Below are 144,179 nucleotides of genomic sequence, written 5' to 3' on the forward strand. Positions count from 1 at the left end.
TCACCCCCTCCCTTTAGAAGTGTTGTCCTCATAATCCCCCCCCCCCCCAAAAAAAAAAAATTAGTGATAGGGAAATCCTAAAAAAAATTTTTTTTAAACCGTTAAATGAAAAAAAAAAGACTTAAGTTAGTAAAAATTGAGTATTCAAAAGACCACTGCTAACAAACGGAAAAGTGTTATCGCATTAACTTTGGCAGATATGATAACTCATCGTCTTCCCTACAAATAAAAACAAACAAATAACCAAACAATCAACCATAACAAACAAACCATAACAACCCAACAAACAAACAAACAAAGCTATTACATTCATTCCACTCTCTTTTGTTTGTGTGTATAAACTTGAAGATTGCTGGACGTAAATAAATTGATGGCAATTCTGTATATGCCTATTTTGACAAGTGATGAAAAAACCCAGGTTTTGCATTTAAAAAAGAACAAAAAAAGCTACCACAGGCAATATTATATAGTTTGGCAAAATTTCGGCCTAGCAGAATTGATCGGTGCCGCAAATTTGCCCTTTACATGTATTTAGATGCATGTTCATGCCCGACCCGGTGCCAGTTAATTGTACGGCGTTCTGATGATCTGACAGTGCTGGCACTTTCCAAATATCGGAATCGAATCCGTTTCGGCTCAAGCCAGCTAATACACCTTTTTCTATTCAGTGGCTTGTCCTTCACGTGAATTTAGGTGCACGTTTCAATTCAATATTTTGCAATATATATGTAGAATGTTTAATATGTGTTTGTTATCTTCTACATTTATGTGCGATGTTCAATATAAGTGTGCGATGTTGTTCATTATTTGCGCGATGTTTAATATATTTGTGCGATGTTTTACAATATATGTGCGATGTTCAATATATGTGTGCGATGTTTTACATTTATATGCGATTTTCAATTTATATGTGCGATGTTTTTGACGATATATATGTGCGATGTTTTCAATATTATGTTCGATTTTTGCATTAAATGTGCGATGTTTTTCGATACAATTGTGTGTGTTGTTTTACAATATATTTGCGATATTCTCAAATATGTGAGCAATGTTTTACATTATGTTTGACATTTCGAGCTATTTGTATTCGATGTTTCATCGGTATGTTTGCATTCGATCTTTTGCAATATGCATTTCATGTTTCCCTTTTCATTCCGTCGATGTTTCGTTAAGAGTCAAAATCTGGTTACTAGACCGCGAAAGTCTGACTATTTTGCCTAAAGTCAGTGTATGAGACGTCAGGGGATCGCGTAAAGTGATTAGAGCCAGACCTAAACGGTAAAAACCGGAATTGTGGGTAATTCTTTAAGCATACGCAATGCGTTCATCATTGTTTGGGCAGTACCCCCAGCTGTGCCTGTACTACCCATAGTGTTATGTGCATCATCTATGCATTGAGGAGTGCATGACACATGGTCTGAGCTCCAAGGCCGATGCCGTGCACCTGTCCCGTTTAATGATCCAGTTACCAGATAATTTGTTGGCATAAGCTGATGTAAAATTGGGCAAAATTAGATGTTTATGAAAAAAAAATCAAATTGTAAGGGGTTAACCTTGCATTTTTTTTTTGCAAAATCGGGAAAAATCAGATGTTCAAGTCTGGGAAATTGAAGATTGTATGGGGTTAGATGTTTATGAAACATTTCAAATTGTAAGGGGTGAACATTGCATATTTTAGCGAAATTGGGCAAAATCAGATGTTTCCGAAAAATTTCAGATGTAAGGGATTAACCTTGCTTTTTTAGTAAAATTTTGCAAAGTTAGATATTACGAAAAATTTCTAATTGAAAGGGGTTAACCTCGCATTTTTTTTAAAGCGAAAATGGAAAAAATCAAATGTTTCTGGAAAATTGCAGATTGTAAGGGGTTAACCCTACATTTTTTTTTAGCAAAATAGGACACAATCAGTTCTGGAAAATTGCAGACTGTTAGGGCTTAACCTTGTATTTCTAGCGAAATTGGGCAAAAAGAAATGTTTATGAAAAATTTTAAATTGAAAGAGGTGTACCTTGTATATTTAGTTAAATTTGGCAAAACCAGATTTGTATAAAAAATCTAAAATGGTAAGGGGTTAACCTTGCTTTTTTAGCAAAATTTGGAGCATAAAAGTTTTACTAAAATTGGGCAAAATCAGTTGCTTCTAAACAATCCAGATGTAAAGTTTCCGCAAAAACAGCTGTTGAAAAAGAGCCAAATGTTGAACTTTACTGAGTTTGAGGTCTATCGAGGGGACGATCCTTATTTCAACTCCCGGAGATTCGCTGACAGTCTCTATTTTTCTTTTTAAGAAAGTCGAAATAGCTGAAGAGGGAGGTGAGAATATATATGTGCCCAGATACAAAGAGTAGAAATCTACGCGTCTGCCTTTTGAAACTACACAATTGCGGTGTTCATTGTTGCGTAATGATCCGCCTGGCACACGACTGTTTTGCACATTAGGCTGTGTTATGCAGCTTTCTAACAAACCAAACACACTGGGCTCATTATATCGACTTGTTTGTACCTATTTAGGTAAAGCAAATGGACCCAGTAATCTTCCTGGCGCGTTTGCTCACCTATAAAGACAACTTTCCTCAGTTTAAGGAAAATTCTAAGGTAACGAAATGGCCGAGTGGTTACGATTCGTCGTTCACGGTTAGCGGGGTCCCGGGTTCGAATCCCGCTGGTGTCTTTTTGGTTTTTTTAGCGTATGAGTTCAATCATTTACTATAAGAGATTTAATTTCCCGTCGTAAAGTACCAACAGTACCTTAGCTTAATCGGTAAGCACTGCTGCTGGTACTGTCCGCGAGTTCCAGGTTGGCGCCTTCGTACAGGTTCAGGGCATGTGGTCCACTCGGAGGATCAGGGCTTAGGGGCCGCCCTGTTCCTCCCTTAGCTCTTTGCTTTTACATGGTGCCTGGCCCTTCGGGGTTATATGGATGGATAGGGAAGGAAGTGTGTATTGGTCGGGGACGCCGAGACCCCGGAAGAGAACTAAGGGATCGGCTGGGGCATTGTTATGGCTCAGACCGATCCCTGAAAGCTTGACTAGCACATAACTTTTTGATTTTTTTTACCCTCTATCTTTAATACTTTGGTTTAGTTTGATATCTACAGCTGCTCGGCAGGTCTACGGGTAGTATCAAGATTGAAACAAAGGTGTATGTCATAAATCAATGAATATTTCATAATTGTCTATAATCAAAACGGAGTTTCGTTTGATCAATTTAGTTTCGTTTGATCAATCATTATATAATGACGCGATTGCCAATTGACGTAAGAAACGCCATAAATTATACCGGGAAAGAATAAAGATGTACATTGTAATATAAATATTATTGATACATCTTTCAAATAACGTGTCTTTAATTGTGAGCATTCCAAACAATACAGTAATTCGCAATAGTAATAGAATGGTATATGAAAGCACGATCATTGCGTCTCTATTAAATTTAAAAAATATAATTTAGGCCCCTATGTGTGAAATATTCTTTGATGGACTATGAGCATTCCATACGAATGAGTTAATTCGCACAATATATCAACAACAAAAGAGAAAGGAAAAAGAGAAAATTCCTTTAACCTAAAAACTGGAAATATAATTTGTTATAAAAAAGTCAAATGGGACACTTCATGTATTGATTTAACAGTTTGCAAGGAGTTAGCCTTACATTTTTAGCAAAATTGGGAAAAATAAGATGTTTCTGGAAAATTGCAGATTGTTAGATGTTTATGAATCGTTTCAAATTGTAAGGGGTGAACCTTGTATATTTTAGCGAAATTGAGCAAAATCAGATCTTTCTGGAAATTTTCAGATTGTAAGGCATTAACCTTTCTTTTTTAGTGAAATTTGGCAAAATAAGATGTGTATGACAAAATACAAATTGTAAGGGGTTAACCTTGCATTTTTTAGCAAAATAGGGCAAAATCAGGTGTTTATGGAAAATTTCAGATTTTAAGGGGTTAACTTTGCCCCATTTTTAGCAAAATTGGGCAAAGTCAGATTGGTATGAAAAATCAAAAATTGAAGGGGTTAACCTTGCCAAATTAGGGCAAAATCAGATGTTTCTGGAAACTTGCAGATTGAAAGGGGTTAACTTTGCATTTTTAGCAAAATTGGGCAAAGTCAGATTTGTATGAAAAATCCAAAATTGTAAGGGGTTAACCTTGCCAAAATTAGGGCAAAATCAGATGTTTCTGGAAAATTGCAGATTGAAAGGGGTTAACTTTGCTTGTTTAGTGAAATTTGGCAAAGTTGGATGTTTATGAAAAATTTCAAATTGTAAGGGGTTATTAACCCTGCATTTTTGTAAACGAAATTGGGAAAATTTTCGGAAAATTGCAGAATTGTATGGGGTTAACTTGGCATTTTTAGCAAATCTGGGCAATATCAGATTTTTATGAAAAATCTCGAATTGTAAGGGGTTAACTTTGTTTTTTTTAGTGAAATTTGGCAAAGTTGTAAGGGGTTAACATTGCTTTTCTAATTGTTAGGGGTTAACCTTGCATTTTTAGCAAAATTGGACTAAATCAGATTTGTATGAAAAATCAAAAATTGTAAGGGGTTAACCTTTGCCAAATTAGGGCAAAATCAGAAGTTTCTAGGAAATTGCAGATTGAAAGGCCAGGGGTTAACCTTGCATTTTTAGCAAAATTTTGCAAAATGAGATTTTTATGAAAAATTTCAAATTGTTAGGGGTTAACTTTTGCCAAATTAGGGCAAAATCAGGTGTTTATGGAAAATTTCAGATTTTAAGGGGTTTACTTTGCATTTTTAGCAAAATTGGGCAAAGTCAGATTTGTATGAAAAATCGAAAATTGAAGGGGTTAACCGTGCCAAATTAGGGCAAGCTCAGATGTTTCTGGAAAATTGCAGATTGAAAGGGGTTAACTTTGCTTTTTTTAGTGAAATTTGGCAAAGTTGGATGTTTATGAAAAATTTCAAATTGTAAGGGGTTAACTTTGCTTTTCGAATTGTTAGGGGTTAACCTTGCATTTTTAGCAAAATTGGACTAAGTCAGATTTGTATGAAAAATCAAAAATGGAAGGGGTTAACCGTGCCAAATTAGGGCAAAATCAGATGTTTCTAAAAAAAATATCCGATGTAAGGAATTAACCTTACTTTTGTTAGTGAAATTTGGCAAAATTAGATGTTTATGAAAAATTTCAAATTGTAAGTGGTTCACCTTGCATTTTTAGCAAAATTGGGAACATTTTTAATGTTTATGAAAAATTTCAAATTGTAAGGGATTAACCATTGATTTTTTAGCAAAATAGGGCAAAATCAGGTGTTTATGGAAAATTTCAGATTGTAAGGGGTTAACTTTGCATTTTTTTTAGCAAAATAGGGCAAAATCACAGGTTTCTGGAAAAGATCAGATTGTAAGGGGTTAACCTTGCATTTTTAGCAAAATTGGACCAAATCAAATTTAAATAAAAAACAAAAATTGTAATGGATTAACTTTGCCAAATTGGACAAAATCAGATGTTCTTCTGAAAAAATCCGATGTAAGGAATTAACCTTGCCAAATTAGGGCAAAATCAGAAGTTTCTAAAAAATTGCAGATTGAAAGGTTTAACCTTGCTTTTTTAGTGAAAATTGGCAAAGTTAGATGTTTATGAAAAAATTCAAATTGTAAGGGTGAACCTAGCATTGCAAATAGGGCACAATCAGATGTTTCTGGAAATTTGCAGATTGTAAGGGGTGAACCTTGTATATTTAGCAAAATTTGTCAAAATCAGATTTGCATGAAAAATCTAAAATTGTAAGGGATTAACCTTTCTTTTGTAGCAAAATTTGGTGCATATTTTACTAAAATTGGGCAAAATCAGATGTTTCTGAAAAATTCCAGATGTAACGGATTAACCTTGCTTTTTTGTAAAATTGGCCAAAATTAGATGTTTATGAAAAAATTCAACCTGTAAGGCGAATCAAATTGTTTTAGCAAAATCGGGAAAAATCAGAGGTTTCTGAAAAATTGCAGATTGTAAGGGCTTAACCTCACATTTTTAGCAAAAAAAAAAAAGAAATGTTTATGAAATGTTAATTTTTTTAGTGAAATTTTAGTGAAGGGGTTAACCCTACATTTTTTTAAGCGAAATTGGGAAAAATCAGATGTTTCTGGAAAATTGCAGAATTGAATGGGGCTAACTTGGCATTTTTAGCAAAATTGGGCAAAATGCGATGTTTCTGAAAAAATTAAGTTGTAAGAGGTTAACCTTGCTTTTCAAATTGTTAGGGGTTAACCTTGCATTTTTTTAGCAAAATAGGGCAAAATCAGGTGTTTATTAAAAAATTCAGATTGTAATGGGTTAACCTTGCATTTTTAGCAAAACTGGGCCAAATCAGATTTGTATGAAAAATCAAAAATTGTAAGGGGTTAACCTTTGCCAAATTTGGGAAAAATCAGAAGTTTCTAGAAAATTGCAGATTGAAAGGGGTTAACCTTGCTTTTTTAGCAAAATTGGGCAAAATCAGATGTTTCTGAAAAAAATCCGATGTAAGGAATTAACCTTGCCAAATTAGGGCAAATCAGAAGTTTCTAGAAAATTGCAGATTGAAAGGGGTTAACCTTGCTTTTTTAGTGAAAATTGGCAAAGTTAGAGGTTCATGAAAAAAATTTCAAATTGTAAGGGGTTTACCCTGCATTTTCTTTTTTAGCAAAATAGGGCACAATCAGATGTTTCTGGAAATTGCAGATTGTAAGGGGTGAACCTTGTATATTGAGCAAAATTTGTCAAAATCAGATTTGTATGAAAAATCTACAATTGTAAGGGATTAACCTTTCTTTTGTAGCAAAATTTGGTGCATATGTTACTAAAATTGGGCAAAATCAGATGTTTCTGAAAAATTCCAGATGTAACGGATTAACCTTGCTTTTTTGTAAAATTGGCCAAAATTAGATATTTATGAAAAAATTCAACTTGTAAGGCGAATCAAATTGTTTTAGCAAAATCGGGAAAAATCAGATGTTTCTGAAAAATTGCAGATTGTAAGGGCTTAACCTCACATTTTTAGCAAAATTTGGCAAAAAGAAATGTTAATTTTTTTCATGAACATTTCTTTTTCCCCAATTTTGCTAAAAAATACAATGTTAAGCCCTAACAATCTGCAATTTTCCAGAAACACTTGATTTCGCCCTATTTTGCTAAAAAATTAATAGTTAATCCCTTTTCATAAACATTAAAATTTTTCCCAACTTTGCTAAAAAAAAAGCAAGCTTAACCCCTTACAATTTGCAATTTTTCGTGAACATTTCTTTTTGCATAATTTTGCTAAAAATGTGAGGTTAAGCCCTTACAATCTGCAATTTTTGAGAAACATCTGATTTTGCCCTAGTTCGGCAAGGTTAATCCATAACAATTTTTGATTTTTTCATTTAAATTTGATTTTGCCCAATTTTGCTAAAAATGCAAGGTTAATAACCCCTTACAATCTGAACTTTTCCAGAAACCTGTGATTTTGCCCTATTTTGCTAAAATAAAATGCAAGCTTAACCCCTTACAATTTGAATTTTTTTCATGAACAACTCATTTTTCCCAATCTTATTCAAAAAGCAAGGTTAATCCCTTACAATCTGCAATTTCCTAAAACATTTGATTTTTTTCCCCATTTTCGCTTAAAAAAGCAAGGTTAATCCCTTACATCTGAAATTTTTCAGAAACATCTTATTTTGCCGGATCCGATTTTTTCCAATTAAGCTGAAAATTCAAGGTTAATCCCTTACAATCAGAAAAAAATTCATAAACATCTCAATTTGCCCAATTTTACTAAAAAACAAGGTTACTGCCTTACATCTGAAATTTTTCAGAAACATCTGATTTACCAAATTTCGCTAAAATATGCAATGTTCACCCATTACAATATAAAATATTTCATCAACATCTAACCCCAAACAATCTGCAATTTTCCAGAAACATCTGATTTTTCCCGATTTTGCTAAAAATGCAAGGTTAACGCCTTACAATTTAAATTTTTCATAAACATCTAATTTTGCCCAATTTTACAAAAAAAGCAAGGTTAATCTGTTACATCTGGAATTTTTCAGAAACGTCTGATTTTGCCCAATTTTAGTAAAATATGCACCAAATTTTGCTAAAAAAGAAAGGTTAATCCCTTACAAGTGTAGATTTTTCAAACAAATCTGATTTTGACAAATTTTGCTAAAAATACAAGGTTCACCCCTTATAATCTGCAATTTTCCAGAAACATCTAATTGTGCCCTATTTGGCTAAAATATGCAAGGTTCACCCCTTACATCTGAAATATTTCAGAAACATCTCATTTTGCCCAATTTTGCTAAAAATGCAAGGTTCACCCCTTACAATTCGAGATTTTTCATAAAAATCTGATATTGCCCAGATTTGCTAAAAATGCCAAGTTAACCCCATACAATTCTGCAATTTTCCGAAAATTTTCCCAATTTCGTTTACAAAAATGCAGGGTTAATAACCCCTTACAATTTGAAATTTTTCATAAACATCCAACTTTGCCAAATTTCACTAAAAAAGCAAAGTTAACCCCTTTCAATCTGCAATTTTCCAGAAACATCTGATTTTGCCCTAATTTTGGCAAGGTTAACCCCTTACAATTTTGGATTTTTCATACAAATCTGACTTTGCCCAATTTTGCTAAAAATGCAAAGTTAACCCCTTACAATCTGAAATTTTCATAAACATTTAAATTTTTCCAATTGTACTAAAAGGCTAGGTTAACCCCTTACAATTTGAAATTTTTCATCCACATCTTATTTTGCCAAATTTCACTAAAAAAGCAAAGTTAACCCCTTTCAATCTGCAATTTTCCAGAAACATCTGATTTTGCCCTAATTTTGGCAAGGTTAACCCCTTACAATTTTGGATTTTTCATACAAATCTGACTTTGCCCAATTTTGCTAAAAATGCAAAGTTAACCCCTTACAATCTGAAATTTTCATAAACATTTAAATTTTTCCAATTGTACTAAAAAGCAAGGTTAACCCCTTACAATCTGAAATTTTCCAGAAAGATCTGATTTTGTCCAATTTCGCTAAAATATGCAAGGTTCACCCCTTACAATTTGAAATGTTTCATAAACATCTAACCCAATACAATCTGCAATTTTCCAGAAACATCTGATTTTTCCCAATTTTGCTAAAAATGTAAGGCTAACTCCTTGCAAACTGTTAAATCAATACATGAAGTGTCCCATTTGACTTTTTTAAAACAAATTATATTTCCAGTTTTTAGGGTAAAGGAATTTTCTCCTTTTCCTTTTTCTTTTGTTGTTGCTATATTGTGCGAACTAACTCATTCCTATGGAATGCTCATAGTCCATCAAAGAATATTTCACACATAGGGGCCTAAATTATATTGTTTAAATTTAATAGAGACGCAATAATCGTGCTATCATATACCATTCTATTACTATTGCGAATTACTGTATTGTTTGGAATGCTCACAATTAAAGACACGTTATTTGAAAGATGTATAAATAACATTTATATTACAATGTACATCTTTATTCTTTCCCGGTATAATTTATGGCGTTTCTTACGTCAATTGGCAATCGCGTCATTAGGCCAAAAAAAAAAATAAGTCGGGCTCTGGTCAGCGCGCGCGTCGATTTTAATCATGCGCGTCGATCTTTTTTTTTCTCCAAAATGTTCCGCGGTAGCTCCAACAGCGCCCTCTATTTCCGCACCACCTCAATTTTTTACCAAAGAGCACCAAGGAATGGGAAATTGCACCAAGGCAAATGATCGAAAGCACCAAGGCAAATTATGGAGGACACCAATGTACTTGAGGACACCAAACAAGCAAAATAGTACCTACCTTGTCTGTACAATCCGAGCTTGAAGAAAAAAAAAAAAAAAAAAAAAAAAAGCCGCGTGGCCGCGTCAATTCCGGAACTTTGGTCTGACCAGAGACCGAATATTTTTTGTTTTGGCCTTATATAATGATAGTCAAATTGATCAAACGAAACTCCGTTTTGATTATAGACAGTTAGGAAATATTCATTGATTTATGACATACACCTTTGTTTCAATTTTGATACTACCCGTAGACCTGCCGAGCAGCTGTAGATATCAAACTAAACCAAAGTATTAAAGAAAAGGGTAAAAAAAATCAAAAAGTTATGTGCTAGTCAAGCTTTCAGGGATCGGTCTGAGCCATAACAATGCCCCAGCCGATCCCTTAGTTCTCTTCCGGGGTCTCGGCGTCCCCGACCAATACACACTTCCTTCCCTATCCATCCATGTAACCCCAGAGGGCCAGGCACCATGTAAAAGCAAAGAGCTAAGGGAGGAACAGGGCGGCCCCTAAGCCCTGATCCTCCGAGTGGACCACATGCCCTGAACCTGTACGAAGGCGCCAACCTGGAACTCGCGGACAGTACCAGCAGCAGTGCTTACCGATTAAGCTAAGGTACTGTTGGTACTTTACGACGGGAAATTAAATCTCTTATAGTAAATGATTGAACTCATTCGTTAAAAACCAAAAAGACACCAGCGGGATTCGAACCCGGGACCCCGCTAACCGTGGACGACGAATCGTAACCACTCGGCCATTTCGTTACCTTAGAATTTTCCTTAAACTGAGACACGTTGTCTTTATAGGTGAGCAAACGCGCCAGGAAGATTACTGGGTCCATTTGCTTTACCTAAATGGGTAAAAACAAGTCGATATAATGAGCCCAGTGTGTTTGGTTTGTTAGGAAGCTGTATAACACAGCCTAATGTGCAAAACAGTCGTGTGCTAGGCGGATCATTACGCAACAATGAACACCGCAATTGTGTATTTTCAAAAGGCAGACGCGTAGATTTCTACTCTTTGTATCTGGGCACATATAGATTCTCACCTCCCTCTTCAGCTATTTCGACTTTCTTAAAAAGAAAAATAGAGACTGTCAGCGAATCTCCGGGAGTTGAAATAAGGATCGTCCCCTCGATAGACCTCAGACTCAGTAAAGTTCAACATTGGGCTCATTTTCAACAGCTGTTTTTGCGGAAACTTTACATCTGGATTTTTTAGAAGCCTCTGATTTTGCCCAATTTTAGTAAAATATGCTCCAAATTTTGCTAAAAAAGCAAGGTTAACCCCTTACCATTTTAGATTTTTCATACAAATCTGATTTTGCCAAATTTCACTAAACATACAAGGTACACCTCTTTCAATTTAAAATTTTTCATAAACATTTCTTTTTGCCCAATTTCGCTAGAAATACAAGGTTAAGCCCTAACAATCTGCAATTTTGCAGAATCATCTGATTGTGTCCTATTTTGCTAAAAAAAAATTGCAAGGTTAACCCCTTACAATTTGAATTTTTTTAACGAACATCTAATTTTTCCCAATCTTATTCAAAAAGCAAGGCTAACCCCTTACATCTGAAATTTTTCGGAAACATCTGATTTTGCCCAATTTCGCTAAAATATGCAACGTTCACCCCTTACAATTTGAAATGTTTCATAAACATCTAACCCCATACAATCTGCAATTTTCCAGAAACATCTGATTTTTCCCGATTTTGCTAAAAAATGCAAGGTTAACCCCTTACAATTTGATTTTTTTCATAAACATCTAATTTTGCCCAATTTTACATCAGCTTATGCTAACAAATTATCAGGTAACTGGGACAGGTGCACATCGGCCTTGGAGCTCAGACCATCATGTCATGCACTCCTCAATGCATAGATGATGCACACAACACTATGGGTAGTACAGGCACAGCTGGGGGTACTGCCCAAACAATGATGGACGCATTGCGTATGCTTAAAGAATTACCCACAATTCCGGTTTTTACCGTTTAGGTCTGGCTCTAATTACTTCACGCGATCCCCTGACGTCTCATACACTGACTTTAGGTAAAATAGTCAGACTTTCGCGGTCTAGTAACCAGACTTTGACTCTTAACGAAACATCGAATGAAAGGGAAACATCAAATGCATATTGCAAAAGATCGAATGCAAACATACCGATGAAACATCGAATACAAATAGCTCGAAATGTCAAACATATGTGTAAAACATTGCTCACATATTTGAGAATATCGCAAATATATTGTAAAACAACACACACAATAATTTGTATCGAAAAACATCGCACATTTAATGCAAAAAAAATCAAACATAATATTGCAAACATCGCACATATATATCGTCAAAAACATCGCACATATAAATTGAAAATCGCATATAAATGTCAAACATCGCACACATATATTGAACATCGCACATATATTGTAAAACATCGCACAAATATATTAAACATCGCGCAAATAATGAAAAACATCGCACACTTATATTGAAAATCGCACATAAATGTAAAAGATAACAAACACATAATGAACATCCAACATATATATTGCAAAATATTGAATATTGCAACGTTTGACACGCCATAGTCTGCTGGTCAATCTGTGATTTCAATAACATCAATTATATAAGTATGCCTTGATTGCGCAGGCGCGTCATGCACGGTGCTAAGTTGTGTCTGGTCGAAGTTCACGATTGTTCAACTGTAACACACTTTTAACAAAATATCAAAGTTCCTGTTATTCAACTATAACAACTCACCTCATGAACTCTATAAAGGTAAGTTGAACTGTTTAAAAGTCAACCGCACCGTACCTATACATTCGTGCGCTTTACATAACAGTCAACGTCAATAAGCGTGACTTGGGACAACAATCTAATTTTAGAAAGAAAATCTAAATAAAGATATGGAATCTATTTTAAGCAAAGGTAAGGCGACATTAATTATTTTTGATAATCAAATCATAACTGAATCTGCTAAATAGCTCACATTGTGCATTGGGTGATGGGAGAAGCAACACTGAGATGTAACTTCTCCATCGAATGAAACATCGCACACCATCGAGCATCAAGACACACGTCGTAAGTTTCTTAACTTTTATCATTCGATAAGAATATGCAAAGGCTGCTGTTAATATTTAAATGGTGGGCGTTGTCAAGGAATTTAAGGGTCTCTGAACTCACTGCACCTGGGAGGGGTAAGCAAGGTTTCCGTATTGAGCAAAATACTTTTGAAAAGTAAACTTGCAAAAAAATTGAAAACTTTACTCCTGTATATTTTAGAAGAGGGCTATATATAGGTACTCAACTGTCATATACTAATTTCATTGCTTTGCAAACCAGTATGGCAAAAGTCAGCGGGAAAAAAATCCAATTCTTTTGTATAAAAGGTAAGGAAAAATAACAATCAAAATAGAAACCCGTAGCTAGCTATTCTGCCAGAAATTTCTGTTACACCCTTGTCATTTTTTTTGCGTAACCCCGCCCCTATAGGCAGTAGATTTTTTTTCTGTCCCTCCCATAATTACCTTTCTACCCCGCGCATAATGTATTGCCCCTCGCATGGTCCTCGACGTCCTCTGACGTCACAGGTCTAGTCTAGACCAGACGGACGGTCCGTCCCCGAGTAGATAAAACAAGGCACCTGTCGACCTCAAAAACAGCCCAACGTGTGCGGACACCGTAAGTTTACCCTCTTACTTTTCCACATTTTCAGTCGAATTTTTAAAAACCGAAGGTGGTGTGCATTAGTCTGACATGTAATGATCGTGTAATGGTACTCGGTGGCGGAGAGAAAGATGTTTTTGTGCAAGAATTTCGTTGGGAAATTTCAGTGGGGGGAAATGATTATCGAGTCCCTTGACCGCTGCGGCTTTTGCTGTTCGTGTGTTTGCATTGTAAATGGCGTTGTGTGTGTGTGGTGCTGTATTCGTTGTGCATAATGTGATGAATTCTACGGGTAAGATCGTAGGCAGTGTGGCCTTGAATCATGAAGCCAGGCATGCCAAGAGATTATCTAGAGAAAGAATGCTTTGTGCTGAGTGAAAGTTGTTTGTTCAGTTTTAATTTATATGCCATATCTATTCTAATATGAATCTTTATGCAAATGTAGCTAGAGTTACCTCAGCCCTAAATGTTATCATTGGGAATTGTCATTTACCCAATGACAAAATTTAGGGCTGAGCTGAGGTAACTCCAGCTATAAATGCAAATGAGAGATTTGACAAAAATGCTAGCTAACCTTGTCATATCATGGTCATAATACTCATATCAATCATATTACAAAGGTTAGCATGGTTAGCTAGCAAAGTAGCATTTTAGTCCAGTCTCTCATTTGAATAAAGATTAACTTGAGAAGTATTGATTCAATTGTTTCTAATTCTAAATCATTTTTAATCTGAATCAATGTGCTTAATTTAATTTAATGTATGATCTGCATTAGGCCGAGTAAAAAAAAATAGTTTCTCGTCCGGGTTTTGGAAAAAGGGAGGAAGCGGGGCTTTTTATTTTTTATTTTTTATTTTTTTCAAGATGACCGCCTTTTCAAAATTTCCTGCAACCATTGGTATTCCACTGTTCAAAGACACGTTTAAAGATGAAAGACAAGTTGGACAAGAGAACTGAACATATTTACAGTGTCATTTAGAGTTGTATTGGTATTGGTATTTATTTTCCGATGAATTTGTAGACTTTTTCGGTGTTTTTCTACTACATTTTTCAAAAATAAAAAATAATAAAAAAATTCAGGCGGCCTCCAAAAAGGAAGCGGGCGGGGACAAGAAACTTGTTTGTTTTTTTCTTCGCCTTATAATTGTTTATAGTTGCCATAATGTTTACAAGGCGATAAATATATTCGAAAGGTTTAGAACAAGAAGCAAAACCCTGATTAGGCCACCTATATATTGGAAACTTATGTTTTCTTTCAATTGGTTTCATATTTGTCTTTGTTTAATTAATAAAATGTTTGGTGAAGACCAAAGGTCATGGTTAATGATGTTATTTGTGATTATTGTGAGTGGATGAAAGATTACTAAATGACCATTATTTCTTATTGTGGTTGCATGATGGTAAAAATTGTGATGTTGGGGATGTGTGGTTGTTATGATTGTAGAGTGTTTCCTACCTCCATGTTTTGATGATGAGAATGATATTTGGTAATGATTATGATATTAAAGATTTTAATAAAATTTGATAGAACTATAAATGATATTGGTCCTTGTGCAGATAATTTAATGATCAAAGAAATAGACATTCAAGGTGAATGATATAGATTACCCAAATATCTGTGATTTGTCAATGTGGTGACTATAATCTGATTACTGATTATGATAAGATCAGTGAAGATTTGGGGTCATGATGATAATGGCCGGAAGTGAAAATAAGTGCAAGTTTGTGTTTGAGCTGCATGCAGTGAGGTGCTTGCATTGCTTCATATTCACTGTACATTGATTTCAAAGGGATTGAGTGAATGTGTACACATACATGACTATGTTTTGAACCTTAAAGGGAATATACAACATTTGCAATCATCAAAAAATAAAACTACCAAGTTTTTATGAAATACCTTACTAGGATGTTGGTAAATGACAGTCTAAAGCATCCTGTAAAATTATGGCACCTGGTGTGAAGTCATTTTCAAGAAAATGGTATTTTTGTATACATTTCCAACGATGATCGGCCGACCAGCGTTGGAAAAACCTAACTATTTTTCAACTACTGCTCCAACTTTACACTTTTTTCAGTCCAAATTTTGTTTGCTATTGGTTACATGTTCATGAACGGGTGCAGGCCAGCTAGACTGGTTCCCTTACCTTACAATTTTCCGGCATCTATAAATTGATCCATTTTATCTTTAGTGGAGTCAAGGAACCAGACTACTTGAACATTTTTGTTTTTCTTGGTTTTTCCAGCATTTGTGAACACAAAACTTCAAACATGTCAGTGTAACCATATTTGATCTATTATACTAACCCCTCAAATAGTTCATTCCTGAAAATTACAGCAAAAGCCAATGATGTACATTCCCTTTAACATGATTATCAAAAAACATCATCTCATTCCTTATCAAGTTAAAGGGGCATTACGTCCTGAAATCGCCGAGATTTTTATGTTTAGATTGTTTACTCATCTTATTACAAAGTTCTAGTTGAGAGAAAACTAATCACCTAATGTCGCACTGTTTCTGAGAAAAGACAAAAAGTCCCGGTTGTTTACTTCTGCGGATGCGGCGGACAATTTGAGGAATACGCATGTACGCATTTCCAGCCGTGCCCATTCAAATTTCCGTTTCACGTTGTGTGTGTGACACATAATACACACAGCACCAAAACACAACTGTTATTTCTCGCACATCCGCAGAATGAGATGCACTGGTGGAGCATGTGCGACTGATGAATCACAACTCACGAGCACCCAACATCTTGATTTATAAGAATCAAAATTTTGACCCCCGAAATTTGTTCTTGCCAGAAAAACACAAAAATGTCCAGTTTTTAAAGGATAGTTGTGTGGAGGGTTATATCCTACTTTTAAATGCTCTTTCCAATTAATATTATTTTGTTTTGAATGCGTTTTGTAGACCAATTGGGCACATGGCAGGACGTAATGCCTCTTTAATCAAACCTTTAAGGTTTTTGAAATTTTCAAACTTGCAGACATTCTTGTTCTTAAATGTTTCTCACCGTTTGAATTTAACTGTAGGAGCCTATGAAAACACCGTTACTCAATAGCGAAGGTAACCGCATTGTACCATAATCCCTAATAGCAGGGCGAACGCTAGTCGTAATAGCACAGTCCCGAGTTACTGTGCACTTTCTCCCCATCTTTTGATCTTTGGCCTTGAAGGAAACAACGGCACCGGAACGCTGCTCGACTTAGTTAATTCAGCCCCTGAGGCGTCTTCTTTTGTCCGGGGTTTTGTTGTTACTCGTTAAACCGTATCTCATCACGGCGTTCCGACCTAACAATCCCCAACTCAACTTTCCACACAATGCTTTGCTTCTTTCTTTTTTTTTTGCAACTGGGAGGGGAGCTAAGCCCTCCTGGCCTTGTTTGACAAAAGGCGAGCTGAAGTTGGTACTTTCAATGGGAGAAGTTTTTTTTCAAAGGAGGACAATACGTTCTGGAACTGGGCCGTCGCCAAAAGGACGGTAATCTCCAGAAGGATTGTACACTATTGAATGGGGGTGCCGAATTGTGTGTGCTTATTTCTCGAACTTTTTTTGTGGAATTTGCTTTTAGTTTACTGTTTGCATACATGTCCTTGAAAAAGCTGGATGCAAATGATGATGTGATTTGTGAATAGAGTGGAAAGAAAAGTCTGAAAATCGGATGTTTTATACATTTAAATTTGCTACCCATCCAAGCTTATCATATGCTACATGTATGTCTAAACTCAATTCTTCAACCTTTTAAAAGCGAGGTTACTCTGTTCATTTCAAGACATGCAATTTGCAGCAGTTAAGAAAGTTATAGATTTCAAGTTTTGTACTCAAAGTGGGAGGTCCGCTGAATCTAACAATGCCACCAGGCCACAGCTCCAACCCTAACCCCCTATTACATACCCCAGAACTACCCTGCGAATTCCAACACAGTACAACGCAATCCATCGTACGGGCCTGGAATAGACAACGCAATCCAACTTGCCCAGTTGATGCGAAAATGTATCTGAAAAACATAAAACGACTGGCCTGCTCAATCCAACAGAATCCAACTGTGCCTTATTATTCTGTTGCCTGCTGGATCCAACAGAATGTAACACAATCCAACTGTCCATATTATTGGTTGCCTGCTGAATCCAACAGAGTCCAACTTGGTATTATTAACCAGTACCTAACAGCATCCGACTCTGAATTTTTTCAGTTGCCTGCAAAATCCAACGGAATCCAACTATGTTCACTGTTTAGCTACCTGCTGAATCCAGCAGATTTCAACAGGAATATATACAAGGTCTTTACCATGTTTACCGCTCAATCCAACAGGATCCAACGAAAATGTAAAATAGTTGGATGCTGTTGGATTGAGCAGGGTTAGGGATTTATTTTAACAGACTTGTTCCAACTAACCCCAATCTCCCATATGTTCGTGTTTTTTTCCCCACAGAAATTAACCTTCTTTGGCCCATTTCAAATGCAGCATTGTCATGTTGAAGTGTCCTGAGATTCCTGAGTGAAATTGCATACATGTGCATACATAAAAATTACGTGCTAAAGTGGAAATGCTGCCAAGTACCAGTCACATGCAATATACATCGTTGACTTGTTGGCTGGTAACCTATTTGTGCTAAGCACTACTGCTTCTATGCTTAGCAAACTTCTGTACTCCCTGAAATATCTCCCTGGTCAGTTTTAAGTCCATGTGCTTCAAAAAAAAGTTACTGATTTTACCAAGCATTACAGCCCTGTTAACAAATGTCTCGCAAACAGGAACAACTAATTTGATCGGTCGTTTCCCGTCGTATTTCTGTATCCTTTCGCAGACGATGGGCAACTCGCAGGGTCAGCTCAAGTCCTCCAAGTTTGAGACTGCTCTGCACATGTCGATCGAGCAGTCCTTACGATCCAACACCACCACACCGCAACCGCTGTTCTCCCAGCTGTACTTGGACAAAGGTGAGGAAAAAAATCCAGAAGTGATCTTATTTTGTGGGTGTTGGGGGAGATTTTAGCCGACTAAGGAGGGTCAGGGATGATTCTCTATATCGGAAATTATTTTGTTTGATTTTCTTTTTAATTGTCAGATGTGAAACCCAATGTCAAAGATCTTGAACCTCATCAGATATCCGGGGATGCATCACGGAGGGAGTCCATCTCGACCACCGCCTCCTCCACATCCTCGGCCCTGCCCCTCCCCAGCCCTCTAGCCTCCCAACCCCGCCCGGCGGAATCAATGAAGCCCCTCCCATCCCCCGTCTCCCTCCCCCGCCGATTGTCTCCCACCACTCGACCTCCATCCAATCGCCGGTTCCCATGCCTGTAATACTGACCTCGCCTAGACTCCCTAACCAGCCGCTGACCCCCCATCACCTCCCCCAGCAACGCTTCGTGCTGCCCTTCGTGACACAACCCCCGCCCCCGCTTCAACAAATCCAGCACCCGCGTTCGTCACAAGAGGGCGGTGTCATGTCGCACAGCCAGTCCTCGTCCACGTCGACCTCGAGGCAAGGCTCGCCACGTTCTGCAAATGAAGAATCGCAACCGCTGTACAGACGAGAGTACTTGGATAACGTGGGGATGCTGTACAACACTCTGACTGGCGGTTGCCAAGAAGTTGGTAGGTCTAACTGACATGCATCTGAAGGTCCAAGGTTCAAACCCCACTCGAGTCAATATCTTTGCTTTGCTTTTATGTATAATTATTATACATCCAATGCAGTTGTTTTTCTCGCAGTTTTCACCGAAAAAAAGGGACCTAACCTATAACATCATTTGAATTTTAAAATTGAAGGGAAAATCTGCTAAAAAGTTATTCAAGCATCAGAATTTTCTATAGAAATGTCTTCCAAATGATCAGGCATGCAATTTTTCCTCGGCTTCACTGATTTCCTCGTTTTTCACTTCTCATGAATGCCATTACAAATTGACAAACACTGTACAAAGTCTTGTGTGGTTCGGAGTTTCCTCGTTTTTTTTTCTCGAAATCCCCAGTTGCATGCCTGAATGATAAATGGTTGAATTGGAATGAAGTATCCTGTGGGCACATTTTCTAGTCGGCAATCTTTATCTCAATGAACCCCTTAAGGACGGGGTGTAATGGGGACATTCCTCCACACATAGAGCAAGTGGCCCGCATGACTGCACAGCCTTTGTGTGGTAGCGGGACTGCACAAAAGCAGCAGCTGTGGAACTACCCACTAGCTGTGTGCCACGGCATACCACAGTTGGCAACTGCATTCCAATGAGGATTAGCGACCGCGGCCATGACCGCGACCGCTTCCCGTACGCATGAGTTTAATGGTTTTGTTGGTATTCAATAATTTACCGCATAATGATGTAAAAATACCTTCATGTCGGAACAGAAAAAGAAGAGTAATCTTGTCTCGTCAAGCTTGACACAATAGTCTCAGTTAGGAATACTCCATGACTCATGAGTCATTCGGGGAGTTAGTCGGGGAGTCAGACAGGCAAGCGGGGAGTCAGTCGGGGGGGGGGGGGGGGGGGAGTCAGGCAGTCAGTCAGTCAGTCGGTGACTCAGTCAGAGGACAATAGGCTCGCCCTTCAGTTCCAGCAAACATTAAGTTTTGCATGTGGTTGTAGCTTGTTCCTTCCAACTGCAGCCAGACATTGGCCATTAGCTGGAGTTAGATATCATAATGGTTGGCATGTCCAACTCAGACGTGTCCTAAGTAGATACGTCCTCAGGTAGATGCGTCCTTGGGATGCCATTAGGCGCAGCTTAAGTGGGAAGTCTGTCCGAGTGCTTTTACCGGTATATCCTCACCGTTTCCTGTTTTCAAGTCGGTTTAATTTCTCCAGGATCTCTGCGAAGGATTTTCAGTAATCAATTTATTGCCCTCTGCTTCCCTCCGTGCTGCTTGGAATGAAAAGAAGGATTTGGAATTTGGGATTTGCAGAACAATTTGGAAGACAAGCAACGCTTTAAAAAAAAAAACATATTCAACTGTTTGTAAAAATTACTTCCAGAATTTCGCACATTGTGGGCAGTGCTTTGGAGTTCATTGTTGTATTCTAGTCAGTCCGCTTTCATTCTTAAATTCTACTCCATTCAATTTTGTTGTGCTATATTTGTCTGTTTGCTTTTGTGGTTTATTTGATCTTCCTGTTATTTTGATTGAGCACTGTTTGCACACTGGACACCTTTTGTAGATTGTCACTTTAGTGGTTCTGAACTCAGGACAGCAGCAAAAAAAAACAAGACAAAAATTGCTGAGTGAAGCTCAAAGTAATTCACTTTTTTGTTAGCAGAGTTTAACAGTGAAATCCATTACAAGTCATTCACAAGTCAAAAATCACCAGTCAATCACAAGTCAGGTTACGAGTAACAGAAGATGCACAATGACAAACGAAAGTCTTTTGTTCTCCTTGCACAAGTACCCCCTCAACAGTAAAGAAAGGAGAGTTTGGGGAGACCACTTGGAGTGACATTGGAATAGAATGATGACGACGCCTGATGTGATGGCTTTGTGCACATTCAGAATAAGATAAGTCGTGCGTACTTCACGCTACACGCGCGCAAACCAGTACGCATACGCGGTGTGTCCTGTTCATAGGGCCTTCGAAGGTGGTAAATAAGCGCCCTCTCTGGTTCGCGCATGGAGCCCATAGCTTGTTGGAATAGCTTGTGAGATAACTGACTTGAGGTTGTCTTGTGGTTGACTTGTGGTTGACTTGTGACAGACGTGATGACAACCATGCTAGTAGGCTTTCTGAGGCCTAATGTTAATTTTTCTCTGTAGTATGTTTTTTTTTTTTTTTTTCAGTTTTAATTTTGACATCCTTTACAAAATCATTGATGCATGCACATGCTGTGGCGCTTACAAAGATTTGTCAATTAAAAACCATGATCTCCGTAATTCAACCAGGATTTTGCCAAGCTGGTGCAGACATCCGCCTGACAGAGTTAAGCGAGAGGCAGTTTGACGTTCCCAAAGGCTTCGTTCTGGTCGGGACCAAGTCGCCGTATCTGCCAGAGAACATCCTAGTTGCTGCGGTGGATGCCCGATTCCTCCCAGACCCAAGCACATCACTTGCTCTGCTTGGTAAGCAACAAATATTTACTTGTAGCTTAGCATCTAATAAATGCAAGTCAATTTCTTGGGCTTACCATTCCAATTTACCCCGGACGCTCTTGTATACATGTATTCTGTGCTGAAATCCTGTCATGCCAGGCCATTTCAAACTATCATCTTGGCTATCCATTTTGAAATCAACACAAGTCCACAATAAATGTATATGTACATGTTTAGTGTTCATTGGCCAAGTTCGCGCAAGGACTATAGTTGACCAATGGTTAACTAACGTTTGCCCGAACTCTGTCTAGTCGACTACGCTAGTCGACTATTTGGAACCAGCCTACTGAGGTTGGTTGCTTCGCTGGTAACCAATAGCAGCGCGCATTCATAACGCGCAGCAGGGAGCCAGGATCCAGAAGTTTTGCGATGACATTTTGACCAGCGTTTGACTAGAGACGTTCGCACGTTGCTATCAGTGCGCAGGCATAAGGTACGTCACAAATCAACCACTAGTCGACTAATGGTCCTTGCCCGAACTTGGCCATTGTTTAACCCATTAGTCCCTGTAGCGCCCTCAATGGTTTAGCCCTAAATCCATCCTCACATTTTTGGGATTTTGGTAGGCAAAGCCATGAGTACCAAGTCCATCAAAATCCACCTATAGTAGTGATGGTCTTGTAGATTTTGGCGGATTTGGTCCAAACGCATTAATATGTGAAGAAGGGTCAAGGATGGATTTTGGCCGGCTAGGTCCAGTACTTGGTACAAGACACTAGGGAGTTAGGGTTAATGGATTCATCAGTGCCACACGCCAATCCATGGCCCATCAGGCAAGTGTTTATCTCCAGTTTCATGGGCATGAAACGACTGAGAATATTTCTACTACCCCCTGGATGGGATGCAAGTCCATCACAGGTTACTCCCCAGCTAATGTCGGTACCCATTTATACTCCTGGGTGGAGAGAGGCAAGTTGGAGGTGAAGTGGCTTGCCCAAGGACACAACATATGGCCAGCAACTGGATTCGAACCCTGTCCCTCTGATAATGAGTCAAGAGCTCTAACCACTAGGCCAAACTCCACTGTCAGTGAAGTACATTGTTATACAATGAAGTGCATGTGCTTTCGGTTAATTCAGTCCAAATGAGGCAACCTATTTTGGGAAAGAATGTAGTATCCTAGCGCCACTTCTTTGGTTGTGTACAAAGTCTATGGAGAGTTGAGTGCAATTCCGAAGCATTTTCTAACAAAATCGGGAATGTTTCTCAGTCCCAGATTCATGTCTTTGCAACATTTTTGCAATGACTGACCTTCATTGAGATAATCAGGATGCAACAGTCTTTCCTTATTTTGTTTTAACAGTTGTGTTTTCATTTCAGTGTTTGATTTCCAAAAAAAATCCCAAATTCTGCTTTTGTTACAGGATTCAGCGGCAATTGTGTCGGCTGCGGAGAGAAAGGTTTCCGCTATTTCACTGAGTTCTCTCATCATATCAACCTGAAGCTGACGACCCAAGCCAAGAAACAGAAACACTTGAAGTATTACTTGGTGCGCAACAAGCAAGGCCAACTCGTTAGAGGACCCAACATTCCCTGGAAAGGTGCGTACGAGTTAAAGGCAATTTCGTATCGTTACTTTTTGCAAACTAATTAGGCTCCCCCCCCCAAAAAAAGTTGTGTTGTATAGCCTGTTTTTTGGGTTCGTTTTTAATACATTGTTTACTCTTTCTTCTGACAATTGACCAACCATGAAAGAATGGGTAGTTGTATTTTATATAGCTGTAATTATTCATTTTTTAAAAATTTCTTGAGCGTTCATTAATTGCTGTTTGAATCAATTTGTGTACAATTAAATAAAATCATGCAGATTGCATGGCCGTCCATTTTTGTCGCGCACATACAAACAACTTGTGGCCGATTTGTTTTTTTAAGTGACTTTTTGGGGGGGGGGGGAAGAGAAAGGCCCCAATTTTCAGAATTTTTGGGCCGGACGGATGAGGCCAACACAACTTGGGTTGTTTTGGCTGACAAAATTGAAAAGAGAAATTGACTGGAAGGGAAGTTGAACTTGCAACCTCAGGATTACCGTTCCGGCATTCTACTAACTGAAGTATCCAGCCCTATGTTTGCTTTTTCCCAATTTTGTCAATATCAATATAGATCACAGGATGTAATATCGTTAAGTCAATAAAATTATTGATTAAACTAGTAGATAACGGAGAATGTGTAGGCAAAGGGTGAAATCATGATTCCCTCCCCCCCCCCAAACTATGACCAGGCAAAACAAACAGTACCAAAAACTATTGGACTTACACGGAAACATAATAAATTCATAGAGATTGGTAGAAATGTCAATAAGCCTTTCCATTTCTGGTAACACATTAACAAATTTCTACTTGAAATCCTACAGTGTTTGCTGTTGCAAATTTAAGCTATTTTTAATCGCAGTGGCTATTGTTACGGCAGCCGTAACACGATTTTCAACTGCTATCGTTACTGAACCGCCTTGTTCCCTGACCTAATAGTAATTAACGTCAGGATCTTTGGCTGTAGGAACCAGACTATCATTCAACCGCATGGTTCTTGAACTTTATTTCCCTTAAAAAAAAAAATTCCAAAGCTGCGGATTACTAAGAAAATGAAATCTACTTAAATGAAAAGAACGATTTCATTAATTGATTAAAAATGTAAAAGTAAAGAAAACTATTTAAAAAAAAATTTACAAAAAATTGAGCAGTGCGGCAGCGGTTTCAAATCTGGATCCCCAGCACAGAAGTCGAACATGTAACCAATCGAGCTACTGAAGCGTTCTTGTTGAACGGGTAGTTATAAGTATACTAGTGATTTTGCAATACCATAACAATAGCAGATGAAAATGGCGTTACGGCTGCCATAACGATAGCCACTACGATTTTTAATAGGCCATCAACTTTAATTTCAACCCAATCTAAAGTGTAGCTTCAAAAGTAGAGTTTTTGAAGCATCTTAAAGAGTTTTCCTTCATTTCGAAATCTTGACCAAGGCTGGTTATTGGTTCAAAGATTGATAAGGATTCAAATAACAAACATATTTTTGAGTTGGGGTCATTCTTGAAAACACCAAGGTTTACAAGATTAGTTGCACAGGTTTTTAGAAGCACTATGTAAAGGCCGGTTGGTACTTCGTGCGAATGCGAATATGAATGCGAATTTGACGTCACGAAACTTTCGCTGTGAAATTGCCGGAGTTGAAATGTGTACAACTTTGGAAATTCGCAGCGCCAAAACTTGCCGTGACGGCACAAATTCGCATTTGCTTCCCCTTTCGCACTGAGTGTGAGCCGGCCATAAGTCGTAAGTCACATTTCTATGAGGTAGTCTTTACGTATGAAGTTACATGTACTATAAAATGGAGTAGAGTGTGGTTATAGCAATGTCTGTTGTCCTTGTTCTTGAAGAATGCCGCAAGACAAGTTTCCCTGGTTCACAGGGCGTTTACATGGGAACGCCGCCCCCCAACGTGAGCATGCCTCAAACATCAGGCAAGTTGGTTTCCTTGGCAACTCAGCGAGCCAATTCATATGCATCCACGATTCCATTTTTCTTTCCTCATCAGGGTCAGTTAATACGAAACGCGAAGACGTCACGACAACTTTTCGTGCTGCGAATTCGCAAAAAGTCGAACATATGTGAATTCTGGTGAATTTCGTGACGAGTTTTTTGTGACGTCAAATTCGCTCCGAATTTGTTTTCGCGTGAAGCATGAACTAGCTTTTAAGCACTTTCTGCCGATGCTTACAAAGTTTTCTCACAAAAGATTTTGTCTTTGAAGTTTCAAATTGATTTCGGACTGAGTTGGCAAATTTTGCTGATGAACTAAATTGGCGGATGTTTGATACGCATGTGCATGCCTGTTTAAAGCCACGTAGCATCATTTGCAATAAACCTGGAAAAGTACTGAATGATTTAATGACAGAAACCTCGCTCAAAGTGAAGATAGGACTGGTGTCAATTATTCTGTGACATTATTCCTCCTGAAATGGTATCATTTGGAGGAAAATAACATGGAAGGGGGTTTCAAAATAGGGTGTCCGCGGGTACATCTTTTTACGTGCTTTAGCAATTGAATCCAGCTATCTGACTCCAAAAACTTGTGCACACGTTTTCTCTGTTTTCTCAAAATGTATGGTATCCACTGAGCTGAAACAGTATAGTCGTTATGCACGGTACTAAAGATTTCAAGTAACGAAATGATCATGCACCAAAAGCAAATGATGTTACGTACCTTAAACAGAAAAAAAATGCTTGTATTTGTTAGGCACACTAATCTATGGTGGCACTATACTCATTGCTTTTGAGGAATGCTAACCATTTTAAGCATGAATATGCAATCATTTATCATAAGAACTGCTATTTATAGAAACATGTCTTTCTTTTTTCATGGCATACATCACAAATACATGTATGAAACTAAAATTAAAGCATGTAAATGTTCTTATTTTTCTTGACATTTTGAAAATTAATAAAAAAAATTATATTATTGGTTTTAAACCAATAGTGATAGTACCACGCCAGGTTATGAGTCCCACAGCGAACATCAGTTACCACGGCAACCAGGCCTCATCCTCATTTCAACCAAAGACGTCGCCCTCGGCGACCATCAACCACTACGGGACGGCCCCTCCGCACGACACGTCCGCCCCTACCCACGGCCCGAGTAAAACGGCCCATCTCTATTCAAGTGGGACTCCTCCACTGATGAAGGCGGGGGAGCCCAGCTCTCACCAGCAGCCCATCAAGAAGAGGCATCGGTTCCATAGTCTGGACGAGGAACGGCTGAGAGGTGATCAGTTTGTCAGTTACTATTATGCAAATTTATTGAGGCGCTCTGGCAAAATGAGACACAACTGGGCAGAGGTCGAAATGAGGGTTTGCAAGTATTAGGAAAGAAAATAAAATTCTCCTTTACAATCCTGTTTGCTGTATTTCAATCAGACATTCCGTTGACAAGTTGTGGCTGTTTAAAGTTTGAACTTATCAACACGTCGAAAATTAAAATGCTGAGAAAAGGGCCTTTAACCCTAACCCCCTAGGCCCTTGTTGCTTACAACCATCCTCAATCCTCCAAAATCCTCCAAAATTTTCCAAAATTTTGCAACTCCGCCTAAATTTTTCAAAATTGTCAGACAGTCCTGCCTCAAAATGCATTCATCCTCAATCCTCCAAAATCCTCCTCATCCCAAAACTTTGCACTCGTGTTTAAATGAAGGATAACCAACGCCAAATCCTTCAAAATCATCAGACAGTCCTGCCTCAAAATGCATTCATCCTCAATCCTCCAAAATCCTCTTGTGCTTCAATCACCATTCATCCTCAATCCTCCAAAATCCTCATGTGCTTCAATCACCATTCATCCTCAATCCTCCAGAATCCTCATTTGATTCAATCACCATTCATCCTCAATCCTCTAGAATCCTCCAAAACCGCCAGGAGGATTTTGGAGGAGTGAGGTGGGTTAGGGTTAATGTATCAAGTTTCGTCTTCCTGCAAATGAAAGATGCCAATTGGTTGTTCTTAAAAACACTTTTATTCCACGATTTTTATACTATTTCTTTAAAATATGTGTAGTAGACATATCAAAGGTTATAATATCAATTAATCTGAAAATCTCTTAATACATCGTTGTCGCCCCCCCCCCCCCATTCGTTCAGATATAACCTATTTTATTTGAATTTGTACAGATGGCTCACCGACTCACCCACCCAAGCGGCCCGCCATCGCCCCTCCGCCCCTCCATCCCCCAATTTCATCCCCCCGCCCCTGACCAGCGGGCTGCAGGACACCTCCTTCATCACCCCCGGCCTGGCCGAAGCCTGCTGCTCCAAGGTCGTCATCCTGGACTGCAGCGGCAGCATCCCCATCTTCCACGGCTGCGTCGGCGACATCGTGGTCAGTCCGCTGTTCCGTGAGAGCTTGAAGCCGTCGCAGCCGATCACGGCCCACGTTGCAGAGAGCTTGAGTCTGCTGGGCATGCAGAGCATCAACTTTGAGACCATGGCGCTGGTCATGATCCAGTATTTTGTTCAGCTTGGTGAGCTTTTAAGTTCAAGTTCTTAAAATGTTTTTTTTCGGGGGTAATTACAAGCTGTATCCTCTCTTGAGTAATCCTGTTTGTTATTTTTGTTGGCTATAGATGAAATCCGGGCACGTGATCACTGTACACTCACGAGGCCCCCTTCAATGGCGGAAAGCATTATGCATGCTATTGTACAAAGCCACTGCCCCGTGACAGATAATCTGAACAATAGCTAGCACAATGCTTTTGCCATTGAAGGGGGCCTCCCTGATAGAATTGATACCGTGCCCAGATTGTTTTTTGAGCTCAGTAGGTAGGGTGCCGGTACGGTAATCCGTAGGTGGATTGTTCAAATCCCACATGTACCTAGTCAGTTTTCCTTTGTGGTTTGATTATTTGTAATAAAAAGCTGTATCCTCTCTGAGTGATCCCCGTTTGCTATTTCCTGGGTTTGCAGCATTGCTAACGTTGCTAGCATCGTGACTTTTGGCGTGATCCCTAGCTACATGGCATATACAGTTATATGGCTTCTGACTAGTGCTCTTGAACAAAGACATTGATAAAATGGGGAACCGCCAATATAGGGCGGGATAGCTCAGTAGGAAGAGCACCGGAACGGCAGTTTGGAGGCCACGCGTTTAAAACCTATTCCAAGTTCTTTTTTAAACTAATTTACTGTAAAATCATGTCACATTTGAATGTGCTGTGATATGATAAAAAAAATCTTTAAGAACATTTTGTGAAAAATAATGTACATTTGAGTAGAATACTGAGAAAAGGAATCTCAGAGAATTCAATAAATTTCACTTAATAAAGAATCTAATTACAAAGCTTTTTCATTTCTTGTATCTTTTTTCATCTTTATTTTCATCCAGAAGAATTTAGTTATTAAACTGATTCCAAATTTGGTTATGTGTGTTGGTTAGGGGACCGCATTCCAAGTAGAGAAGAACTGGACTTCGCTCTCCTGAAGGCGCGTCAGGACACAATAATCAAGGACCTAGGGGGTCAGCATAATATCCCACAATTCACCACGGTTGCCCCCGCCCAGTTGCCGCTGCTCGCCAAGCTGGCTGTGGCCACCTCCGAAGGAAGGGTCAAAATTGTTATCGCCCAGGTCAGTTAAAAAAAGACGAATTTCATTTTTTTTTCAATCCAAGGGAAACTAAACAAGAAATAATGTAATCAAAAGAATCTTTACATTTTTGTTGTTGACAGAGCTCCATAGCAGAAGGCGTCTCAGAAACCCTCAAATTGCAGGTTGCGATGGGACCAAATGAACAGCGCCCTCTGTACTATGTTATCATCCATGTTTCGCGGCAGCGAGGCACGGAATTCTGCATTATCGTTGTCGGTAAGGAGGCATTGTCACATTTGATTACTCCTGATTTTTTTTTTTTTAATATGGAATCTAGTTTTCATTCATTTTCATGTCCATGTGTGCTGGTCAGTACATTTGTGTATTTATTAACCCTGCTAGTGGCAATTCAATATTCCGAGCAATTTGTAGGCCCTAAAACCCTTTAAAACCCTGCAGGCAAGTTTCAGGTGAAGGGATATGAAGTATACAAGTAACTGTGTCACACAGAGAGTCACTGCACACAAAAAATAGTGTGACCGAATCTGCCTGCTTGCCCTGAGCTGAACCACACAAAAGAATTGTGCAGGGATTTGAAGTGTTATTTATACTCCACAGAAGATTACCTCCAAGGAATTTGAACTGTGGGTGCTCACTTTATTGGCAAAGGTGGTTTTGCAAAATTGAAAGGTTGTTCAGTGCAGAAGACTAGGAGGGTTGAATTATTCATTATGCTATGAGCATTAAATTATGTCCTTGTGATGTTTAGGAATGAAAGGTTGAATTGTTGGTTTGGTTTTTTTCCTGGCAGGTTGCCACCAAGCGAGGGCACTATTGGAAGCTCGGCTATCAGCCCCAGAGACCTTCAAAGAGATCAGTTATGAGATCATCACTGGAAAGATACAACTACTGACCAATCACTTCAGCAAGAACAGCCCAGGTGGGTGGGGTCAGACAGAAAAAAGGGGGGACTCGTAACTCTTACCCCCGTGATCACAAACAACATCAGCTATTAACCCTTACTCCCCAGCCTAATTTACTAGGAACCATACCCATTCAGGCAAATTCCAACACCCACATGAGAAATTGTACACGCACACTGTCGGACTTAGTTTCTGTATGCCAAAAACCCAATGTAAAAGACCATCTGTTTGGGGTACTGTACCTATCCCAACAGATTTAAACAAAACCTGCTGTTGAACTTTGATGGGTTGAGTTAGGTTAGGGTTAAAGAAATGTTGGGAAAAAATTGATAAATTGAAAGAAATGAGAATGACTAATTTGGCAGCAGCCACTTTCTGCGGTGGCACCAGGTTCCTGCGAGTCGCGCTCAGGTCACGCGCAGGCCTCCAGGCTCCTTCGACCAAATTTATTTTGTAATGAACATTTTATTTCATTGCTTTCATTTCTACTCGCAAGTTCCAAAAATGAAGAGTTTTTTTACCTCACTTTCAATTTGATATGGCCGACTCGTGAATAAAGTCTATAAAACCATAGAGTGGTCGGGCAGTTTTGGACAGTACAGGGACTATGGCATGTGATAAACATCTTTTCTTTCTTTTTTTCTCGCTGTAGTTGGTCATGACATCGACATACTTCTGGAGTCGTTTTCCGCCACTTTGGAAGGAGAGGTGTTTGTGCCGTTCAACGGAGAACTGCTCCAGAGAACTGAAGAGAGCGTTGCCAAGGAGATGGAAGTTAGCACAATGAAAGGTCAGGCACCTTATCACGCCCCACGGAAAATTTGAGCGTTCGCTACCAACTCAAGCCCGTTTAACATGTCTTATATTTGGCCATGCAAATTGGGTTTCATCCACAAAAATGAAAAATGTTGTGAACTTTATTTCAGCCAGTATTGAAACAAATTTGCTCACGTGAGCACTAATTACATGTATTAACAAGGGTTTTGCTAACTTTTAATTTGGTTTTCCTGCAAACCTGAGTATAAACTGTAATTAATTCTGCGTTTCGACTTGTAAGCTACGACTAGTTTATCTTTAAAAATTCTGTTAATTGATACTTATAGAATGTTTAAGCAATGTGTCATTTCAACGATCAAATGTAATAGCTACACATAAGATTAAGCAAAATCACTAGAACACAACGTGTTTTATTCAAGGGTCTTATGTTTATCAACTTGCAGTTCTATGTAAAAATATAGTCTGTCCCGAACCAATAATTAATATGGATCATTGGGCCGACATTAAGCAATGTGTCATTTCAACGATCAAATGTAATAGCTACACATAAGATTAAGCAAAATCACTAGAACACAACGTGTTTTATTCAAGGGTCTTATGTTTATCAACTTGCAGTTCTATGTAAAAATATAGTCTGTCCCGAACCAATAATTAATATGGATCATTGGGCCGGCATTTATGTACGGTTTCGTTGACAATTTTCAACTGAGAGTTCCAGTCCATTGCAGCTTACTCCCAGCTAATGCTGGTACCCATTTATACACCTGGGTGGAGATGGGCTGACGGGAGTTAAAAGTGGCTTGCCAAGGACACAGCATATGCCCAGCAGAGCATTTGAACCCTTGATCCTCTGATCACGAGTCACGAACCCTAACCACTAGGCCACACTCTCTCAATATGCCAATATCTTAGAATTATTTTGTTTAAAGAAACCACATAGGGAAACTGACTAGGTACATTGTAACAAAGAAATTGACTGGAGCCGGGTTTTAAACTAGGACCTACGCACTGCCGTTCCGGTAGTCTACCAACTGAGCTATCCTATGTTGGCGCTTCCCCATTTTGTCAATGTCTTCATTCAAGGGACACTAATCAGAAGCTATGAACCTGTTTATGCCATGTAGCTAGGGATCATGCCAAAAGTCACGATACTAGCAACATTTCTAACATATTTGTTGAAACTGAAATTTTTTTTCTCCAGAGTACGCCCCCGAGCCGTTTAAACTCCACCCCCAGCAGATAGCCACTGCGATGAAGATCCTGTCCCAGGTCTGCGCCATCGCTGACTCGGATCAGATGGCTCTGGATCTGGGTCGCTTCATCAAGGTGGATTTGCTCTTCATTGTTCCTCCGTCTCACATGTTGTACCATCAGACCATCACGAGACTCATCGAATCCAGTAAGTTGAAGTAAAGTATAACAAAATTTTATCTTACCCAGTTCGTGCCGTGATAACACGGAGGCTGTGATAACACGCTCTGGCTGTTTTTGTGCACAGGCACGACTGACATGTTAAAACATCAAGATTGCCTCGACTTGCCTCCGGGTGATGTTTAAACATGCTAATCCCTTGTGCCTTTGTACACACACACACTAAGTCCATGTAGTCTGTGGAGGCAGACTGTGTGCTGACCTTTGTGCACGGCCTATTGTTGTACAATTTACGCTCCAGTGCACACCCCGGAGTATTGAAACATATGAGGTTTGAGCAAGAAATATCGTACAAATGCTGTTGAAATCACGCTTGCGAATCAGTATTTGTGGCGTTTGCCTGTATATTAGAAGTTGCTTGGATAATTTTGCCTTTTGAAAATTTCGAAATTTTCGGCAAAAATGAACCTGGTGCGAAGTAGTTAAATTGCCCAGTCAATGAGCTCCATGCTTAGACGAGAAAGGGCGCTTTTTACTTTGAAGAGCCCAGTGGATGGGGCACATTGCCTGCGCATACTGGTTCGCGTGCTTAAAGCACAAAGTACGCACAACTTATTTTATTCTGAATGTGCGCAAAGCCTAAAAATTTTCGCGTGAGCCTCCGGCATTGTCGGCAATACGTTTTAATGTCTCTCCCAGTGGTATCCCCCAACACTCCCTTTCTTAGCGTTGAAAATAACAACAAAATACTCAACAGGATTGTAAAGTGTGCTTGTCTGAATCACGTTGATACACAATTTATTTATTTAAAGGGAATATACATCATTTGCTTTTGCTGTAATTTTCAGAAATGGATGGAATTGGGGTGTTGGAAATATATAGCAAATATAGTTACACTGACTTTTTTGAGGTTTTGGATTCGAAAATGCTATAAAAACCAAGAAAAACAATCATTTTTCTGTAGTCTGGTTCCCTGACTCCATTTAAGAAGACACGGAGCAGTTTACATACATTGGGGAATTGTAAGGTCAGGGAACCAGTCTAGCTGGCTTGTACCCGTTCATAGGTGTGTAATCATTTGCAAACAAGTGCGATGGTCAACTGGGGCCAGTATTTGAAAAAAGTCAGTTTTTTCCAACGCTGGTCGGCAGATCAGCGTTGGAAATTGATACAAAAATACCACTTTTCTTGAAAATGACAGTATACCAGGTGCCATGATTTTACAGGATGCTTTACACTGTCATTCACTAACAGTCCAGCAAGGTATTTCAAAATGATTTGGTAGTTTTATTTTTTGATGTTTGCAAATGTTGTATATTCCCTTTAAATACCAGGTTTTTACCAATATTACCAGTGATACAAATACAGTCATTGATTCACAAAACCGCCTCCTTTTACCCTATGTCTAGCTCTGATTTTGTTGTTGAATTCTCACCATATTTCTAGATTTACTAGTCGACCTCGGACTGACTACCGCCAATAACCAGAAGACCGCAGAGCAGTACGTCATGCAGTGCAACACGTCCACAGAGAACCAGGCCAAGTTTGACAACTTCATCAGTAAAGTCAAGATCATGCCGCACACGCTGTTTGTCCTGGTGCAAGATCAGGCACATCTAGATATCTCCAGGTCTGTGTATCATATTGGTTAAGCATTCTCATGGTCGTTGTTCACATTTTTTCCCCCTTCCACTTTCATATCGTAACCGTGTATGCTGGCCAGCCTGTTAGAATGATTGATATATTCTGTCAGTTACAAGTCAATCTCAAGTCAGTCACAAGTCAATCCCAAGTCACTTATAAGTCCATCACAAGTCAAGCACAAGCCAATCACATGCTTATCGCAAGCCAATCACAATTTAATCACATGCCAGTCAAAAGCCAATCAATAGTCAATCGCAAGTCAGTCACATGCCAATCACCACTGAATTGTAAGTCAGTCACAAGTCAATCAAAAGTCAGTCACATGCCAGTCACAAGTCAGTCACATGCCAGTCACAAGCCAATCAATAGTCAATCGCAAGTCAGTCACATGCCAAACACCACTGAATTGTAAGTCAGTCACATGTCAAGCGCAAGTCAGTTACAACTCAGTCATAAGTAAATCACAAGCCAGTCACAAGTCAATCACAAGTCAATCATTAGTCAATTGTAAGTCAGTCACAAGTCAGTCATAAATTAATCACAAGTCAGTCACAAGTCAATGACAAGTTAGGCACATTTGTTGTCGTACATGACTGACTGAATGACTGACCAGCTGTCACTTGTGAATTAGACTGGTTACCTATCTCGCGGCCTGACTGTCACTGACTGACTGTCACATGTGAATTAGACTGGTTACCTATCTCACTGACTGACTGTCGCTTGTGACTTAGGCCATCTCACTGATTGTCATGTGTCTATTAGATTGGCGCCGCTTGTTTTATATACTTTCATGATACATGGGTAGGTAATAAGTCATGCGAAGAGCAAAAGTGGATTTTTCATTTCCGTCACGTTACCACTGCAGCTTAGTCTTTGAATATTTTAGCAAAAATGAATCAATATAATAAAATGTTGTGTGCTCTGGGACCAGCTTTACTTGTCTTGTATCGTTTCATTATGTTTATCATCAAGACCAATTTGTTATTAAGATGTAGGAACGTTGAAAAAAAATTCTTCATTTTTCTAGGTATTCAGTCAGTCAGCAACAGCAGGGGGGCATTGTACATCGCTACACCAATTGTCTGGATGTACTGGACGCACCTAACATTCTGACCCTGCAAGTATCAGGACTACCCTACAACCTCCAGACAAAGAAATCCCGTATCCCTCCACAGAATGAGATCTACATGTCATCAACTGTCAAACAGGTCAGTGAAAACTGCATGTGAGAATTAAAGTGTACATATCCACCAGTATTAGGCGCTTAAAGGCAATATACAACATTTGCAGACATAAGAACACAGAACTACCAAATTATTATGAAATACATAGCTGCCAACTGTTACTAATTTTTCGTAATTATTACGAATTGTTTGTTAAATTACGAAAATACGATTTGCCACTAAAACATTACGAATTTCCCATTTTCTACCTAATGAAAAAAAAAATACTTGTAAAGTATCGTTTTTGACCGAAAACTTCTGGCGAAATGTCGCGATAATGGATGGACTGGTGACAAGTCTAATAAGAATGCAGTCAAGCACCTGATAGACATCAATGCAGTGTGCGCAGTGGAGTACTTGAGGACCAGACTAAAACTATTTTTCAATGGTGTGTCATTTGTGTGCATCTCGTGGATGTGTGGTTGTGTGTAATGTATGTGAGTACTTTTCAGTGACGATCGTGAGCACATTTGGTCGCTTTTTGCCGGGTTGAGACCCATCAGTGCGACAATTTAATCATGGAATTTAATAAGAGTATGGTTGGAATAATTGGTATTTACAGTTTGAGTTTGTCACAACGTCCAGAAAAGATAAATCAGCATGCGTTTGCAAGGTATGTTGGCGGGATATTTCTATTGCATACGGTCATGACGGTGGCCCTAAATCATTGTGTGTAAAAACATTGATGCGAACTCGAAACTCCACATCGATAGCATGCATCTCCAAAAAAATATGCGCATATTTTATTATTGTTATTATTTATTTGACTCCAACAAACAAGTTCAGACATTAAAAAAAAAAATATTTTTTTTTTTTTTTTTTTTATTTTTTTTTTATTTTTTTTTAATTATCTTTTGGCCTACATTACATTATTATTCACAAGAAGAAGGGTATGCACATGTATGTGTACATGTAAACCATGTACCTGTACTCGATGTTGGTAAAGCTTTTGATAAAACGAGCAGTTGAAAATGACCGCGCGGGTTGATTACTAATTGGGATTTTGAAATGTTGGCAGCTATGGAAATACCTCACTGGACTGTTAGTGAATGACAGTCTAAAGAATCCTGTCAAATCATGGCACCTGGTGTGCTGATATTTTCAAGAAATGTGGAATTTTTGTATCAATTTCCAACGACGGTCGGCCGAAATCTGACTGACTGACTGTCATTTGTGAACCGGGCAGTGCTATTGTATAGGATTACCATGTAAAATTGTATAAGATGTTTTGTCTGGTTTTGTTTTTGGTATGCAGTCAGCTCCCCAGCCCGAAGTTGACCCCACTTACTTCGGCATGGAGGAATACTGCAACACTTTGTACTGGAGCAATGAGGCACCGTTACTGCAGTATGATAACGTCTACGAGACAATCGTCGAGTCGCTCTTGCAGAGGTACTGTATTTCACCCTAGCTTCAAAAAAATATAAAGGTTAAATATGCGTGCGTAGTAGACTATTGCATATGCTACCTGTGTGATAGTCTACTACACATGCGTTTTACAAAGCAATAGTGGAACTATTGCATGGGGGTAGTGCCCATGCGCAAACATTGAAACGAAGACACACAAACAGCAACGTAAATACCAAGATAACTGATGTGCAATTCATTTGTCAACTTGCAGTACCTCAGGGAACTAATATTGACTGTTCCCCCTTAAACCATGTTATATTTGTATACTATCCCCCATGCACGATGCATGTACTATCACCCAACTGGTCAATAGTACCAGGGAAGCAGTACCCAGAGATTAGCTCCTAGACTCCCTACCATGCAACAGCTGGGATTGCAAGTGAAGTTTCTAGTGTTACCATACTAAAAACCTTCATGTTAAACATAATAATAATAATAATAATAATAATTACTCTTTTTGCTACACTAGGGCGACTTTCCCATAGACGTGTGCACAAACCTAAACTGTCACCTAACCCAAGTTTACCTTATCCTTTTTCCATGAAATTTAGTATTTATACTAATTGGACCACGAGGAATCGATCTAGATGGTTTGCGACAGCAACATTCCTTGTCCTAAGGGTCGTTTTCACAAAAGGGCGACAGTTATATGTCGCCTTAATAAGGTGTGTCGCCCTATTGTGGACGGAGTTAGCAAAATCTGTCGCCCTATCCTAGCTGTTAGTAAAATAATAGTGAACATTTATATAGCGCCAAAATCCGTCTAAAAAAGACGCTCAAGGCGCTTTACAAGTTTAAAAAATAAACTATTATTATAAAATTAAATTAGAGAAAAAACTGTAATTGTAACGTTAAAATGTATGAAAATATCAATACAAAGATTTAAAATGTCAAAGATAAAAATAGTAAAATAGTAAATTAGAAAAACTGAATAAACGCATATCCCAAAAAATATAAAAGTATCCAAATAAAATACACACATTATATACACATACAAATATAATACATATACAAATTACCAACCCATAGAGACATTGACCGAAAGAATTGATGATATAACAGGACAAGCAAAATGCCAGTCACGAAACCAAATACATATGACAAATATTACTTACGAAAAAAAATAAAAAATAATAATAATACACCCCCTTTAAAAACAACAGAAAAACTGCAATTTTTACAGAAAGGAAGCATATGGGAATATATGAATTATATACATCCAAAGTATCCGAAAAATACACATTACATACATGTACACAAGGGAATACTATTATATGCATTCCAACACTAATTACCTTCAAGCAAACTTGAGTTTTGAATTTGCCAGTCAGGGAAATACCAAAAATCAGGGCAATCTCAGGTAATTTGACAGTGACCCAGAAGGGAAAGATTTCCACCAGTTCGGCGTCTGTGTGTCTTGTGCCATGTGTCCAAGCTGTGTCCACAAACTGACTGGCCATGGTGGCTTTCTAGTGTTTATGCAGTGTGAATACTACACGCCTCTCCCGACAATAAAAATAGGCTGTGCTACACCGCCTCTTGACTTCCCAGCAACCTCGTTAAAGTGAAAATATTTCTCACGGAATTTTGGACGTTTCTCAGGGAAATATCAGCGAAAACTCATGGGAATTTTGTTGTATTTCTATATTCCTTCAGATACCCCAAGCTACACAGCATGGTGGTCTGCACCTACTTATTGATCCGTCAATACTCGGCGGCGCTCATGTCACTTGCTGGCATCCCCGAGATACGAGAAGATACGACTAGTATCAGCTTCAAGATTCTTCAGGTAAGGCCTCACGTGCCTCCCGCAATAGATTCTTATTTATTGGGCAGCAACTCTTGCGACCAGTACCCCCGAGTGTGTGGCTCGTCCAACGGTGTACTGAGCCACAAATGGGCTCACGTGAGGAGAGCTCCTGCTTAAAGTCCAAAAGATCATTTCCAATTAAAGGCGGCCAACTGCGAGAACGTCAGATCCGTTGATCTATGACTATCTACACCCGGTGATTGTCTAGGTCTTCAACAATTACACTCAACCAAAAAAGAAAGTCCCCCCCTTCCAATACTTTTTTGTTTAACTCAAAAATTACTGAGCACCTCTCGCTCAAATAACGACTGATCAGTACAGAATTTCATTAGCAATCCAGCCATACTGTTTATTTGGCCCAAAACGGTAATAATGTGTGCGAATTTATGCAATTTATGACAAATGATACCGAAAACAGTTGCACTTTTGTATACGTGCATGTTGCGGTTCAAACTCACCTTGCAAGTGTACAAAAGTGCAACTTTTTTTCGGTACCACTTGTCATAAATTGCATCACTTTGTACACATTATCATTGTTTTCGGCCAAACAAAGAGTATGGCTGAATTGCTAAGGAATTTCTGTACTGATCAGTTGTAATTTGAGCAAGATGTGCCCAGTAGTTTTTGAGTTAGACAAAAAAGTATTAAGGGGGAACTTTCTTTTTTGGTTGAGTGTACTTGAGGACATGCTGAAGACATTGCTGTAGCTCCAGAAGTCTGCTCAAGATGTTTTCGCTCGGTTAGTTAACCAATTTTGCAAGAATGCATTTACTAGCCGACATTTGCGAGTTAAGCCTCTCTCTCTCTTTGGATCTTCATTTCAGGATCTCGTGACCGCACCTCTGGAAAGCGACAGCGGACAGGGTCACATGATCTTGCTGCGCATCCCGTGCCCCCAGCTGGCCATCCTTGCGCACGACAAGCTGCGCACCGTGCGCGACAAGCTCGGCTTTCAGTACCGGCTGGACATCCTGCTGTGTGGCAGCGATCAGGAATTAACTGTCGACGAATACTTCCTGAAGAGACTGCAGGTTTGTACAAATTGTTGAAAGTTTTTCGATCTTCAGTTTACTTGATTTTGCCTGAATTTAACTTTTTTGAAGTGTGAAAGTTTAACAATGAACTTTGTGGAATTTTGCTTTGGAGGTCTGGGAAGGTATCTTAGCTTCAGTTAATTTTGTGCATGTTAAGTCTCCTACTGTTTGAATAGTCACAGACAGTCAAAAAGTCAATCCATTTCCCCTGTCGTGCCTTTTACACAGGGTAGTTACCAAATGTTAGATCATATTTCAAGCAAGCACTCTGATTAGTCAAATTCAGTCGACAGGTAAAAGCAGGCAACTGGTAGGCACTGCTGTCTTGTCAATCACCCACAGTCAAAGCACAGCTGTATCAAGTTACATAAACAATCACAGCCAGTCAATCCTGCCTTATTCAGGTAGAGAGCACTTAACTGTTAAAAACATTCACTGGACTGATTTTGGTTGAAAGGACAACTTTGCGCAGAATGTATGTGTGCATAGGAGATATAGTGTTTTAGCACCCGTTGTTTTGTTATATTGTGCCAACAAGTCAAACGGATGATGACTATCTAAGAAAAAAACCCAAATCACTGCAGTGTATAGCCTTTGGAGTACCACAAACATTCCTGCCAGACATGAGATTGAGAGGTTGCAGTTCTCTGTTGTGAGGCGTGCGGGCCTACACACGCACCCATCGCATGCGTGCAACGTATATGCAACGTGGTGTATTTGAGATCATATCAATGCAACACGGTGTATATGAGGTGATTTACATGCAACGCAGCGTATATTAAGTAAACAGTCATTTTTTTTCAAGACTAGACATGTGGCCTTTCTAGAAACTACATGCCTTTCATTCATCAACCTTCTTGCCATATGCCCGTTTTACTAAGCGCCGTAAAATAGACTCATTGTTTAGATCGAGGTTGTTTTTTCCTACTATGATCTCCAACTTATTCCATCCATCGTGTCATTGTTTCAGACATGGCGAGGTGCGGATAAATCCTGGAAGCCACAGACTTACGAAGACCTGGACGGATTACCGTGTATCGCCATTCTGACTAACAAGACGATAACTGGCGAAACAATGCCCAGGTAAATACCCACAGTGGACAAATCTGAGCACGCTAGCAAATCTATCACGAAGGCCCCCTTCAATGGTGAAAGCATTGTGCTAGCTATTGCTCAGGTAATCCGTTAAGGGCAGTTGCTTTTTTACAATAGCGTGCACAATGGTTCCTCCATTGAAGGGGGCCTCGTGAGTGTACAGTGATCACGTGCCCGGATTCGTATTTGCCTGAACTGAGGCAATGAGTGTATTTTTTAAGCCAATATGGGCAGTGTAACGACTCCATTTTCTGGGTACGATCATCAGAAAAATCCCCTTTCCTGAAGCAGTTTCCTACCATCTGTACTTAAATCTAAAGGTTTAAATTGTAAAAATGTAATTTTTGAGCTGTAACTGATGTCAATAACCTTGAATTTATGTTTGATTAATACCCCCAAGTGGCGTGATTACAGCGCCTCTTTCACTCAAAAATACGGCCTATACAGTTGTTTATTATGAACAATTCCCCAATCTCATTTCTTGTCTCATATCATTCATTCGAAGGTCGCTCAGGGCTGTTGACCTGCGCCTGGTCAACCACGGCGTCTTTGACCTCTCCAGTCTGGAGCAGGAGCTGGGCCTAGCCTGCCGCTACATCCCGGCGGACGCCATCGATCCCGTCGTCACGGTAACCGAGGACAGCGACAACGATGACGATGATGATGGGGAGAGCGAGAGCGGAATGGAGTATGAGCTGGCAGCCCCCGCTGGGCTGCACATTGACCTGGGGTCACAGGCCGATAACATGTCAACTAAATCAGGTCAGAGTGCAGTCGGTGACCTTGGGTCACAGGTCACAGTTCAGTAACACATCGTGGGGTCACAGGCAGATGGCGTTTTGGAGTTGTGATTATGTTTGTACATCTGGACTTTCACTTATGAAACCCAGTGAACTGAATTTTGAAAAATTTGAAAGAGCTTAAAGGGGCACTAGGTCCTGAAATCCCCAAAAATGTCATGTTTTGGATTGTTAACTTACCTTATTCCCGAGAATAGAAAAAAAAAACCTGGTTATTTACATCGGACATGATGGATTGCGCATACAATTTTTCTATCGTTTTATTAAATGTACGATACAAGTTGTGTGTGTGTCACATAACTTCACACTGCACAAATGCACCAATATGTGGTTTCTTACATGACCGCAAGAGGCAAACACTTTGCAGTTGGAATCACAACTACATGTAGTACTGAACAGCCCAACTTTTGGGGGTCGCAAAAGTGGACCCCGAAAGTCGTTTTCAAAAGCGCCCAGTTTTTAAAGGATAATTGCGTGTATGTTTATATCTATCTTTCCGATTAACATACATTCGTTTCAAAGCGTGTTTTGTAGCCCAATTGGGTGTATTCCAGGAAGCAGTGCCCCTTTAATCTATTAGCACCTGTACTACATTGTATTACATTGTATTTATTCACTGAAGAATCAATAAAAATCGTAGAGTGCTCGGGCGTTTTCAGGCGCTACAGTGAGTATTAGGCAGGGCGGTTTTGGGCATGAAATTGCTTTTTTGATTGATAATTATTCTTGTTTTTTCGTTGCGTAGATCCTGCGAGTAGTGCACGGTCCACACCCAAACTGAGTGTAGCGGCAGACACGACGGCCCGTCTCTCGACCTCCTCCCACGGCAGTGACAAAGACCAGGCCCCGCCCACTCCACAATGCAGTAACGTCAGCTCCCCTCCGCCGCCCATCACCCCCGTCAAGCCGCTCACCCCTTCCAAGCAAGTGGTGCATTCCACCCCTCCCTCCACCAGCCTGGAGTCCATCGGCATGGTGACCAGTTCGGTTCCCATGGTGACCGAGCCCCTGAGTCTCCAGCCCGAGACCGAGGCCGTGTCGGACGCGGAGGAGAGTTCCGCAGTCAAGGAGGACAGAGAAGTTGAAGGGACGGGCCGATGCGAGAGAATTGTTGAGGATAGGATAGAGCGCCCTCCATTGGTCATTGTGTCGCAGTCGGTTTACGAGGTCGTCAGTGGGAAACACGAAAAGGTTAGCGCATGATTAATTTCAGGTTTAAAGGTATAGTCCATCATTTGTAATTTGTGCATTTTATTCGTTCGAAGCAACAAGCATGCTCAAAATGTAAAGAAGGGTGCTGAACAACTAACCTGATGAAGTTTCAGCTCAGCTTCAGCTGTATATTTCGAGAAAAACCAAATTTTAGGATCTCTATTTCAATTCAAAACTTGCTGAATCGTGTTTTGAATTGGGCCTGAATTCAGCGTCCGAGACACGTTCTCATTAGCCGATTGTTGCTACGTGGTGTCGCGCACCGATCCGACGAATTATAGCAACCTCGCGTGCGTGTGTTTCGTGTCAACGCTTGTGCGCGCTTCACCAAATAAACAAACGAACCACTGACGGAAATTTCCAACGGTGCTTCTTAAGATGCACCGTTGGAAAGGCCTTCTTTCGTTGATTTCTTCGAAATGACAGCTTGCCAGAAAGACTAATTTCACAGGGAGTTTAGTCCCCTTACTATCTTTCAACCAAGTATGTTTTTCAACAATAATTACGCCAGTTACTTTTCGGATGGCTGCAAATGATGGACTATAGCTTTAAGTTTCAATGAACTCAATTCTATTCAATTGATTCGCTCTTTTCACGCTTCCGCCATAGGCATGCACAGCCTCGATCTGGCAAGTTTACACAATGAAAATAGCTGGTTCAGTGATTCCCGTGTCGGGGTTCAGATCACAAAACCGGCTATTTTCATTGTGTAAACTTGCCAGATCGAGGCTCTGCATGCCTATGGCGGAGCGTGAAAAGAGCGAATTTAGAACGGCTATGCACTTGATATGATAGCAATGCCCAGCTCTCTTCCGTCTAGTTACCGTCATTCAAGTCAGATTGGTACAAAGAGGACACAATGCTGGCCAACTGCGACCAACAAAAACTGCAAAAGAAACATTTACTAAAAAAAAACCCTACAATTCATATTGTGGATATGAGAATGGTCACTGAATGTCATCGTAAGGAAATTTGAGATTTAGGTGTTATTAACACCAAACTCTTTCTTACAGAACGCCAATTGCACTGCTTCACTGGTCCCCAGCTGTGATACCATGTGGTCCACCACGTTACGGCCGGTCCCCAGCAAAGATCCAGAGATTAAGAGCACGTACTACCGGCAGTGGACGGAGCCGAAGACGCATCACTACGACTACGAACGAAAGGGGGAGGGTAACATCGCATACCATCCACGGAGATTGCTTCTGTATGGACCGCCAAAGGTAACAAAATTGTCTATTGGTGTGTTGTATGGCGTGCCAAATGTAACAAAATTGTCTATTGGTGTGGTGTTGTATGGCGGCCAAAGGTAACAAAATTGTCTATTGGTGTGTTGTTGTATGGTGTGCCAAAAGTAACAAAATTATCTATTGGTGTGTTGTATGGTGTGCCAAAGGTAACAAAATTGTCTATTGGTGTGTTGTATGGCGTGCCAAAGGTAACAAAATTGTCTATTGGTGTGTTGTTGTATGGTGTGCCAAAGGTAACAAAATTGTCTATTGGTGTGTTGTATGGTGTGCCAAAAGTAACAAAATTGTCTATTGGTGTGTTGTATGACGTGCCAAAAGTAACAAAGTTGTCTATTGGTGTGTTGTTGTATGGTGTGCCAAAGGTAACAAAATTGTCTATTGGTGTGTTGTATGGCGTGCCAAAGGTAACAAAATTGTCTATTGGTGTGTTGTATGGTGTGCCAAAGGTAACAAAATTGTCTATTGGTGTGTCGTTGTTTGGCGTGCCAAAGGTAACAAAATTGTCTATTGGTGTGTTGTATGGCGTGCCAAAGGTAACAAAATTGTCTATTGGTGTGTTGTATGGCGTGCCAAATGTAGCAAAATTGTCTATTGGTGTATTGTTGTATGGCATGCCAAAGGTAACAAAATTGTGTGTGGATTGAAAATTAACTCTGTTGTTTCCTGGATTCCACAGGTCGGCAAAACGGGGACCTTCTTTCACTTCCTTCGAGTCTTGTCGCGCATGTTGATCCGACTGCAAGAAGTTGAAGTCGTAGACGAGGACGAGGAGGTGGAAGCGCCCTCGGGTGATGAGACTATGCCGGGCTCGGCGGCCGTCAAGTGGCCTGACTACGAGGCCTTGGTCAAGATGCCGTTTGATTTCACTCTCAGAAATAGTATATTCAAGAACCATAGCCCTATATGGACAGAAGACGTCAAACTTGGTAGGTGTACCGTTAGTCTTTAATGGATCTTTTGATTTATTGATGATTGACAATGAGATTTGAATTCGGCATTTGCTTTCCATTATTTTTCTTTTGACGTTGCTTATGATCTAGCTTGTTATTGCCTTCTTGTTGATGTTTGAGGCTCATTACTGCAATTGGTTGTGATTGGCTTGTGACTGACTTGTGATTGGCTAATTACTGAATTGTGATTGGATTGTGACTGACTTGTGATTGACTTACGATTGACTTACAATCGACTTGTGACTGACTTTCAATTGAGTTGTGATTGGTTTGTGACTGACTCTTGATTGGCTTGTGACTGACTCGTGATTGACTTGTGACTGGCTTGTGACTGACTTGTGATTGGCTTGTGACTGACTTGTGATTGGCTTGTGACTGACTTGTGATTGGCTTGTGACTGACTTGTGATTGGCTTGTGACTGACTTGTGATTGACTTACGATTTACTTACAATCGACTTGTGACTGACTTTCAATTGAGTTGTGATTGGCTTGTGACTGACTCGTGATTGGCTTGTGACTGACTTGTGATTGACTTGTGATTGGCTTGTGACTGACTTGTGATTGGCTTGTGACTGACTTGTGATTGACTTGTGACTGACTTGTGATTGACTTGTGACTGACTTGTGATTGGCTTGTGACTGACTTGTGATTGGCTTGTGACTGACTTGTGATTGGCTTGTGACTGACTTGTGATTGGCTTGTGACTGACTTGTGATTGGCTTGTGACTGACTTATAATTGACTTGTGACTGACTTATGATTGACTTGTGACTGACTTATAATTGACTTGTAACTGACTTATGATTGACTTGTGATTGAATTGTAGTTGACTCGAATTGAATGGTTGTTTATTTTATTAAATTGATCAGATTGGCAACATGATTTATTAATGAATCAATTAATTAATTGATTGATTGCACCTGTTCTCTGCAGGTAAGCCCAATTCCAGTGATGCCGAGGGACCCAGGAAGCCGTCCACAATTTCTGTCAGACTGACCAAGTACAGTGCGCACAACGCCTTCCATCATTGCGATCAATGCCTCAACTATAAAGACATCTCAGCAGTCGAGGTAATAGTCTCAGTCAACCAATGGCATAGGGAAGAAGGCACTAAAGCATCGTTGGATATTTTAACGGTATAGATTTCCACAAAAGGCAAAATTCTTTATCATGGGATCCACAAAAGTGTGGAGGGGAGATCAAAATGTGACAAAGTGGCTTGCCCAAGGACACGCACACCACAACCCCAGGCTGGACTCGAACTCACAACCTGCGGAATTACTCGCAGATCTTGAATTCAATGCTCCCACACCGCTTGTGACCAGTTTATCAAATGTATTCAGCGTCAGCTTTGTAGATCTTATTCTTAGAGTTTCTTTCAATTTTTTATTACGTTTCCGTTTTAGGCCCGAGAAACCAAAGCATACAGTATTCGCCTGTCGTCCGTTCTGTTTGGCAAGGATCTAGAGTTGCAGTTCATCATTCCACCTCAACAAGAGAAACATTTTGTATTCAACCAGCGAACCGGTCAGATGATGAGTATGGTGCTACCCATCATGAGTGAACAGGTCGGTGTTATGAATTTAGACTACTCCAAGTTTTCCTAAACTAAAACATTTCTAAATTTTTAAATCGACCCCAAAGGGAATCTGACTAGGTGCAATGATATGATTGTTTTCAAGTAGAACAAAGAAATTAGTGCACTGGAACTCAGTGCCTATTGAAATGACATCGATTCAGGATAAAGAAAGTTTCAAATCTGCCATCAACACACACTTCAATTTCATCTGTGAGAAAGAAGAAACCAAGTAAACAGCAAAACAACAAATCCATGCGCACAGCCAACCCTGCCCGTGTGACCCCTGAGAAGGGGCGTTGGTGTAGTGTCTATCAAGAGTAGAATTGACTGGAGCGGGGTTTGAACCTGCGACCTCGTAATTACCGTTCCGATGCTCTACCTTACTGAGCTATCCAGCCCTATGTTGGTGGTTCCCCATTTTGTCAGTGTCTTTGTTCAAGGGCACTAGTCAGTAGCCTTAAACCAGTGTGCCATGTAGCTAGGGATCACGCCCAAAGTCACGATTCTAGCAACATTTAATAGCAATGCTGCAAACCCGGGAAATAGCAAACGAGGACCACTCATCAGCAAGGATGCAGCTAAAATGTTTCCAGATAAAAAGTTGTAGAACATGTTCAAAAGTTGTGTAGTGGTAGTTGAAAACCGTTGAAAGTATCTGCTTTAGATTTTATCTGTTGCAAGCTTAGCAATTAGATGGTCATTGTATTAAATCCCGTCGTTTTAACAGTTGTTATCTCTATTTCGTACAAATTTTGTTATGGGAACCTTGCAAGCTCTGTTAAGTGTATATGTAAAACTTAAGCCATCAGTAACAGATTTTATCTGTTGCAAGCTTAGCAATTAGATGATCATTATATTAAAGCTTGTCGTTTTAGTCGTTAACTCTAATTTCGTAAAAATTTTGTTATGGGACACTTGCAAGCTCTGTTAAGTGTACATGTAAAACTTAAGTCATCAGTAACGCCTCCCTCTTCCTAGAAGACCCTGCAATCAACACTCGGATCATCCAACACTAGTCAAAGTGAGGAACCTGCCAAGTACAGCAAGATCCATCAGGTACTAAATCACAAAAACAACCTGCCTCCGGGTCTGTGGTCACCAACTGCAGCAGGATACAACTGTGGCATTGTTTTGGGGGGACTAACTCCCATTGTCTCAGAATTGGCAGTTTATGCACTTGTGTTGATGCCAATTGAACAAAGTCCCACAGACTTTACACCTGTTCCACTTTGAAGGTTAGAATTTAGAAAATTGTTGAATTATTTGTGTTCCTACAGGGTCCAAACGCCGTCAAGACGCCCATCTTCATGTGGACGTTCGGACGGCACGAGCACGGCCTGATCAACCTCCACCACGCTATGGAGGGACGCAAACACGTCCATGTCCTGGTCTGCAAACAGAAAGACGCGCTAGCCTATGAGAAGCAATGGCCAAATCATATCATACTGGTTCTACCGACAGTAGTCAACGATGCTGGGCCTGGTAAGCAGTTTAAAAATCATACTTTACCTTGTGTGTTGGTTCGAGTCCCACCCGAGTGATTTTTTCCAACTTTCACTAGGGAGGTAACACACTGAGTAAACAGTGTTTATACGTCAGTGAAGGGCAAAACCTAACATTGATTTACATCACCCCGACTCAAATTCCATCTTATCTTGTGTATGCCCACTTTAACCCTTACAGTACCACATTGTTTTGACGTGGCTCCCCCAAGTACCACATTGATTGTTCAGTCGTGCAGAAATCACTAGACCGTGAAAATGGACCACAAGTTGAAAACTCACTTTGTTCAACTGAGGTGTTTACTAGCAAGGAATGATTAAAAATGTTCAGTCGCTGCTAAAATTTTCCCTGGAATTCAGGATTTGACTCTGAAATCTCAAACTTTTGGTATTTCTTCATCATCCTCATTACGGCCCGTCTCATTTCATATCGAGACGAGTTCCGGACAAGTTGTGGACGTTGTATTGAGTATAAGTTGCAGGATTCTAAACAACTTTCCCGCAATGACGTTATCAGTATTGGTGAGTCAAGCAGTTGCTAATGAAAATTTCCCTGGAAAATGTCTGGGACGAATGCAGAGCATCTTCCGGACAAAGTGAATGATTCTACCTGCAATTTGTCCGGACTTTTCCCGGATATGAATTGAGACAGGCCCTTAGGTTTCAAGCAATCCTTTTTTTTCATTACTGGAAAGAATTTAAAGAAAACAAATGGATGAAAATTGGGACTTTTGGATCATACAAATCGGAGACTTTCGTTATTTGTCCTGCAGGTGCTGCCAAGTACTTCATCAAGGAGTTGGCTTACAACAACCTGCAGCTGGAACGCAGCCGACAGGAAGAGCTGGGAGTGAACAGACAAGAAGTCTGGCCGTTCATCATCATCACCGACGACTCCTGCTTCTCCTGGCACGAATGTGTGCCGGGCAAGAATGATTCAAGGTCAGGGGTCACGTGGGGGTCGTTATGGGTCACATCAGAGGTCATTATGGGTCAAACCAGCGGTCATTCAGAGATCATTATGACTCGCACCAGAGGTCACTCAGGTCATCATGGGTCACAACAGAGGTCATTTGGAGGTCGTTATGGGTCACATTAGGGTTCACTCTGAGGTCGCTGTAGGTCACAACAGGGATCTCTCAGGTTAGGTGTCATTATTTAGGGGTCACACCGGAGGTCACTTGGGTCATTATGGGTCGCACCAGAGGTCACGCGGTGTTTACTGAGTTCAGAATAGACATTGGCTTGCATTTGTTACTCCTTGTGCTAGATGAATTACGCTAAAGTTTTGTTGGAGAGATAATGTTTGCATTTTCATAATTTCATTTTCACCATTTGTGGAAATGTGATAGATTGAGTATAAATGGAAATATAGCAAAATTTGACACGAATTTAGGAAGTATCTTTAGTATGACATGAAGAAAATGGTTTTCTTCTGATCAAATTATATTTTAGTACCTGTATATTTTTTCATCATAAATCTTTTTCTTGCATTTCTTGTTGCAGAATTGATTCCCTAATCTCATTGAAAACCTTGATCGAGGAAGTGGAGGCCATACCCAAGCTGGTCAGCTATGCTCTGATTGGCTTCCAGCAATGGGCCAGCAGGTCAAAGGGCACGGTCAGAGGTCAACCCTTCTCACGAGGTCACCTGTACAATATGGTCTTCCTGAATCTGGAGGAGACGCAGAATGTCCAGTATGATCACCACAGGTTGGTAAACCAGTTAATTTGATCCTAGGTCAGTAAACCAGTTAGTATGGTCACCATAGGTTGGTATTAAACCAGTTGATTTGATCATAGCTTGGTAAACCAGTTAATTTGATCATACATGTAGGTTGGCAAATCAGTTAGTATGATCATCATGGGTTGGTAAACCAGTAAATTTGATCATAGGTTGGTAAACCAGTTAGCATGATCACCATATGTTGGTTAACCAATTTTTTTTATCATAGGTTGGTAAACCAGTTAGTATAACCACCATATGTTGGTAAACCAGTTTTTTATCATAGGTTGGTAAACCAGTTAGTATGATCATCATAGGTTGGTTAACCAGTTTATTTGATCATAGGTTGGTAAGCCAGTTAGTATGATCACCATAGGTTGGTTAACCAGTTTATTTGATCATAGGTTGGTAAGCCAGTTAGTATGATCACCATAGGTTGTTTAACCAGTTTATTTGATCATATGTCGGTAAATCAGTTAGCATGATCACCATGGGTTGGTAAACCAGTTAGTTTGATCATAGGTCGGTAAACCAGTTAGTATGATCGCCATGGGTTGGTAAACCAGTTAATTTGATCCTAGGTTGGTGAATCAGTTAGTGTAATCACCATAGGTTGGTAAACCAGTTAATTGTCCATGCTCTTCAACATTCTTGATCATAGGTTGGTCAACCAGTTAGTGCGATCACCATAGGTTGGTAAACCAGTTAATTGGCCATGCTCTTCAACATTCTTGATCGTAGGTTGGTCAACCAGTTAGTGCGATCACCATAGGCTGGTAAACCAGTTAAGTGTCCATGCTCTTCAACAAATTCAATTGTTTTCCTCCTAAGAGTTTTTACCAGTGTTCTTTTAAACGAAAAGTGGGGGTAGGAACCAATCTACCCTGCAAGAAATTATTTACAAAATTGCTCTTTCGGTTTTTTGTTTTTTTTTCAGATTTTTCAACGAGGACGTGGATTTCAATCTCCGCGCCCAGAGCAGCTCACTACTTCTGTGTCAGATCAATCGATTTTCGGTCATGAAGAAACTCATTCACATCGGTGATGACATCAACGTGATACCGTGCTCTAAGGTGCGAAACACTCTATAAATATGCGGAACAAGTTCCAGAAAAGTTTATTGAAAAACCCAGAATCTGATAAAAAGAAAAATTTTCCCGTTGTTTTCTTATCAGAAATTGCCTGTAGGTTACCATGTGTGACATGCCTTTTGAATGAAAATAGCCCTAACAGTCCTGAATCCTCCAATTTCAATACGATTTTGCACACCCCCTAGGGAGTTAAAGTTAAGCAAACTTAAACACAACTAAAACCATTTCAGTTGGTGGTCAGAAAGCATCTATTTACATCATCAAATTTTTTTTCTATCCGTATGATGTGAATGTTTATCCTGGCAAGCACTTGTACAACAATGAGTACATGTATACAGTTTTTACGAAATTATGTCATCTAAGGGCAAAATATTGAACTTCTGTCTTGTTCTGATGGTTAAAGGCATGTACATGTAGGGACATTTGGAATTGCGCGGAAATATGTACCTATCAATTTAACGAGAAAAACCTTTGCTGGAAGTGAAGATAGGACTGGTACCAAATACCCTGTGAAATTGTTCCGCCTAAAATGGTATAATTCGAAAGAAAACATTCATTAAAGGTGTTTCAGAAATGTGCCTGCAGGCACAGTGGTTTATGTGCATTAGCAATGCAGTCCAGTAACAAGACCCCGGCAATTGTGGATACAATATTTTCTATTGTCTCAAAATGCAGTTTATCCACTGAGCTGAAACTTCAACAAGTTAGTTTTTATGCACTCTCCTTAAGATTTTGAGAAAAGTATTGCTGCAAAGGAAAACAAATGCACAAACAGAAAATGTTCCCATGTACCTAATGCCATATTTGTGTCACATTCTTCAACTTTCTCTTTCACCTAACAGTCGTCTCCAGCAGGGAGTGGCCATTCCAGGACCAAGATCCAATTCCGTAACTACGTCTCCACCCCCGACAGCGAGGAGCTCGTACCCCTCCTGGCCCCGCCCCAGTACCTCCTCGAACGCTTCCTGGAGAACAAGAGCGGGGAACGACTCTTCCCGTTGGCCGTCAGCAACTCGGAGAATCCTGTGCTGCTCGTCGACTGTTACTTGAATCTTGGGTCACAGATTGCCGGTACGGGAAAGATATTTGCTGGTCCCAGCGGGCCAATCCTAGTGTCCCCTTGTTCCTGTCTCATTTACTGACTGACTTATTGTCACTTGTGAGCCGGGCAGTGCTATTGTATAGGATTACCCTGTAATGCCAAAGAATGGGCTAAATCCGGCCTATAGACCATAATCGTGTTGCGGCCATCTTGATTTTTTTCCCATTCAAATCAACGTAACCAAAGCGAGACTGGAAGGAAAAATAGTCTGGTTCCTTTTTGCACAAAAAAAAATTATCATTCAGTACTACATGACTGAAATGGTGGCAGCATGATAAAGGTCTATTGTGTAGACCAGATGATATGAAAAGATGTCCAGTGAATAGCCATTCTGAATAGAATTTTGACACCAGTTTAAAGTCCTGGAATGCACCCAATTGGGCTACAAAACGTGTTTTAAATGCAATGATGTTCATTGGAAAGAGCATTTAAAAGTAGGATGTAAACATCCACACAACCATCCTTTAAAAACTGGGCGTAGTTTTGTGTTATTCTTGCAAGAACGAATTTCGGTGGTCCAAATGTTTACTCTCAAAAATTTAGCTGTTGGGTGCTAGTCGTGAATCCCGGTGCACATGTTCTACCAGTGCATCGCATTTCACAGACGTGCGAAAAACAACATTTATGTCTTGGTGCTGTGGGTATTTCTGTGACACACACACAACGTGTACCGTACATTGACTGGACACGGCTGGAAATACCTATGCGTATGCCACAAAATGTCCGCCGCATCCAATGTAAACAACCAAGTTTTTCCCGTCTTTTCTTGAGAACGGTAAGACATGTGGTTAGTTTCCTTTCAACCAGACCTTTGAAATAGGATAAGTTAAAAATCGAAAAATATAAAAATGATCAGGGATTTCAGGCCGTAATGTCCCTTTTAACTTAGTCGTGCCCACTCTTTGCAACAAGTGGGCCTGGAGCAGTGTGCACATTAGCCTTTTTCAAGATATGTAAGACACAAAAGGAGGGCGCCATTTAAAGTAGATAAACTCTTGTATTTACCCAAATTTACTCACTCCAAATTACCCCCTCGTATTGTGTCCATCAAAAAGACTGTCTTAGCGCCCTCTATGTTGCCCGCTCAGCCTCCATTGTGGAGATTGAATTTAAGACAAGGGATCTTACAGGATTACGGATCCGTCCCTAACCAGTTTATTGATTTCTTTCTCCGCAGTTCATTTTGTGAGTTCCCGGCCCCACTCTGTCAACACCACTCCAGACAATCTCATGTTCAGCGGCCTCCTCCTGTACATGTGCGATGCGTTCGTGGAAAGTACTTTCCTCAAGCAATTCCAGTTTGTGTCTGGTATGCCATTCATTTTGACAATTTTTTTTTTTTCAATAATTTTTTTTAAATTTAAAACATTTTTGTGGTTTATTTGAAATTCTTTTTTTTCTTCAAATGTTTGACCAAATTTTGACATTACAAGCACATATCAAGCCACAAACAGTTGAGTAACTTTGGATGTCAATGATTTGTATAAAAATTCTTTAAAAATTTGTTGAAAAATTTCAAATTGAAGGGTGTTCCACTGTATGATGTTTCAGTCACCCAATGTCGGATTGTAGAATGGCGCCTGACAGCTGTTGTATTATGATTCTTTTGGATGACTCTAGGTGCCAGACTCTGTCTCATCAGCCCAGACAGGAGCACCTTACGGCGTCAAGTCGTCCGGTTAGACCTGGAAGATCGCTGGCGATTCCGTCTGAGGGACGAATTCCAAACGGCCAACAGGACCGAAGATCGGCCGCTATTCTTACTTACAGGGACATATGGTGACTAAAGATACAGCTCGTATAACGATGTATATAAAGCACTCATGTATGTATCTGATCGGATACGATTCAAAATGTACCAAAGCACGGAAATAAGCAGAATTTAGGCCAAAAAAAAAAGTCTCCGGTTTCTGGTACGCGCGCGCGTCGCCGTAGCCATGCGCGTCGGCAAAATGAAAACAAATTTTTTCAATGAAAGATCATGTCTCAAAACCGCCAAACTCACTGGTTTGACTGGAATCCTGCTGCTGCACAATTTTAAGGTGTTTTTAGATTGGGTTATGGTCGAGAATAAGCTTTATGTGGCCGCTCTGGACTCCCATATATTTGCACTAAGTTTAGTCGGGCACCATTTGCAGTCATCAGCCGACATTTGAAGCAAAAAAATCAGGTAAAAAAAAAAAAAAAAGCCGCATCGCCGCACCACTTTTTGGGCAAGCTCCATACCAGAAACCGGAGACTTTTTTTTTGGGCCTTAGCTGAGTACCAGCCAAAGTGATACAAATTGTGTGATATTTTGACCGATAACCAAAAAATTTTCAGCTTGCGTGAATCTGTCACAATTTGTTAGTTTTTCAACTTAAAAAACTGTAATGCAAAGTTCCTCGCACTATATGTTGGTTTTGTAACGATAACTGTTCACATTTCCGGGGGAGGGGGGGGGGGGGTTTGGAAACGAACCTTACGGGCAAATCCATCTGCAAAGTTTTCTTTAAAAAATATAAATTCAAGCAAGATTACAAAATTGGACATTTATTTTCATATTTCCTTACTGTTAACGTTTTTACAATCGTGTATTTTTAATTCAAAAGTGTTACATAAGGGGTAATGTAAAAAAAAAAAAAAAAAGTATACAATTGTGTGTGCATTCTTTCAGTTTTATGAATTTATAAATTTAAAGTAATAGTCTTTATTTTAAGCATTTCCACAAAAATGTTGGACTTTCCCACAATTGTTGAAACTTTTGTTCCGTTCTTTTTTGTTTTAAATTAATTTCTGTTTCTGTTTTCATTTCTTTCTTTCTGTTGAAACCACAGCTCAATTTTGACAACTTTCCGTCAATTCAATTAATTAAGCAGTATTAATCATGGCATTTCGTCAAGTTATTTAGGAGAAAAAAATTGTTCTTTTTTAGCAGTATTGTTTTTTTTCATAGCAGCTGTCAATTGTCCCATGAGTATCTGTGTTTACATAATACATACCAAAAATATCAAAGATATATTTCAACAAAATTGTTTTCCATTCATATTTTTTTATAAACTTATCAAATTTTTAACAAATAGCCAATGTAATGTGCAGACCCCTTTTAAAGTAAAAACAATAATTACTGACATGTAAAATTAAATTTTGTATGCATGGAATTATGGACTCAGTTTTAATTCATTAGCCATTCATAAAATCAACTTGAAAGAAGAGACCTCCATTAATAATGAAAAGAATATTTTACTTCAAGAAAAACCAACTGGACAATTTTGTTGACCAACAGGATATAATACAGGTTGTCCCACAAAAAAAAAAACAGTCGAATCGGGCTTGTTTTTAGAAAAGTGGGGTTAGTATTCAAAATCGTGTCTAACGATTGCTGAGTAGAATTATTGGTCTTCCTAGTGCTTTTTAGTTGGTTTCATTAGGATGTTTTGTTCAAAAGATACAGCAATCACAATATGGGACTTGAAAAAAACACTTGGGCCACTTTTTTATTTATCAAGTTTACAGATCGAAGCCGGTAGAATAAGTCACATGTTCCTCTTGGAACAAAGGAAATAAATCCTTTGCGTTTTTCTAACTGCGCTTTCTCACTTTCAAGGAAAGTACCCTTGAGTTGATGAAGCATAGCGTTTGTTCCAATGCATCGATGTGATAGAAATAAAGTTTGTATGGTTGATTGCTTATCTGACTTTAAGAGGTAATTTGAAAATATTCCAAAACTCACATGCAATATACCTTCATTAATTGGTTTTTCGACTGTTAGGTTTTTTTGTGGGACAACCTGTACAAATAATGAATGTTTGTAAGTGCAATGGTAAGAATAGTTTCATGAGGTGACCGATGGAATGTTCCAGTCCACGAGGCGAAGCCGAGTGGAATGGAACGTTCCATCTGTCACTGAAAGAAATTACTCTTTCCATTGCACAAAATTAGTGAAACATTCATTATTTGTTTTACACAACATCTGACTAAATCCTTGTCATCTGATTGGTCAGAGCCACCAATAGTTTGACAGAATAGAACTTCTATTCTTGCGGTGCGGTTGGGCTGTGCGTTGGGATGAATAATTCAACGACATGTGATCAATGACCCATCAATCAGATAACGGGGATTTGTTCAGGCGTTGTAGAATGGTTGATGTACAAGTAAAATCAAACGACTGAAACTATGAACAGTAATTTTTCCCCAACACTTACAACTACATGTAGTTACATAAGCCCCACACAAATTGGCTATTTTCTTCAGAGCGTAGAACAATGTATATCAAAAGTATTAACTCATAAAAACTGTTCCATTTTTTTAAAAACAAGTGCTCAATGTAAATAAAATAAATGTAACTGCCATTCACTACCTGTGTACTTGAATGTATACTGATAAACATCATAAGTCACAGAAAATTGTCCTTGTTTGCTTTTTTACTTTAAATTGATTGCATTTAAATTATATTTGCAAAAATTTTGTTGTTTAACATACTGTATTTGGGTAAACTCATACAAGTTTGACAACAACTTTTATACAACTTTTAGTCAAATTAGTAGGCACTTACGTATTTCAATTGTCAGGGTTTTATTTGATGCGCCACCCCCCCCCCCCCAAAAAAAAGAGAGAATAATAGCAACTTTCCGAAAGTTTCGAGTGATAAAAACAGGTATTTCCATCACATAACCCCCTTTTTGTAAGTGAAACCGCGCCCCTTAAAAAGGAGAGCTTTGCCTCGATCTCAACACGTAGGCACACCAGCGCGGTAACGCTCCACAGGATGCGTTCTTGCTCTGAGTAAAAGGTTGAAGCCGGTCAACGGCAGTCATCTTGGAATCTCAAGCGATAGGAAAACAAGTTTCGGTAAGAAAGTTATCAATTTCGGCTTTTTACATGAACACGGAGCGTTCGAAATTTATTTCATCAGAGTAGAAATATCGGGTTAGGAAGTCGCATTTAATTAAAGTTGCTTTGGAAACCTTTTGAGCAATTGGAGCGTCGTGAAAGCTAGTCCGAAAGTCCAGAAACAGTTGGTGTCCGGATTTTGGGCACAAAATTTGATTTGATTTTGAACGGGTTCCCTTGGCTGGTATACCTTTTCACATTAGGCCTAATAACTAAGTTACTATATGAATATGTAGAGTGTCTTGTAAGTTGACCAGTTAAGATAACCTGTTATTTTTGCTACTCACACATCCCACTAGGCTTAGATGTTTGTAGGAAATTATTGTTTGAATATTGGCCATGTTGGCACTTGGATTTGACCGTGACACCGATTGTTGTCGTTTATAAACTGGCACTGCACTTTGTTGTTTTGAGAATTTATTATATTATATTGCGTACTTGTATAGGTGCGCATGCACAGAGGAATACCAGCTCAAGAACGAATAAAAATGAAGTGAACCAGTTCACGGATCTTTAACATGTTTAACAAGCTAACATGTTTCAGTTTTAAACCAATAAACGTTTCGTAATATTTTTGGATGCATTGTTGCGTAGCTTAGGGTAATGTATAGACCCGTGAACGTGGCGTTGTATACAACGCCACGTTCTTGTTTCATTTCGAACCTGGCGAAATCGATCCGACATACATAATTCCGTATGGGTGTTGAGTACTCACCTAGAAATCTAAATTTGCCCGTCCGATTGTTTCGGCTGTGTAATTTCGACGAAATTTGCCCATCAGTAAAGACCCATACGAACGTGTAGAAATTAGATTTTAACCTGACCCTGACAAATAACCCCGGACGCGTCTGAGTCGCTTGGACAGATTGACGGCTGTTTCATGTCGCAACCCCGAAAAAAAAAACCCCGCAGATGATTGGCTGCTCAGCTCATCTCGTGTACAGTACGTGTGTGCACACACACGCGGGCGCACGTGCGACCGCGTGCGGTGCGGTGAGAGAGGAAAGGACTTGAAACTTGTCTAAAACGATGTCTGTTTTAGCTGCGACAGTAAACAGCCGTCGAATCATACGAAAATAAAACGCAATGCGCATGCGTCAGTTGGGAGAAAATGGCAGCTAGCAGTAGCGGACTGACTTCATGAACCGGGGCCAGAATTTTCCTCAATTTTCGTCAAATGCAAGTTTTGACGTACAAATAGAATTCAAGACAGCTTCATATGTGAGTACTTATTACATGGGCAAAATAACGTCCAGTGTGTGTAACGGAGGGAGTCAGAGGGACACGTTCGCCAGGTTCGAAAATAGACAACAGCGTGGCGTAGTTTACAAGCCACGTTCACGGGTCTAGGTAATGTAAAATGTGACAACTTCAGCATGGTCAAGGAGTTATACTACCATGGAGGAGGTTTTTCCTTCCTCGATGCTCGTACTTGATGGAATGTTTACTTCTACTTATTCTAACGTTTAATACGTGTCCTACGAAATTTTGTGTAAAACTTTGCTTGAGCTAGGTAGCTAGGCGCTAACGTTAGTGGGGGAGGGGGGGGGAACAGGATGCACCACATTACTTGGTCAGGGATGTGCAACATTACTACTTGCTGCTTTGTAATTGTAGGGCCTACATACCGAAAAACATGTTGGTGTTATTAACGGAAAGGTTCCCATATCTGGCCATCACTCATTATTCCCTTCAGTGACCTAACATCATCAGAAAGTGACAATATGTCCTAAAAAGTCCAATTTAGCTGGGAAAATATTGAAGTATTTACTGAGAAAACACTTAGAAATGTTCAGACCAGTCTCGTACGGTTTGTGCACAGGGTGACAAGTGATGGCCAGATATGGGAATCTTTCCAGTTGTTGGTACCAGGAATTTGTCCTAGGCCTACACTGCTTCGTTGTGAAGTCGGCATCTGCCAACGTGTTCAAATTGAAATGCTCAAATGTCACTGTTTTGCTTAAAATCCTTCAATGTGTTCTTATGTGAATGTTGCAGTGTCAATCATGTCAGCGCTACCTAGACCCCAGATGAGAGGCTTGTTGAACAGCCATCTCAAGAAGCATTTTGCCATCGGACTGGTACTGGCTGTCACCGGAGCCGCATGTGTCAAATTCTTTTGTGAGTGCAAAAACTGCAATGATTGCAATGTACAGTTTTAAAATTTTGATGGATAAATTTGAAAATCTGTGTGAAACCACAGTCTTTGTGGTGCATTCATAGCCCCAACAGGGCAAGATAACCATATGCGAAGTTCACTAATTTTCCTCTGTATTGACTAACAAGCCCCCAGATAGCAATTTCATGTCATCAAAGTCAATTTGAGCAGTGAGAAAATACAAGCATTTTCTTAGAAAACACTTAGAATTTTTCAGTCCAATCTCATAGGGTTTGTACACAGGGTGTTGAGTGAACTTTATATATGGAAATCTTTCCCCTAACAGTACTGAATCCTCCAATTTTAATACAATTTTGCACACCCCCTAGGGAGTTCTGATTATTGAAGAAAGTGGAAATATAGGGTAACTTGATCTTATTTTGTGTAATAAAAGAGTTGGTGCTCTGGTTTTATGCATCAGGTTCTCATGGGTCCATGAAAGTGAATTTTTCTGAGGAACATAATTTTGTGCAACTTTCTACTCTTCTTAAATGTACAAAAAAAATATGTGACATCCCTTTTTGGTTAATTATTTATTGAAAAGTGTACTGTTGTAAACATTTCTTTTTTTTAAATTCCATGCTTTTCCAGACAACTGGGGGGACTGTTAATGTAATGCCATTGCAGGAAGACACTGTTCAGTTTAAGGGTTTTCTGTTCATATTGTGAACCCAAAAGTTTGCTCATTGAAAATATTCGTGACAAAATATTGCTCATTGGCCTACTACCATGTACTGACCAATGAAGAATTACCAAAAAAAAGAAAATAGGTGTAACATTGAGGTTTCTGCTTGAAATTACATCACACTTTTGCTCATGAATATGGAATTGGCATTAGCATAAAAAACAAAAAGGCACCAAAATACCCTTGAAAATGGCAAAACAAAAATTTAAAATAGCGTGACATTTAAATGGGACACAGAGGTGCATTTCCAAGGATTGCTTTAAAAAAAAATTATTGGTTATAAAATTATGTCCATAGGTTGATTGGACATAATATGATGGGGCCCTTTAATAATAGATCAGTCCATTGATTGATGGACCTGTTGTATCACTGATCGATTTATTCCGTCTTGTCCAACCGCAGTGTTCGATTGGAGGAAGGCCAAGTACGCCGAGTTCTACAAGACGTACGACGTCCAGAAGGATTTTGAGAGGATGCGAGAGCTCGGAGTGTTCCACTCCGTCCGTCCACTAAGTGAATCAGCAGATGAATAGGAGTCTCACTCAGTAGTTTATACATGTAAGACTGGCAATGGCAATTAATTGATTATTCCCATTAGGGGGTGACACCGTCACACGCTTCCAGGATTTTGTAAGGATTTTTCCTGATTCCATGATTTTTAAAGGTCTTTTGTAGTCTGAAAATACGCTTTTAAATTGGGTTGCATTTGCATTCATTACGCAAAAATTCATTAAAAAAAAATTGAAGAGTAACTATAGTTCATGACTAAACATGGCCGGATTTTTGTCTTCGATGTCTCATTCAAAAGTGAATGACTTCTGCATTGCTAGAAAACTAGCGATTTAAGAACATCTAGCATTAGAGTTTTTAGGGCGAGACTTGAAAATGGCATGGGGAGAACAACTCTAACAGCATTGATTTTTTGGGGATGTTACTTGATTATGAAGTACCGAAGTGTGACATCATTTAGAACCAGAAAGTGTTGTGCAAATGAATGGAGTACGCGCGCATTGGTTCACGGGCTGAATCACGCGCTAATGTCCTTTACACACATTTTGTGCGCGCGACGTATTCACTTCGGTACTCCATAACTGCGGGGGAGGGGGGGGGGGGGGGCGGTGTCACAAAACTATTAACATCTTTCTTTCAGGAAAGTGTCAATTTACATATTTCATTTTTCTCCCCCAAAAAATTCTTCATATTTCTCTTTCAATCTCAGGTTTTTCATCGTTGGTGTGTGTTACATCAAGTTTTACAAGACAAATGTTTCCATGGAGATTGAACCACCAGGCCTTCCCTGTGGGGAAAAATTAAACCCGGAGGAAAGTTACTCGTGTCTTCGACCCACGCCACCTTAAAACCAGAAACCGCTGGAGCATGAAAGACCTGCTTTTCTACTGTTAGGAGCCCAAGTAAATGATGGAAAAACAAGAAAAATACAAGAACCAAAGTTTGAGGAAGGTTGCAACTTGCAATATCACCATTTCGAGTTTCATTTTCCCGATAATTTTGAATCCCCAGTTCCTGTTTTTGATTTGATGTGTTACTTTCTGAATGATAGCAGACAAGTAGACAACGAGGGAAGAAGCGTTTTAGTTCATTATTGGTTTAATATTCAAAATTGGTTTTAAAAAAATACATGTTATGCAGTCAAAAAGTATACTTCAAATCTTTATGTAGAGTGCATGATTGATGCAGTGAAAACAAAAACAGCACTTGTCGCCAACTTATACGGAGTTGCGTATTACCAGAGACAAAACTTTGCTTGGAAAATTTAACAGAAAAGTCTGAATAGAAAAGCAGACACGTACATCAGTTCTCATTTCAACTGCAGTCGTTACTACAAACACTGTTAATACAAATTCTAGTTATAGCAAACAAGGTCTTGGTCCCTATCATGCATTTATGTGCATAATGAATGGGACCGGCACTCCACTTGACACAAAATTCTGATATAACAAACATTTTGGCTATGTCCGGCTGAGGTAGTATTAACGCGAGTCGAATGTGGTTCTGTTTTCGCTAAGCAAAACTCGACAATTCCTGTTTTCACACTTGGACCATTCATGTTCAATAGTTAGACCTCTTGAGTGGAATAATTTATGTTTTAAAAAGAATGTTTGAATAAATTAGATCCAGAAAAAAAAAATGCAAATGCCTGTGTCTTTTGATTTCGAGTCTTGAACACAGATAATCCAAATGTTCTTCAAAAGAATCCAAGAGCAAATTCAATATTAGATTTTACCCTTCAATGACGTACTCGGTGTGTACACATGAGCACACCACCATGAATAAAAAGTCTCTCTGTTGTCAACTACCTTGTCCTTGAAGGATATTTTTTAAAATGGTTTTACAGTTTGAACTATAGGATCTTCGGCCAACACATGCACAACGCATCAAAGGCTTACCAATTCAAGAAAATGTGATAAACTTGTATTCAATCTGGTGCCATAAATAATTTGTTGAACAATGGTTTCTTTCAATGTTTGCCCTGGTTTTTGAAGATGTACCTCTTATGAAAGGCCAATTATGAAATGGTTCTGTGGAGCGAATGAAATTTTGAAATATGTTTGACACAAGTTGACCTATTAGCAGTACCTGTCAAATTGTATTACATTGTATATCATTGTGATACATTGTATTTCATTGTGATACATTGTATTTATTTCCTGATGAACCCATAAAACCATAGAGAGCTCAGGCGGTTTTAGGTGCTACAGGAAGTAATAGCGGGTTTGGAGCGGTACAGTGACTAATGGGTGATTTCTCCTCGGATTGAATGTGTCGATTTTGTCTGACAGCAGGACTTCAACCATCCACAAGTTCTCCGTAGTAAGCAGTCACTGTCTTGATTTTCTTATTGAGAAAATTCTGCTCTATCTCCATACGTCCTCCAGGGCCTGCTAAAGATGCCAACTACGAAGAAGAAACAGAAAATGTCAGAAGAAATTGAATCATTACTTCATGAAAATGCAAGGTCTCATGGCCAGCCATTCTTTGACTTTCTGTATACATAAACATTGTACATGTATATGTGTATCTTGGTAAAGTCAAATGTTCTACAAACATACCAAGTTTCAAGTTTATTTTACACTATTAATAATGCTGTTACAAGATATGCGTAAACTTAACAGAACTTGGAATAATAGTATGGGAGTAGTCATTAATATTTAAATAGTAATTCAAAAATGATTAATTAAAATGACAATTTCCTTACTTAAATCGGCTTTATTACATTTGTTGTTTCAGCTCTAATTTTACCAGATGTTTTTTAACTTGGACAATAGAATGTCTCACCTGATCCACGTTTGCATTCCGTGGAACAAAGAAAGCGATATTCTCTGTAATCTGCTTGGTCTTCTCAAACAGCTTGAAGGTGAGTTTCTGTTAAGGAAAACATTCGGCTGGAATTTTCAAATACTTGTTCTAACTGATGCAAACTCCTATTGTTTCATTAAATCAATTTACCATCTGCTATAGGGTTCATATATAATCATTTCTCTGCCATTTTTTCAAAAGGATATGCATCTAGAGGCATCATGGTGGTAATATCGTAGACATCAGCTTGCAAGTAGTCCGGCCCGCCCCAGGGAGGGCTCAGGAATACCACGTCGGCCTTGAGGCGATCGGCCAGAAGAAAGTAGTCCCCTTGAATAAACTCAATGCGGTCTGCAACACCGTAGACTTTGGCGTTGTGACGTGCACAGTCTATCTTTACTGGATCGATGTCGACTGCTATCACTGTCAAAGGAAAACAGCAATATTGCCATACCACTCATTAAAAGTTTAAAGGGCCCATGTAATAGATTGGTTTTTTTAAAATGCAATCCTTGCTAATGACCTTTGTGCCCCATTAACCAGTTCACGCCGGATGACGTGTATACCCGCAAAGGTTTTGCGGTAATCGGAATGGATGACGGATAAACACACAGGGAGCGAGGCTGGAAATATGTCGGCGACCTGCTCAGCGAGCGAGGCCCGAGGGTGATGGTTTCAACCCGCCTGGCTTGAGGTCGAGTCAAAAGTAATCCAGCACCTCATTCTGTTCTTGTCAAGACAATCCCAGCGCCAACTGGTTGAACCATATTTTCAATCTTCATTACTGCCATTTCAAGGGTGTTTTGATGCCTTTTTTGGGTTTTTGTTTTTTGCTAATACAGATTTCCATATTCATGAGCAAAACTGTGATGTCATTCAAGGAAGAAATTTATGATACCTCTCTCACAGGTGAACGCCAGCTGTATTGCGTTTCCCCCAACACCACAGAAGGCGTCGATGATAATATCGGAGCGACAACGCCGGGCTTGATGTTTGGCTATCCTCTCGGGAGTGACTGAGTACCAACCCTCTGACAACAAAGAAAGAGCGAAAGAACTGTAAAATTGGTTAAAAATCTTGGATTTACTGTTTACTGGTCTTCGCCCTACCTTATCCCTCTTTTGTGTTTTCCTTCCACCATTCCATGCTTCTGTGTCCCCCACTCGTTTGTTTCTGTTCCACTGTCAATTTGCCTTTTATTTGTTTACTATTTAATTACTGAGAGTTTCGTAAATCTCCAATTACTATTAACGTTACCTTCATCCATCTTAATCCCATGGTCAAATCTGGAGAACAGGCGATAGCGTTGAACCCAATATTTCATCATGCTTGGATTGCTGCTTATCTCTGGGTATTCAGCAAGTCTCGGATCTTGAGATGAAGCGGTTGATTTCTTATTCTGAGGAGCACCAAGTGAAGTCCCCGCCTCCCGGATGCCAACGTCTTGTGGAAGATTCTTGGAGGAGTTCCCGTTCTCTTTGGTAACTGCTTTAGATGCCTCAGACATTGATTCCTGATCTTGTGACTCTGTTTCGGTGATTTCTTCAAAAGCGGAATCCTTTTGCAAGCCACAAGCAGCACTGGAGTTCTCCTGATCTGAGGTCCAACACAATGTCTGTTCCACAAAAACACCGGAGTCCTTTGTTTCATCCTCAAGGCTGACAGAAGTTGACGTTGCGTTCTGCTCTTCTGTGGAACCTCTTTCGGTGTTTTCTGTACTCGCATTGTTATCCGCCGTTTCACCAAGAGGTGCTGACTTCCTCTGCAGTTGATTGCTTCTTTCCTCTCCCTGGGAACTTAAGAATGCCTTCACCTTACTAATCGTGTTGCTGCCCGGCATCTTCTTCACTTGCTTCAAACTCTCTGCGCCATCTGACCGCTCGCGTTGAATCTCTGCTTCTCCATTGCTCGCCTCTCCTGCCTCCTCATCAAACCAGATGTGCATCGGAGCTTTCCGCATGTTCAGCGATTTGGATTTCTTACTGACGTTTTTCCGGATGTACTTAACTCTGACCGAGGAAAACCTTTCCTGCTCTCGAAACCTTTGAAAATCAATAATAAGTTTTGATGATTATGTTTTGATAACAGAAATGCAACTTCGGATCTTGTGAGATGGAATTTTGCATTGGGGATATGTAATTCAATATTGGGTTTTGCCCTTCACCGATGTAATTTCTTGGGCAAATTTTAACATCCGTGCAGTCAGAGAGCTGGGGACTCGAACCCACGACCTCCTGCTTACTAGTGCAGACGTCTTAACAACTTGTCCATCAAGCTTGCAGGGGTCAGCTGGCTGTTCAAATCTGATATACCACAATCAATCAATATTTCATATTATGAAATTTACCTTTGGGGGAAAAAAAAAAAATTCTCGTGGACTTAATACTCAGTGCTGTCAGATGGCTTTTGAGAAAAATTCAACTAATTAAAAAAATGGTGATCTTATCATGCTCAGCTTTGGTGAAGGTTAAGGGAAGATTAGAAAATACAACTTACTTCTTAGATTCAGCGTCTGAGCTCAATCCAAGTCGTTTCAGAACATCTCTGCCTCCTTCACCATCAGTTTCCAATTCGTGGCTACAAGACAAACAGGAAAAACAACAAGTAGCCTTTTTAAATCTAAACCCTCAGAAAATTAAGTAAGGTAAAGTTTATTATACGAGCCAATATGGCCCATCAGGCCACTGCTTATCTCCAGTTTCCTTGGCATGAAACAACAGAGAATATTTCTATTCCCCTGGATGGGATGCCAGTCCATCGCAGGTCACTACCCAGCTAATGCCAATACCCATTTATACTTCTGGGTGGAGAGAGGCAAATGAGGTGAAGTGGCTTGCCTAAGGACACAAACATATGGCCAGCAGCTGGATTGGAACCCCTGACCTGATGATCACGAGTCACGAACCCTAACCACTGGGCCACACTCTCCCACAAAAATTTTGTAATAAACCTCAACTCTCCCATCAGAATCCACCAGATTTGGGATGATTTTCAGGATTACGAAGGTAGAGCCCATATTACACAGAGAATACAGCAAACACTTTAAACGTGAATAAAAAAAAGAGCAAATTTGACCTCCTCTTCATTTGTCTTGGCCTCTCCTCCGGTGGCTCCTCCCCATCCCCTCCATGTCCAACTCCGTCACCCCCGCCTTTGGAATGGAGTCTTCCACTTCCATGCCCTGCAAAAATGATTCAGTTCTCATGTGTCAGAAAAAAACATCTGGGAAGATTTCGAATGTAGTTGAAATTTCACTGGTTTTTGTCGGAAAAAAAAATCTGGGAAGATTTCGAATGTAGTTGAAATTTTCACTGGTTTGTATTTAAATCAAGTCCAACAGAAGCCAACCTTTTGAGGTTCGTGTGAAAGGAAGTATAAATTGTTTTGGATATAGTAGCTGTGTAACTAACCTATTTGTTGAGATACGTTCGCCCCATCTCCACTCAACTGTGACTTTTGAGAAACCTTTTTCCGTTTTGATTTTCCGTCGAATGGCTCTTTGTCAACGTCACTATCACTGCGACAGCTATTATCACAATCTCTATTACTTCCATTAGAGTTATTCAACTCTTCTGTGTTGTGATCGATGCCATTACAGGAGTTGACTCTCTGTGATTGGTCAACAGCATCACCTGATGTATTGGAAGCTTGTGATTGGTGCACTGATTCATCAGACGGGAGCTGATTGGCTGTACAGTCACTGCTGTCCTCAACCTCTTCACATGATTGGCTATAGTCAGCACAAGAATGTAGCACCAGCTGTGATTGGTCAGCCACTGAGCATGTCCTCTCTTCTGATTGGCTAGTCCTACAGTCTGGTAACCCATGTTCTCCATTCTCAGTAACACCGTTCTTTATGTTAGTATGGTAATACTGGTGATAGTACCAATAGACTTCTCCACAGTGTTCATCCCACAATCGACTCCATTCTTCAGTCCATCCATTTCTAGTGCATGAGTTACTCTGCAACTCACCGACACTGTTTTCATTCCCAATTTGCGTAGACGCATTCTCCAAATCTTGACGTGCAGCATCTTTCCCGTTGAACTCGTCTGGCAATTCTTCACAACTGTTAGGAAAGGATTCTCCTTTCCCTGTTATTTTCAGGAAAATTGCTGACTGGTCTGAAAGCTTGCGATCATCAGTCGGGCCACTCTCAACTCTTGTCAACGAATCGGAATCATTTGTAACATTCATCGTTGATGTTGTCTTACAATCCTCAAGAGAAACGGTCGACATCTCTTCAGCTACAGACTGAATAGTGGCTTCTTGAAACTGATGTAAGTGTTCTTCAATTTCTGAGCCAGATACATGCTCTGTAGCAACCAAGTCAGTCACTGTGTGTTCTTTACGAAGTAAACTTGATTTACTACCCAAAATTTCATTTGCTTCAAACTTTGTCGCCTCATCAAATGACACGGGGAAATCTTGTGCACATATGGCCTCCACGATGTTCGTATTGCTCTCATTTTTCACAGGTTCACTCATTTCATCTTGTAGTTGATGTTCTCCACCTGACTGCATAGATGATGCTTCAATGAGGCCATCGCCAACTACTTGATCTGGATATTTCTGGACCCAGTTCTCCCAAATGAGCGTTTCCCCGTATGTCTCCCAATACTCCTTCCATCCTGTGTCAACATCTGCTTCCTCGGCAACATCAGTTGCCTGGATACCGTCTCCATGACAGCACTCATCTTCTTTTGATGTGACGGTGGACCAGTTGCCAGGCAACGGAGCAACGCAAGTGTCTGGTGCCTGTTCTTCCTTTTCTGGAGCTTCCAAAGCATTGTGGGATACATTTGTCTCTGATGCATGATGGGATACATCTGTCTCTGATGCATGATGGGAAACATCTGTCTCTGATGCATGGTGGGAAGGGTCAAGGTCATGACTCCAAACTCGCTGCTGCTTCTTCTTCTTCTTGTTTTTCTTGTTTGCTTGCTTGTTCCCATATCTCACTTTGGGCATGTAGTCATCGTCCTGCCAATATTTCAAATAAAGGTTTATCTATTAAACCATAAGATATTTTTCGTTAAAAATATTCTGCTGTTAGAAACATGGAGATGACAAAGTGTTTTTGTTTTTCCAACTTATTATATGATTTTAATGCACCAATGTAAAGACAGTTAAAGAGAGAGAAAGTAAAATACCTTGCCCAAGGACACAACACTTAGAAAAATCTGGATATAAGTGAACCCAGCACCTCCTAATTTCTAGTAACTGTTAACTGCTTGCTAAAACCACAAATTCAGATCAAACAAATGGAAGGAAACGAGGATTTGATGTAAACTTGAATGAAGAACAAACCTCATCAAAATCTCGGAGCGACCTGACGAAACTGAGAGGAAGGCCCATGTCTCTCATCACTTCCTGTTCTGATGCAAATTCTCCCTGGAACGGCAAACTGGGCTTTGTGTATGGACTGATGTTCTTACCATCGACCCTGATGTTGCTTGATGAATATTCATATTGCTCATTACACAGTGTGACATCATCACCTGTTGATTCTGATTGGAAAATTTCAGTGGTCAGCTCAGGAACAACATCTAATTGGTTGGTGATGACATCACCAGATTTTAATTGGTCGCTTTCAGTCAAAGCTCTGTCCAATTCATCTTCATCAGTATCCAGCTCCTTTGCTTCCAGATCTTTGTATTTTGACGGATCAGGCTTGCCATACAACCCCCACTCATAGAGTTTGGAATCACTGTGAAAAGAAACCATTTTTTTTTTAAACAATGAGTGCAATATGCACCAAAATGTTGAATTAGCTTTCACATCTATGCAAGGTTTTAAAGGAATAACTGTTTATTATTGATGCAAGTCTGTAAAGATCTGATCTTCAACTTAATTTCCTTTTAACTTAATTTCAGGGATGTTATTCCTATAGATCTTTCAGGAAGTCATTCAAGACATTTGGAGTTGAAAAATATTTCTGGCCAAAGTACGTAAAATCTGTCATGAGCCAACATAGCCCAGCAGGCTGGCGTTTATCTCCGGTTTCCTTGGCATGAAACGACTGAGAATATTTCTACTCCCCCTGGATGGGATGCCAGTCCATCGCAGGTTACTCCCCAGCTAATGCCGGTACCCATTTATACTCCTGGGTGGAGAGAGGCAAGTGGGAGTGAAGTGGCTTGCCCAAGGACACAACATATGGCCAGCAGCTGGATTCGAACCCCTGACCCTCTGATCGCGAGTCTAGAATCCTAACAACCAGGCCACACTCCCCCGAAGTATTACTACCCATAACCCTCCAGGCTGCAATAAAAACAACCTCATTCAGGCTATTAATTATGGTGTAGTACTAGTAGCCAGTAGCCACACCTGTCTATTGTGACCACTCCCATAGGGTGGCCACAGTACACAGGTTAAACTGAGATTAGTTTACCTGCAGAACGCTCTTGTGCACCTCACAGACACTTGAGGGCGCTGTTCATTTGGATTTGGTGGCATCGTAAATTGAAGCTCTGCTACGCACTGACTGTAGTAATGTTCTGCCATCTAAGCTGAAAGGTAAAACATACAAAAAAGTAAACAATAAATATTCAAAGCCATAGTCAGACATTGACAATATATTTGCATGACTCACAGACACAGCTCTAAGGGAACTGTAGAATTCACGAACTAAATCACCAGATCAGAGACGGGGTGTTGTCAATATTATATTGTCTTTGGTTTTATTTAGTCTTTGAAACCCTGTCATCCAAAATGTTTGTGTTGTATTTTGTGTCTGTATGTGTGCTTAATATGATTACCTGAGAAATAATGAAAATAATAAAGTTACAACACATCTGAAAGTTGAATACTTGTTAAATCCATTGTAAAAATTCATTCAATCAGCAGTAAAAGTCTGCAAATTGAATACAAACTTACTTACATTTCGTTAACAAATCCTTTCTAATTTCTATAGTCATTATTTTAGACTAAATCAGATTTTAACAACAATGAACAACAATCACAATGGAACTGGTTAACATACCACTCGGAGGATCTAAGGGATCGGTGCTGAAAGCGAAATTAACTTGTCGAATTCAGTAAAAGTCTGAGTTTTGGCGTCTCATCAATGCAATGTTTACAAAATTGCATCACACACATGCACAAACGATCCTCGTGCGTTTTATTCAGAAGGACACCCTCAAGAGTTCACACGGTGACAGGCCCCTCGGTGTTCGAGATGTAGACGGCCCACACTTCATTCAGGAAATAATATTTTTTCAATGGGAATAATTCCCCTGGCTTAAAAAATGAAAATTTAATAATCTGGAAGTGGCACACTGTTGTTTCATATTCCAACAAAGGCGAGCACACGTGACGACGCATGATGTTTGACTGTCATATGCATAAACAGAGGGCGCTGTTTATGTTCATTGTGTGAGTTTTGGACCTTGTATAATTCTGGCTATTGTCTAGTTTCTTACGTGACACTGAATGCTCGCACAATAATAATTATCTCTTGGGACTTGTTACTCGAAAATTTGCCTGAAAAGGATTTACGTTTCGTTTTTTATTTGTCAAGAAAAGTGGTGCAATATTCTCATTACCTCCGCCAAGGAGGTTATGTTTTCATTGGATTTGGTTAGTTTCTTTGTTGGTTGGTTGCCGATTGGTTGGTTTGTCTGTTAACAAGATAACTTAACAAGTTATGGACGGATTTGCATGAATTTCTTTTAGGGGTGGTCCTTGATACAAGTACAAATCGATTGTTTTTAAAGGATTCTTCACCATTTGTGCGAGTATTTCTTTTGGGTGTACTGACAATATGGCGGGGAATTGTTCAGCCTTGCCGGAGGTTTGCGATCTCTGAGTGCTTTCTAGTTCGTTTTCCTTGGCCGTTCTTAAATAAGGAAATATTTGAGCAAGTACTTGTTTGTAATTCATTTCACATTGTAGATGACATAACAGAGAAGAGGAACTGTTAATAATCATAGTCAAATGTTTTATTAAATTTTCTCGGCCAAAATTCCAAATTACAGTTTAATTTACAAATTTACTACTAAAATCATGCATAGCCTACATTTAATACACAGAAGACCATACACGATATATAAAAATAGACATCTTTAAATAAGTAATTAAAAAACCATAGGTCAGACTGGAAGAGAAGAGCGGGGGCGGGGGGGGGGGGGTTCGATAAAGACCTGAGAGTATCCTAGAAATAACGAGCCCGCCACACTGCATAAGGGAAACATAGCCTAGTCCAATTTAAGAACTGAATGCTTCAGTGAGAAAATAATGTTTTGATTGCCAGAGTAAAACCAAACTAAAACCTAATTAAGCACAAAATACAGAGCTCTTGGGTAATTACTCTCTTGCAGACGGAAAATAAATTGCTTGTTAAAATGTTATTATGGTTTTAAGTTTCATCCAAATAAGTGGTTTAAATCCAAAAGGAAAGCGAGAATTAAAAGACAGAATCTCAGATTGGGTGGAGATGCGAATTATAGGATCCCACGAATTAAAAGTTGGGTCACTTTCATTAAACATTTCCCGTTGGGCGTGTATAGTTTGCTGTCACAAGATGGCGCCATGTCACAAGTCCTCGACACAAACCAAATTCAATGCCGTCAATCTCGGGACAATTATGGGGTGAAATAAGAACTTATCCAAATAACCCCGAGGGATTAATAACTTCGCCAATATGACGACTCTGCTTCCCCGGGCCACACACGGAGTAAGGCGGGCTAGCCTCCGCCACCCACATTGATGACGATGGTCGGATGAAAGGCGTCTATTTTGGGGCAGGGCTGGCCTGAACTTGAGGGTGAATTCGATTGAGGAGACTTGATGACTACAAAACCCCTCAGGGATGGGTCCTCAGATGCTAAATGCAAAGTGAAATTCCCAAGTGAGACAGACAGGGAGATTACTAACAAAACAAATTCTAAATTGTGTAAGGAATTATGCTCACCGTAAGTTTGCTTCTGTGCTTTTCTTAAAGGCATATCATTTGCTTTTCATGCATTTTGTTCGTTTCCAATAACACCCCACTCAAAATCCAAAGAAGAATGTTCAAAACCAGTTAAGGGGGTTACTATAAAACTTGGTAAAGTTGGGTCTTCTCAGTCTGTTTGGACCGTCAATCGAAACTACAGGGTGAGTAAAAAAAATAACGAAACCCAAATGGCCGCGAGGACCAATTTTTTCAATGAAGTTTTGACTGTTGCACTTTCAAAATCTAGGATATTAAAGCCCAGTCATTTAAGCTTTGTTTAAGTAATAGTACAAGAATCATTCAAATCACTCATGCACTTTTCAAGTTACGGAATTTTGAACACAAACACCGTTTTAAAGTTCTGTCCACGGATCACAAAAAAGGAAGTGTTCTTTCAGCATTACGAAAACAATTCTCATAGGGATGCACTTGAATTGTTTACATTTTGCTGAAAGAACACTTACCTTTTTGTGATCCGTGGAGAGAACTTTAACAACAGTGTATGTAATGAATAAAGAATAATGAAAGGTTTGCGGAAACACCATGTGCGAATAATTTCTCAACTAAGAGAATGGTTCTGAAAAGAACCAGAGGTATAAACTCGACGTTCCGGTCAGTATGCTCTGACCGTCTTCAGGACAGTGTACATGTATGTGTTCAAAACTCGGTAACTTGAAAACTACGAGAGTGGTTTGAATGATTCTTGCACTAAAAGAAAGCTCATTGATTGGGCTTTCATGTCCTAGATTTTGAAAGTGCTACAGGCAAAACTTCATTCACAAATTGGTCTCGCCATTTTTTTTTAAACTCACCCTGTGGGCTATGAAGTCGGGCGTACCACCGTACAATGTATTTAGGCCTAGAATCAGACTACAAGTTGCCTACAGTATAATTGCCGACGAAATATTGTTTTGTCACACAATCACTACACAAGCGCGATGGAAAGAAAGAAAATAAACCACAAGACAGATGATTGTGTAGTAAACTCGATATTACTGCATGTTTGGCGCAATTGAATGTAATAATAATGGCCCATTACGTACTTCGCAAGTGGCGACTGTTCTTGTTGTCAAAACAAACCACATCATTAAACAATGCATCCAGTGTCCGAGTCGTCTACTCGAGTCGTAAAACTATCAACAAAATACCGTCGAACTTATATGAACAACGACATGAATCATGTTTTTGCGTCGGTTATTTTATGAATTATGATGTTATCATTTATAGTTGAATGTTATGATTATTGGTTTATAGCATACTAACTATTATGGACTGTTATTCTTTAGACAAAATAATGGAAAGAAAAAAAACTGGAATAAAATATTTGAAGAAACATTCACCCTCAATCATTTCAAATTCCGTACTAATGCCCTTGATTCTTTTCTTTCAATATTTTTTTTAAGATCACGTTGTTGATGTGAAGTTTGATTTTTGTCAGATTTTTGTCAGTTTTTTTTTTCCCAGTGTGTTATGGAAAAAAAACATTCAAGATTTTGAGTAGCATAATACACATGAAGTTCCTCTTTCTGAAATAATGGACAATTTTCGCCAAGTGAGGGCGGGCTTACTTGACACCATTAATTTGACCGTGTTAGTAGATCGCACGGAGAAATGATCGAAGCAGGGTCGTGAATTTTCAACAAAGAAAACAGCTTGCCGTTTAATTGCAATTATTCTGACTGAACTGAGAATTAGTCAAATTCATTTAAGGTTGGTAAGTATAATTCGGAAAAGATGTTATCAACACTTGACGTTAGAGGTTTATATAAATCGATTTGTCTAAAGATATTCGAGTCACACATTAATCGTAAACTATATCTCGGACCGTCAACGCCAGAACTTTCAATTTTTAACTCACAACATTATATCCTAAAAACAATATTTAAACAGCTTGACAATATGAACCAGATAATTACAATCGATTGATCTTAATTATGAAGGATTCAGCGATGACGCACGCAAGCTGTCTTTTTGTGGTAAATTTCCGGGGAATGAATAAATTGCCGCAGTCGAACACATGTTGCCGCCGCCCATTGGCCGTTTTTGCGGTTAGAATCCAGGTACGCGCATTCTTAACCAATGACTTCATTCGTCAATGATTTTCTTATGAGTAATGCTTGCTAAACATGATGCTCATCGTGTTTCCACACACTGCAGGGTGTTGGTCATACATCAGGAATCTTCGGTTCTTTGCTTTGTCTTGTCCCCTATGACTGTTTCATCTTTTAGGATGTCATGTTTGTGGGGGTGGTCTTGTCAATTGAGGAGGAGGAGGGGTTTGCTTAAACCCTCTTGATATCTGAACAGGCACAGACAGTCAAAAAAATGAATCCTCTTCCCCTGCCATGTCTTTTACACAGGCTAGTCACCAACAGTCAGATCATATTTCGAGCAAGCACTAGATGTGACTAGTCAAATTCAGTCAACCACGGACCATTTGCACAGTCAACAGACCAAAGCAGACAAGATAGGTAGGCAAAGCTGGCTCATCAATCACCTATACAGTAAAAGCATAGCTGTATCACGTTACATGGGCAGTCACAGCCAGTCAATCCTGCTTTATGTAGGCTGGAAGCTCTTGTACTGTTTGAAAACAGTCACTTGATTGATTTTGACTGAAAGGAAAACTTGGCATAGAATGTTTGTTGGCATAGGAAGGGTTTTTAAGGCTAATGTGATGCGTCAGACAACTGGAAATTCAGAATAAAGTAACTCTTGTCCTGCTTTAGATAATGCCCTTTTTACAAGGACGTATTACAGTAGGCTTTTTACAGCACCATTTTGTGTATGGTTCTTTTGACACGATCGATTTTCACATTTGTGTCCGAGAAAGGTTTGATAAAACTATTGAAATGCTAAAGAAACGTTTCTAAGCTTTGAAACATAATTCAAGCTTTGAATCAGAAAAAAATGGGCATATGGCCTATGCTGGTTGTTAGTTGTTTTCCATACTTCTACAACCTTTCAAAAAAGTTGTTTTTCAGTAAAGAAGAGCCATGCATTGTCCTTTTCCCTAGAATTAAGCTCGAAATATATTGATTAAAATGTGCATTGAATCGACTGTTTGGGCATAGAAAATAAGTGCTGATGGTGGTACGGGTTCTGCAAATAATACGATCTCGTCAAAAGCAACATGTTACTATTTCTGTTCTCCCTGAACGCTGATTGAACTTTGTTTTCTTTGTTATCGAAGTTGGCGCGAACAAAAACGCAAAGATGTAAGGTCCAAAATTGGTGAGTTGTTTTTCAATAATACACCCTTCTGTTTCCCCAGGTGTGCGTGTAGCAACGGCGTAAACACGTAAACCGCAAGATCTGAGTAAACAGGGGGGAAAATATGATGTCATCAACTAAAATTAGTCATGATGAGAGATAATACCTGGGGCATACGCCTCTCTGATTGGTTGAGGCTGCTCACGTGGTGTAACAAAGAAAAGCGTCCCAGGTACATGTACATGTATATCGAAGCGGCCTATGTCATGCATTACTTATTTAGTTGACTATGGTCAACCCCTCCCCCAATCATCTTTTGAATTATAAGAGTAGAAAAAAGTACCCATCCAGAAATAGACGATTGAGTTGTTTGGATGGAAATAAACTTTGTGTAAGGCGTGAGTTAACTGAGGTTTTACACAATCACTAGGCCTACACCACTTAAAATATAATACACGATTGTACCTTTTATTGTTCATAAGATGGAATTATTCTAAACGACGTTTTATTGTGTTAGACTTTGTCGCCCTCGTATTGAGTTAAACGGTCAACCGCATTAAAGGGAAGATACAGCATTTGCAAACATCAAAAAATGAAATGATCAAATTATCACGAAATATCTTACTGGATTGATAGGGAATGACAGTTTAAAGCATCCTGTAAAGTTGTGGCGCCTGGTGTGCTGACATTTATAAGAAAAACTGTATTTTTTTTCTTCAAAAGTGCTCCTAATTTTTCATATTTAGTTCGTCTGCATTTTCTTTGCAATTAATTACACACAGTGTCTGCTGTGAAGACTACAAGCCTGCTAGACTGAGTCTATGATCTTACAATTCCCCAAAGTCTATAAATTGCTCCGTTTCATCTTAAGTGGGGGCAGGGAACCAGACTACAAGAATATGATTGGTTTTCTTGGTTTTTCCAGCATATACGAACCCAAAACGTGAAACAAGTCAGTGTAACAATATTTGCTATAACACTAATCCTCCAAATCCATTTATTTCTGAAAATTGCAGCAAAAGCAAATGTTGTACATTCCCTTTAACTTTAGCCTTGCTTTCAACGACTTACTATTAGTTACAAATCAGCGTGCTAGATTGCTTTTTCGATATTCATTATAAGAGTAATTTACAAGGTGAAATTGACATTTAATTCGAACGCCCAAATACCATTCACTGTTTAAAAATACATGTACTACCAACAGAAGACGATTGCGAGCAACGGTGCCTTTGCTCCAACACTTTGTTTTCGAGCCTTGAAATTTACATTACATTGTTACAAACTGTTTGAAAATTCTAAACGAAGTTTAAAAAGTTAACCGCTTTAAAGATAACCGACGCGTGTCAAGTTCGTTTGGACCACCTTTAGACCCGACATCACAATGATGTTGAAAAATCTGACGGGTAGATCTCCCAACTCATGTTTCCAACCGAATGAATACCGCGGTTCCGAGTGTGGTTTTTATCAGACATCTTGTAAACATCAAGAAAATACGGCGGCACTTGAAGAATTGAAAACATAGCGGCACATGATAAAGAGAGAGCTGGGTTTCTTCGGTGGAGGGTGCGGCGGTGCGGCCGACTCAAATGTCGGCGGCGAGCTTTCAAGGTTTTCCCGGGTGTCAAGCGGTTGTTTGTTCAAGTGGTCCCCTTGCACGTGGGACCTCATACCGCTGGTAAAATACATCTTTATCGTGGCCTCCTTGAAAAGTGCCGATAATTATAAAGCCGATATATCAAAGCTTTAATTATATTTTGAAATGTGGAATGTCGCAACCTTTTTCAAATTCACTCTTAATGCACTTACAGGAGACTTAGATTGGTTTACCTATTTGGGGGCGGGGCTTACGGTGGGGGCTGTATGACTGATACTTTCAAGTGTGAAACTTTCAAGAAGAGATATTTTTCTAAGGGTTTACAAAGTCAAGTTCCAGAAGTGGCAGATAATGTGATGTGATTGTGCCTTTGGTGATACAAGCATGGAATTTGGCACACAGAGTATGTAACGGGCCATCGCAGATTTGTCCTTTGAAAAAAAATATAGGTAGAATAACAAGCAATGGCAGCCATTTTGAAAATTTGGAAAATTGCTTGTTTTTCTACCTATATATTTTCAAAGGAAAACTATATAGCCAAAGTGCCAAATGCCCATGATGCTTATATCATCAAAGGCACAATTCCCCCAAATATTTCCCATATCTGCCCCACTATCGCACACACTCATTTCCTCCAACCACACGACAAATTAATGTACAACCATTCACTGAATTTTTAGTCATCTTAGCTTGCACTATAACTTCCTAAACGAATGTAGCAAATGCAGTTTCTATACCAACGATATCTTTCTGTGCGTTGCAATGGTGACTGCTCTATGTTCCGACACCCCTATGTTCCGACAACCTAGATTGTGTTACTCCCGTTTAGGGTTAGGGTTAGGCTTAGGAATAGGAATATGTGCAGTCGGAACATAAGGGTGTCGGAACATAGAGGTGTAACCCGTTGCAATAATTGCTGCAAACTGTTTTTATACCAGGAAGAATAAAGGAGGAAGGAGGAACAAAGGACAGTCAACTCTCACAGTGTACTTTTCCTTTAAAAAGGAAGGACCAGACGTGGAATTTGGGATGCGGTATTCACGGTCCAGGATGTTTCACGAGAAATTTATGTATTTTGGGACGACGTCTGGCCGGCGGGGGACGCTCTAATGGTGCACCACAAAAGTGCAGGCTGCTTAAAAAGTGTCAAATTGTCAAACAAAGTTCAAGTTGGTTTCTGGTGACTTCATGACTGCTGTACCCTGCAGAGATATGTTCAGTTAATTACGGTCTTTCCTGATGATCGACTTGGCCTATGATAATAATTCCTCATAATGTAACACTTTGACTTTGCGGTTTGAAGGATAAGGGTTACTATGTACAATTAAAATAAACATCATGCAGACATTGAAAAACAAGATTTCAAACAATGCTTCCGCTTTCGTGAGCCTCAGAAGAACTTTCATGAGTCATTTTCCCTTTCTATAAGTCCATGGTTAGTGTCGGAAAGCACATTGTTTAATAAAATAACACTGTTCGGTGCGTCAATTTCAAGTTACGTTTTTTTCGTGAACTATAACATTTCAATGGCATAGTTCATCTAATAGCTGTCACTTAGGGTTAACGAAGTTTAGTGTTAGTATATATGAGGGGAAAATTATTGCTGAAAGGGCGTGACGGGCTTTATGGTGGTGGTGATGGGGAGTTGACTCTTATTGAAATCCTCGTTTTTAAGCAGGAGCTTCTATACATGCCACCTGGTGGTCGGTCGGTTGGATGGTCTGTCTGTCTGTGTGTCCCCGGAAAACTGAACAAAAGTATGGTGTTCCATATGTGTCATCGGCGTCGCATTTTTTCAGCTCTGGCAGGGATCATTTTCATCGATTTCATTGCAAGACCTTCATGCAAGTCTTCTTGCAACACACAGCCAGAGCTTATTGTGCACTCGCACTTGTTAAGTAGGTCGGGGTTGAGGCTTTCTCAGACCTATTTTCAACGTTGTAAACTGATACATGTATATAATGCAGTTCTTTCTTTAATTTTTATCATGCAGTTAAAAATAATTTTATATAGGCCTACGGGATAAAATCATAAAACAAATTTCATAAAAAGCCATAAAAACTGTAAAATCCCAATATAAATATCATAATCACATAAAAACCAGTTCATGTGCATATAGCTTTATTTATGTACAATTTCTGAAATACTTAATACTTAAGTACTCAATGTACTTTTCCTTATGACTTTAACTTTACTTAACATTATTGATTAATTTGTAATGTATGCAGGCCCCAATGAAAACCAGTTTCTTAACTGTTTGGGTATACCCTGGGTAAAGAAATGGAATAAGTAAAAAAATAAAATCAACATAACAAAAATCCACACCCCTAATTTACTTAAAATTCACAATTATTTTATACTTATAAAGGCGATTAAAAATAATCAAACAGTTTCATCTTTTTATAATTTTTACCACATTATTTCGAGGGGAAACCAAAATGCACATCAACATTAACCGGACCAAAAAGCATCTCAAATTTGAACGTGTTATTACAAGGGATGCGCCACATGTAGATCAACACCACTTACAAAAACGTATATATGACTGAGAGAAAAATATATAATAAAACTATTACCGTCAACATCAACGAGCATATCTCATGCAGGGGACTGTCATAACTAAATAAAACTTCACAAAGAGTATTTATATTGTTGGTTTGTGAAGCGTCGGAACTTCTTTTCAAGCTCTCCTCAGAGGTTGAGCTGAGTGTGTAAAGGCGATGATTGACAACATAGCGGCGTTCCTTGTGATCTAGCGGTGCATGAAAGACACCGCCGTGACCCCGTACGGAGTGCCGATAACCCCTAAACGGTTCCACACGGCGGGGAGACTTTGATGTCGGCCCGCGCCGAACCTGCCACAACACCCGTGAACACAAACACTGTTCGGTTGAACCAACGCTTAATTGGGATAGCATTGTGTCAGAATAAATGTCTTGTAAGGGGTGCATACCTATGTTGAATCACTGAATGTTCCCCAATACCGACGTTCCCCGAAATCCTTGCCATATAGCCCTAACCCTTACCCTAACCCTAATCTAAGAAATTCGGGGAACATCGGTATTGGGGAAAAATGTTTTAGTTCATTTATTCCCCCCCCCCCCCCCCCAAATTTGCTTTATTCTCGAGTTGGCCATATTGAATTGAAGCGAGGTAAAATCTTCATTTTGGAACTTGCGAATAGAAAGCAATGAAATAAAGTTCATTACAAATTAATACCAGTCTGCTCTGATGAATAATTAAATAAAAAATTGAATGTCCTGGAATGCATAAATAGTCTGGCACCACCCCATTCAAATTACAATTTATAAAATACATTCAGGGAACACGATCAAAAATGGCTTCCTCGTGAATAAGGTCTATTATATACGTTCTGAAAGACGTATGCATTTTCAGCAAGATCACAAAGACCACTGTAGTTTTCCACTGTTTAAGTCGATGACTGGATCAAGACAGTAATGTTTTCAACAAAGATCGCATCGTTTGATTCTGTTTTAAAATATTTGGAGGATTTATTGCCATTTTATAATCTTTATCATGCTTGTTTTATCCACACTTGAAATGCAGTTTACCTTTACCTGCTATTAATTTACCGTGGTTTATATCACACTTGAACCAGTTCCACTGCCATAACCACTGATTTCTCTCAAAGCAAAATATTGAATGATCAAATAGAATGCATGCAGCTGATGTTAAAAATGCATCAGAAAAAGTTGAATCCTTGACACAGATTAAACACGTGTGTGTGTTCACCCGGCTTGCTTTCACTCTCGGTGTCGGGTTCTCGCGAACTCTCGCTCCCCGCGTGACCTTGCTTCCGCTGCAGACGACCTACAAGCTACAACCGGCGTTGCCATGCGCAACGGACAGTAAATACGAACCCTTGACTCCGGGGGCGAGGTCCGCCACCCACCCACGGCACAGATCGTCTTAACCTTGTCAGGAACACTTGCGCAAGTGGTGATAAATGGACTTAGTTTTGCCGGTTTCAGAGAACTTCTCCATCACGGTAATTTTCTCAACATTTGGAAGCGATGGAGGACAGTTTCCCACCATTTTTCACTTCAAAATGATTCGTTTTTAAAAAAATGGTGTCTTTGTGACTTTCATTGTCAAGAAATTGTGGTTGTACTCCACAGACGTGTGAGTGATAAAATTAATAAAAAATCCCTCGTTTCATTTTTTTGGTTTTACTTTATACATGTTTTCTCTCCAAAACCCGGGTTATTGGTCCTATTACAGACCATATACTAGGGAACATTAAAAAAACAACACCAGAGTAAAAAGGATAAACAACAATACAAATGGAACATTATAAAACAGATACACCTACACATTAGACCTACAGTTTAGTTGTGTTAAAAACTGACCAAAAGCAATCGCCACCCCAAAACAAGAAAGAATTTGAAACCATTTCACTCAGTGAATGAACACAAGTCATGCTCACGTACTTTCTATAGCGCCCAGATCTACGCCATTGACAACTGCACGAGATCTCAAATTTTCAAGTGTACTCGCCCTATTAAATGAACAAGTTTTACCGGATGTTTTTGCCAATTTTTGTCAGGGTTCTTGCGAGGACGCGGAAGGATTCTTTTGTTGCTGTATTGTGGTAGGATTACCCCCCATCTTCCGGCAGTAGAGGACTATCAGGAAAGGCACGAACGGTTATTAAAACATCGAAATTGCGCCGGCCTCAAATTTCTTATGATCAGTTTCCCTGTTGAGTGTCCAGTTAATATGTACTTTTGTGGCAGTTATGCGTACTTCCTGAACTTGTGTCACGCAACACTACTAGGCAAATCGAGGCTTTTTATATGTTAGACAGAGTACTTTTAAGTCCGACAAATTCAAGCCTGGGAAAAAAATGCAATCTCTTCTCTCGTATGTTCAATTTGTAACTCACTACGTGCTGTGGAGCCCCTAAAATAAGTTTTATCTGTGTGTAAACCCCATATGATTATTTTCTCTCTCTATTTGCGGGCCAACTTGATAACATAACATTTCTGAGAAAATTAACTTATGAAAATTGAACAAACAGACTGTGCGACGCTATATGCCCGATTATTTTTCTGAACCTTAACCCGGAACTGTCAACAGGTGGCGCCCTACGGACGAACCGGAAACTCCAACGCGCTAGTGAACGTACGGTGCACGGAGGGTTTATTTTGCCCTTTGCACGCGAGGCTTTCCACGAAAGATTTCAAAGCATTTCCAGTAAAGGATTAAAGAACTAAAGGCCCTTTCAGGTTAGCTTTGTTGTTGTTGACACATGCTTTTCTATTTTGCAAAAATTGCACCTCAACTTCTGCAACGGTTTTGGCAGACGAAAGATGCAGCTTGCATGCAGTTGCATCCAACACCGTTGAATACTTGAAAAATGCATTTTTACAGACGATGCATGTAAAAAATGTATAGCAGGCCTGTTAGTCTGTTATCAGAAATGTGTAAGATAAAAACGGAATAATATGGATTAATAATGTACTTCTCCATTCGTAGACGTTTGTAATGAAAGGGTATTATGGTTATATATTTTAAAATCTTCAAGGTAAGTAAGAAGCATCGGTGGTTCAGTGGTAGAATTCTCGCCTGCCACGCGGGAGACCCGGGTTCAATTCCCGGCCGATGCAAGTGTTTTTGTTTCATATCATGATTTTCGTTTTTTTTTTCTTTTCTTCGAGGAGATATGAATATCATTTAATTCAACCGTACTTTTTCCCTCTTTTCCTCTTTTTGTTTTCTCCTTTTCCCATTTTTCCTTCTTTTTCCAATTTTTTCCCTTTTTCCAATTTTTATGCTCTCCATTATGTATTTGCAATTTTAATGTTAAAATCATGTTTCATTGTAATTATTACTCCTACTGGGACCCATGGGAGATCAGTTCTGATAAAAGGACTCAATGGGCCACCCAGTATAAAGAAGAAATAAATAAAATAAAATAAAATAAATTACCTATTTTTCCTCTTTTTCCACTTTTTCTTTTTTTCACAAACGACTATTGGCTTTATCCACGAGTCAGCCATATTAAATTGAAAGCGAGGTAACATCTTCATTTTTGGAACTTGCGAGTAGAAATGAAAGCAATGAAATAAAAGTTCATTACAAATTAATACCAATCTGCTCTGCTGAATAATTAAATAATTAATTAAATAATAACTTAGTCTGGTGATATTGTCACACTGCAATGTCGCACAAGCACGTGTGTGATGGAACAAATACACGATATGTTGTGCATTTTTTTAAATTAGCGCGATAAGTCACACGACTTTGTTGCGTAAATGTAAACGCGCCCATCGATTTGTGTGTATGCATAAAAACGGGCGACATTATCGCGCGACAAAAGGATGTGAAATTAAGGGAACACGACCAAAAATGGCTTGTTCGTGAATAAAGTCTATGCAACAGTATTGTAAATCTTTTCTTTATTCATTGATACTCAAGCTTGATAAATTCCCATATCCAAACAATTGCGGGTCATTTTTACACATATTCTACTATTTTTCTAAAATTTTGTCAATAAATCTAAAATATTAGTGTTTTTTTTCCACAAAAACTTGATTTTAGACATCCCTTTCCGTTGACAGGTTTTTGTTTGTGTTTGAGTGATCCTTCATAAAAGCACTATTGTTAACCGATGCCAAATAGGAAAAAAAAGTTTCATATCCTGTTTTTCCAACATTAAATAACCCTGGGCCCGCTGTAAATTAATACGGTCCAAACTGTAGTATACTGTACTATGGTGCACAAAAGTTTCACACAAAGGCCATATGGCAATGAACGCTGATTTAAAAGAAGTGATCGAAAGTTGTTTAATTGGGTTGTGTCATCTAAAATTCGGCATCACGTAGATTCGATGGTTTCCATGTTTAATTTGGATCCAGGTTAATGAAACATTTGGATCCAGGTTAATGAAACCGCTATGCAGGCAATATATCTGGACATATTTCCATGTTTAGTACAAGTCAGAACCAGTTTATTATGTGCCTTGTAAAGTTGTATGAAAACTTGGCTTGAGACATTTTTTTTTGTAGATTACTTTTTATCAATGGTTTTAGCGCATATTTGTTACCTGTCTGCACAAAATAAGCTTAAAGTCGGACTTTTTAAGAATTGAGATATTTATATACATTGTACAGTCGAACACCTTTATAACAAGGTCCTTGGGACTTTATGAATTACCTTGTTATAACAGGTACCTTGTATTAACAGTAATGAAAAACAAAGAAAAACAAAGACTTGGGACCTAAAATGTTGCTTGTTATAAGCAGGATCTTGTATTAATAACAGTGCTCTTCTTATCAGGGTTCGACAGTATCTCGATTCTGCAGAACAAGACCTTTCCAATAGTATACAACATTAATGGGTACTGAGTTCGGCTACGGAAATATGAACCACCGTACCAACTTACTTGAAGTGGTAAAACCGATTCTTGAGAAAATGACATTTACAAATCTTGCAGTTGTGTTACAGTGTATGAATCGTCAACTCATCAAAGGTGATGAAACAGCTTTTAAAGATGTTTGACAGAACAAAAACAAAAATGGAGAAAGGTAGCACAGGACTTACAGATCAACTTTCACCAAATCAAAAAATCTTCATTTTCATCATGTATGTGTAACTGATTCAAACAAAATGTGGACTATTTGGTAAATTGGGGGAACTATTTGAAAAAAAAGTCAGGTTTTTTTTTACAATGATGAGCCGACCATCGTTGGAAATTGAGACAAACATTCTACTTTTCTTGAAAATGACAGCACACCTGGTGCCATGATTTCACAGGATGCTTGAGATTATTATTTACTTACAGTCGAGTAAGGTATTTCATAATAATTTGGTAGTTTTGTATTTTGATGTTTGCAAAATGTATATTACCTTTAAGGAATGCATCAGAATTATAAAATCATATGTCAGATGTATTTATAACAGGGACAGGAAAAAAGTGAACCCCAGATTGTAGAATGAACCATTGATACAAAAAAATGCACATACACTCATTGGTTGCGGTTTGGGCCTTACAAAATGTACTGCTGAACTAAAAAGAATCTCTATTTTGGGCCATACTGAGCTATATGGATTTATAATTGTCACATATGAAAAATAACTGTGAGTTTTCTGCTAACTTTACTTGGTCCGATCCGGGGGACCATTGTTGTCAAGAGCCGGTCTGCTTTTCTTACCCCCTGGAGCCGAATTAAAATGAAATGGGATATGATTGTGCACCATGCTATATTTACCAGGGGTCAATTTTATGCGGTAGGGGCACCCCTGGAATATGCAAATTAAGCATGCATGTTTGAGTATAATATCGCCCTGAATGGCCAGTCTGTTTACACCATGCATAATTCATGAACTTCAAACCACAGCGCCTGTTTATTTCTGCAAAAAGCCGACCCCCAGAAATCTTGTTTTTTTTTCACCTAGCAATCGCTCTTAAAACCCAAGATGTTTTTTCCCGTTTGCCTTGAAAAAAAAAAAGACCCCTTCTATCACATCGCCAAAGCTAGAATTTGTCAGAAGGGGGGGGGGGGGAAGTAAAAATCCAGGCACCAACTCAAAGCACTCTTCCGATAAAGTTCATGATTTGTGTGTAAAATGATACCGGCTCTCTCGATGTTGTTTGTGTCACTTTTGAATATTCGGTGGTTTCGCTAACTACTGAATAGTTTCTTTTTCAACAACTCATGAACTGATATCCACGGAGCTTATTTTGTATTTATGAAATCAACGGTAGAATAGTCCCTCCCACTCCCCTTTGAAACAAATTAAATAGCTATTTCGGCGTAGATGTCATTGTCAAGTTGCTTGTTGACAACATGGAATAAAAAAAAAACAAGGGGCCTTATTGATGAAACAGAGATCCTTCAGGATGAGATACGAGAACTGTGTGATTCACATTCTATCCTGCATTGCATTTAGCATGTCATTGACCTGTTGTACTTTGCTTCGTGCATTAACCGAGTAATTCATAACAGGACAGTGACGCGTACAACAGGCAAATGTGGCATTAACCTAGATTGATATCTCATGTCAAGCTATATTACTTATTTCAACACCCTTTGTGTATTTTTCCTTTCAACCAGTGAAACGAGGTGATTATTCGTTGTATTTGTAATACCTGTTGATTGTTGTTTTGTCCAGTTTCGACATTCTGGGATTTAGTTATTGTTTCGAAATTTACCCTAGATTTGTATTATGTGATGTCAGGCTTATTACTTGGTTTCCCACTTTGTGTATTTTTCCTTTCAACGAGTGAAATGAGGTGATGCCTGCTGTTTTTGTCTTGTCCGGTTTCATTCTGGGATTTAGTTATTGTTTCGAAATTTGTCCTAGATTTGTATTGTGTGATGTCAGGCTTATCACTTGTTTCCCCACTTTGTGTATTTTTCCTTTCAACTAGTGAAATGAGGTGATGCCTGCTGTTTATGTCTTGTCCGGTTTCATTCTGGGATTTAGTTATTGTTTCGAAATGTGTCTACTTAAACTCTTTTTATAGTTTCAAATTCAGTGGTTAAGTGCTTTGTTTTGAAACATCGAGGTTAATTGAGATACAAATTCTTGCTATATATGAATTCTTGCTATATCCTCAGTCCACCTAAAACGACGAGGATATATTTTGACGCACTCGCATTCAATTTGCGTTGGACAGCGCGTGCGCGTTGCAAGCGTTATCTGCGTCAATTATGATGACTAGTAATAGGTTCTTGAAAGAATGTAGGCCTATTATATTAGAAATTGAAAGAAATACATAATATTGTTGGAAGTAATATCACAAGTCATCATTGGTGTGATTATTCGTTGTGAAATTTCGAATCATTTCAGCCGTCTTTATAAATCAAGAAGTATAACTTCCCAGTTCAAGCAAAACCAACAGTCACTTACCTTTAATCTGAGGAGATCTGGGGCCAATTTCATGGCGCTGCTAAGCACAAAAATTTGCTTAGCACAAAAAAGTCTGGTTTATAAAAGTAGGTTACCATGCAGCCAAAACTCCATGTGATTTTCATGCTAAGCAAACAACAGCTGAATACTGATCACGAGCAATATACATCACGTGGAGTTTTGGCTGGTTACCTGCTTTTATAAGCCAGACTATTTTTGTGCTAAGCAAATTTTTGTGCTAAGCAGCGCCGTGAAATTGGGCCCTGATCCAGACTTTTTTCCCATCATTTTATTTTGTGTGTGCGTAAAATCACTCACAATGTCATTCAATTGCCCAAGGCCCCTTAGGTAGGTTTCCCGTACGTACACACGATTTTTTTTACACACTGTCTTTTTTCAAGTCTGTGAATTAAAAACTGACTTTTTAATTCCGTTTGACAGGATGATTGACATGCGTCGGCTCCGGAGTAAGGACTGTAGCAGATTTACTCGAAGGTCAAGGGGTGAGTGAAACCATGATTTTTCCATTGTTAAAGGTACAGTCCATCATTTCTAATTTGTGCATTTTGTTCATTTGAAGCAACACAAAAAATTAATGCTTAAGACCTAAAGAGGTCGCTAAACAACTAACCGGATGAAGTTCCAGCTAAGCTTCAGCTGTATATTTCGAGAAAAACAACATTCTAGGATCTTGATTTCAAATCAAAGGTTGCTGAATCATGTTTTGAATTGGGCCTGAATTCTGCGTCCGAGACACGTTCTCACTGAGCCGATTGCTGCTACACGATGTCGCGTACTGATATCCGACAAATTATAGCAACCGCGCGCGCGTGTGCGTCGTGCCAATGCTTGCGCGCGTTTCGCCGAATGACAAAACGAACTACTAATTTGAATTTCCTACGGTGCTTCTTAAGAAGCACCGTTGGAAAAGCCTTCTGTTGTAGATTTTTTTAAAATGACAGCTTGCCAGAAAGAATAATTTCACAGGGAGTACGGTCCCCTTACTATCTTTCAACCAAGTATGTTTTTTCAACAATAATTACGCCAGTTACTTTTTGGATAGCTGCAAATGATGGACTCTGGCTTTAAAGGTTGTGCACAACTACCTCTTGTAGTTGTGATGAAGGCTTGTATCCTCTTTGTACCAATCTCACTTTATGACTGACTGGCCCACTCAAGGACTGGCTTGTGAGTCGCGCAGTGCTATTGTATAGTTTTACTCCATAACGAATAGGCTGTATCCGGCCCATTGTGTAGACCAGATGCATGAAAAGACTTGCAGTGAATAGCCATTCTGAATCAATTGAATACAATTGTGTGCACTCTGGGACCAGCTTTACTGAGCTAACCATGTTTTGTTATGAACCCTTTAAAGGCATGTACTTTTGCTTTTCATGCATTTTGTTCGTGATGATAACACTACTCCAAATCCAAAGAAGAATGTTCAAAACCTAACCTGTTGAAGTTTCAGCTCAGCGGATATGACATACTTTTCGAGAAAAACGGTGAGAAACCATGCACAACCTTGTGATCACGAAACACGATTTCGTCAGTGGAACTCTTTATCCCAAAAATCAGTCAATCAACTGACTGATCGCTGGAAATCACCTCCATTTCTTGATTTTTTTCCCTAAATGACAGCAAGCTAGACAGAATAATTTCACGGGGTCATGTATACCAGTAAGATCTTTAATCTTAGTAAACTTTTTTTTTTTTTAACTTAAATCGGTAGGTAACGTTTTGGGATAAATTCAAATGTCCTATTTATCATGCCTTTAAGATTGCTCTGAACTACCCAGCAGTGTCACTTATAATTGAACTTGTTGGGGCGTCGAGGCATCCCGTTGAGCTACCTGCCAATTTCTGCGTACCTGTTTACCGAGCCGAGTCACGTCATTGGTAGGCAATGCCTACTCCACCTGATGCCGTGTGTCAAGGTCGATTACCTGCTGTCAGGAAATGTTGAAATGACGTTTGATTGACCGCCAGGCGGAGTTGATTCCAAGACCTTCGATTTCGCGGTTTCGTCTCATTTTTTGTTATCAAAGTTTGATTCAGTCCTCTACCGCATTCGATTCTTAGTGCTTTGTTGTACTCGATACCTAGCTCTGATGAGAATCGATTCTACCGTACTTTCTGTTCGATTCCTGACTAGATTGATCAAGAAAAGTAGGACCAGCGCTCAAAAATGAATCGCGTTGAATATCAGATAATGACGTCTTGGACCCAGTCTGTGTGGTAATATCATAGAGCATGCACCATACTGAGTCTTTTCAAGTCCCACGCGTTTTAAAGTACTTGAAAACTTAGTATGGCGCATGCGTAGTTGCATGTAATCTCAGATTTCCAATTAAGAAATTTATGAATTTATATTAAAACGATTATACATGTATATTGATTGACCTTCATAAAAAGTTCCACCTTACATTGCAAAGTTCCACCTTACATTGCAAAGTTGAGAGACTTTGAAGTCATTTCTCCTCTTAACTTGTTAACGACAACAGGTTCAAACTTTCCTTAAAGATAACGCTACAACTTTGAAGAAGAATCTCATGGCAACCGACTTTATTGTGCAAACATTTTGAACAGTGGTGTGTAAATCAACTTGCACACAATCCCATACATTTATGATTCATCGTTGTGATACATGACACCGCGGTTATATACCGCTCTCTTGTAAGATATAAACATGTTGGCATTGAGCAACGATGAACCTTTGATCTTATATCAGCTGTTGTGCGATCTTGCGGGGGAAAGGACCGAACATGAAAGGCCAATCTCCGGTCATGATCGTACCTCGGTCTTCTGAGAGACATTAAAAAAAATCAGCTCCGTATATCACGTAAGCTGAGTCATTTTTTGAAAACATGTTGGAGTAATGTTGGAATGATGTAACCAGACATCGGGGCTCCTCCCTTTGTACGTGCTGCTTCCTTTGGTGAACTGAAACTTATTAAAATCAAGTTGGTGCAAACTCTGGTCTTGGGTTTTCTGAATTCCAAAGTCACGCGCAAAATTCTATTGAAATGATTCAGAATGACGACTCACTGGAAGTTTTTGCATGCATCTGGTCTACTACACAATTGGCAGGTTTAGCCCAGTCATTGGCGTTACGGGGTAATCCTATACAATAACACTGCCCGGCTCTCTTCACCAGTCTGTACAAGTCTTAGTCATAAGTGACAGTTAGTGAGAGTCAGACAACCAGATAGGTGCAACACTAGGCTGGCTCTCTATAGCTCTTGGACCAGCAAAAAGTAATTCCGACACAAAAAACAAATTGCTGAAAATTCCCAGAATAGTAAACTTCACTTAACCACTCAAAATGGTCCCTTGCTATAGAGACTAATAAAGGCCTTTCCACACTAAACAAATCTCGGGGTTGAGGTGGGGATGAGGCGCAAGGTTGAAAACATGCAGCGTTTCACACTTGAACATTTGCAACCCTGCGTTAACCCTGCGTCAAACCTGAGATTGATTTCGCCCCGGGTTGAACTCAACCCTGCTCCAGACCAGGGTTGAGATTTTCAACCCGGGTTGATATTCTCGCCAGGGTTCAAAATAGTAGTAACCGAGCGAAAAAAGCTCGGTTTGCACGAAACAAGTGTGAAACGATGCGGGATTGAACGCCGTGTTGAAAAAAAAAATCCCCAACCGGGGGCGGCACCGGGTTCGTCTAGGTTGGTTTGAGTTCAACCCGGGTTGAGAGGCTCTAGTGTGAAGAGACACAAACGTCACAGGTATTACAACTAGAGAGAAACCCGCGCCACAATAACACAAACCGGTAAACAGTTCTCTTGTGACACGCGATTTCCATCCGCACTATACTGGTTGACGCCTCCAGACCAAACCAAGGCTCGCTGTAACAGATTGGTAGAATAACCTTGCCCGTGTCGAGTTCCTGGAATTCCCAGGGTCGGTGTTTTGGCACTGCTCAGGGGCCTGGTTTCTGACACCTGTCGTTCCTAGCTCGTTGGCTATACGCCTTGCGCCTTCCCCGCTGATCGACAACAGCTTGGCAAATTGTCAAAGAACGTGCGATCGACAAGCGAAGCGAACCATCCGCGGATAACCTTGCGTGTTTTATTATACACGGTGATAAATTTCTCTCGGCTCGATTAATGATTTCAGCTTACCACTAGGTGAAATCAATCCCAAGTACATAACCTTGGTTTTTCAAACAAGCCAAATCGATTTTGATATTCATGCAACGGGCTTTTGTGTGCTCAAATGATAATTTATAGAGGATAAAAATGAGCTGTTATGTGATATACCGGGGTGATATGGATGCACGCCAAGTGCGATGCTAACTTAAATTCAATGTCAAGTTGAATTATACGAACTTATAGGTGAAATTGTCCCCTGAAATTATATCCTGCCGCTATACTCGTCCGCGCGCACTCTTCAGTGGGTAAAAACGTGCCAAAATTTGACAACTTGTTTTTTTACGCGCCAATAAATAACGGGTGTTTATGTACGCGCAAATATACACGCAGCCTGTGCAAATAAATAATTTCCAAACAGAACTCAGATATATTTGGTGATGGTGTATTGAAGACGTCACGGCTGTAGAACCTCATATGGTAGTGATGTGGAAATACGATAGGCGTTTGGTGTTTGTATAAAGTCCCGTAATTTGTAAAGCTCTTAATTTATTTGAAGGCTGGTTACTGTTCTGCTCTTGTCATTAAACACTGGGATTGATAAGGTTGTCAGTAGTGTTTATTACAGTTTTGAAGATTTGTGTTCGAGTACTAAGCTCCCCTACCGTCCTTGGGTGCTAAGGCTCGAGTGTCAGTATTGTAGTAAATCAGTGGCTTTTTAGTGGTGGGGTTGGTGCATGTATTACCACTGAACTGCCTTAAATCTCGTAAAAACTCATCAAATCACACTGGTGCACAGGTGTAAGGTTTCTTAAAGTGTCGTATACGAAGCAAACCCTTAGTGCATGATTTAAGTCGCAAGAGGGCTCAGTGATGAATCTTGGATTTTTGCGCACAAGATACCATCTTTAACACCCATGCACTCATTGAATAGTTCGATCTACTCATACTGCATAGAGTTAAAGTCTTGAAGTATCAGACCGACTTGCACCCGATTTAGAAGGCTCTTACTTTGGTAGTTCATGATCAGCTTTCCGGATAACATTCCCTCACGTGAATATATTTCAGCCCTTCACTTCATCCTGAGTGCTCTGTCTCTAAAACCTAGACCCATTAAACCCGATATCAAAACGCGGGCGTGTAAAGTCAAGTTTACGGAGCGGTCTTTTTAATTGTGCCCGCCTCGGGGTCTTCATTTTTCATCGTTAAGTATTTCTGATTGAAATTGGTTTCAGGATGTTACACCTTAAACGCCCGAGGCTATTTAGTCCTTAACAACTGCCTAGGCCAATGACCTGGTGAGCACCCACCCTATGGTCTGATCATGGAGCGGTATTGATGCTCTGCTCTGCACGCACGCAGCAGATGCAACTTTAACTTTTACCCATAGTGACTTGCCTTTTCTGTTGACGAGCAAGTCACAACCTGGACCACAGCGACCAATGCTCGATATGGATAACCGCGGTCCAATTCGGATGGTGTTGGACTCATGTGCCATGGTACGTGAGTTCGAACCCTGACAGGGAAACATGCATGATGCTTGTGTTCTTGGGCAAGACACTTAACTTCAATTGCCTTTATCCATCTAGGAGTATAATGTACCTGTGGGCGGGGGGGGGGGGTCAGATTGCGCCGATCTCAAGCAGGAGTAATAATTGTGGAGCGCTTTGAGACCTTAGTATAAACTTGAGCAATTTCGTTATTTCATTATCCTGAACAGAAAGTTTCAGCAGGGGAAAGGCAAACTTGAAAATTGTCACCGGAAACTGTCCAAAGTCAAGACAGTAGGCCTGGGATTCGCTAGGGATGTTGGTCGTTTTCACGATGGGTGTTCTTTCTCTCGATGCCATTTTCTGTAAGATTTCTCAAACATGAGAAAAGTTCTCAAGCATTGCACAATTTTGTGGCGTCGTGTGAAAAAAAAGGCTTTAGATGACACACCGTCATGAAAGATCGGAGGAGAGTGAACTAATCCGCTCCTCCTTCAGCCTGTCACTTACAATCTGGGAGATGCCTCCTCAGATCCTTAAACTGACCGGTCTACCTCGGGGGCAAAGACCCTCGTGTCCCGTAATCGTTCAGGTTCAGCCTGGTAAGGGAAGTTCAATTGACACGCTTGGTTACACCTCCCTCGAGTTATCAAGGCACATCCTTCAAGACATTGGTTCGAACGTCGGCGAGCACTTTGCCAAGGTTCAACAAAATAGGCAAGCCTATGGTCACAGCACACAATCTATTCAACTGATTCAGAATGGCTATTCACTGGAATTTTTTTTTTCATTCTTCTGGTCTACACAATGGGCCGGATTTAGCCCTTTTTTGGCGTTACATGGTAATCCAATACGATAGTACTGCCCGGCGCTCTTCACCTACAGCCAGTCTAAGTCACAAATGACAGTCAATCAGTCAGTCAGTCAGTCAGATAGGTAACCAATGATGTTCATAAGTGATAGTCAGTCATAAAGAGACTAAAGCAAGTCTAATTCACAAGTGACAGTAGGTCAGTCAGTCAGTCAGTCAGTCAGTCAGTTATTAAGGTCAGTCAGTCAGGTACAAGGACTATATGCTGACTCCTCTGGGACCAGCAAAAAAAAGTAGTGGTGCATATCGACTTGCAAAGGGCATCAACCGATGCACGGTCTAGCATCGTCAGGAGTCAACGACCAATGAGTGCCATGCACTTACCAACTTCGGCCAAGTTTAATACGACCGTAATGCAAGATTTCCGGTCATCCATAACCGGCCTTACATGCAGGTACAAATACTTTGATGGGCAGAGTGGGTCATTGACTTGCCTGGTCTGTTGTGATTGGTGTCACAGGTGGCGGCCATCTTGGTTTTGTAGAGCCAAAACGAGGCTCAGTGTTCATAATAAATTGTGTCAAGCATTATTGAACGTCAGTTGTTTGGTGTCTGGTTTGTTTTGGATGGTGTCCATGTGGTGACCGTCTCGGTTTTATAGAGCCAAAACGAGGCTCAGTGTTCATTGCGACACGCTTAATTAGAGAACGTCAGTTGTTTGGTGTCAGGTTTGTTGGGAATGGTTTCACATTTGGTAGCCATCTTGGTTTTGTGAACCACTACGAGGCTCATTGTTCATGGTGATGCGCTTTAATCGTGAACGTCGGTTGTTTGGTGTCTGGTTTGTTGTGGATAGTGTCACACGTGGTGATCATCTTGTTTTTGTTGAACCAAAACGAGGCTCATTGTTCATAAGTGTGACGTGCATAATTAGTGAACTTCGGTTTGGCGTCTATCTGTTTTGTGTGTGTTTGGATGGTGTCACAGATGGTGGCCATCTTGGTTTATTGTGACACTCATAGATTGGTGTACTTTTACCAAGTAGTATTAATGTCGGGTGTAATTGACCATTAGTCATGTTTTGGATACAGAGAGAAGTACGTAAAGAGATATAGTTGCTCAGTCAACTGCATTAACTTGCGCATGTTATCGTCGTTTATTTAATGACTTTAATGGTAACGTTATTACGAAAGGGTTGATTGAGGAAAGCAAGTCAGTCAGAGATTTGTTATTGTTGGCAGGAGTCAGCAGTGGTTTTTTTTTTATGAATGGACCATAAAAGTCACTTAACCAGCCATCACCAATATGTCACTTCAGCAATTGAAATCTATTAATACCCGCCCGTCTAAAAGGGTTATCGCTATCCCGTGGCCTTTGCCAATCAACAATTCCCTGGAAATTGACCCTTTCCGTCAGCGCGACTACTACGGGCGGAAGGAGGGTTCCCGTCAGTTCGGGGCCTCCTCATCACCCGGTGACAAGTGACCGCGTCAATCCGCGCTACTTTTAAGGCTCCTCGCGCTTTTAACCAAACTTCCTCCCCGCTCCCGCCGACCAGACACCGAAGGGATTTGAAGCTGAGCGCGGCAGGTGCTTGCGCGCCGCGCTCCGCTCCTCTCCCTAACCCACTCGTAAAAAATCTCACCGGTCTCTAAACCGCAAAAGTCTTCCTGTTTTTAAAATCGATGACTGCCTCGTTATTTTCCTCCTGTAAGATGATCAACTGGTCTGCATCCGGTCATAACTCATTGGAATATATCAGTTACTCTTGACGACAGCATCGGAATAGATTTTGGAATTGCATCTGACGCGAGTCAGTGCCTCAGGCGGTTTCGGTTGTCCGACGTTTGGCCCCGAACCCTTTTGCTATATGAGTAGAGTCATCGGGTTTTTAACAAACCCCGTTTCTATATTTAACCACTCAGTGTTTATACTGGGGACTCGTGACATAATTGAATGCGACAGCACACCAGAAACTGTTTGCTCAGATTTCAGAATTCAGCCCAAATTTGATAATCCGAGACGATGGAGACTTACCGTTCTTTAACGCCCGCTGTAATGCGTTCCGGAATTGGATGTTGCCAAATTTTGTAAAAATGTGGACGGGAAAGTCAAGTCTCGTTAAACCCACTGACTGCTGACGAATTAAAGAAGAAATCTGATGTAGGCCTGTTAGTGATCACAAGGAGCTTGGTAAAAATAATGAAGGCACGTGAAAGACGTCATTCAACCATGGAAAATACCCTTCATTTAAAAAATGTAAACGTATAGAAAATGTAGTCATTCAGTAAAGTGTTATGGTTCAAGGGTGAAGTCTACATTTTTCAGATTGCATTTTCTCTTTAAAAAACCTATTGTGTACATATAGACCTATTCATGTGAACTGTTATACCAGTTTCCACACCAGTAACATGAATGATTATAATTAACACAACCGCCAATAAGCTAATAAGCCAAAACTGTAGCGCATGGTAAAACATATCCTAACAATAGTTCGCAAAGGACTAATCTTCCCTTCGGCAAGTCAGCGGTTTGATCGCTCGTTCATTCCCTCTCCATCCCTCCAAACCAGCCCCAGCTTTCTGTCCATCCATCCAGAAATAATCCCATCATCCTATCATCTAATAACAGCTCAGCGCCCCTCTCCCCCTCCGGGGGTCGTCTCCACCGCCAAGCGGCGCTCCGTCACCCCCGCGCCGCCTATCCGGCTGCCTGGCCCAGGCTCGGTGTCTCACCACTAACCCGTTCGGTATTGTCAACATCTGACAACGCCAGCGACGTGGCTCCAACGTCCTCTTTATCCCAACAAGACATCCCTGTATCCTCACTGAGGAGATTGCCAGCGGCCAGGCGTTAATCATCCTCCTCCCCGTGTTTCTCAAGACGCGGGTCTCGCATCCCTCCGATTGAAGATTCTATTACACAGTTCACTTCAACGACACTTGAAGTCCTCGGCGCAATTTACTGGACCGTGCGCGGACGCCAAAACCAACCGCACTTTGCGTGCTGGGGATTTCATTCTGAACTTTTACCCTCAAATTTCTCAGTATTAAAAAAAAACCGACCAGTGATGATGCACGGTCCGTCTGGAGCTTTTGTCTCTGTGTCGTCCCATTGCCCCAATGCCAGAGGCATATGCATTGCCTGGCCGGGAGCAAAATAAAAATTCTCGGCCCAATTTGGAGCCAGAATTTGTCCGTGACTAACCTCTCCACGGGCGAGGTTAATGGACGATAAAAGACAGGGAACGTTAAATACATTAAGCTGGTTTGGAAATATGCTAAGTGCGCTGTTCCGTTAAGCTCATTTGCTCCTCGTACTTGCTGTTTGCACGGAATCGCCATGTTGGAACCAAAGCGAGGCGAGCATGCAAAACCGATACTCTTTGGCGTCGTGACTATGTTGGTCGCTAAGCTATAGGCCTACAACCTCTGTTTCAGTCCTTGAATGTGAGCCAACGTATGGATAAGACCTCGCGATCATTGTACTTTCAAGGAGCAGATCCACGTTTTGCGAGTACACTCTCCCTGCACGGAAAACATTTCACTTGAGATTGCAAAAAGTATTGAACTTAAGCAAAGCAATGTTTGAGTAGCACTCTTTCAAATCCTGGGTAAAATTTGACACGGAATCGGGTAAGAGTCGACCCGGAACTGATCTGGGTCTTATTTGATCTGATACTTTTCAGGGTCAGAATGACACTTTTCTGGGTCGAAAAGACACTTTTGCAATGGTTTCCAATTCCCGGGTCATTTGTAACCCGAAATGATCCAGAAAAGTATCATCTTGCCCTGGAAAGATGTCATATTGATCTTAAAAAGTATCAGGTCAAATCATGACCAGGATTCCGGGTCAAACGGAACTTTTTTTTGCCAAAATGCTTGTATTTCTCAACACATTCTCGATTTATCAGTTTTAGAGGAGGGCAGGGACATTTTGCCCCCCCCCCAACTCATTAAATTTACACCACTTTGTCTTCGCGCCTCTTTTTCTTTTCTTTTTTTTCTTCCTTTTTTTCTTCCTTTTTTTTTTTTTTTTGGCTTTTCCAGGGGGGGGGGGGCAAGTGCCCCCCCTTGCCCCCCCCCTCGCGACGCCCATGATTGCTTTGACTCACTTTTTGATCCAATGTGAAGTGAACTGTTTCCTCTGCATGTATAGGGTGTCGTTGTGGTAGAATTTTGGCAGTTAGTGACCCCTCCCATGATCAAACCCCTTCTTATAGCCAACACTTGTCGGTCAGTCCTGGTCATGCGGTTTGTTTTTAAATCTGACCTCTCCCCGTCTGGCCTCCGTCTCTCCGGACGTCACAGATTCATACCTTGACGCTATTTCTGTCATAACGATTTATTAGAAGGTAAACTGGGGAGCGTTTTTCATCGATGGTAATTATAAAACGTCGCGGGCCATCTGGATTTAGCGGTCAGTCTAAATCGAACCACGTGGCCGGCCGCGAGACTGACCCCCCGGGTCGTCGTTTTTTTTTTCAAGTATGGTTTTGATCATCATAGGAATTTTAATAGAGTTTTCTGTCTTTCCATCGTCACAAGTCATGCATACCTGCAGGTTTAAATTTCAACAGTGATTTTTATATTTCAAATAATCAACCGTATGGTACAAACTTATAATGGCCGTGGGGAACATACCGATAGGTTTTCTCCATTTCTCCGACTGACTGCAGAAAAAAAGTCTTGCTTAGCAAAAATAGGTTACAAGCCAAAACGTCTTTCCTCTCTTCACAACCCCCCGCCCTCGATCTTCACCCACCATCTCACTATTTTGGTCCTTCCTCTTCCCCATCCCATCTCCTCCTTCCCTTCAATCTTTACCCACCACCACACTCCTATGTTCCTCCCCACACCCCCTCTTCATTTCCTTTGATCTTTATACTGCAACATTCCTTTGTTCCTCCTCCTCCTCCTCCTCCCATCCCCTATCTTCATTCCCTTTGGTCTTTACCCACCACCACACTTCTATGTTCCTTCCCCTGTCCCATCCCATCCCCTCCTTCCCTTTGATTTTTACCCACTGCCACACTCCTATGTTCCTCCCTCATCCCCTCTCTTCATCTCCTTTGATCTTTATACCCACTGCCACACTCCTATGTCCCTCCTCCTCCATCCCCTCTCTTCATTTCCTTTGATCTTTACCCACCACCACACTTCTATGTTCCTTCCCCTGTCCCATCCCATCCCCTCCTTCCCTTTGATTTTTACCCACTGCCACACTCCTATGTTCCTCCCTCATCCCCTCTCTTCATCTCCTTTGATCTTTATACCCACTGCCACACTCCTTTGTTCCTCCTCCTCCTCTCATCCCCTCTCTCCATCCCCTTTGATCTTTACCCACTGCCACACACTCCCATGTTCCTCCTCCCCATCCCCTCTCTCCATCCCCTTTGATCTTTACCCACTGCCACACTCCTTTGTTCCTCCTCCTGCTCCCATCCCCTCTCTCCATCCCCTTTGATCTTTACCCACTGCCACACTCCTTTGTTCCTCCTCCTCCTCTCATCCCCTCTCTCCATCCCCTTTGATCTTTACCCACTGCCACACACTCCCATGTTCCTCCTCCCCATCCCCTCTCTCCATCCCCTTTGATCTTTACCCACTGCCACACTCCTTTGTTCCTCCTCCTGCTCCCATCCCCTCTCTCCATCCCCTTTGATCTTTACCCACTGCCACACCCCTATGTTCCTCCCTCATCCCCTCTCTTCATCTCCTTTGATCTTTACCCACTGCCACACTCCTTTGTTCCTCCTCCCCCTCTCATCCCCTCTCTCCATCCCCTTTGATCTTTACCCACTGCCACACTCCTATGTTCCTCCTCCCATCCCCTCTCTCCATCCCCTTTGATCTTTATACCCACTGCCACACTCCTATGTTCCTCCCTCATCCCCTCTCTTCATCTCCTTTGATCTTTATACCCACTGTCACACTCCTTTGTTTCTCCTCCTCCTCCCATCCCCTCTCTCCATCCCCTTTGATCTTTACCCACTGCCACACTCCTATGTTCCTCCTCCCATCCCCTCTCTCCATCCCCTTTGATCTTTACCCACTGCCAAACTCCTATGTTCCTCCTCCTCCACCCCCTCTCTTCATTTCCTTTGATCTTTACCCGCCACCACACTCATTTCTTTGTTTCATCCCTTGCCTCCATCCCCTCTGTTCATCGTCCCATTTGGTCTTTACCCACTCACTGCCACAATCCTTTTGGGAGTGTGGCCGAGTCGTTACCATTCGTGACTCATGATCAGGGGGTCAGGGGTTCGAATCCAGCTGCTGGTCATATGCTGTGCCCTTGGGCAAGCCACTTCACCCCACTCTCCGGTACCCATCATGAGTAATGGGTACCGGCATTAGTAGGGGAGTAACCTGCGATGGACTTGCGTCCCATCCAGGGGGAATAGAAGTATTCTCAGTCGTTTATGCCAAGGAAACCGGAGATAAACGCCGGCCTTTGGTCCTTCCGCCTGTTTAATCCCTCTTTTGTGTTTTTCCTCCCACCTTGCTACGCTTTTTTTTTTCCTATACTTGTTTGTTTCTATGCCACTGCATGCATGTTGCCTTTGAGAAAGGCCCTGCTATAAGGATCAAAACTTTTGGCCCTCTAATTTTGTTAACATATCTTGCTATTAATAGTGCTTGTGACTAACTCTCGGCAAAAAGTTAGATAAGTAATGTTGTCCTACTTAGAAGATCCATGCAGTTGGGTTGATGAGTCCATATGTCATTTGAGACGTGCGGTCATCCATTTGTGTTTGACACTGTAAATGATTAGCCATTTATTGACTTGTCACGGGCAACGGCCCGCCAGCGGTCGATTCCAATTTCACGGCGGCACACCGCAGCCGTGATCGACACCTTGCGAAACCAGACTATCAAGAGTCTGGTCCCGGACCCCGCCTCCAGCTGGCCCTTCTCGGAAATCCCTGCAGGGGCCGTCAAATCACTCATATCAAAGCTTGTCAAATAGTGTCCACGTCTGTTCCCGCCTTGTGATGGTATACCATTAATTGTAATTTCCTTCTTTTTTGCTCCATCCGTCCGGATATAAATCTGATCATTGAAATCTCGCAGCCTGACTTCTTGCCGACTGACTTCTCCCGCCTTTTACCGCCGGAGGTGTACGGATTATTGGCGACTCCCGTTTCCCGCCTCGCCCCGGATTTTTAAAATAATCTCCCCCGGCGCTCGGAATTCGCAGAATGCATCCCCCGTTTTCATCCCCATCCTCCCGGCCTGCATCATCCTCCCGTCACCTGCATCCCCGCATTTTTCTTAGGACTCCCCGGAGATGGTGTTTCCTTTTCGGAGAACCCCCTCCCCTCTCTGCCTCCAGATGCTGGGGAAGATGCCTGCAGCGTGTTACTCTACAGCGCTCCGGCGCGGCCGGGATGGGATGCAAATTTCCTGGAACCTGCAAATTGCATCTGGGAGAATCTGGCCGTGCAGTCATCGGGGAGCAGTCAGATGGATAATGCAGTTAAGCGAGGAGGGATGCTTCGCTTGCAGCAAGAAGACTTGACTCACTGACTCCCGAATAACCTCGCACTGAGGCATGATATTAAAAACTGCCATCAGATATACCGCTCGAATAGTACACAGGTCATGTATTACAGTTACCTATATTCAATATTAAGATATACCGCTCGAATAGTACACAGGTTATGTATTACGGTAACCTATATTCAAAATTAAGTGGGTAATATTTTTCATGTGTATATCTTCTTTAATGGTAACACGGTGTATATTTCTTTTAATGGTAATATGCCATACAATTATTTAAATTTTTGACGATCCCAGATTATCCTCTTTGCACCTATCTCACAATTGTTAGCCGGGCAGTGCTATCGTGTAGGATTACCCCGTTGCGCCAGTGAATGGACTAAATGTGTACACCAGATGCTGATGATTGAAAAGACTTACTGTAAATATAGCCATTCTGAATCAATTGAATATAATTTTGTTAAATGACGTAATGAGTGTCCTCGTTTCATTACAACCTGTCGTGAACTTACACCGTACAGTGTTAATGTTATGGGTAAATAACATGTAGCAATAGACCTTATTCACGACGAAGCCATTTTCGATCGTGTTCCCTGAATCTGTTTTATAAATTGTGAACTGTTGCAATTGATGGTGCCAGATTATGATTGGAGTGCGTTCCAAGCCTCATTTTTTGTTTTAAAATGCGGCTTAAAACATCAGGGTATGTTTAATCACACATTTTAAATTAGGCCCCCAAAAATAGTTCTGCTTCCGATTACATGGTATTCGAAAATAGGGTAGGTAGGTAGGGATTTCTTTTTTTTTTTGCATTTTTTTTTGTGTACGATCATTTGGAGGTGTCTGCATGTAGTCAAGGGTAAAAGGTAGTAATTGGTGGTTTTGGGTGTTTTCCCCTCATTTTTCCCATAAAAAAAAAATCAGGGTAGGGACTGTCAGAATAGGGTAGGTATAGGGAAACCGGAAGCAGAACAATTTTTTGGGCCCTTATTCATCAGAGCAGACAGATTTTAATTTGTAATTAACTTGTATTTCATTGCTTTCATTTGTACTCGCAAGTTCCAAAAAAGAAGAGTTAATACCTCGCTTTCAATTTAATGTGGCCGACTGTTGAATAAAGTCTATTCGTTGAATAACCGTCCTGTTTCAGCTTTATGTGTAGCTAAGGTCTTTGCACTTATACACTGAATTACTATCAGCATGTACCAACTGAACTCAGGGCATTATAGATTAAATTGTCGCTTTCGTCGAAATGCATCTTTCCTTCGTTCGGCTTTCAGCGTGATTCACGTCGCGCGCTTCGGTTCATGCAGTTCACTGCATTTCCCATCGGCCAGTTGTACCTTGGACTATAAGTAACATCATGTCATTAACCACATCACACCTTCTTCGAAAAGACTCGAATTCCATCAATTGCACCTTGGGATTCTGGGAATCACCGCGGCTACATTTAGGTTGATTCATCCCGCCCCCATGGGATGGGATTAACCCCGCCCCTCCTCAAACTCCTCCGGCAATCAAAGAGAAACGATGCAGTCGAGTCGAGGATAATTGCATCTTAGATTCCTGGAAACTGAAGTCAACTGAAACAACTCTCTGAGAGGGGTTTTAAAAGGCTCTCTTATTTTTTTTCCAGGGAATAAAAAGAGATGTACCACAAAACGTATAGACATCTCTTTTGTTTTAAACGTTCTTCTATCACGTACTCTGCTAATTAACAAGACCAAGTTAAATCGGTGTTTTGTTTTGAATTACTTTGTGGTAAAATATTACACCGGCACAAAATATTCTTAACATTTTAAAAAATAAATAACAGAGATGCCACTTTTCAGGTTTTAACCTGAATTCAGGGGGGTTTCTTTAAAAAAATGTGAAAACTTAAAAGTGCTGGAACACATTTTTGAAAGGGGGTAAGGGTAGTTTAAGAGTTTTTAGTAGTGTTTCAGACTTTTTATTGATATATTGGTGGCATCTCTGATATAATTAAAAAGTAGTCATATTATGCATAGGCTAGAATCATAACCAAGTAACGCATGATATTCTACATATTTAGTGGCTTGGGTCTATAGTGTTCATCGTCCTAATAAAAACCACACAATGTTAAATGTTACCGTGATAGCATTGCTAAAAGTAAACATCAAATGCATTTATTTAAGCAAATTCAAAACCTTTGGTAAGATGTTAACTCCAATTTTTTTTTGGCAGTTTTTTCAAGTACGGGTATACCTCTCGTTCTTCAATGTCAAGGACGATTATGATTACTGGAAAGTGCAGTAACCTCTGCATCTGTCATCCGTTGGAACACGACACTCTTCTTATGACGCGACCCTCCGTGGGGTCACAAAAAAGGCCCACTTTCTTTCCACAGTTGAAGAAACTCGATGAACTTTTCAACCAGCTCTTCATCTCCTCTAACTCTCGATGAGTAACCGAGCCGACTCCTGTTTAATCTGTAAACAACGTAAGGGAAAGCCTATATAGCCGACGCAGTGACCGGTTACCGAACTCTTAAATTCAGAGAAAAATCTCGAAAAGCCCTAGTCGAGGAATAAGATGACAACGCGTAATAGCCTTCATGATTTATCAACGAGCCGAATTATTTACAGCCGGTTGAACAACCGTTACACAGTGGTCGGGTCCCCTGTCCCAGCCTTCCATACTCCGTGCGTGACTGTCATTAGGCACCCGTCTTTTACCCCCGAGCGTGCGCGGTCGGTCTGAGTTGCCGCATGCGCACTGGAACCCGCCTGTCGGGGCGCATTTCGTGTCAGCGTGTATGATTGAAATGAGATATAGCGGCGACTGATGAATTCCCGGAAACCGCGCCACGCCATCTGCGCTAATAGCGATCTTTATTTCGCTCTTGAACAAATCCATATTTTACACATACGAGCGGTGTGAATGATTCATGGGGTGATTTCATAGGGTGATTTATTGTTTTAATAAACAGCACCGTATATTTCCTCTGATCAAGCAGTGTATATATTAATATCATTTGTTACTTTTTATCGTCATTAATACTTACAAATGTGGTTAATAAGTTACAACTGAAGGCCTTGACCAAATCCATTAACAGTCCTTTAACTAAACAAGGGAAACAAACGACAAACCTTTAAGTCGCCAATGGACAGAATATTTTTGAAGAAAAATACTCCAGTATTTTAGATTACGCATGCTGGATCTTTAAAATTTTGGAGAAATAAATTTGTATGATTTATACGAGGACTCGCACACCTTGCTCATTGGTTGTGTAAACATTAAAGTAGTGAACTCCTTTTTATTTATCGAAGACACGCCCCTTCTATGAAAAACAAAATGCCGTAGCTTTTTGCCGCCCGATTGTATCAGCAATATGCAGTATACATTGTGCAAATTTGTTTATCTGACTTCTAAGCCACGCCTCTCATTTGGAAATGAGGCAATCGCTAACATGGCCAGATGGAATCTTCAATCGATGCGTAGTATTATGCAAATCCAGTTTAGCATAAGGTACGCGCGAGCATTACCCTCCTGTGACCTCTAGTTGAACTTCATATTCATAGAAATGGCGGAGTGCTCACCCAATTTATTCTGGTTTGCTGCGAGTTTTTTTTGTCATGACAGCACCCTTGTACATTTCACCGCAGACAGGGTTCAAAAGGAACAGGTGAGATTAAGAAAGGGGGCGGGGTCACATGGTACCATCTAACCCCCAATTGTGTGTAGCCCCATCCCACATGTCTAAACACAAGGCGAAGCAAGCCTAGTAAAGCTGGTCCCAGAGCGCACAAACTTATATTCATATCCATTCAGAACGGCTATTCACTTGAAGTCTTTTCATGTATCTGGTCTACCAGTCGGCAGGATTCAGCCCATTCGTTTCCATAATGGGTTAATCCTATACGATAGAACTGCCCGACTCCCAAGTGACGGTAGAGTTTGCTATTGACAAGATGAATCAAACCCAGTCTTGGGAACTTTGGCAGCGCCCCCCATACATTTCCGAGCATACTGATGTATTCATGCTAATACACGTGGTAGAGGTTATGCTCGGACTTTCCTGGGTAGCATTGCCAAACTTCCCAAGACCGGATTTGATTCGTCTATTTGATAGCGACCTCTACCGCTGTGGCAGCTTTACCGCACTCTTCAGGGACCAACTGCATTTGGGGAATAAACTTGGACCAAATTATGATTAGCCCGTCTCGCTACCCGTAAACATATCTGTCGTGGCCCAGTGAGAATGATTTACCGCACGTATCTTCACCCAAAGGTCGCGTGTTGACAAAACTGCGCGGTCGGTGACCCACGCCAATACGTACCAGTGTTGGTACAATAAATGCATGCTTAATAAATAAAATCAACATGGCATGTGTATACGCTTGGCTTGCCGTAACCATGTAACCGCGTGTTCAAAATGAGATATTGATTTACTGCACTTTACTGTACAATGCTGAAATGGCACCCAAAGGCATCTCTGGCTAAGTGGGACGGTTTGGAATATTTGTTGCTGGATATGTTTCCAGATATTATGCACAAAGCTGGTTCCAGTGCCTACAAATTTCTTCTCAGAAATTGCAAGTCTTCTCATGCAGCTGGCCTGTGCAAAGGATTTTCACTGGTGTTTTGGGGTGATCCTATACGATAGCAATACCCGGCTCACAAGTGACAGTTATTAGTCATTCAGTGAGTCGGGACGCTTTGGCCGAGATCAGCAAAAGTCCCATTAGTATCACCATAGAGCAAGGACCCATTACCAGAACATCGATGGCTTTACGTTTTTCTTTGTCCCCCCCCATCACTGTTAATCTTTTATTTCTCTCAATGATCTTGAATTCATGGTTGAATGGAAATAAATGTCGCAGTGAGGTAAATTGAATTGATGTCGATGTTTAGTTTGTTTGAATCTTTGCAGAACGCCGGTATGATACCTGTTCCAAATGTGTATTGGCTGACTGTGTTCACTGTTAATGTTATTGATTTCTCAAAATCCCTCCCTGAGATTCGTTGAAATTAACTGCCCACGCACCTGCACAGTTTTCGGCTTAGATCAATTAGACTCTCTACTTGTACAATCAGTGGATGTAGTTACTAATTGCCAGACCTGCATTCCGCTAATGACTTGTTATTCGTGAATCTGTGTCTTCGATCGCCCACACTATAGCCTCCAGGCCGATGCTTTCCTGGTTGTTTTTGCCCAATTTGGTTTGATTTTTTTCATTCTAATTAGGGGTTTGTGACATTTCTGCTTTTGATTTGATGCTGGGGTATTAGATGGAATGCACTAATAGTGATTAGTGAGCGTTTTTAGCTGAGGCGAATGCTGCGAATGTTGAGACCTGAGGCCGGAGTTTTAAGCACCGAAAAATTGCCAAGCACATGCAGAACCACTTGGTTAGCGAAAAAAATCGGGTTACCAGCTAAAATGTCATGCAATGTATATTGCTTGTGACTCGGTCCCTAGCGGATTTCTGCTTAGCGCATACATTTGCTAAGCATCATAACTGCTCTGGGTCCTGATCGGCAGTGAGTCTGTTCTATATATATGATTTTGTTTTGGTGTGGGTTTTCGGCAAAGTTAACATGTGAAGTCTTCTCATTCTCAATGTACAGGCAGGTAAAATAGATCCAGGAAAACAATAGCAGGTTTCATGTCAAAGTCTCATGACATTGGTTATTAAGAATTAAAGAATTGCCAAAAAGCAGAGATTATGAATCAGTCTTGACATGGAAAGCCCAACCCCACAAAGTCACTCTCCCTTTCCCTTTCCTGAACAAGGGCAGAATCAGTACTGAACAACCCTGTTTGATGAAAACTTTAAACACCATTCACAATTTCCCATCTATTTCCAACAATTTCTAACAGTTTCAGGACTCGGATCTTAAAGTTTTGCAATTTTCAGCGTCAGGCTAATTTCAGTCTATGTAGAATCACTTCAAGCTGTTTTTAATCCCACTTCTGACACCAATGACCTATGAATCACGGGTGCTACATCTCGCACACGCTTATCACGACGACGTGAAATTAAACCACGAAACCCAACCCACGAAAAGCGATAATTTTCACCCTTCAGTCCCAGGGTCTTCTTTTTCCTTCAATCATCAATCGTTCCCCATTATCGAGGTAAGATAAGATATTATTTCCCGGGTTATCTTTTTTTTTTGGCTGTGGCGGGAAAGCCTGACCCTGGCCTGTCGCATGGCAACAGGATGTGATCGCGCGTGCTCCAGCGCTGGTATACGATACCGGATCCCAAGATGAGGTAATGTCCCTGTTACTGCCAATAATAGATATCGATGGCCTTACCAGGTTTCTTAACGACTGCCGCAACTTCTATATACGGTGATAAATTTTTGGAGGAGCCTCGATCTCCGGTCGCAGTAAATGTTTATAAAACCAGGTCACTGTCTTGGAAAATGTCAACTACCATCAAGTGCACGTATTAAACAAATAATTTGCAGGTATTCTATACACTCATGTTCCTTAAGCATACTTTAAAATGTAGCTAATAATAATAGTAATAATAGTGGATATTTATAAAGCGCACGTATCCACCAGGACTGGTGCTCAAGGCGCTACATCATTATTAGACTGCAAATGGTTTAGCTCGGCAATGCCGTGCGTGCATGAGTCCAACTCTTTCGTTGTAACCGTTGAGGGCTACACTAAACCCTGTAAAATCTCAATCGATGTTTAGCTGCGGACAACAGCTCAACAAATCGTCGTGTCTCTCCGTTAGTAAGTTAGTTAGTAACAAACGTTCCAGTGACAGCTTGCATGGGTATAAATCAACTATTCCCTCAGGCCCTGCTAGAGGGTATATAATTAACTCGTCCCTCAGGCCTTGGCCCCCTTTTGTGTCACTCTCATGGATCACCTCTGACTGCTTACCAGTTTTATGCAGTCCCGAAAAAAGCCTGGCTTTCTGTGGGAGGGGAGAGTTGCAATATCGAGGTAACTGGGGTCAAAGGTCATCATGGGGTTACCAGGGTAGACACCCTGATTGTTGTACACAACACACTACTCCTTCCAGAAATTACACGTCACAGCACGTCACTCATGCATGAACACGAATTCGTTGGCCGGCAGCTTTCGAGAACATTTCGAGCTTGTTGTATTACAATTATACTTCGAGAATTACAATTGCATTGTCGATTCTCATTCTTTGATCTTATTTTATAGGCCACCGGTGGAGATTTGTGTTAATACCCCGTAATAGTTTCTTTTGTGCGTCGAAAAGGCAGCTTAATTCACAAAATTGCTATCGATTTCTTAATACTTGCGTGCCAACACTTTACGCCAGGTGTTTTGCAATAGTTTACTAAGTTATTTAAAAAAATTCGACTCATTATTCATCAACCTTCAATTAAAGTGCAGGCACATACTTAACAGGCTTTAAAAGTCGAACGTTACATATATGAAGGGCGCCGTAGTGAACATTTGATCGATTAGTTTATTTTTTAATTAAAACGTCAATGGCATCTGTTGACCATCGGTATCTGATTCCATTGTCGGCAAACTGTGGTGCAATCGCATCTGCTGTTAAACGCCAATTTCACATGTACCGATTCGTTTATGAAATCAACGCTTTAATTGAAGAAGTATTTTATTTCAGTGACTGAATGATCTCGGTTGTGATAAAGGTCGGGTCACCATTATTGTTTCGAAAATTTCAATTTTATAATCAAAAGGCTTTTCTCGAATGAACCTGTCTTTACGATGCAGGTATATAGTCCTTTGTAAGAATGTATAAGAATTTCAAAACCTTTGAGAGCACCAGTATGAAATGTACACGTATAATACCAACAACGATCTTACTGCGTTGTAACCAAAGCTCTATTGGTTGAGAGGAAACCGTCGCAGTAAAGTGTCGTGCTCAAGGACACACGCCGTACGTGTATGAGAGCTGTAGATGGCGATGTGTGCACCAGTGCTACGGGAGCCAGTGAAGGACTCATTTGCGCGTAAATGCGCATGCTTACTTGTGTTAATTTTTTTAATGCCATCTGTTGACTATCGGTATCTGATTTCAGTTTCGACAAATTGTGGTGCAATCGCATCTGCTGTTTTACGCCAATTTCACATGTACCGATTCGTTTATGAAATCAACGCTTTAATTGAAGAAGTATTTTATTTCAGGGACTGAATGATCTCAGTTGTGATATAGGTCGGGTCACCTCATTATTAATTTGGTGTAGTGTCTGGGAGACTGTATCACCAAAAGGCTTTTCTCGAATGAACCTGTCTTTACGACGCAGGTATATAGTCCTTTGTAAGAATGTATAAGAATTTCAAAACCTTTGAGAGCACCAGTTAATGTGCATGTATAATACAAACATCGATCTTACTGCGTTGTAACTAAAGTTCTATTGCTTTAGAGGAAACCGTTGCAGTAAAGTGCCGTGCTTAAGGACATACGCAGTACCCGGTATGTGTATGAGAGCCTTAGATGGCAATGTGTGCACCAGCTATACGGAGGCCAGTGAAGGACTAATTTGCGCGTCTACGAGCATGCTTTCATGGCTTTGGATCAAATTGAGAAACTACTCGATATTTTTCAGAATGGTGAATAACTTGAAGTCTTTCAGTGCATTTGGTCTACAAAATGGGATACAGGGAAATCCAATACGACAGCACTGCCCGACCCAGTCAGTCAGTCGGGGGGGGGGGGAGACCGTCAGTCGGTCGGTCAGTCAATTAGCCAGTCAGTCGGTTAGTCTGTCGGTCAGTCAGTCCGTCAGTGCAGTGGGAAAGGTAAAAAAAAACTCACTAGGTGGCCCTTTGGAACAGCAGAAACCTCTAAAACAACAACATATCCTATATAATACTTGACTTTGTCTAAATCTTTTTTCCATGGCATAGTCTAGACAAATTTGGCAAACTGATCATTGGGTCATGCTTTTTACAGGAAGGAGGTTGCGGCCGACTCCATATTTGGTTCGTATTGGGGCCTTTCTGGACATGAAATCGAGGGACCCTCAATGTCACTGTGATACCACGTGCCAGATTGTCACCGGGTCGAGGAACTTCGGCGGTCACCATTTATTGGATGAAATCATTCTCTTTTTGGAAAAGATGGTCTGATGGTGGATGGTCTCACCGTGGTGTGATCATGACCTGATATCACGAAGCAATTAAAATGGCCTCGTTTCTGGATCCAGTCCAACTTATCGTTGTTTTCTTAGTAATTCTTGGCGGCACGAACTTCCATATAGGCCCGGGTGTAGTAATAGTTGCTGTCGTTTCCTTAGTTTGTGCGTACTAAATACTTGATTGCATGATTTGAAAAATTCCCACAGTGGATTTGAACGAATGCGTTGGAAATGTCTGGACTTTTTGTGACTTTGCTTTATTCCTATTTGTAGTGATAATTTCTTTTATAAGATGGAATTTTGCGTCGGGGTGATATAAATCAAAATAGGTTTTGCCCTAAAGAAGGAGGTCGTGGGTTTGAGTCCCACCCGAGTGATTTTTTTTCCAACTTTCACTCGGGAGGTAACACACTGAGTATACAGTGTTTAAACGTCGGTGAAGGGCAAAACCTAATTTGATAATTTCTTTGCAGTGATAAAAATCATCCAACAAGTACAACATGTATATGAAATGATTAAAGGTATACAATATACAACATTTGCTTTTGCTGTAATTTTCAGAAATGGATGGATTTGGCGGTTAGTAGATTATTGTTACTGACCTGTTTAGAGTTTTTGTGACATAGACGCTGGAAAAACCAACAAAACATGTTGTTAATTCTTGTGGTTTGGTTCCCTGATCCTACTTCAGACGAAACGGAGCAATGTATAGACGTCTGAAAATTGTCAGGTCAGGGAGCCAGACTATAGCTGGCTTGCACCCGTTAACGGATGTGTAACCGATTGCAAACAAAATGTGGACTAGCTAAATTTGGTTAATTGAGGGCAATATTTGAAAAAGGTCATATTTATTTCCAAAAGATGGTAGGCCCACCGTCGTTAGAAATTGATACCAACAATTTCACTTTTCTTGAAAATGACAGCACACCAGGTGCCACGATTTCACAGAATGCTTGAGACTATTATTCACTTACGGTCAAGTAGAGTATTCATAATAATTTGGTGGTTTTGTTTTTGATGTTTGTAAAATTGTTGTATATTCCCTTTACAAAGCCGCTTCTGATGAAACAATTACTAAACCCAGAAGAGGCAGGGATTCTGGGATTGGTTCAAAAAATGCAGATTAGTAAAGATTCTTTTCCATATGTACGATTCCCCCCCCCGATTATTTGATGTTTGCAAAATTGGTATACTACATTTAAACATATTTTGTTTGGTATAAATCTGGACTGATATCTCCTTCGCTTTTCAAAAATACGAAGAACGCAAAATCTTTCACCGAACGTCGTCCTATTTTTTTTTTTACCATTACCTCAACTCCAAGTAGATTTGTGCGGGATACCATAGGCTGGGGGAAAAACACGCGAGCTGGTATACCACGTGCGTAGATCATGGTACTCATGCAGCGCGCGTGTTTGTGTGGGAGAAAACTTGGATGTTTTCCAAACATCGTCTTTGCTTCCACAATCGGCATCATCTCTGATTTCCGACTCGTTTAAGCCTCTAATTCCTAACCCAGAGAAAAAATGCTCAATAACACGGCCTGGCCTTGTACAATGTATGATTAGATGTTCTTGAAGCGGAACATGGAGTTACATCGGGCTTAAGTTTCCCAGGGAGTTTAGTCTCCTGAGGTGGAACCCGGGGGCGAAGCCCAGGCTTGGCAAACCGCACATCCTTTCTACCACGTGGCCCGGTAGAATCCGTTTCCATAGCGGCCTTGCGCTTCCCACTGTCTGCACCACGCATCCCTACCACTCCAAGGGCATTCCTGTAGTATGATTCATCGCTGGGTGGGTGTGGGGCACAAGCTCGATAATGTACCAGGGACGTATAAAGGAACACTCGGGACTGAATCCATTTCCATTTTCATTTAATGGCGAATTGATAATTTCCCGTAAAATTCCTGGATGGCAACCACTCCATTATAGCCATCTGATAGTTGAAAAATGTTCTTTTGGAAATAGAGTTGGTTACTGCCAAACCAGACCAATAGTTTCGTATGTGACTGCCTTTTGCTTTCTATAATTATAAAGTTGGACAGGAAAAAATCAACCACAGTGTACTAAGTACTCTCACTTGTATCATTTTGATTATTTTTTTTTTACAAATCTGATTAGCTAATTAAGCTTGAATGCAACTTCATGTGTGGTCTTTATCCGTATGTTTTATGAACTTTGTCCTTTATGAACTTCGTCCTAAAAAAGACCTTCACTTTCCACTCGATGCTCACTCCCTTTATTTCTTCGCAGTCGCACGGAAGTGCTTTTCAAAATCGAAGTATTTTCAACTACAAACCAAAAGTTGCAACCACTTTCATAATGCAGTGCTTGTACGAGATCATTTTCGGTACACAATTCTTTGTAAATAACCGTCCCGTCCCATGTCATAAAGAACTGTCTTTGCAACATCGTGTAAATTATGAGTATGACGCATGTTAAAACATTTCAGCAGAGTGTGGACTACTTCCCCCCATAGGGTTAAGTTATAACTTAGGAAAGTATTGGTATTTCTCGAGTACAACATGTGTGTATGGTACGGGCCCGTGCTTTGCTTCCGGAGCACGTGCACCCCTTCAAAAACGATCCTAGTACTAGTAGTATCTAGTCGCACGCCCGTAAGTGTCGCCCAAGGAATTCCCATGGAAAGAAATGGGGGTCACATTATCTGAGTGTTGGGCAAATTTGAAGCTGAATTAAGTAATTTCTTATGGAAACAAAACTGCCAGGCCTATATAAAGCATGTTGGTTGTTTATATTTTCAAATTCTATTTCTCCCTAAAATGAATCAAGTTTGATTACTAGACTAGATTCGAGTCTGAACGCGACCCTGCTTTGCCCGTAGTCATTGCACATTTGCAGGCCAGTCACGATCACGCCGTGTGACAAAACGTTGAGCCTTGTATCAGGGCTACAGTTATGGGGTGCCTGGAAGTCGTGACTCGAGACCTGGTCACATGACTTGGTGTTCTGAATATTGGTCAAATATGGTGTCAGACCATTTTTGTCTACGAGTTATAGGATACTTTGTGCATCAGTAACGTAAAAGGGCTTTCACCTTCAACTTGCTCTCCGAGTTTGCGCCTGTCTCACTGACTGACTGACTGACTAACTGTTACATATGAGCCGGGCGGTGCTATCGTATAGGATTACCCCGTAAACTAAAATGAAGGGCTTTTCCGTGTAAATTATCAAACCAAAACGTTGCTCATGGAAGACATTTTATTTATAAAAAGTTTGTCCATTAACCTACTGCATAGTGTACTGAAACAACGATGTGAATTAACAAAAACAGATTTACCACGACCAAAAAAGAGTAAACAAATTGAAGTTTCTGAATGACATCACAATTTGCTCATGACTAATTGAACATAGATGTTTTCATTAGCATAAAAACTAAAAAAAAAAATGGGTCTCACAAAGATTCTTTGAAATGGCAATGTGAAGATTGAGAAATGCATCTTTGGGTCCCATTTAACTACACTGAAAAATTGCCTGGGTTAATTTTACCAAAGAAAGGGTGAAAACTGGAACTACCCAAACTTGGGTTGCTCTATAACCAGTTGATTGGGTTATAATTTATGTTAAATTCAACCAAAAGTTGTAGTCATACAAGACCAAATTAAATTTGGACCACAAGTTTTGGTTGAATTTAGCAGAAATTCTAACCCAAACAATTGGTTATAGAACAACCCAAGTTTAGGTAGTTCCAATTTTCACCCTTTCTTTGGTAAAATTAACCCAGGCAATTTTTTAGTGTAGTTAAATGGGACCCAAAGATGCATTTCAAAGATTACATTAAAACAGATTCTATTATTACGTGAGATTCTATTATTACGTGTCGGTCTGGTACTGTGGTAGTAGAGTGTTATCCGCTCTTATCGGCCACGTGGAAAACGTGGAAGTATGACTCATCGGCTGGGCGAGAGCTCAGGAGCTATCAATTAAACATCAGGTTGATGTGATGTGACAGGCATCTCATATCGACACGTTTTGGACCCCAGCTCGAGATGGCTCTCTTTTTGATTCCCAGTGAGTCATGACGTGTACTGAATTATTAGGTGATTGTGAGAAGAAGGACAAACAAAACAAATATGAGAACGATGATGATTTCGTTGGCATGCATTTACCCAGGGGTGTCAGTCAGTGTTCAGTTTGTCATTTAATGATTTCATTGAAAAAAAAAATTTGAAATTTGTTCGGTAGTACAGATAAGGAAGTGTAAAATGTAATATCTGAAATTTTAGAATAAATTTTAAAGGGCTCGTGTAATTTTTATTTTAATCCAATTCTTGAATTCGCTCTTATCACACTCCACCATTGGGCATGCAGAGCCTCGATCTGTCAACTTTACACTATGAAAATAGCCGGTTCAGTGATCTAAACCCCGACACGGGAATCACTGAACCGGCTTTATTCATTGTTTAAATAAAGTTGCCAGATCGAGGCTCTGTATGCCCATGGCGGAAGTGTGAAAAGAGCGAATTGCATCTATGTGTCCCTTTTTTCTTTACTTTCAAATTTCCTTGTTAAAGTTTTCAATGGTGTTTTGGTGCCGTTTTGGCTTTTATTCCGACGCCAATTTTCAGTGCTAGCTCCATGGTCAGTGTTACGGCTGCACAGCAGCATAAGTTGTCAGAATTTGTTGGGGTTCTGCCACTTTTTTGGATATTTTTATAACTTTTCAGTGAATGTTTGCACAAAATGAATTTTTTTCCACCACTATAAAATTCATGTCATAGCCCTTTAAACTGTTACATCTGCATGTGTGTAGATGTGTCTGTTAAAGTCTTAATAACATTTGATTCCTTAAAAGTTACCTACTCCAAAAGAAGTGCCCTTTTCAGAAACACTGAGTTAAAAAGCAGTTTGGTCTCACGGAAACCGACTTTCACGAAAATGTCATCGGCGTAAGTATGATGATCACAAGCTGTCGGGAATTGTTTTCCCATAGTGTAAAAAGTTCTGAACCCATTTGCGAACTTCATTGAATGACCTCCCATTATAATGACTTTCTCACGCCTAGTATGCTAGCAATGCGTCGCCAAATCCTTGTCGGTATACACACTGATGATGAAGAAGATGATGATGATGACATTAACTCCCATCCTCTGGAAACTTCAAAGTAAAACAAAGATGCTTTTTTTCCCCTAAAATATCAATGACTACTTCTCCATTTCTCATCATGATCTATCAGTCCCGGCCCTTGCAAAGTGGTAAACAACTTGCGGTTTCCTGTGCCGTTTTATTATCTAAACATCCAGAGCGACTGTCCTATCAACTTCGTCTACACGTCCTCTACTTTCTGTTTTTAATCTCTCTGGAAATAATTTCTGCCGGTCGTGTTTATCTTAGGCCAGAAGCCATTGAACTAGGGTGGTTCCGATCTCGTGACACTGTAGGCCTCATTAGATAGACAAATACCCGGCTTTTAGCCTTCCCTGGACGAAGAAGAGATTTCTTAATTGTCATTTGGTGCCTTGGAATACCTTTAAGAGGTCGTTGTTACGCAGAAATGAGTTATCAAAAAGACCCGAAGGTTGGTTCGGAAAGGGAAGCTAAGACTTGATGGAAATCTCAGGATAGTGCATGATTGTATTGATAAAATCGTATGATTATGCAGGTGATCAACACTTTAATTAACCTACCCAACAGAAACTCATTAAACTTCTTAATTGATTTTTCAAATCTGTCAGTTCTTCGCTTTTGTTCAGAAAGCTTTTTCGCTCGCTCGATATTTTGTTTTCCGGGATCTGCTTTATAAAGAACTGATTGCAAAGTCAGAAATCGGAGTTGTTAATTGTGTTGTTCAAAAGCCGTTATCTTTTTTGTTGTCTTGATTACAAAGTCAGAAATCAGAGAAGTTGTTATTTTTGTTGTTCAATAGCCGTTGTCTTTTTTGTCTGTTCATGCTTTCATCACGAACCTGAAGTCGTAGCTAATTTCGTCGTGTGCCCGGCAGAAGAGCATATGTGCATGTGCCCTTATGCAAATAGCGCGTAATCACCAAAATGTTCCCAGCAAAAGGTCATATGCAGAAAACTGCCTCTATTTTAATGAAATTTAAACATTTTTTGTCAGAAATTAATACCAGTTGTTCCAAATTGTATGATTCATACGTGTGACAAATTCAAAATTCGTACGATTTATATTATGTGTGGGAGAGCATTGGATTCATAATACTCGCGGGGGAACAATGAAACCTTTCAATGCAATTCCCTTGAAAATTATTTTTGCGTCAGAACGCTCATATGCCCTTCTGCTGGGCACCTGACGATTTATTGGAACAAAATGACTGAAATGTAAACCGAGTTAATACATTGATGAGTTCGTTGATTTGTTTCAAGACCGTCAACTGTGATTTGTATTGAGGGTTGGGACGCTGCTTCTCAAAATCAAGCCAAAGAAAGGACAACGACACCGACAATATGACGATGACGATGTCGTGGACACCAGCGTCGCTTGTTGTCTTAATTGAACAAGACAATGCCAAGACAAAGCTGGTCTCAGAGTGCACTAAAATTTATTCTATTGATTCAGAATGGCTATTCACTGGAAGTCTTTTGGTCTACACAATGGGCCGGATATCAGATCATCCAGTGGGGTAACGGGGTGATCCTATACAATAGCACTGCCCGGGTCTCTTCGCCAGTCTACAGCCAGTCTAAGTTTCAAGTCACAGTCAGTCAGTCGTTAAGTGAAGATAGGTACAAAGAGTCACATAATTCCCGGTACGTACCGTTATTTCGTTTTACCGTTTTGGATTTCCTCAAAAATAAAAACTGTAAACGAACCATTGACCGTTTTGTCGTTTTAGCAGCAAAACAAAACAGAAATATTAAACCTAGAACATTGTGCGCCTGTAAGTGTAACTAACACAGTGTCCTGTACAATGCTTCCCAACGGGAAAAGTTCATCTTAGGGTGAACTTCATACTTTCAATTTGGGATCAATTATTGCATTTCAGATTTCCTCGATGGGACAGTGGACTATGTGTGCACTCTGGATTCCCGATCATATAGCGTGCGAGCAGGGAGGAAATGCCCAGTGCGGCTGCGGTAAGCGGTTTGCAATTTCTGTTCATTTATGAGGTCATTGAGAGTGCAAGCAGGTATCAATAACCTTCATTTGGCAGCTATTATTTCACTCTTAAAATTCTTTCACGTGATAAAGAAAAAGATAGATAGACAACCACTGTGAGAATAGATGTGTGCAATCCCTCATTTTTGTAAAGTAAGTTGTCCTAGAGCGCGCAAAATGAAATTCTATCGAATCAGACTGGCTATTCACTGGAAGTCCTTTTATGCATCTGGTCTACACAGTTGACATTCATTGGCATTACAGGTAGTCCTATACAATAGCACTGCCCGGCTGTGAGAATCAGTTTTGATGTGTGCAATCCATTCTGTTTGAAAACAAGACAAGGGCTAGCGTAGTAAAGCTGGTCCGAGAGCGCACAAACTTCTATTCAATTAATTCAGAACGGCTATTCACTGAAGTCTTCACACATCTGGTCATGGCATGATTTAGCCCGAAAATTGGTGTTACGGGGTGATCCTATACGATACCACTGCCCGGCTCACAAGTGACAGCCAGTCAGTCAGTCAGTCAGTCATGTATGACAGGTGCAAAGAAAACACTAGGCCGGCCCTCTGGGACCAGCAACTAACGAGTATGCAAAGTAATGTCATACAAACTTGATAATATGTAGAGATGTGCCATGATAATATTATGCAGAGAGTTTTGTCATAACCAATAGTTATTTTACGAAACTATGACAGAGCTACTTTTTTAGTGTGAAACTTCCATAAATCAAGGCCAGGGTCGTATAATGGAAGTGGCAACACAACTGCAGCGTCACTGCGGTGTGATATTTGCAGAAAACAGAAGAATTGTGAAAAACAATGAACATGCAATGTCCATTGCTCACTGGCACTGTGATGTACAGTCTTGTATCAGATCGGGCCAAGTAAGAGGTATCAGCATTGGGGCCTCTGTATGGTTGACTTCAAACAGAGGCTTTACTGGCAATGGGAAGTTGAATGGATATTTGAATGGGTTCTTTGCGTTAATGGCTTAGCATTCTTATGCAGTAGCTTGGTGTGCAAAGAGTGAATACTAGTGAAATCTTTCGTTCGTTTTTCGGACAACCAATTTATTTTTTCTTAGAAGTTTTGGACAATGTATTTTGGGGGGAAAACTGGAAATTCATGGGGCCTTGCTTTTCCCCGTATGGCAAGGATGTGGAAATTAATTGAACTTATGTTAGTTTGTGTGTGTGTGTAATCCTATTGGTTTTGTCTGCTTTCATGGTGGAATGAAGAAATAAAACTAGATCTTATTGTGCTGGTTAGCCTAACGATTTGAGATTCGATGTAAACTTCAACAAGTTAAGGCAAGTAGTTAGGCGTAGTTAAGCTGGCGTCAGAGTGCATACAATTCAAATCAATTAATTCAGAATGACTAGAAAGTTCGTAGAGTATGCCATAGTGGAAACGTAATCGAGGCCCGATGAATGAAAAATCAACTTTGTTTCACCGCTCGCATGGAGACAGGACTTATTGTCAACACGTGCATCGTGAAAGTACACGAAACAAGCGGCGCCAGACTAGTGCACATGTTTTGTAGTGCTACATGAAATGACATGAATGGTGACTGCTCGATGTTCCGACACCCCTATGTTCCGACACCCCTATGTTCCGACACCCCTACGTTCCGGTTAGGGTTAGGGTGTGTCGGAACCATTGATCTCCATTACTGAGACTGCGCCCTCCATCTTGTGCACGCACGCGTAGTCATCGGTGAGGGTTTGAAAGTTTGAAATACGTTCGTCACACACATACCATGCAGCACGCGCACGTCACGCATGCGCGGTCGCAAACGTTAAACCCGCAATGTATTACCCAGCTGTTTGTGTCCGCGTTTTCCAAATCTTAACTGCGCGCAAGTATACGCGTGTCCTATCCAGTCTTACTAGTGGAGATCAATAGTCGGAACATAGGTGTGTCGGAACACACATACTGAAATTTGTATTCTTGTGGAGACATTTCTTTGTTCTCGTGTAGTAAAGTTTTCGAGTTTGAAAGTGAAGTTTCAAAATGCTCTTATTTTAACCAGAATTAATTTCCTTGGCTGAAATGCGGACTTGATATCCCTTTTCTAAAACTCTTCCATTTGCGACGGATCAACCCACCTTGGAAATTCCTAGTTTTGGAGTAAAATCCATATATCTAAAATCTTGTGGAGTATTCATCTATAGAAATTGCCCTGTGGAGACGTGTACCATCTTTTGTTCCCTATTGTGTGCACGTCTCCAGAGGGCACAGTGTATCAGATCATGGGTACTGGGTGTGTAACCGACATGAATATAGGCAAGCGTCGTGAAGATGCACCCAGAGCAGTGCGAGTCACAAGTGACAGTAAGTCAGTGAGACAGGTAACCAGTCTATATTTACAAGTGATAGTCATTGATCAGTCAGTCGGGGAGTCAGTCAGTTGGGGAGTCAGTCAGTCGGTCAGTCACGTGCAAAGATGACACTGGGCCGGCCCCTCTGGGAATAGCACAAACTTATGAATCAGAGAATAAACAAGTATAAATTGTGCGCTGTGTTGTTTATTACATTTCTATAAAAAACGGAGAACTTAGTGCGTTGTGTGTTACATTACATACCTGCAATTTTAGAATTACCCCTCAACCTCAGCTGGTAGTAAAAGCCTGAACGGAACTATTCACCGAGCTTGAGTTTGGCTATTAATTGCAGAGCGCGCGTCCTTGGACCGAACTGGTTGACCGTAAACAATCAAAACTGCTGGGCACTCAGGGCCTACTGAACTTGAACAAAAATGGCCTATATGTACACATGAAGTGGACTAAAAAAAAAGGTCGTTTGAAACACTCCAAAACAGCTGCAAAGTATTGGGCGGTTTTTTTTTTTTTTTTTTTTTTAAATCTAAACCATTAATGTCTAATGAAAGCTGTGTTAGTGTTATTGCAAGTATTACGCAATGTCTGCGGAAATTGCTTAACACTTCAGGCAAAGTGAAGATCGATTCTGATCGAGATCGGGTGTTTTAAAGCTAGCGATTTCGGCGTACAAAGTCATAATTTCCTCCTGACATTATTTTATTCACGACCGTGCACTCCGAAACCTATAATGAAAAGTAAACACGGCATCTTTAGAGGAATAGATACAAGTGAAAATACTGTAGGGTGGGCATGTTTCACTTTCGGGCTTAGAAATTTGAGCTTTTTCTCAAGGAAAGAAATGGACAGTATAAACGTATCAAAACATTGACTTGACATGAACTAGGTATTGCTTATGTATACCTGTTATGTTAAGTTGTCATTTTCCTGGTGTGAAACTGCCATTTCCCGAATGAATTTCAAAATTCCGTAAAAAAAAGGTCATATGGCGCATTATGGGGTCAGTAAGTTTGTACACCAAGGTCACCGCTGAGGGCGTTGTGACTAGTTCAATATTGTGCGTGTGTATGACGTTAGCCTAACGTAAGCGCTGGGGGAGGGGGGATATTTGACAAAGTATAACTGACTACCTCTAGAAGTGTCTCTATTTTGTCCAACAAGGTCGGCAAATCAAGTCAATAGAATGTTGGGGAAAAATCGATGAAGGGCGCGCTTGATTGGTACCATGTTTACGAACTTACCAGCTTGAGAGAGTGACGTCATGACGCCACGCATACCAAAAGTTTGCTTGAGCACGCCCCCAGCGGTCAGTGGAGTTGATTCACAGATGACCCTCTGAACTTTGGACAAATAACAAAACTCTCCCTCAGACCAGACCAATGATGATCTCACTGCTTTTAATTGCGGTCCAAAACAACGGTGTCTACCCTCACCTTCAACCGAGTCATTATCTCCATCCAATTAACCACACACATCCCATTCACATTGAGCTTTTATCTCAACCAGCTGGGCAGCCAGCCGCTTGTTAAAAACCAAGGCCTTCCGCTCATCTCTTTTCTCTTTTCTTGTAGATTATAAGCCGTGGTTGACAGATATTCCAAACAACCGCATGAGAGTTGTTTGCATCTATTGCATCTTCTTTATAAAAAAAAAAAAGGAAAAATCGATCAGAACGTCAATCAAATCTCCCGACCAATTTTGTTCGCACATGCTTACCGGATTACTTGAACCCAAATCCTCGCTGTCACCACGATAAATTAATATTAATCTATTCTCTCTAACTATGATTAAAATAGAAGTGCAATTTCGTTCATTTTAGATCATTAATATAAGCTTCGGTCTCATATAAAACCCCTTCTCTTAGTTCCGAAATAGGATTTTGACTTTAACCCATATTTCAAACCTTGCCAAGATTCTTTTTAACGGTTATGTTGCTCCCCTTCATCACAGTTATGTTTCCCCTTCTACACAAAAACAAAAACAAAACGTTGCCATGGAAAATGAAGAGTACCAGCAAAAACATGTGCTTCTTAGGTTACATGTCCTTTTTTCTTTCTTTTTTACTGGTACTTGATTTTCAGGAAATTACCTAAAAAGAAAATATTGACTTGCATTTCCTGACAAGCAGCTCTGTGCCAAAAAGGACTTTCAACTTGCCCGTCCCCCCCCCCCCCCCACAATTTGAACGCCGCGTGTAAGACGCGTGACGTCATTAACCTTTGACCTTCATTTACCAGGCCACGTGACCACCATAAGGAGCGAACCGGGAAGCGGATGTGACAGTTGATTTTAACCATGACAGAATGTCACCTCGAAGATTTATCGGAACGCTGGCGGAAAATCTCTGACGAAATGTCGTTACCTGACAAGACCTTAACCAAACTTGACCATTGGCGAGTCGATAAGACATGTTACCTTGTGTCCATCCTCTTCAGGCTTTGCCTTGTACTAAACTTCAATTCATGATGCAATGATAATTTCCTCCCAGTTGCTAGTGCAGGTACTAGATCTGAGTCGAACAATGTTCCAAAAAATCTTTACTTGTATTCGACCCAAAAAAACAATTCAAGAACGGACGAAAGATTGAAATAACGAAATAAGCTCAACAAATTTATTGTTTATATCAGGGCCCCAAATTCTGGAACTCTTTGAGTCATACTCTTAGAAGTTTTATATAGTGGTCGGCCTTTGTTTAAGAAAACGCTGAAGTGTCTGATTTTTGAAAAATATTGCAATGCTTAATGTTAACTATTCTTACTTGCTGCGTTGAGATTATTCTAATGATGTCCCGTGTACTTTCTGCTCCTTATACTGTACTCGATTTGTTTACTTCATTCATGTGTAAAGCTTAAAGGAACTAGTGAACTACCATGATATATTTTTTCTTTACATCATGGGCGTCTCCACTTGACAAGCTTGTGTTTTGGAGAAGCCCACCGCTTAATCTCATCTGTCTTTTTAAATAATTGTCTTAACCTTTCCTGTTCACATTGATTAAGTAAAAATAAATATGAATATGAATATGGTGTTGTCCTGTAGGCCTGAATAACCTTAAACTGTCAGGTCAAAAATGCAAAGATAATAAGAATTGCTCCCCCCTTCAGCTTTGTCTGAATTCCTTCTAAACTCCATCGATTCAGAAGTAATGATGGTCTTACAATATCACCCAATGTTTTGCCTCGACTTTCGACAATAAAAGCTGCACATACATGTTATATGACTGTCGCCTTGCCCTAAAACATAAACCGTTCATAAAATTGATCATACTCAAAACGGTCAAGGGCGTCGCTGCGTTTGATCTTCTCGAAACTGTTGAGATGTCGGTAAAAATAAATGATCACCACGTCGATGAGGCATTTCAATTAACAGTATACAGTCAAGCCTTGAAGATGTCATAGAGATGTTCAGTGCAAGGTGAGATCGATAGCAAATTTCGGCGAGGTATTGACAACCGGAAGGTCCGGAGGTCGGTTCGGATCTTCTGCCTATTGTCCTCGTGGTTCATCGTAACCCTGGACCCTCTTCTCACCTCCTCACTGCCGGAATAATCCTGTCTCTTTAGCCCCTGAGGCTGTGCCTTATCTCCGGAGCTTAAAAACAAAAACATCCTCATTGCCACGCGACTTAAGAGACCGATTTGCCGATCGATCTCTCATTCCCAAGTCGTGATTTTACAGAGTTGTTTTTTTTTAATCGATGAAGAAAAAAATACCGAAATCGATATGAAATGAGCTTTTGACCATTGTTTTTGTATTCACTTCCACCTTGGCCCTGTGCCGTTTTTGAATGTGATAAGCCGTGTCTTAGGTATTGTTAAAATTAATACATTTAATTGTTGCGGTTAGTGACGTGCGTGCATTTCTTACCGTATAGTCATGCAGACAATCGATTGTCTTTTGCAAGTAATCTGTTGATATTGCACCTAGTCAAGTTCCCTTTGTTATGTATTTAAGTTGTTTTTTTTGATAAGAAAGTGAAGTATTGTCAATTGCCTTGGCATTGTCCAGTTCAAAAATATATATTTTTAAAAATGTCTAAAACATGAACGGATTAATATCAAGGTAAACATTTTTTAGTCAGGCGGAATGGTTGAAGCAACTTGGCTTGTGAGGCCTACATTTTGAAACAATTTGTCTTTACTCTTGTTTATTCTTCGCGTGGTATGGGACAATTTTATTTCCTTGTAACATATCCGGAACTAAGACCAGGAATTTGTATCGATCTGGCTTTAGAAAAAGCAACTCTACACACAAACAGGATCACGTGGTGATCCTGTTAGGAGGTCGTTTGCACGCAGTGGCCGTTTGTCGAGTTCCCTCTGGGACACATCGAAAAGTCGGTATAAAGCATAGGGTCACGTCACAGGCACCAGACTAAATAGCCTGGTGCCATCAAGCCTCGTATACGAACTCAAGGGTGCACTGAACCAATTCAAGCCCCATTGAAAACAGTGTAAAATCTACAAAGTTCAGGGACAAGTAACAGGCAAGCCGACATCACTTGGGGTTTCTCAAACAAAAATTAAATTATTTTCTTATCCCTCATCTGACTATTTCTTTCCAATTTTTGGTGGAAATATTCACAACAAAAAATAATCACCTCCCGAAAAGTGGTACTTCCTAAGACTGCATGCAACCATTTTACAAACGGCATCCATCCACTTTCTCAGGCAAATAGGACCCATTTTAAACCATGATTTTATCAAATCTGCTCTCAGATGGAAGCCCAAAGTGAGTTGATCCTCAGCTGTATTTACACAATTCCACCTTTTTTTAAGCCAAACGGTCTCCTTTTTTAAAAGAAATTGTGGGGGGGGGGGGGGCACTTTTTATGCTAATCAGCTGGCGTAGAAATTCTCACTTGAATTAGTTCACTGCACCCTCAAGTCAGGAGAACCCGTAAATTCTAGAGTAAGACAAACTCATCAAATCAGGTTAATCTAATATTTGTCTTTTAAAAACACTACCCGTAGTTTCTTTCCATCTTCGGTTCAATAAAGGTCGAGTGACTTGGACTGTCATAAAACACCTTCGTGAACTTCCGTGTATATAATGTAAGATGTACCGCTGCATAGCGATATGCTCTAAAGGCTACTCATAGACGAAGGGCAAGGTATATTAAAAACATACCAGTAGATTTTTGAAGGAAAAAAACACTTTCCTGCACACACCGAGAATGGTAAACTTTTTTTTTACCCGATTCATGAATTGTCATGATTGTTTTCTTTTCTTTTCTGCACTGTGTATGTTAAAGACATGAAGACAAAATTGACATTAATTCAAAAAAGCGCATTTCATCTAGAAGCCATAAGGTATTAGGGTCCGTTTTAAGGGGTGGGGTATGGTGCACTTTGTCGAATCTCACGCAATACAAAGGTCTTATTTTTTTCTAATCCTGAGCTGGATGGGGGAAGGGGAGGGACGTTCACGTTTCTCGTGTTGGGGGGGGGGGGGGCATAGCCACCCCCAGTCCTTATGGTTTTAGTTACGTCAATGTCTAGAACTTAGATTAGATACTTTAGAGTCAATTTAAGATGTGAACCCCATATTTTGGTCAGACGATTTTTTTGGGAAGACCTGTCATTGTTTTGTGTTGTTTTCCCCCTTTTTTTTTGGCTTGCCCAGAGAATTCCGGACACAGGTCTCTGGCTAGTGTCGGATTCAAGTGGACCTGAAGCCTACTTCATTGTACTAATTTCCAGAAGGGGAACTGGACTAGCCTACAAGCAAACAAGCAACAAACCCTTCCATTAATACCATACTTTCCCTTTGACACTGAACTCATCTGATAACTCAGAAATCCGCCCCTGGTGTTGTGTTTTTTTCCCAAACCCCACAGGTGAATGCGAAGTCTGTCGTCCATTAAAAACGCGCCGGTCACTCGCAGTGTCTCTGATTATCCGTCGATCTGTTTCAAACCCACCCCGAATTGGCCGGGGGTAGTCTTGGACAGGTCGCGGTACAAAGACGCGAGACTGGATACATCTTCCCTGGGGACGAGCCGACAAGACACATAATTGATCATTGCCAACCCCCTTGTCAAACTTCATTAGTGTCTCCATCGACTCACCACGAGTGGACACATGTTTGATTTTACGTCAGCATTAATCATTGACAATGCTTCTCCACTTATCAGTATATTGTTGGGCACACTGGAGACCGGGCAGAGCATCACAGTAGCGATAAGTCACCCGGAACTGCCCGGCGGAAACTCATCAGTTATAGTCGTCAAATCCAACCCTCTCGCTCCATCATGTGGCTCCTTGAGGCTCAAAATACTGAACTGCTGGAAACCTAATTCGTGCTATAATTATACGATTAGATCTTTTGTCAGAGAAAAGGAATGGGGCCTCGGTTATTGTCTTGCAGTCTAGCCGTCGGCGGCTCGCTTAAACGCTAGACAGGACAGAACAAACCTCGTAAAGCTGGTTCCAGAGCTTACGAAATAGTCTATGGAATTGATTCAGAATGGCTACTGAAACATTCAAAAAATAAGATGCAGTTGTAACGTAATGGAAATGAAAAGTCCACTTAAGCCGTGCGCATAGAGACTTGACTTATTGCCTACACATGTATCATGTCAGTGACAGATTAAATAAGCGAGTCTAATTCACAAGTGACAGTCCCAGTGTCAGTGAGATAGGTAACAGTCTAATTCGCGAGTGACAGTTAGTCAGGGAGATAGGTAGCCAGTCTAATTTGCAAGTGGGGGGGGGGGGGAGTCAGTCAGTCAGTCAGTGAGATCCCGTAACCAGTCAATTTCACAAAATCAGTCATCAGTGAGATAGGTTACCAGTCAAATTTGCAAGTGACAGTCAGTCGGGGAGATAGCCAGTCAATTTCACAAGTGAAAGAAAGTCGGGGAGATAGATAACCAGTCTACACCACAAGCGATAGTCAGTCAGTGAGATAGGTAAAAGTCCAGTCAATACACACGTGAGTGACAGTCAGTGAGATAGGTAAGCAGTCTAATTCACAAGCGACAGTCAGTCAGTGAGATAGGTAACCAGTCTCATTCAAAGCGACAGTCAGTGAGCCAGTCATGTATACAAAGAGGACTACAGGCTCAGGCCCCTCCTGGACCAGCAAACATGTCCTAAAGCGAAACCCTAAGCTTTCGGGCTGGGGGATCCTTCTACAAGTAGCTTGTAGCTCGTGTTTGTTGGGGCAATCAGGCTTTTGTGTACAATCACCTTGTCCCGAGATAAAGGACAAAACCGGGCCAATCGAAGATTGACCAGCAAGTCCCAACTCGCTATAGCTTCCAAAATTGAAAGGCTTCCCCGTTGCAAAATAAACCAGTATTATGACTTAAACGCAGGGTCCTTGATCACAGTGTAAATGTTTCATGTCATGACTTGTATTTCCAATGCTACGGGTAGTAATTTGATTAATAATACATGCATGCTGTAAAATGGTTGCGGATTTATGTGTTGGGGCAAGGCCTCTGTGCGAATTAATTACCATGCATGATTTGTCCTTCACTCTATACCATTAATTTATGATACATTGTATGAAACACAACATTTATGGTCGGTTTATGGGATCGCTGCTTAAGGTTGATTTGCATGCCCATGTGCTCTTACCAAAGAAATAAATTAGCCTCTCAACCTACTGATGAAACTTGTTCACATTGTTTTGTCAAAAATGGAGTATTTGAATGTCTTGCATTTATAAAATAACTTGTGAAACTATCCCGGGGTCTACCCGATGTCCCCCAATACCTATGTTTCCCAATACCGATGTTCCCCGAAATCCTTAGGATTAGGGTTAGGGTTGGGTTAGGGTTATAGGGTAAGGATTTCGGGGAACATCGGTATTGGGGAACATTGGGGAACATAGGTATGCACCCCTATCCCCTGTTTCTAAAACAAATACCACTATATAATTTTTAGGTACTTTATACTCGATATGTGTTCTAGTAGTGTTTTATTTTTTTTTTAGAAAAGTCATCATAGCTACATTGTATATAGAAGAAAATGTAAACAAAAATGGGGCAAAATGAAATAAACATCATTTTTTCTCTTGTTATGAGCAAGTTTTGGGCTTTTTAATTTAATCCCCGACTGAAAAAAAGTTACAGCGTGTCGAAAAATAGCCTGGTGAGTCATTCTAAGTACACAAAGAAGATTACCAACTACTAGAAACCCGGACCATTCCCTCCTCGCTTTACCCCTTAGTCCACCCCATCCATTTGTCCCGGGCCCTGCATTGTTTGCCGCGGTTTTGTCGTTCAAAACAAGCTTATTTCACCCCCACAAATCAGGTCTAAATATAACTGTTATATGGGGCATATAGAGTGCAACCCTCGTACCGTAACTTTTTTGGTGATTGGGATCATTGTGTGCCGAAAATACCGTACAGACGGCTCTTCCGTGTTTCAGCAACAAAACACGGCCTTTCAAATATCTTTGAGCGAACTGATTTTGAAGTTCTTATAGCAAAGTTTGATTCTTGTCTTTGTCGGTTTTTGCAAGCCACTTATGGTACGGCAGATAGGTGTTGGGATTTGTGCCTTTGATGATACAAACATGGAATTTAGCACACACTCAGAGTATGTCAAGAGAAAGTTATTTGGCTATAGGGTCATCGCAGATTTTTCCTTTGAAAACATTGAGGTAGAATAACAAGCAATGGCAGCCGTTTTTAAAGTTTTGAACATTGCTTTCTACCAATATTTTTTCAAAGGACAAATCTGCGATGGACCTATAGCCAAATATCTTTCGCGTGCATGACATACTCTGACTAGCTTATGTGACAAATTCCATGCTTGTATCAGCAAAGGCACAATTCAACCAAATATTTCCCCTATCTGCCCCAATGTTAGTTCCCCTCACGTAAAAGTACAAAAGCCTTTCCTTTTTTTTTATAGCAAAACCTTACAACGGATCTTTTACTGTTTTCATCACAACTTGTCATACGCTATATGTTCTGGCCTCATAAAATTAGTTTTACACCATTAAACCACGTGGTCAAGGATATGATTATATATTACCTTTGCTACATGCGAATTCGATATTAAAATTGTGTCTTATCAAAAAGTGCGTACTTCATGAGCACAACAATTCATCCGATCTGAAAAAGAAACATCATGTAAGGTTGAGTTGTCTGCGCGTGTTCATAGTGTTAATCGAGGACACACGTGCAACACCATTGATAAATCGAGGACAGAAACCGAAACGAGGACTCCTCGGTTGGAAAACGTGTCCAAACCAATGAGAGCTGTTGCGAAAAAGTTAATGTACACAGGAAAAGGGAAGAGGAACAAAAGAAAATCCTCGATTAACACCATAAACAATCAGTGCCTGTGTGCGATTATTAAATCATATCCATTAACCACTTTAAAAAACGCGAAGACCATGTGATCCATGCATAAAACAGTCGTCGACGTGTTCAGGCTTGTTAACGTTGGGGTTCCCCTGCCTTATTCGAATCACTGCATCAACGCCTCGGAATGGACAACCAAAGAAGTTGATCGATCTTCTATATGGATCGGCGATGACAATGCGTGAAAATTGACAATCTCCGTTAACAAACACACCCATTCAGATAAAGAAAATTCAATAAAGAAAGGGGATTTTTTTTCGCCCACAATTTGGTGAGGTGTTTTTAACCTTAAAAACACGTCATTTTTCGTGTGTCAACACTCATATTCTATTGTTGTGTAAGAAACATTGATTGGATTATCGAAAGATCTGCCAGCTTTTATTGACATTTAAACATGTCAACAACGAAACTGTTGAGTTTATCATTGCACAAGTTTTCATCAGTCGCACTGAATGCATTCGGTGTGGATTGCAAAATCAAGTCCTGCTTATAAATTTTTAAGAATAAATTCAAACAAGAAAGAAACAGAACCTCATGCTTTACCAATAAAAACCACCCAGATATATAAATTCTACTTGCAGGATTCCCGGCAGTTTATTATTTTTTTTCAAGCCTGTAATTTATTTTTGGAAATATCGTAAAAAAAGTTTTTTTCTACACATCAACAATTGATGTGGATGAGCGCAAACGACAATGAAAAGTTGGCTCGACACTCAAAATTGTTTAAATTTCCCTAGTTTAGACCAATTAGCTGGAATCTCCAAATCACCTTGGCCATTTCACGTTTTGTGGCTGACATCCTTGCTGTGCGAACTGTTGGCCCGATGGTCCTCTTGTCTTGGAATTGAGAGTTATAAGATGTTCAGATTGACCAAAGAATTACAGTCTTGTTTTAGGGAACTGGCTTTTGTGATTTTAAAAGAGTCTAATTAATGTTCACATTATAATCCGAATGGGCGGGGCCTATTTCTCCCGAAGTGGGAGTGTGGGACTCCTCCATATCCTCTATCCCTGCCAGATATAATAAGAAACTTAACACCCAAAATAATGGGGATTAGGTTTTTGCGTACAGCGGTATTTTCCTGACCTCACACCGCTGTGGACCTGGTTCGATTCCCGGCCGGGCCACCAACATGAGGATTGGGCTCTGCTGATGATGCTGTGGGATTTCCCTGAGAAAATTCATTCCGGTGTTTTCTTCCCACAACTAAAAATAACTCTGTAATTTCCTTCCTCCTCTTCTGACATGACAGTCACCAGACTAAATAAATCGAAAGACTTTCGTGGGCTATCACAAACATTCCGCCGAATAAATAATATCCTTTGTGTAGTGTATATGATCCCTATTACTGAACCGTTTACCTGTGTAAACACACACGAGTGAGGTAGGAACACCATAGAAAAATATATTCCACAGTGATACGAAAATGTTATTGAAAGACCAGTGTCAACCAAACGAATAGCAACAAGTTACGACTTGTCCACAGCTTGTCGCTGTTAACACCTAACTGCTCGTTATAACCGGCGACATATGGATCGATAGACTCGCCCCTTCTTTATATACCAAATTATAGCACGGTTGAGAACACCTCAATTGAATGACTATTATCCCTACAACTCGATCAATCATGAGTCATACACGGGTTTTGGTTCATCTTTCGAACAAAGCATGGTGTTGCTAGTTTTTACAGTAAGGATTAGCGCTACTGTGTTTATGGTTCTCCTAATCCATTCACTTCCCTTCTTGAGTTCAGGATGTCTTTGGTAATTTACTTTAGGACCCAATTTTAGCGAGCGGCTATTGCTAAGAAAGTTATGATCTGGTACACGGTACCCTGTGGAGACATGTGCATAATAGGAACAAAAGATACGTGTCCACAGGGCAATTTTTTATAGATGAATACGTCTCCACAAGGTTAACACGAAATAGATATATGGCTTTTACTAAAAAAAAAAGGTAGGAATTTCCAAGGTGGGTTGATAATCGCAAATTGAAGTATTTTGTGTAAGGGATATTAAGTCCGAATTTCAGCCCAGGAAATCAATTCTGGTTAAAATAGGAACATTTTGAAACTACACTTTCAAACTCGAAAACTTTAGTACACGAGAACGAAGAAATGACTCCACAAGGATACAAATTCCAGTAGAAGGAAACACCTGAGAACAAGTCACAAGTAAGATACATATACTACGACATTTTGGCCGGCGACCTGTTTTGGCTAAGCAAATATTTTCTGCTCTCAGCAGATTTTCTGTGCTTGTATCAGTCTCACGAAATTGGCCCCACAAGATACCATCATAGAGAAAGGACCATGCACCTGCTGTACTTGCAAACAAGTTACTCTTACTGCTATACCGCATATGCCACCCCTTATCGTCTGGGCATGCACGCCGCAAAAACCAATAATATTCAAAACAGCTTTACGGTTTGAGACTTCAGAGATCATTTAAAATATGTATGTTGAGAATTGGAAAGGTTAATGTGATTTGAAGCATGGTGGGAAGGTACAATAGGGCATTGGTTTTGAGGGTACCGGGCAGTATCATAAAATAACTATTTTGTGAAGGTGTGCTTCTGAAAAAAACTAGAGGTAAGAGTAGTCCTCACCAGTAGCACAGCCAGATTTTGGGTCCATAGGGGCAAAATGAGTGAATTTTCCGGTAAATTGCCTCAATTGATTTTCGTTCTTAATCATGGTTTGCAGAATCATATGTCTACAGGGTTGCAAGTTTCCCCCTTGCCCCCCCCCCCCCCCCGGCGATACACCACTGGTTCTTACTTGCAAATTGAGAAGATGATTAGTTTAATCACTGTAGGGCAGTATGGTTCTTTCCTCACCTAACCTCTCATCTCTGTGGCCCGGGTTCGATTCCTGCCCTAGTCCACAATTGTGGATTGGGTTTGCAGTCCCGACCTGATTCCATGGGTTTTCTTTCTTCGCTGTCTTCTCTCCGCAGGTTTCTTCAGGCTTGCGAGCTACAGTGCATATGGCACTTTTGAAGAATCCTGAATTCATTCCCTAAAATAAACAATATAATAATATGGTATCTCACACGCTCATGCGTGACTAATATATCGCCCAAATTTTACGAGCCGTCATTTACGATGGCGCCGCACAAGCAAACACTCAAGAATAAATACATTTTATTGATGGCCTTGATTTGCATCGGGTGTTAAATGGTTTAGGCCTTGTTTGGAGTAAAACAAAATCCACAATCAAAGCAAATTGCGATAGATTAAAAGCAAATTGGATCGTGGACCAGAAATCACCGTATAGCCTATGGAGAACAGTAAAAACAACAACAACAACAACAACAACAACAACAACTTTTAGTATATATTTTTGCTGGTTGCAGAGGGCCAGTCTAGTGCCATCTTTGAACCCATCTCACTGGCTCGCTGACTGACTGACTGATTGACTGACTGTGACTGACTGTCAATTGTGTGCCGGGCAGTGTTATCGTATAGGATTACCCCGTAACGCCAATGAGTGGGCTAAACCTGGCCCATTGTGTCGACCAGATGTAGAAAAGACTTCAAGTGAATGCCATTCTGAGTCAATTGAACAGATTTTAGTGCACCACGGGACCTGCTTTACTGGGCTTGCTTTGTCTTGGTTGCCAGCTTTTTGGTAAGAATTTGCCCCTAAATGTAGGCAGTTGATGTTGTGACCAACGTTGGGCAAGATGCTGAGAAATTGCCAAATTGAACAGTATTGCCCAATTTCTTTTGGGCTTTAAGACTGTTGAATTGACAGGTGAAATCTGTGATTTTCTGTGAAATCTGATCTCTGTTACCTTATATGGACTTTAAAACCCTCACACGTGACCTATCACTGTCCGATCATCTCCATTGAGGCATGCACAATGCAGAGTCTGTATTTCATAGAGTCCTTTTTTTCACGCTTCACCGGTACAACAAGTACGATGACTTTTCTCTTCAGTCAATTTTCTGACCATCCGCTTTAGTCAGCGCGCATGGCGCGTCCTTGGCTCGCGTTTTCATCGGATCACTCATGTCTGACCGCCGCGCGCCGTGTTGTCTGGTCGCACACCTCGTAATTTGTGCTTCACCTGGATTTTGGAGTTTTTTGTTTTTTTTGTTTTCTCACTAATTGAATGGGATTTGGACCAGCAGAAATGCGTCGTTTGCTTTCGAGGCTGTATTAGAAAAATAGAAGTGTCCCGTGTTGTTTTCATTCCATCAAAATTCCGTTTGGTCAAGTGGGAAGAAGTGGGGAAAGATTGGTGGCAGCGAGAATTTTGAATAACTAGACTATAATAATAATAATATTGGCTTCTTGTATAGCGCTCATGTCCGTCACGAAGTGGCGCTCCTGGCGCTCCCTTATTATCCTGGCTTTAGCACGGCTGCCATTACGGCGCTCAAGCATTGAAGGGACTTCTTCCTACCAGGTACCCATTTACTACACCTGGGTGGAGAGGGGCAATCGTAGCAAAGTGCCTTACCCAAGCGCACAAGCACCATGTTCCCCGTCAGGATTCGGAACCGTGTACCACGACACACGAGTCGAACACCGTAACCATTGCACCACAGCACCCAACAATAGATGAGGCTGGAGTAAAGCTGGGCCATGCACGCCAATTTGGTCTATGGGGTCTATGTAGTCATCCGAGTCACAATTTTTTTCGGCCGAATTGAGGCTTAAGTAACTCTTATTCATAAGTGACAATGAGTGGACCAGTGTGCCAACCTTGCCGTCTTTGTGTGGACCTGAAAACAAAACAGGTCCACACGATGCATTTTGTGTGAACCAAGCCAGGTCCGCACAAGGTTTCCCCCTTTTTGAAAAACAGGTTTAGAAGCATGCTGGGGTTAGGGTTATCCGTCCAAAATGAAGAGGAACATTCAAGGAAATCAAGATAAAAAAAAATGGGGTTGAAAGACTATTTATACAGTGCGAGTAAAATAAGTTTTTACTCCGGTTTATCTTAACTACACGAAGACAAAGGAATGTCCACACTAGGTATGTAAAGTAAACATATGGGAGTCAGTGGGTACAAGTTTGATTGTTTTTAAGTCAAATTTGATTGGAGTGTTCGTTAGAGTGTTCAAAGAGGACTGTAGGTTGACCCTCTTGGACCAGCGAAAAAAAGAGAGAATTTTCAATAAAGTCGTTAACATTATGTTCAGCAGTTTAAATCTTTCTGAGCCAACGCTTCCTTGTCTCTCTCACAATGTGCATCACCCTCCGACATCCCCGCCGTCATGTAAATATTACACCTTCGTCGTTATTTCATTTTCGTCATCATCATCATCATCATCCCCCCCATCATCATCATCATCATAATCATCACCATCATCATCATCATAATCGTACTATGACCTCATCTATGACTGTCATTTTATACTCCCATCATTATATCGTTGTTGTTAAACCGTATCAACCATTTTTGCTGGTCCGACAGGGCAAACCTAGCGTCGTCTCTATTATCTTTCTGGCTGACTGACTGTCACTTGTGACTAATTAGATTGGTTGTAGACTGGTGTGAAGACAACCGGGCAGTGCTATCGTATAGGATTACCCCGTAACGTAAATTAACAATGGGCTAAATTCGGCCCGCTGTGTAGACTATAGATGCATGAAAAGACTTGAATAGCCATTCTGAATCAATTGAATAGAATTGTGTGCCTTGCCTTGTCTTTTTGGGGTGTAAATTACCATTTTCGTGTTGTTTCTCAGAAACACTAGCCTTTAACAGGGCTTTTCCCGCTATACTGCCCCTCCCCGCAGAAACAAAAGGTCGGTACGAATTCCCATCATCTTGCACTCGTGCAACACTTGGGCCATGCATGCTCTATTATTAATATTAACTAAATTATGATTCATTTAGTGCATCATCCATGAAAGTGGTGACACACTTCATTCTCGATGACAAGTTTTTCAGCGCGTACACGCAGGAGGACAATTTAATTGAATGACGTGTATACTTAGACGTAACTAATGTTTGTCGTACAATAAACAACTTGAAACTTACAGAGATTCACATTTTTTGCCCTGGTCCGTCCCAGAGGGCCAGCCTATTGTACCTCTTTTTACCAATCTGACTGACTGACTGACTGTCACTTGTGAACGGTGTTCTGCAGTGGGCAAAAATGTGTGCAGACCAGATGCATGGCAACACTTCCAGTGAATAGTCATTCTGAATCAGTTGACTAGAATAGTGCGCGCTCGGGTAACAGCTTTACCAGACTTAACTAATCTTGCTTAAACTAGAAAAGGTTGGACTCGAACCTGCAGACTCCGGAGATCGCCGGTTCGAAACCCGTTCTTGTCTCTTTTTGTTTTGCTTTGACTTATATACTTTAAAAAGTACCATTTTTTGTCAGGGGTGTGGCCAGCTTTTTCAGCTTGAGTTTTTCTGTTGAATATATAAATGAGTTGATATAGCCTACTTCATGTAGTTTGTGTAGAGTGACTGTTGTATATGAACCGCAGCGGCTTTCAGTTTTGGCACGCCGACACAAATTAGATCACGAGATCGTTGGTACAAAACCCGTTCTAGTCTCTCCTTTTTTGGCTTTAACCTATATATTAAATAAAATAAATACATTTTAATCAGGAGTGTGGCGATCTTTGGAGCTGGAGCTTTCACATTATTATAGGAACTAACATGTTAACCTTAGCTTGATGTTGAATATGAATGAGTTGATATAGCCAACTTCATGTAGTTTGTAAAGTGACCGTTATGCAAAGAGAACCGCATGCAGCGGCATACACACATTCAGTTTTGATGTACACAAACAATTACTCACGCTTTAATATAGAACAATTTTTTTTTTGAATGCTAGTTCGGGTGTTGCTCATCTGGTGAAATAGGATATCGTATTGCCTGCTTTGTGTGTGTGAGACTGTGGTTTCACTGGAAGCGTGGGGTGGGGTTGTTGCGTTGTGACACAACAAATAAGAATTCGTCTCAGAAATTCTAAATCATGTATGTGCCTGCCTGGTGTGTCAGTTTTAGGTGGACTACGTGCGTTGACGAGGCAATAATACCGTGGATTTAATGAATGACTAATCGCAATACGAATCAATAGTGATAAATCACTGTTAAATGTTCCGTGGTTCAGTGAGAGAAGTATAATAGTCCCACAAATAGACCTAAGGTACATAACTCAACCTTCCTATCGCATCCATAAATTTGGTGATAATTCGGGCTCATTGTAGTACTTTCTTCGCTTAGGAACTAGTGGTAGTGCACTCACGCTTATTCTTCTCATCACGAAAAGGTTCTTTTCCCATTTCGCACTTTTTGAATAAACAAGTCTTATTTAGAACCGGTTCTATTGAGAAACAAATGTATAAACTTGCATAAACTAAGCTTTTATAACTGAAAGATCGCCCAACCTTTTAAGTACCTTTCTGAACTTTAGTACTTCTGAAGGGGTTCTATTACTGGTGCTATATTTCGTTGGGCTTTTGGAATTTCGTGCATGTATGTCTGTGAATCTTGTGCTATTTGTTATGTAGCACTTTTCCCCAATGGTACTTTTCCAAGTGGTACTCCACTGATATAGGTCCAGTTAAACTCTGGCAGACGTTTGATTGGAGCATGGGAGCTATTATATCAGGTGCCAGTTTGTTGGATCTTCTAAGCATAGAAGTTTGCTAAGTAAGAGAGTTATTCGCTTAACGAATGACAAGTTATACCAGCCAGAATGTCATTCAATGTACATGTACATGGCTTGTGACAGGGCCCTGGGGTTGTAGTACCTGTTCTTTACACCTGTTGATGTCATTCTAGGAGACGATTTGTTAATGGAATACGGAAGTTCGTGGTGTCATCAGTTATATCGCAATCTATTTATTTAACACCTTTTCCGTACTAGTACTTTTCCCAAGTGGTACTCCACTGATAGGACATGCAGGTTTAAACTCAGTGTTGGGGACTTTCAGAGCTTTTACGCTGTAATATGAAAGTTCTTTATGTCATACTGTAGTTAACTTATTAGTTTGTAATGTGGTTTTTTTAGCACTTTTCCCGCACTGGGACTTTTCCCAGCGGTACTCCACTGAGTGAACCAGGTGTAAACGATGGCAGAGGATCAGTGGGCGCAAACGATGACAGAGGATCAGCGGGCGCTATGATCAAGACTTTTGGTATTAGTTCAAAAGTTCCAGAATTGCCTCGAACCTTTGGAACCTTTGCTGTTAAAATGTGGGGTTTTTTTGAACTGGTACTTTTCAAAATGGTACTCCACTGATAGGAGCAGGTCTAAAACTCTGGAATGGGTCTGATGGAAGGTTTTTGCACCTGTTGTAACTTGTTGATGCCATTCTTACCTTGAACTCTTGGCACCTTTTTCTGTAAGTTACCTAGCACTTTTCCGTAATTATGGTACTTTTCCCAATGGTACTCCACTGCTAGGACCATGTCTCACCTTCGGCTTATACCTGCTGCAACCTTCTTTAGGACGCAGAAAGTTCGTGATGTCATTAGTTGACTCGGTCGTCACCTTGCAATCTGACACTTCTAGTTATCGTCTCTGGAACCGCACCGGTAGGCCTTTATACGTGATGTTATCAAAGGCCTAGTTGAAGCTGTCAATATGTTGATAAATGTTCCAGTTCTTTGATCCACTGGAGTTTGTTTGTCATGTTTATGATTATTAATGGTGACAATGCATGTAATGAGGTGAATTGTGAAGAACATACTGGGGAAAAAAACTCCAGTTTGAGACTCGCATTTGATTTGTACGTGTTTTCAGGTTCGATCCAAGCATTTCACGAATGGGTTCGTCTTGGAAAGTGGTCAGCACATTGCTGGAAAGATTTCTTCAGACTTAATTCTGAAGAATTGAATCGGGACTCTTTCAAGGAACAAGACGATTAAACATTCTCTGGTTGTTGTGGGTCAGATCAAGGTTTATTGGGTAGTGAGTTTGAAATGGACAAAGAATACTCATTAATTGATTTTCCAAGTCTGAACTAAATTAAACATCGTCAAATGCAACAAAACCAGAAATGGAACCAAAACAGCTGACTGGAGCGAGGTTTGAAGCAGCGACCTCCGGAGTACCGTTCCGGTGCTCTACCAATTAACAGAGCTATCCAGCCCTCAGTTGGCGGTTCCCCAATTTGTCAATGCCTTGATAAACGTACTGAATTTCGAGACCAGAAATCTGTCGCCGGTTCATGAATAAAAATGTTACAAAAGCAATGAGAGCATTATAGAGAAGAATTAGTTTATTTTTTTTATTACTTAAGCGATTATAATGGTCATTTGGCTTAGGCGGAGGGACACGGTGTCGCGACATTACGACGACTATATACGAAAGCGCCTACAGCAATTGCCATACCGGCGAATTCGTCGACATGGTCGTAAAAAAACACTGACGATCTCTTTTTTTTTGCGGTCGGCGATCGGGAGACATAAAGCCTGTCTGGTGGTAAAAAGGTGGTCTGGGTGTTTCATAATCACTCAGATCAATTGGAATTCCCATTGAGCGGGGCCGACTTGGTGGTCGGTGTCCGTCTCGGGCGACTGACTGGTGACGGGGAGCCCTTTGCCGCGTCATCTTTGCTAGTCATGGTGGGGACTGACGCGCTACCGACTCGGCCGGCCCGCGGCTGAAAACACCGGTGACTCAGCCCTGGCGTGCGTCACCCCGCGGACCATAACTCCGAGAAGAAAAAGAAAAAAGGAAAGAACAAAGCAAATCTTTTGACTTACAAGTTTACAAGCGTGTATTTGGTGCTCGGGTTGGGGAGAAAAGCTGTACTGTAGCGCGGTACATAGATTTCCCATTGGACGTAAAGCAATATGTTTGGTTATTTGGAAGTTGCGGCACAAAGTAACTCCCAGGGACGGAGCAAGAGTGGCTTTTCTGGGCCACCGTTTCCTCTCCGATCCCTTTCCAGTTCCATCATGTAACTCCAGACAATGTGCAACAAGCATTTCAGCTGGTGTTGAACATTAAAAAAAAACCTGCAGGCCTTCGGTATATTAATACGGACAGATGAGATGCATTTTGACGGGCGTAACCAGATCCGGAAACCTGGTTTTTATCAAAATTGACGTAAAGTACTTTTTTTTGCTGCGTCGCCCCTAACTGAGTAAAGGCAGTTAATTCCTCAAGTCTTCGTAAACTTTCGACACCTCGATACCAGACTTGAGAACGGAATGATTGACACCATTTTGTTTTTCAACTCTTACTGGTAAGAAGTGTCCTTAGCCTACAGCCCGAAAGGTTTAAGATTTTGCCAACCGTTTCATCTCAAATCGCAGCGTAAATTTCCCCGCAAAATCAAGAAATTGCTCCGTGCTGCCATTGGCCCAAACCCACGAGTGACGCGCTTCATTGGTCCCAAGTTTTTTGACGGGGATTCTCGGCCATCATCGAGGTGGTTCGTCAATATTATAATAAGCCTCTGTACTGATGACGTCACACTTTGTTTACATGTGCACTTTCCTAGGGAGCCAGTGGGGGTCCACGGTCCACTGAGCACCATAAGAAGGCACACACGTAAACAAAGTGTGACGTCATCAGTACAGAGGCTTAGTGATACCATGGAGCTATAAAACATTATGTGTTTTATACTCTCCATGTTGATACCTATAAGTCCAAAATTCGAAACTCCAGTTACCATAAAACTCGCATTACAGGGAATACAATTCAAAGTCTCAAAATTTGAACTTGCGACATTTTCCTTCAGCCTAGGCTGTCGATTAACTTGGCCTTTTTATAAAAAATAAAAAAACAAACCAAAACAGCATTAACAGGTCTTTTACAAATAATTAAACTCGTCTCCATCTAACGTGCCGTCATCACTAGCCAGGGCTTTGATCTTTAACCGAAGCTGCACTTGGTAACGCCATCCTTGCTCTATGGTAACGCCAACTTTCAATGTTTTCAATCGCCAAAAACACGTCCCTTTAAAATACTTAAATAGTAGCGGTGTTTTTTTTTGTCAAGTCACATGCACGCGACTCCAACTTGTCTGACGACCGTTCCAAACTCCATACATTAAAGATAACATGGTTTATTTTTCTTTCCCTAAAGGCCTTCAAATTGGATAAAACAGGGCAGTGCAGGTTTTGTTTTCATTTTTGTTCTTTTTTTTCCCCCCTTGAATGAATACGGTATCGAGCTGCCATTAAATCCGAACACGAATTCACTCAACGAACGGACTCCGACTTTCTGGAGCCCACGCCGATTGACACGGCTATTCATTTCAACCGTGCAGTTGGTGACACTGTAGCCCCGGTTTGTTCCCGCATACGGCTCTTGCACTATTCCCGATAAACTGCCAGATGTGATCATCAACTGCACGAGGCTTTAGCAGCGAATTTCATTGATCTCTCGTCCCAAGCTGCTAAGATAAACGAAATCCTCTTGAGCGAGTCACCTTGACAACCAAATAATCTGCCATTTTGCAATTCTGTAAATCTGTCCGTGCCCCGAGTTTACAGTACAAGTATTTGATCAACTTAAACAAGGAAGAACATCATGTCAAATTAAATTCTGCATTTTTTTAAAGAGATAATTTCAGTTTTAAACAGGTCCATTTATAATTGATGTACTTGTTTATAATTTATTTTTAATTGATGTCAAGTTGTTAACGTTGTTTCTGTCCTCGTTTCGTTGTATTGACAATTTCTGTTGTGCTTTGTATGGCTACACCAGCAACCGCCATTTTGATTTGCGAGATTTGACAAGCAACAGCAAGCCAAATCACTCGGTGTTGTTTTTAATTTTCTGTTAACTTTTCAGGGAAAAAAACGCATCATCCCAGTTGTTTCCTTGATTTAGGTCTCAGATTAAAACATGGAACAACAATAGTTTAGAAAATAGTCAATTATCATGCATATCATTTCTTTTACAAAATGCACGGGTAATCAGATTTGAAAAATGGGTTATCTGTTTCAAATACCTTGTAATTTTGGTCTTTGAAAAGTTATCAAATCAAGTACATGTATCAGTGCGTGCATCGCTTCTGAAGCACATTTTGCCCGATAGATCCGCGAGGCATCGTGTAGTTCATGCGTTATCGGTAGAACGTATATATACACACACACACATTGCTTGACAGCTCTTTTTATTTGACAAACAAACTTGGAGCTGCGGTTGACCTCGTGATAGGAGCGCGCCACTTGATTGGTTAGCGTCCACCAGCTGGTGTATCCTGGCGACTGGGCTATAAATAGTCGGGGGTGGCAGGGAAAGCCGTTGCGTGCAATCGCAATGCAGTGTGCATGACACCGGCAAAGTCCACGGAAGAATTTCCACCGTGAAAATACCTACGTGTTCATGAATTTCATGTGTGATCGGTTTATCACTGGACCTGTCAGTGCTAACTGACAGTTCGACAAAGGTATTTGTTGAACACTGTAAGAAGGAAAATACTGTGGCTGGACAAAAGACGTCATGGATAAAAGAAAAATAATAAAACGATAAATATATTTGGAAATCGGGTGGGGGGGGTCGATCAAGGCTGGAACCATGCATGATGTTTCTTGCTGTTTGAAGCAAAGCAAAGTTTGATGTAATGCGCTAATTAAAAAAAATGGAATGACCATTCGACTTTTGGACCTTGAGCCTCGCTCTGGCTTCATGTTTGAGGGAAAATAATTAATTTACAAGGGCAATAGTGTAATATCTCATGCAGCTATCAGTTGACTGCGGTCAATAAAGCAAAAGTCGTGGTTGGGGCTGGAGCAAAAGAAAAAAAAAATACTTTCATGAGGATAAAATATTAGTATAGGTTTCCCCTGCAGTTACTTTAACACTTGTATCACACAAATCCATCTATAATTTCAATTTAAAAAAAATCTACCAATGGATTTCTTTTAAGGTGCAGTATAATTCAAATTTGTAGCATTCAGTGATTCGTTATAGATTATTTGTGTAATATAAGTGTTGAAATAGCCGGGGAACCCTATATTGAAAGTCTGTGACAGACGTTCAGATTAACAAGGAATACATACATGTATATCAATGGAGCTACACAAATTTTATATCTCCATGGTATGTCTAACGTTTATTTTTGAAAAAAAAATCGAACGAAGAAATTCCGGTGCTCTACCAAATGAGCTATCCAGCCCCTAAATAAAAAAAAATCTTTATTTTGGGCTGGATAGCTCAGTTGGTAGAGCAAGTTTAATGTAAACGAACTCTGTAGTGGTTCATTTAACATGCCTTAATGTTTTTCCGCAACGTATTCAGATGCTAAACACTACGGATCCAAAATCGAACCAGAGACATGTTCGATTTAGTTCTGTCATATAACAACCTCACATAGCTGGTACCTGTAGAGTGTAGGCCTACAATACGGACAGTTATCATATCTCAAATGCACCACAGAGACCAGATATTTACTGTTTACCATCACGCCAATGGACAGGTGACAAAAAATCCAAGGGAAGGCTTTATTTGATAAATGCGGCAAAAACAAATAGGGCCTCGTAATCGTAGAGAGGGGAAAAGATCACATTTCATAAGCAAGTGACGGTAGAGACGTGTACTGTATTACAGTGAGTTATTAAAGATGTGTAGGGACATTTGCAGTTACCCGACAAAATTATACTTATTTAACGGGGAAATTCATGCTCAAAACTTAACATAGGTCTGGTACCAAATACCCTGTGATAATATTTGGAATAATTGAAGGTGATTTAAAGAAAATTTGCCCGCGGCCAAATTCTTTTTGTACATGCGTTAGCAACGTATGCCAGTTAGAGACACAAAACTGTGTGCATTTTTTTTCTATTTTCTCAAAATAGTATCCACTGAGCTGAAACTTCAACAAGTTCGGGGCCTAGTTGTTGTGTATCCTATGATCCTCCTTAGAATGTTGAGCAATTTTGTTGCTTCAGACGCAATTAAATGCACAAACAAAACCAATGATCCTATACCTAAACGAGTGTCATTAATTTTTACGTCACGAATGTACAACGTTCGTTGAGCGTGACTTACCTGGGAAATGAGCTATTTAGGTAATTTATATTACTCCAAAGATGCGGTGCTTTTTTATATCTCCCTTTTTTTTTATCTGATCCAATATTTGTTGTAGTGATTAAGATAATCAGAGGCCTATCCCAATGAATATAACGGACCCCTGGGGCCAGGGTTGGGTCCGGAGCTAAATGGTGTTACGTCATGTAATGTAAACTGTTACAGTCATTATCGAAGTTGGGAAATTGGTTTCCTTATTCGACCAACATTATTAAATGGCGCAAACTTAAACTGGTTGCATATAATACATTTTGAGGTCTCCCAAGTTGGAATCGAACCGATATCTTCCAGCTTTCTAGAGCAGGTACCACTGCAAGAAAAAATGCAGTGTTCCATGGGCTAAGTGCCGTGTTTGACGAAAGGCTCGATAAGAACGCGTCTATGCATCTCACATCAGAAATGAATTATTATATTTTCACTGGTACCAGGGCCAGCTTGGTGTCTTCTTTGTTTCTCTGTGGCTGACTGACTGACTAACTGACTGACTGACTGACTCCCCGACTGACTGTCACCAATGACACTGGGTGAAGACTGTTGAGGAGATCCGGGCAGTGCTATCGTGTAGGATTACCCCGCAGCGCCAATGAACTGGAATCCGGCCCATTGTCTTGACCAGATGCATACAAATAAAGAACATGTCTTATACTTTTTGGGTTCATTCAAAGTACACGCGAACTCCGCAACTCACAAGGTCGAAGATACCTATAGTGAATGCAATGAAGAAAATGTTCGGCTTCGGTTTACCACTCTGAGAGAACTGAAATTAACAGTTTGTTGTAAATACACCATCTACTCGTTATGACCATTGCTCAACTCAATTAATGATTTCCCCTCCTGACGACCCCTGGGACCGCATCGCATGTAAAACGACGCCCAATTTGCAGCCATAACGCCTATTGGTCTAATTAACTCGCTGACAACTTGTATATATTGTACTTGTATACCGGGTTGATATACTTCGTGCACCGTAAACAATTTCTAATCGGCATTTCCTTGATAGATCGTATCGCTTTTGGGCGGTAATTTTGCAGTTGATCTCTGTGGATTTCACGTTGTCATTTTTAATCAGCACGTGATTATTTGTGGTCTTGTGCTCGACACGGCGACACCTTAAAGTTTTACCCCACCCTCCTTTTTGAGTTAGCACTTCACAAACCCGCAGGTAATTAGCTGAAGAACAAACACCCATGAATTATTCACTTGTCTTGTATTAAGTGCCTTTTAAGCAACAAACAGCTATAATTTTAATGGCCTTTTAAAATTTGGGTGGTTTTTTTTTTACCGTAACTTTAATATAAAATTAGATATGTACGTTGGGAGTGCAACATGCTTGCTAAAAGATACAATCGGTAGGTAAGGTCATATATATTCTCGTAAAAAAAAAAATCCTTGACAAAATGAAACCATTAGGCCTAAGTGACTGATATTCCTAGAAGCGGAGTAATTGCGATGCGATCATAAACATTGCATGTACAGCACTGGATAGGAGTTGTACCTTATTGAGGATGAATTCGGTAAATTGCAGGGAATTTGGCTCGGAGCCCAGCAGGAAGAGTATATTGTGCTCGTGTCCTTGGGCAAGACACTTAACCCCAATATTGCTTCTCTTTACAAAGGAGGAGTGTTGTAGCTACTCGTGCAAGTGAAGTGTTTGGCGTTGTAACAACCTAAATGTGCGTAATCTACATCCGGGTTGTAGTGCATCAATTTGAATTTAAGGAATTATTTATTGGCCTGACGGGCAGGGGTAGTAACGTCGAGCCTTGACTGCCATTTGGTCATGGGGTAAATACCGTCTTTCTACAATTACACGGCCCTCTGTTCCCTGTCATGATGTCATATGTTGGTCCCTTCATTTCTCGTTTTTCCTCGTCACTTGTCGTCACCCTCCCCCATCTCGTTCTTTATCGTCATTCTCCTCACCTTTCATCTATATTCTCGTATTTTCTCGTCATTTCCTTTCACCTCTTTTCTATTCTGATTCATTCGCGTCAGTTCTTTCAACTTTTCATCGATCCTCTTTCGTGACTTCTCTTAACCATCTCGTTCTTTCTCGCTCATTCTCGTAACCTCCCTGCACTCCCCCTTTTCTCGTCATTTCTCTTCACCTTTCTCCCATTCTCGTTCTTTCTCTTCATTTCTCGTCACCCTTCTTCCCTTCTCGTTCTTTCATGCATTTCTATTCAGCTTCCTTCATTCTCGTCCATTCTCGTCCTCTCTTGTCATTTAGTCTTTTATTTCTTCCACTCCCGTTCTTCGTATAGTCGTTTGTTTTCACCTTCCTTCCTTTCTCGTTCTTCCTCGTCATTTCTCATCACCTGCCTACATTGGTCTCTTCAATTCTCGTTCTTTCTCGTCATTTCCCGTCACCCGTCTTACAGTCGCGTCCTCCCTTGCATTTCCGTTCACCTTCCTCCATTCTCGTCCTTTCTCGTCATGTACCTTAACCTTCCTCAATTCTCGCTCTTTCTCGTCATTTATCGTCACCCTTCCTGCATCACCTCGTCTTATCTTCCGATTCTCAACCAAACATAACACTTTCAAATCATATCGGAAGGGGGGGGGGGTTAGAAGTCTACAACCAGCGCGTAATTAAAGAATCTCTGTGCGACTATCGTGCATAATCCCAAAGTCTTAAAGAATTCCAAACATCTTCCAACTGATAGTAATTAAGAAAGAGGAAGCGCGGTTGGCCCACGCCCTGCGCACACAGGATGGTAGA

General features: G+C 40.4%; 3 protein-coding genes and 1 non-coding gene across 4 annotated transcripts; 3 read left to right on the forward strand and 1 right to left on the reverse strand.

The window, feature by feature from the left end:
- Window positions 1-13,322: 13,322 nt before the first annotated feature.
- Window positions 13,323-52,960, forward strand: LOC119721408 (GREB1-like protein). The gene is given in 34 exon segments (XM_038191479.1): window positions 13,323-13,456; window positions 18,252-18,384; window positions 18,513-18,680; window positions 18,683-19,045; window positions 21,315-21,491; window positions 22,886-23,062; window positions 24,898-24,981; window positions 25,998-26,297; window positions 27,181-27,240; window positions 27,243-27,530; window positions 28,442-28,632; window positions 28,734-28,869; window positions 29,405-29,533; window positions 30,169-30,306; window positions 31,495-31,692; window positions 33,111-33,294; window positions 34,336-34,516; window positions 35,787-35,923; window positions 37,598-37,730; window positions 38,576-38,782; window positions 39,756-39,868; window positions 40,386-40,642; window positions 41,426-41,871; window positions 42,906-43,115; window positions 43,819-44,068; window positions 45,026-45,162; window positions 45,499-45,660; window positions 46,949-47,153; window positions 47,947-48,115; window positions 48,680-48,886; window positions 49,837-49,972; window positions 50,833-51,061; window positions 52,270-52,401; window positions 52,713-52,960. Coding segments are annotated over 33 exon segments (6,201 nt in total). The 5' UTR covers window positions 13,323-13,456; window positions 18,252-18,254; the 3' UTR covers window positions 52,880-52,960.
- A 2,825-nt stretch (window positions 52,961-55,785) lies between these two features.
- Window positions 55,786-60,943, forward strand: LOC119721410 (cytochrome c oxidase subunit 6C-like). The gene is made up of 4 exons (XM_038191481.1): window positions 55,786-55,922; window positions 57,963-58,085; window positions 59,210-59,365; window positions 60,027-60,943. Exons 2-3 carry the CDS (start codon window positions 57,971-57,973, stop codon window positions 59,338-59,340), a joined length of 246 nt encoding a protein of 81 aa, XP_038047409.1. The 5' UTR covers window positions 55,786-55,922; window positions 57,963-57,970; the 3' UTR covers window positions 59,341-59,365; window positions 60,027-60,943.
- On the reverse strand, window positions 60,829-69,264 carry LOC119721409 (trimethylguanosine synthase-like). Its single transcript, XM_038191480.1, has 11 exons — window positions 69,111-69,264; window positions 68,520-68,637; window positions 67,436-67,835; window positions 65,536-67,108; window positions 65,201-65,306; window positions 64,622-64,702; window positions 63,383-64,167; window positions 63,024-63,155; window positions 62,332-62,548; window positions 62,105-62,183; window positions 60,829-61,723 (listed from the first exon to the last, which is right to left on the reverse strand). Exons 2-11 carry the CDS (start codon window positions 68,630-68,632, stop codon window positions 61,616-61,618), a joined length of 3,594 nt encoding a protein of 1,197 aa, XP_038047408.1. The 5' UTR covers window positions 68,633-68,637; window positions 69,111-69,264; the 3' UTR covers window positions 60,829-61,615.
- A 12,165-nt stretch (window positions 69,265-81,429) lies between these two features.
- On the forward strand, window positions 81,430-81,500 carry Trnag-gcc. The gene has a single exon. It is a non-coding gene; the product is annotated as a tRNA-Gly (tRNA).
- The last annotated feature ends 62,679 nt before the right edge of the window (window positions 81,501-144,179 follow it).

Source organism: Patiria miniata, unplaced genomic scaffold (genome assembly GCF_015706575.1).
Source record: "Patiria miniata isolate m_02_andy unplaced genomic scaffold, ASM1570657v1 HiC_scaffold_13, whole genome shotgun sequence".
Taxonomy (NCBI): Eukaryota; Metazoa; Echinodermata; class Asteroidea; order Valvatida; family Asterinidae; genus Patiria; species Patiria miniata.

Bases quoted from the DNA above. Each gene is read 5' to 3' on its own strand.
- LOC119721410 (XM_038191481.1), top strand. From the start codon at position 57,971: ATGTCAGCGCTACCTAGACCCCAGATGAGAGGCTTGTTGAACAGCCAT. The intron at 58,086-59,209 runs GTGAGTGCAAAA...GTCCAACCGCAG, and splicing joins CGCATGTGTCAAATTCTTTT to TGTTCGATTGGAGGAAGGCC.
- LOC119721409 (XM_038191480.1), bottom strand. From the start codon at position 68,632: ATGGCAGAACATTACTACAGTCAGTGCGTAGCAGAGCTTCAATTTACG. The intron at 67,836-68,519 runs GTAAACTAATCT...TTCTTTTCACAG, and splicing joins TGCACAAGAGCGTTCTGCAG to TGATTCCAAACTCTATGAGT. The intron at 65,307-65,535 runs GTTAGTTACACA...TCATTTTTGCAG, and splicing joins GAACGTATCTCAACAAATAG to GGCATGGAAGTGGAAGACTC.